The 106,961-nt window shown below is 30.9% G+C and overlaps 19 protein-coding genes across 25 annotated transcripts; 10 read left to right on the top strand and 9 right to left on the bottom strand.

Annotated features, from left to right (window-relative positions):
- The first annotated feature begins 4,722 nt into the window (after positions 1 to 4,722).
- LOC101249021 (kinesin-like protein KIN-14U) lies at positions 4,723 to 9,134 on the top strand. Its single transcript, XM_004230091.5, has 10 exons — positions 4,723 to 5,955; positions 6,044 to 6,127; positions 6,241 to 6,402; positions 6,491 to 6,597; positions 6,687 to 6,868; positions 6,963 to 7,127; positions 7,221 to 7,439; positions 7,652 to 7,689; positions 7,953 to 8,080; positions 8,164 to 9,134. The coding sequence occupies exons 1-10, from the start codon at positions 5,754 to 5,756 to the stop codon at positions 8,770 to 8,772; spliced, it is 1,896 nt and encodes a 631-aa protein (XP_004230139.1). The 5' UTR covers positions 4,723 to 5,753; the 3' UTR covers positions 8,773 to 9,134.
- A 23,948-nt stretch (positions 9,135 to 33,082) lies between these two features.
- On the top strand, positions 33,083 to 33,550 carry LOC101258418 (agamous-like MADS-box protein AGL61). The gene has a single exon (XM_004231202.4). The coding sequence runs from the start codon at positions 33,083 to 33,085 to the stop codon at positions 33,548 to 33,550; it is 468 nt and encodes a 155-aa protein (XP_004231250.1).
- Positions 33,551 to 37,930: 4,380 nt separating this feature from the next.
- LOC101258111 (agamous-like MADS-box protein AGL29) lies at positions 37,931 to 38,383 on the top strand. The gene has a single exon (XM_004231201.1). It carries the CDS (start codon positions 37,931 to 37,933, stop codon positions 38,381 to 38,383), a length of 453 nt encoding a protein of 150 aa, XP_004231249.1.
- Positions 38,384 to 41,927: 3,544 nt separating this feature from the next.
- Positions 41,928 to 42,386, top strand: LOC101257814 (agamous-like MADS-box protein AGL23). The gene has a single exon (XM_004231200.2). It carries the CDS (start codon positions 41,928 to 41,930, stop codon positions 42,384 to 42,386), a length of 459 nt encoding a protein of 152 aa, XP_004231248.1.
- A 5,766-nt stretch (positions 42,387 to 48,152) lies between these two features.
- LOC101257514 (agamous-like MADS-box protein AGL28) lies at positions 48,153 to 48,635 on the top strand. The gene has a single exon (XM_010317162.2). The coding sequence runs from the start codon at positions 48,153 to 48,155 to the stop codon at positions 48,633 to 48,635; it is 483 nt and encodes a 160-aa protein (XP_010315464.1).
- A 1,060-nt stretch (positions 48,636 to 49,695) lies between these two features.
- On the top strand, positions 49,696 to 52,479 carry LOC101248142 (uncharacterized). The gene is made up of 2 exons (XM_004230088.3): positions 49,696 to 50,209; positions 51,373 to 52,479. Exons 1-2 carry the CDS (start codon positions 49,887 to 49,889, stop codon positions 52,025 to 52,027), a joined length of 978 nt encoding a protein of 325 aa, XP_004230136.1. The 5' UTR covers positions 49,696 to 49,886; the 3' UTR covers positions 52,028 to 52,479.
- Positions 52,480 to 52,856: 377 nt separating this feature from the next.
- On the bottom strand, positions 52,857 to 58,092 carry LOC101247662 (uncharacterized). The gene is made up of 4 exons (XM_004230086.5): positions 56,593 to 58,092; positions 56,356 to 56,505; positions 54,227 to 54,412; positions 52,857 to 53,406 (listed from the first exon to the last, which is right to left on the bottom strand). The coding sequence occupies exons 1-4, from the start codon at positions 57,595 to 57,597 to the stop codon at positions 53,326 to 53,328; spliced, it is 1,422 nt and encodes a 473-aa protein (XP_004230134.1). The 5' UTR covers positions 57,598 to 58,092; the 3' UTR covers positions 52,857 to 53,325.
- Positions 58,093 to 58,164: 72 nt separating this feature from the next.
- LOC109118983 (uncharacterized) lies at positions 58,165 to 58,665 on the top strand. The gene has a single exon (XM_019211182.3). The coding sequence runs from the start codon at positions 58,165 to 58,167 to the stop codon at positions 58,663 to 58,665; it is 501 nt and encodes a 166-aa protein (XP_019066727.1).
- A 19-nt stretch (positions 58,666 to 58,684) lies between these two features.
- LOC101248425 (uncharacterized) lies at positions 58,685 to 59,855 on the top strand. Its single transcript, XM_004230089.5, has 2 exons — positions 58,685 to 59,359; positions 59,430 to 59,855. Exons 1-2 carry the CDS (start codon positions 59,131 to 59,133, stop codon positions 59,714 to 59,716), a joined length of 516 nt encoding a protein of 171 aa, XP_004230137.1. The 5' UTR covers positions 58,685 to 59,130; the 3' UTR covers positions 59,717 to 59,855.
- Positions 59,856 to 60,124: 269 nt separating this feature from the next.
- LOC101247163 (elongation factor 1-delta 1) lies at positions 60,125 to 63,380 on the bottom strand. 2 transcript variants are annotated; one of them, XM_004230085.5, is made up of 9 exons: positions 63,250 to 63,380; positions 62,622 to 62,800; positions 61,919 to 62,034; positions 61,703 to 61,819; positions 61,467 to 61,557; positions 61,124 to 61,250; positions 60,787 to 60,900; positions 60,419 to 60,580; positions 60,125 to 60,278 (listed from the first exon to the last, which is right to left on the bottom strand). In XM_004230085.5, coding segments are annotated over exons 3-9 (699 nt in total). In that variant the 5' UTR covers positions 62,005 to 62,034; positions 62,622 to 62,800; positions 63,250 to 63,380; the 3' UTR covers positions 60,125 to 60,276. The 2 variants fall into 2 exon arrangements, with proteins under 2 accessions (XP_004230133.1, XP_004230132.1); XM_004230084.5 differs by lacking the exons at positions 60,125 to 60,278; positions 63,250 to 63,380 and having other exon boundaries at positions 60,411 to 60,580; positions 62,622 to 62,762.
- LOC101257220 (uncharacterized) lies at positions 63,264 to 63,869 on the top strand. Its single transcript, XM_019211180.3, has one exon. It carries the CDS (start codon positions 63,264 to 63,266, stop codon positions 63,765 to 63,767), a length of 504 nt encoding a protein of 167 aa, XP_019066725.1. The 3' UTR covers positions 63,768 to 63,869.
- A 343-nt stretch (positions 63,870 to 64,212) lies between these two features.
- TCTR2 (CTR1-like protein kinase) lies at positions 64,213 to 74,620 on the bottom strand. The gene is given in 13 exon segments (NM_001247839.2): positions 64,213 to 64,679; positions 64,761 to 64,937; positions 65,271 to 65,320; positions 65,445 to 65,513; positions 66,056 to 66,154; positions 66,259 to 66,337; positions 67,162 to 67,262; positions 69,259 to 69,327; positions 69,618 to 69,658; positions 70,271 to 71,412; positions 71,640 to 71,743; positions 72,592 to 73,014; positions 74,081 to 74,620. Coding segments are annotated over 13 exon segments (2,949 nt in total). The 5' UTR covers positions 74,540 to 74,620; the 3' UTR covers positions 64,213 to 64,543.
- Positions 74,621 to 76,339: 1,719 nt separating this feature from the next.
- Positions 76,340 to 77,666, bottom strand: LOC101256925 (deoxyuridine 5'-triphosphate nucleotidohydrolase-like). The gene is made up of 3 exons (XM_004231197.5): positions 77,393 to 77,666; positions 77,174 to 77,265; positions 76,340 to 76,871 (listed from the first exon to the last, which is right to left on the bottom strand). Exons 1-3 carry the CDS (start codon positions 77,506 to 77,508, stop codon positions 76,627 to 76,629), a joined length of 453 nt encoding a protein of 150 aa, XP_004231245.2. The 5' UTR covers positions 77,509 to 77,666; the 3' UTR covers positions 76,340 to 76,626.
- A 3,439-nt stretch (positions 77,667 to 81,105) lies between these two features.
- LOC101256632 (probable E3 ubiquitin-protein ligase RHG1A) lies at positions 81,106 to 81,486 on the bottom strand. The gene has a single exon (XM_004231196.2). The coding sequence runs from the start codon at positions 81,484 to 81,486 to the stop codon at positions 81,106 to 81,108; it is 381 nt and encodes a 126-aa protein (XP_004231244.2).
- Positions 81,487 to 83,480: 1,994 nt separating this feature from the next.
- LOC101246866 (late embryogenesis abundant protein 47) lies at positions 83,481 to 85,572 on the top strand. The gene is made up of 3 exons (XM_004230083.4): positions 83,481 to 83,714; positions 84,878 to 85,153; positions 85,227 to 85,572. The coding sequence occupies exons 1-3, from the start codon at positions 83,598 to 83,600 to the stop codon at positions 85,434 to 85,436; spliced, it is 603 nt and encodes a 200-aa protein (XP_004230131.1). The 5' UTR covers positions 83,481 to 83,597; the 3' UTR covers positions 85,437 to 85,572.
- A 523-nt stretch (positions 85,573 to 86,095) lies between these two features.
- Positions 86,096 to 88,602, bottom strand: LOC101246567 (cysteine synthase). Its single transcript, XM_004230082.5, has 10 exons — positions 88,375 to 88,602; positions 88,182 to 88,291; positions 88,035 to 88,092; positions 87,373 to 87,636; positions 87,169 to 87,306; positions 87,031 to 87,082; positions 86,809 to 86,888; positions 86,646 to 86,705; positions 86,462 to 86,542; positions 86,096 to 86,354 (listed from the first exon to the last, which is right to left on the bottom strand). Exons 1-10 carry the CDS (start codon positions 88,411 to 88,413, stop codon positions 86,265 to 86,267), a joined length of 972 nt encoding a protein of 323 aa, XP_004230130.1. The 5' UTR covers positions 88,414 to 88,602; the 3' UTR covers positions 86,096 to 86,264.
- A 1,407-nt stretch (positions 88,603 to 90,009) lies between these two features.
- Positions 90,010 to 91,560, bottom strand: LOC101256331 (cysteine synthase-like). Its single transcript, XM_010313885.4, has 5 exons — positions 91,435 to 91,560; positions 91,250 to 91,305; positions 91,058 to 91,167; positions 90,937 to 90,994; positions 90,010 to 90,783 (listed from the first exon to the last, which is right to left on the bottom strand). The coding sequence occupies exons 2-5, from the start codon at positions 91,286 to 91,288 to the stop codon at positions 90,502 to 90,504; spliced, it is 489 nt and encodes a 162-aa protein (XP_010312187.1). The 5' UTR covers positions 91,289 to 91,305; positions 91,435 to 91,560; the 3' UTR covers positions 90,010 to 90,501.
- On the bottom strand, positions 91,560 to 94,846 carry LOC101245992 (cysteine synthase-like). 5 transcript variants are annotated; one of them, XM_026032421.2, is made up of 11 exons: positions 94,568 to 94,722; positions 94,362 to 94,471; positions 94,230 to 94,287; positions 93,833 to 94,096; positions 93,619 to 93,756; positions 93,486 to 93,537; positions 93,310 to 93,389; positions 93,172 to 93,231; positions 92,992 to 93,072; positions 92,831 to 92,896; positions 91,560 to 91,589 (listed from the first exon to the last, which is right to left on the bottom strand). In XM_026032421.2, the coding sequence occupies exons 1-11, from the start codon at positions 94,607 to 94,609 to the stop codon at positions 91,575 to 91,577; spliced, it is 966 nt and encodes a 321-aa protein (XP_025888206.1). In that variant the 5' UTR covers positions 94,610 to 94,722; the 3' UTR covers positions 91,560 to 91,574. The 5 variants fall into 5 exon arrangements, with proteins under 5 accessions (XP_025888206.1, XP_069144714.1, XP_010312173.1 ...); XM_069288613.1 differs by lacking the exon at positions 91,560 to 91,589 and adding an exon at positions 92,220 to 92,466; XM_010313871.4 differs by lacking the exon at positions 91,560 to 91,589 and adding an exon at positions 94,729 to 94,846 and having other exon boundaries at positions 92,683 to 92,896; positions 94,568 to 94,645.
- A 3,810-nt stretch (positions 94,847 to 98,656) lies between these two features.
- On the bottom strand, positions 98,657 to 103,278 carry LOC101246283 (cysteine synthase). 2 transcript variants are annotated; one of them, XM_004230081.5, is made up of 10 exons: positions 102,907 to 103,278; positions 101,814 to 101,869; positions 101,614 to 101,723; positions 101,413 to 101,470; positions 100,849 to 101,112; positions 100,583 to 100,772; positions 100,314 to 100,393; positions 99,436 to 99,495; positions 99,258 to 99,338; positions 98,657 to 98,879 (listed from the first exon to the last, which is right to left on the bottom strand). In XM_004230081.5, the coding sequence occupies exons 2-10, from the start codon at positions 101,850 to 101,852 to the stop codon at positions 98,790 to 98,792; spliced, it is 972 nt and encodes a 323-aa protein (XP_004230129.2). In that variant the 5' UTR covers positions 101,853 to 101,869; positions 102,907 to 103,278; the 3' UTR covers positions 98,657 to 98,789. The 2 variants fall into 2 exon arrangements, with proteins under 2 accessions (XP_004230129.2, XP_010312168.2); XM_010313866.4 differs by lacking the exon at positions 102,907 to 103,278 and adding an exon at positions 102,384 to 102,906.
- Positions 103,279 to 106,961: the final 3,683 nt, after the last annotated feature.

The following is a 106,961-nucleotide window of genomic DNA, read 5'->3' as shown; positions in this document are numbered from 1 at the left end:
TCCACCATAGGTACGACAATGGGAAAAATTATCTACTCTCTGCGTTTCACAAAGAATGACCTGATTTGACTTGACACAGAGTTCAAAAAATATAAAAAAAAAATTGTATCTTGTGGTCCTAAATTAAAGTTAGGTTATATTTACAAAATTGTCTTTTTATCTTGTGGGTTGTGGCCTTAAACATACCACGTGGTAAACTGAAATTAAAATGTTGTAAAAAAAGAAAGAGGTCATTTTTTTTAAACAAACTAAAAAAAAAGATCGTTTTTTTTTAACGGATGGAGTAATATTTTTGTTTCCGCTGAATCTTAAACGCGAAAACTTAGAATTTTCAACCACTTTATTGATCACTAGAGCACACTTCATCAAAGTTATAGCATAATTTATTGAAATACTGTTCATTTGAATCTTATTCAACAAAATAAATTTATAGATAATATATATTGAATGACCTTTGACTTTGTTTGTTTAGTTGTTTCATTTTTCCATAATTTTTCAGTTTATAGTAAAAGAATTTAATTTTGTTGTTTAATATGGACGATAGCTTTTTGAAATGAAGTTATGAGATAATGTTTGTTAGCAGGTGGATATTAAAAGACTAGTATCGAGGGTTATTTATAAAATTTATTATCCTACTTTCGCTGTGTAAGGAATTTTATTTGATTCTAATGATATTTACTTTCTCAAAGAAAATATTTTGATCAATTAAAAATTGAATTTTAAAAAATACATATTGAGAAATATTCATTTGTACCAAACACCCCCTTAGTTTTGGTTTATTTGACCACTTATTATTTTGAGACCATTGGAGTATGTAACATTATTCTTTCAACTTTAGAGGGGGCACCACAACGAGTGTCGTGTTCAAGATTTTAATTATTTTTTTTTAATAGTTTAAGTGACTCTTGGTTATTAAATTCAAATGATAAAGAGGATAATATCAATTATAGTTTTCTTGTTTTTAATTTATAATAAATCTATAAGACTTGTTAAAACTATAAACTGCTCATTATTGAATACTAAAATATAACCATCCGAGTTTTAAAAGAGTCTACTATTATTATTTACCAAGAAACTAAACAATTTGAATCAAGATATTTAAATGATTTTACAATTAAGTCAATGCATATATCCCATAATAAATAAAGGGCGAAAATCATTTAGGATTACTTTAAGAAATTAATTTTTCTCTCCATTTTGAACAGTAGATATTATCCCATGTTTCTTCTATTTGTCTTTTTTTAATATATGTTTCACTATTGCATTATCAACCTTTATATATATATATATATATATATATAATCTATGTAGCAGTTTTTTTTTTCTAGAAAACAAATATTATTTTTAATATTGAGTAAGTATATAAGCTATAATGTTCTATAATTAAATAAATTTAAAAAATATATTAATAATAATGAAAACTCTATTGCGATTAACTTAATTAAATAAATTTAAAAAATATATTAATAATAATGAAAACTTTAATGCGATTAACTTTATAAATATATTTTAATGTATGTAGTATAGAGAGAGAGGGAGAGAGGGGTCTATTCTATTAGACTCTTGAAAGAATTAATTTATAATTGTAAAAATAAATAAACTTAAATATAGAAAGAAAAAAACATTCCATTAATGATAGTTGGAAATTTATTTATCTCTCTTATGGAGTAATACAGAGGCAACATATGTTGGGTTATGGGTCTTTTTTCCCTTCCTATGTGGATAAATAAAAGTCCAATTTGGACCAACCCATTTTTGCCCATAGGCCCATTCTTATGAGGCAAATATAAACCTATTTAGGGTCTTATTTTCAAATACACAGAGAGTTTTTCAGCAGCCAAAAGAGAGAAAAAGAGAGAAATTCGCAGTCAAAAATCCAGCCATAACAACCAACTTCAAATTGCGATTCCCGCTTCGTTTCTTGTCCGATTGAGCTGATTTTTGGACAACATATTATCTTCATCTCAATCTTTGATTAGGAACTGACAGAGTTGGATTTGGTGGTCTGCAGCTTCAGTTTTGTTGTCGTGAACAGTAGCTGCGAAATTGGTGATTTTGCTCCTTTAATTCTCTAGATTTGGTGCAATCTTATTTTGTTGTTGCTCGTTGTTTGGCACTTTGTTTTGTGGCCAATTTTGGAGAACAATATTGTAACTCTTGGTGATTATAGTGGAGCTTTTGGTCCCGTGGTTTTTTACTCTTCACATCGAAGGGTTTTTCACGTAAATCTTGGTGTCTTGTGTGATTGGTTTATTATTGTCTTGTTATATTTGTTTGGTTGAATTACTTGCTGCCTTACTATCATATTGCTTGTGGTTGTTTGTTTTCTCTTGGTTCAAATCGAAAAGGGAAAGTATAGACTTGGGTATTCTTCCGCTGTTATCCGGTCAGGCATTCTTTGTTAGTGCCTTGTCTTTCCCAACAACATAAAACAAGAGGTCAATTAAAACTTAAATATGTATATATATTATATACAGACACATTTTTATACGAAGGATATATTATATATATTATATTTTACAATTTATTCGTAAAAGGATTAAAAATATATTTTGTATATGAAGGATTGAAAATGTCAAAAATAAAATAGATGAGTGTTAATTTTTAAACTATTTTTAACAGATATAAATGATTTTTTCACCCTAAAGTAAATTTATCTAACAAATAAAAGTATAATTACTGTTATTAGAAAAGGGTAAAAGTCGTTACTCTCAAATTTTACTTTGAAATCAAATTTTTTTAACAACTTGGAATACTTATCATGTTCAGCACTACTTGAGATAGGGGTTGGAAAATGCCTAAAGTTTTTTTAAAAACGAAAAAATTATAGAGTATATTCACAAATTTGTTAAATTTATTAGTAACTTTTATTTAGACAATTAATTTTTTTGACATGTGTTGATTGATATGAACATATCATAAGTATCTTTTATAAATTTTTAAACTTCTGAAAAAAGCTTCTGCGTGTGTTGTTAAACACCTATTACATGGACAAATTACTCACATAAAATACATCACTTTTTAATACATGCATTATTAGTCTCAATTAGTCGTGAAACTTCATACATGCTTTTAATTGATGTTGATGTGTATAAAATTGTGATTATATGACAAGACACGTTTTTTATGACTAACTTATATACACTACATGAAAAATCATCTTTATTGTCAACTAATTAAGGATGATAACTTAATTGCCATTATACGTATATTTTTAGCGGCATTTAGCACTCATTGTAAATGTCCATAAAGCCTATAGTGACACATATTAGTAAAAATACTTTATTACTCTTTGTTAATGTGTATATATTTATTATCGCTAAATATTGTTTTTATTATAGTGATGCTTAACGTGTGCTTGATCAAATATATAATGAGTATCTTTTTTAAGATATGAGTTGAAAGTTCAAATAAAATATTCTATCATATACTTAATTAAAACATATCATAATATAATTAATTAATAAATTGAAGAGGTTGTTGATGTATTCAATCCAAAAAGAGATCTTTCATTAGAGTCGTTAAAATAGTTAGCCCAATCCAATTATGCCTAACCCAACATTTTAAGGTTTAAGGATCTAAGTTAGGATGGGCCCGTTATTTAGTGAGTTTTATTTTTTAATTTTCTTTAAATAAGGAAAAAAAAAGCATGTTACTCTTTTATTACCAAGGATAAAATAAATAAATAATAAATTATTTCTTAAAAATTAACTTAAATAGATTAAAGTAGATATTTTTTAAAAAATATTTAACATAGCAAATAAGTAAAAGTGGATGATGGAGTTAAAAGTGATTACTAGTATACTATAAGAAAATATGGTAAAGCAAGAGAAATATGGGGGATTAGTGAACAAATTATAAGATGTAAATATTGGGATAAACTTTTATCATATTAATTGGGTTTAAAAAAATGACGAAACGGTCCCTTGCGTTTAGAGTACGTTCAAAATAGTTTCATTCAGAATACATTATGATTCTAATTTATAGTCTTTTAAATTTATCAAAAGTAACAATTACTTTTTAACAAACTTAATTTGTTGGATTAGACAAAAATTATGAAAAAAGATGTTCAAATTATAAATATAAAAAATCTCATCAAATTCCTAATATGCAACACAAGTTCATATACTAGACATCAAAAAAAGATATAGAAATAATAGAAAATTACATTTTAAAAAGTTTTATCAAGCTCTAATAGTAACAATAGGAAAATAACAAAAAAACATAAATATTGTATCACTAACTATAAGTTTTCGCTATTTTTTTCTCAATAAATTTCAATCAAAATTAGTCCGCATATATTCAAGAAACTATTTTGAACTTTATCAAATTTTACGTAACCATTTTTTATCATAAATAAATGCTAAATGATCAGAATTTTAAAAATTATATATTTTTTTAAATAAATAAATTATTTTTTTAATTAAAATATATTAATGTTAAAAGAATAAAAATATTTTAAAAAATAAAACAACATATTTAACCTGACACAAAGGATTTTTCCTTTTTATCATTTTCTTTTCCTTTTTATCATTTTCCTCTTGTTAGATAGATCTCTTAATAATCGTGAGATGATAAACTTTTATCGAGATGTTTTTGTTTTTTTAATTTTAGAAAATTGGGCGCTACTTTTTTTATAAGAAAAATACGAAAACAAATTTCATTATATATTCAATATCAAAGTTCAATACTATTAAATCGATATGGCGGATAAGACCCCGAGGGAAACGCTCCCTATGTGGAGAACATTTCACGTCTTCACCACCACTTAGGTTTTGTCAAAATTCAATAATTCAAAGTTAAGGATAATATCTCTCACCACATATACTACTATAAAATTAAAAAAAAATACAACTTTTTCTCAATGCTTACTTTTAAATGTTCCCAGCTCCTCACGTTCTCCTCTTCCCTAAAACCATTTTTTTTCCTTCACGTACAAATTTTTCTTCTTTTTCCAAATGTTTCATTTTAGTCAAATTAACTGCCTAACTGTCTAAAAAGCTTTTCATCACCTTTATCAAAGAGTTTTCATGGAGTGATCAATCATTGAAAAATTGAAAAAACAGAAAAAAAAAAGTTTTTTTTTTTTAAAAGAAAATTGATAACCCTTAGATCAAGGAAAAATGTTCTTTTAATAGAGTATTTAACTTCTCTTCATAATTATGACAAGCTTTAATTAAGAGAGAGAGAGATTAGGCCTTGTTTCTTTTCATGGTTCTAACTTATAGGATATCTGGAAAAAAAACTAGTCCCATTTTTTTGTTTTCTTTCTTCCTGCATTTATTCTTTGGATTCCTTTTTCTTTTTTGGGGTTATTTAACAGATGTAGCTTCAATCTTACTTCTTTATATATTTTACTATTCATAGAATCCCAACCATTGTTTATATTTTATTGTTAAAGGGGTTCTTGGTTGGTCGATCTAGCAGCATCTTCTTGTGGGTCAGCTCAGTTTCTGCTGTAGTGTCATTTGAGCAAGAATCCAAATTTGTGTTGAAGAATTTTTGACTATTTTTGACCAAAAGATTTGGCCTTTTCTCTGATTGGATTTTATTATCTGGGTTTTGGTCTTTTTTCTTGAGAAAGATTGGATTTCGATCATCTGGTTCTTCTAAGATTTGTTTTTTTTTTATTGAGAAAGATTAAATTTTGATCGTTTCAAGATTTGGCTTCTTTTTTTTTTTGAGAAAAATTTCGCATAAGTTCTTGAGAAAGAAGCCTATTCTTTTATGTATTCTTCAAGGGCTTGAGAGCAATGTTTATTTCTACTGAAGATGAAAATATGCCATTGCCTTTGGAAAATGGGAAAGCTTTGGAGAATTCTTCTCCAATAGTATCAAATCCAGATTCCAAGGATGATGAGCCTTCCCAAGAGATTCCTTCAACTTTCACAGATGTCAATGTAGTTCAAGAAGATGAAAAGTTTCAGCTTGAGCAGATGATTTTGAATTTAGAAGGTGTTTTTTCTTGGGATTTGTTTGTCATTTGACTGAGATTTAAAATTTTCATTATTTGAACTTTCTTTTGTTGCTTATGGTATTGCAGGTGAAATTGCGAGTTTGAGGCATAAAGAGAGATCTTTGGATGAAAAAAGAAGAGAGGCATTGAATAAGATACTAGACATTAAAGGTGATTTCTTGTTTGTATATTTACTTTATTTGAGATCTTCTAAATTGAATACATTTTTGTCCTTCCTTCATTTATGTGTTCTGAATGAGAGACATTAATATTTCCAAATGTAGGTTGCATTCGGGTGTTTTCCCGAGTTAGACCATTTTCTCCAACAGATAAACAGAGAACTCATCAGCCGATTTCTGTTGAATCGGAGAAGATTGTAGTAAGATCTGGTGGAAGCAGGAAAGAATTTGAATTCGACAAGGTTTTCCCTCAGGAATCACTCCAAGGTTGGTAATATTTATGTGTTAAAAGTTGACTAATCTTGTTCCCTAAGAAATTTAGTTAATGCATTTGTTATGCTTGAACATTCTGTAGAAAATGTTTTTGCTGAGGTTGATCCAATTATCAGATCTGCACTTGATGGGCACAATGTATGTATATTAGCTTATGGACAAACTGGAACTGGCAAGACATATACTATGGTTAGTTATCTTGACTTACTTGGTATTTGTGACATTGTCATGAAGAGTACTTATAGAAATGATCTAGGAGTTTTTCTTGTGTTCTTTAGGAGGGAATCACAGAGTCTCCAGGGATCATTCCTCGTGTTCTTCAGGAGCTTTATAACCTTTCCTCTTCAGATAGCTCGAGTTCATTTACATTTTCGATTAGTATGCTCGAAGTCTATTTGGGCAGTATAAGGGATTTGCTTGCTCCAAGGCCTTCCAGTCGTAAATACACTGCATCGAGATGGTAATTACCATATCTTGTCCTTCCTTATAAAGGAGGTTGTAATTTGATGATCCACTTGGAATTTCCTGGTATAGTTTGGCTAACACTATTACAGCAATCTAAATATTCAAACAGATTCAAAAGGATCAGTTGAAATCGATGGTTTGACTGAGGTAGAAATCTCTAATTTTACAAAAGCAAAATGGTGGTATCATAAGGGGAGGCGAGTTAGGTCCACATCATGGACGAATGTAAATGAAACATCCAGCAGATCGCATTGGTGGGTGTCCAGTTTGTGTAGAAGTCTTTCTCATCTTTAATTGGTTTGCTTTGGTTCAACAGTTACTTTATCTGTTTATTTTTTTGTATTTAGCTTGACGAGGATCAGTATATATCGCTATGGGGATACTTTGGGAGGTAAAGCAGAAGCAAGCAAATTGTGGATGGTTGATCTTGGAGGGAGTGAGCGCCTACTTAAAACAGGAGCTACTGGACAAACCCTTGACGAGGGGAGGGCAATAAATCTCTCTCTTTCTGCACTTGGTGATGTTATTGCAGCTCTTAGAAGAAAGAAAGGCCACGTTCCTTATAGGTAGGTGAATATGTTCGAGTTTCTTAGTTCGTAAAAGGAATTTGGTTTTCATGTCTGCATTTTGGTAGCACTTTCTCAGTGTTCTGCTTGCTAGAGTTTTATTCTGTTCCACTATTACACTGCTCGATAGAAAAAGCTTGAGGAGCTATGTGAGTAAATATTTGGAAGTGGTGCTTTCCATTAACTAATGAAGTTGCAACTTTTGATTGCAGAAATAGCAAATTGACACAAGTGCTCAAGGATTCTTTAGGTAAATACTCTCATTCCTGAAAAGCCATTTTCTTGCATGCATGTCAGAACTATTATAATTTTCACATTTTGGACAATGATATTGTTGTGGTAGCAGTAGCGCAATATTTTGTTGTATCCACTCAGTGACTAGGAGTTATAAGGAATCTTGAAATTTTGACTTGTTGGCTTTTGATGTAAAAAACTCTCTTGTTCGCCTTGGTACTTCGACATCTAAAAATGTTAAGTTGTTCATAACTTATTTCTTTGAACTTACCGCTTTAGGTGATAAATCAAAAGTTTTGATGGTAGTCCATGTTAGTCCATACGAAGAGGATGTTGGAGAAACAACATGCTCCTGTACCTTTGCAAAGAGAGCAAGAGCAGCGGAATGCAATAGAGAGCTCTCAGAAGTAAGCCTCTCTTTTACCAGTTTTTTGTATCGTCTTTGATGACCTTGCGACTTAACCTTATTTATTGTTTTGCGTTCCTTTAGGAATCAAAGAAGCAAAAAGAAAAGAGGATCGCGGAGCTTGAGGAGCAAATGAAGGAAGCTGAAGAAGGATGTACAGAACTTTGTACTCAAATACAGAAGGCTGATTTTTTATTGAGTGAAAACAAAAGGCTTTTCATGAAGAGATATCAGCCACTTGAAGATGAAGAAACCTTTCCTATAACCCCAAAGCAAAACGTCCCTGAAATCACAGTAACTCCAAGAAACTCTGAGAAGGGACTAAAAACAAATGTCAATAGCTCGGTGCCTCGATTCATGAGTTCCACGGTTGCCAGTCGAATAAGAGAGACTACAGCAGAAAAGGAAATCCATAGCAGACCAAAAAGTGTGAGATCATGGGCTAGGAGCTCTATGCAAATTTCTGGTTCACAATCAAATAGCTTTGAACGTCGTTTCAAAGCTCACTTACGGACTTCAAATAAAAGATCACGTTATAGTGAAACTAATACCATGGCAGGGGACATTAAGTATGGTGATGATTCAGATATTAAGCCATCTATCCTACCACAAAGCAAGACTATGGCGCCCTCGGATCCAAAACCTAGAAAACCACTAGCTCACCACAGAAGAAGGATGTCTGATCTTCTCTAACTATTACAAGAGTTGATCAAAGGTGCTTAGCTTCTTTTTTTTTTCCCTTTTGGTGTTTTGACTTTGGTTTGGTGTTGCTGCTGCTACTGCCATTGTTTTCATTTTTCTTTATGGTCTGGAAGTGATTCAAGATCGACTACGAGAGAAATTCTTTCAAGGGTTCATGTGTTATAGGTGTGACATTTCTTGAGATAGTATTAACTTTATACTTTGCAGAAAGAATGGTTTCTTTAGGCTTGTGTGTTTACATCAAAATGTCATGTTGTTTTGACAGTGTGAAGCAAGTGCATGGAAAAAACTTTTCAATTCATGTTGTAACCATACAGTTCAGAATGTATTAACAAAAACTGACTATTGAAGTTTGCTCCTCCTCTTCTATATATTGTATTAGTTTAGATTTACCATATGCAATATTATCTTTGAGTGATCTGTGAATATCATTTGGTTTCATTAACCAATTCAAAGAGAAACCCAATGTGTCTGAGTTATTCATACATGTGTGGTGGGAAGGTGACAAGTATTTCGAGAAATTAGTTGTGTTCATTTTTAATTCATAATGGAACTTCAGTTATATCGTTCCCTTAATTTTTTACCCTAGATATGTTGGTTTTGTAGATTCAGTTTTAACTTGGACCAAAAGTATTCATTTTCACAAAAATAAACATGTTTTATGTTTAGTAGTACATAAAAAAGGGATAATAATTCAGATGACTAATTATTAGTTTCTTTTTTTCTCAAAAATAAATTTTATTTTGAAATCCATTTGAAGTCATCAAAACCTCATTTCACACTTTTGTATAACAAGTTTACTACCAAAAAATATATCACTTCTTCACAATGAAATGTTTATTAGTATTGGACCTTTTCTAGCTTAAACTTAAAATAAACCAAAGTTATTTACTTATAAATGTCATACGTAAATTTTAAGTAAGAGAAAATAGTAAATTTTATCCAAAAAAGTAGAGATAATAATGTTAAGTTTCATGAAGTTTTTCTTTGGAGTTACTAAACAAGATCAAAATGGTGAATTTTGTTAGTCATATGGGGTTTACATCTAAACTTAACACTTTTTAATTTTGTTTTGATGATTTTTGGAATTCTTTTCTATATATATATATTAATAATAAATTAGTCTTTATTTTATTAATTGATAAAACTTTTTAAAAACTCCAATTTTTTTTAATTATAAAATATAAGTTGACTTAATTAATAGTTAATAGAGAAATTTAAAAAGTTCCAATTATATATATGGAAGATGAAATATGGGAAGTTTGATATTATAAATAACAGAGTAACATACGGTAAAAGCTCTCTAAATTAGGATCATTAAATATTATTATTTTATAGAAATATTATTTAATTGATAAGTTAATACTTATTAATTTAAAGAGTGTGTCGACATCGAAAAAAGTTGTTCGAATGATGAAATGTCAAAGAATTTAAAAGATTTCACTTGTGAAAACATTGTTCATGAACTTGAAGTCATGATTAAGGATCTCGATTTCTGTAATAAAATAGACGGTAATAACTTATTGGATAGGTGAAAAGAATACATGTTCAGAGGTCCAAAGTTTAGAACAAATTATGAATATCATTGAAAAAACAATGCTTGAGGATAAAGCTGAAGATGATACAATACCTTTGGTACTAGTTATGCGTAAAAGCACTCGCATATAGTACTTCTCACAATTTTATGGTGCAATTAGAAAAGACAACGTCGAAACTTTTGGATGCAATAAGAAAAGTTAGAGATGAACTTCAATTAGATTTAAATTTTTACAAAATAGTAATATATTTGTACTTTTAAAAAATTATTAATTATAATATCAATGGAACCATATAGGGGTATTCTGAAAATATATTAGTATCTTATTATCTTGTTGAAATGAAAGACTTCTTCCCTTGGCCTAAGTGGAGACCAGAGAAAATAATTATCTTACAAATATTATTAATAAATCGAGTATTAATTAAGTGAAATTTTACCGTTTATCTTTATCACTAGATCTGGTCGGGAAATATCAGATCTAATTCCTAAAAATCAATTGCATCCTACTTTATTATGTTTCTTCATCTCGAGGAGTAAATTGTATAAATACATATATTTTTGTTCCCCTCTCTCCCCTCTTTCAGATATCGCTCGCCACCCTCGCCTCTCTCACTTATACAACAGAAACAAAATATATAAATTGTGTTTCTGTTTGTATAAAGAGAAAGAAAATTGTATATACACATGCAAATACATATATTTTCGTCCTATAGACTTATAATTATACAATAAAAATACTCTCTTGCCCAGTTTCTTTTGTCTTCTCTCTTTCTCGTTTTATACAAATTCAAGTTATATATAATTTCTCTCTTTCTTGTTTTATACAATTCGATTCAATTGTATATTTCCTGCCCAAGTCTCTTTTGCCTTTCTCTCTTTCTCATTTTATACAAATTCAAATTGTATATAATCGTTCTATACACTAATTATACAATTCATTTTATACACTTCTCTGTCCAAGTCTCATTCTCTTTCTCGTTTTATACACTTCGTCCCAATTATATATATATAACGAATTATACATTCATATGTTTATTATTTAATGTAATTATGCAAATTTTGTTATAACATATAAATATAAATTTTATATTTGTTATACGTGAAAGTTGCCGATAATTATATTAGCACTCAAGTAAACGTTAACATGTTGTCTTGTATGAATCCAACGGTCAAAGGGCCCATGTCTCTTGACAAAACAAGTAACATACGTGTTAAGGCATATGAAATTAGTATTTTTTTCATAACAGTTTAATATCAACCATTACAAATAATCTATTTTTTTAAAAAAAGATCCAAAATTTATTCGTGTATAGCTTATTAGTACCATCTAAAAAAATCTAAACGGAAAGTCGTATATTTCATGCCTTTTTTGGGTAACTTTTGATTTATTTATGTACTTCCTTCGGAAATGTTTGTGATATTGTATTTATCGAAAGTCAATTTGACTAATTTTTAAAGATAAATTAGATCACATTAATTCGATATTTTAAATAAAAAAATTAAATATTCTAAAACTATATGAAAAGTACTATAAATTACAATTTTTTACATACTAATATGATAAAAAATGCATCTTAAAATGTTGGTCAAATTTTTTATAGTTTGACTCTAAAAATAGAAACTATGACAAACAATATCGGACGGATGAAGTATAATTCATCATGATTTTAAACCAAAAATATTTTTTAATTTGTCTATATTATATTGATTAAAATCACATAACTGCTATAACCACACTTTGATTTAATTATGCCATGTAGCAAATTATTTGTCAGTCTCTCCCTCAGATTCTCGCTCGTCACTCTCCCTCTGTCGCTCCCTCTCGCTTTTATACAAACACAAATGTGTAAAATGTGTTTGTGTTTGTATAAATCGAGAAAAAATTATATATATACATATATTTTCGTTTGCCTCTCTCCCCTTTCCCAGATCTCGCTCGTCATTCTCCCAAATCTCGCTCGCCACCCTCGCCTCTGTCGCTTATACAAACAGAAACGAATGTATAAATTACGTTTCTGTTTGTATAAAGTGAGAGAAAATTGTATATACACATGCAAATATATATATCTTCGTCCTATACACTTATAATTATACAATACAAATATTTTCCTACCCAATTTTCTTTTGTCTTTCTCGTTTTATACATACGCAAATTATACAATTGAATTGTATACAACTGCTTTCTTTTGTATATGTATAGCGAATTATACAATTGGTTTTTTTGTATATCTCTAGCAAATTCTACAACTATTTTTTTTTGTATATGTATAATAAATATACATATTTATATTTATTATGAAACATAATTATACAAATTTTGTTATAACATACAAATATAAATTTTATATTTTATGAGAATTGTACCAAGAAAGTGAGAGGTTTTTCTAATTACGAGTAATTTTCTAAAGTAATTTAGTTTCTAGAAAGTATTTAGTTAAATTAAAGAAAATTAAAATATGTTATTTAATTCAAAGATGATTGTTATAGATTTTTCACAAATCAAACTGGCTTCGTTATTTGTGGTAAAATTATATTAACACTCGATTGACATAAAGTAACATACTATTACGATAAAATTATCATTGATCCTTTATAAATTTATAATTACAGAATTTTTTCAAATTGATATAATATTATAAGTGTTGATACATTAATCTAATACACGAGATACATTAATGTTAAGTAAGACACTAATTTGATGTATATTTTATAGATAATACAATAATTTGATAGGCGAGATATATTAATCTGATGCATGATATACATTTATATAATGCGCTGATATATCAATATGATGTGCAAAAATAAAAGATTTTAAAAATTTGTAAAATTAATGAAGAATAATGGTAATAAGAAAATTTAAATATGAGGTTTTTGTCATTTATTCTTTTTTTAACGGTGATATCAATAGAGAATTTTTGCAATGGTAGGCCGAAAGCATTTATTTCGAGGAGTAAAAAGTTTGTTGAAAAAAAAAATCATTTTTGGCAAATCAATAGAAGTGCTTTTAAATAGAAGTAGAAATAGTTTTTCTACTATTGGGGATAAAAACTAAAAAAAAGAATTTGCTTAAAAAAAACAGAATCAAAAACAAAAAATTCCTTTTCTTAATTCTAAAATTTCCCTTTCGTATATACATATTTACCAATGGATCTCTTATTAATTAATTGACACATATATCTTATAAATTCAGTTAAATTTTATTTAAGAATTTATTTTTTATATTTATATAATTAATGTTATGTTTTCTTTTTAAGTTTATAAATTATTATTTTATATTTTACACATTTATTACGTATAATTTGATAAAATTAGAAAAAAAAAGATAACAACAATATTTTTGTAAAATTAGAAAAAAGAAAAAAATAACAATTAAAGATTTCACCGACTTTAATATATACTTTTTAATTTAATAAAAATAAAAATTTAATTAACTTTTAAGATTTTAAGAATAAGTTTCTCATTCAGGTCTAATATGTAGAAAGCATCATTAAGATTGTTGAACAAAACTGTGAATTGGTTTGATCAGTGAAGAAAAGGGTGTTAATAATATCTTTTTCTTTCTTCTTCTTCCCAGCTTCACCATTGAAGGAGAGCTTGAAGTTTTTTTTTTTCGTTTTTCACTTAGATTGGATTTCAACGGAGATATCTGATTGTAACTAAATAACACAATCTTAGTACACATTGTCACTAACAAAAAAATCTCATTGATAACGGAGGGTGAAAAGATATGACGGCGACTTCGTAATAGAATCGACGACATTATTTAAATTAACCCCTGATCAATTTACTAGGGCTGAAATCATGTTAGTTCGATAGAAATTTTAATTTAAATTAAGTTAATTTTGAAAGCGGATTTGATTTTTCAACAAATAAGACTTTTTCTTCAATATTGATTTAGTATTGTAATGGTGTTTAGCAATGGCGATCACTCCATAGAACGAAGACGAATGGATGGGTTAACACTTAAGCTCAATTGAAGAAGAATTAAAAATATATATATATAAAAAAGACAGAGATAAGAAAACTATATAAAATTGACAGGTGGCAAGCAATTATTAGTGCTTGCATACACTTTTTTTTTTGTGAGATTAACCAAAATATGAAATATTTATATCATTTTATAATTATTTAGAAAGAATACTAGAACCCTTATAAAGATTGAATGTCTTTTTTTAAAAATAGGTCTTATTTCAATGAAATAATTATGTATTTTCTCTTTTCACATAAATAAACATGTTTTATGTTTAGTAATACTAGTTACGTACAAGAGGATTAAGATTCAGATGACTGATTAGTGTTTTTTTCTAAAAAATAAATCTTTATCTTGAAATCTATTTGACGTCATTAAAACCTCATTTCACACTTTTGTGTAACAAGTTTATAAAAAAAAAGGAAAAATGCATAAACAGCCCTTAATCTATCCCAAAATTCTATTGACACGCTTATACTATACTAAGGTCTTATTACCCTCTCAACTTATTTCATAAACAATTTTTTATCCCTTTTCGACCTATATGATACTAACTTGAAAAAAAAAGTCAACACACGCTTGGTCCACAATATAGTGTCATGTAGGCCTAAAAGGAGTAGAAAATATTTTATAAAATAAGTTCAAAGGGGTAATGAAACCTTAGTATAGTATAAGTGTGTCTATGAGATTTCGGGTAGATTTGGAGTGGAGGATACTTGTGCATTTTTCCCATAAAAAAAGGGCAACTTTCACATATAGCAAACAAAAAAATCATATTTGTATAATATAGCAAACTTTGCATAATTGCGCTCCATAGCAAACATAAAAACTGTATAATTCGCTATACATATAAAAGTGTATAATTCGCTGGCCTAAATTGTATAATTCGCTGGCCTAAATTGTATAATTCACTGGACTATTTCGCTGCAATTGTATAATTAGCTTTGCATACAGTTGAATCGAATTAAAATATATGTATATTGCATAATTACAAGTGTATAGCAAGAAGATATATGTTTTTCTCGCTTTATACAAAAACAGAAACACAATATATACACTTCTGTTGTATAAAACTAGAAAAAATTGTATTTCACTGCAATTGTATAATTCACAATTATATAATTTTTTGGCCTTTTTCTCTGCATTATTTGAAGTAAAATGTTTGTAAATTATATAATTAAGTGTATAACACGAAGATATACATTTTTGCATGTGTATATACAATTTTCTCTCGCTTTATACAAAACAGAAACAGAAATTATACACTTCTGTGTATAAAGCGAGAGAGGCGAGAATGGGAGAGTGGCGAGCGAGACTTCTGGGAGAGAGACGCCTGACAATTTTTTGCCAATGTTTGCTATGGAGCACAATTAAATCAAACCCTAGCTATTCAATTTAATTTAGGTTATTAGTTTGCTATTTTATACAATTTTCCCTAAAAAAAACACTACTTCACAATGAACGTTTATTGGTCTCGGACCTCTTCTATCTTAAAACTGAAATATACAAAAATTATATCTTACTTATAAATATTATAGGTAAATTTTAAGCAAAAGAAAATAGTAAATTGCATTCGAAATGTAGAGACAATGATGTCAGATTCCATGAAGTTTTTCTTAACAAGATAACAATGGTAAATTTTGTTAGTTACATGAGATTTACAATTAAATTTAACACTTTTTAATTTAATTTTATAAATCAATTAGGTTTGCACTAAATGAGCAGAGTGAATATCTTTCGTTATACATTAAGAATAATATGAATCAAGTAAATATATAGAATCAAGATAAACACCTTTTACTATAAATAAGGATCATTCCAATATAATGAAAAAAATTTACAATCTAAAAATAAAGCACTAATCATATTTTGATTAGTTTCTCATATTTGTTTGACATAAACTAATTTGAGATCAGCGTCGCCTCAACAACATTGTGGGATCTAAGGCGAAACTTAAGAGAGGAGCGCAAATATTTTTTTCACATATATACTTTTATTTAACATTTATTTTTCTAGCTATTTTAAATGCGAAGTCATTAAGTATTGATTTATAATAAATTTGTCTTAATAATTTCTTTTTGAATGATAATATAGTTAATTTATTTGATATTTCTTGAAGCATTGTTAATCTTAAAGAAGATTAAATCAATTTTAATTTCGAAAAATTTTCTTTGGGTTGAGGCAACAATTATATGAACTCTTATTATTATTTTATAAGCAATATGTGTATTTAGAAAAGAATCAAGTCTTTTTGTTTGCTTGAGCATTTTCATTAGATCATTATCTTCTACTTGTATTATTTCTCTAAATACTTTTAATTCAAAAAATAACTCCAAATCATCATATCAAAATAATTATTATGTATTAAAGAAAGTTCAAGGTTAAGGCAATATATTTAATCATTTAGTGATATCAATATTTTATCATTAAATAAGATATTAATTGGTTCAAAACTATTTTGAAGCGAAAAAAGTAATTTGAAGTGAAAAAAAGTAATTTGATCTACTCTATATACCTAAAGTAATCAACTCTAAAAGATTCTTCAAGGGACTTTGTGATTTCGTTATCCATATTTTCATCAAATTGTTTCTTAGTAGAAATCATAGCACTCATAAAAGTTACGAAATTCAAATTTATATTCATATCATATGTAATTTTCTTAGTAGAAATCATAGCACTTATAGTAAATATAATTTTTTATTTTTTAAAATAACATATACAAGTAATTTTTTTAAATGGAGGCCCCAAACGGTGACTTTTGTCACGGATTTAGAGTATTTGCTAAGACTCCGTACGACACTTGATAACTTACTCGAAAACTCTGGAAGAAGACTTTTGTATTGCTTGGAGAATGCTTACAACATTGCTTGGTTTGTTTGTTTCAAGCTTGGATGCCTTGCAAATGAATGTCAGCCCCTATTTATACTACCTCCTAAGAACCTAAGTATAAATATTATTTACTTTACAAGTCCCTCCTTATTTACACTTTAGTCCTTCTCTAGAAAATTTTACATAATCTTGGAATTTCTAAATCTTTTCAAGAAAATATCTAAGTTATTCTAGAGTATTCTCTAGCCTTCTATATTAGTCTAGAAGGTTCTAGAATCCAACGCAAACCTCTCCATCATTCTAGACCCTTCCGCTCCCATCCAGACGTAAAATTTAATTGTCATGTGATGGGACATGACACTTTAGAGCCTAGGGGGTTAAGATGAACATATTTAAGATCCTTTAGGTATATTGCTTACTTCCAAACTTCAACTACTATATAATCACAATTCACAAGTCAAATTAAGAAATAAAATAAATGAAAGGCCATTTACTTCTAAAGAATTAAACTGGATTCCATATATGCCTACAAATTTTCAGAAACCAAATATGGAAAAGAAACAATTTTGATAGATATTTAATTTTCAATCTCTTCCTATAAATAGACATTTCCATCAAACCATAGAAACACCCCAAATTTCAAAACAAATTTTACTTGTTGAAGAAGAAGGAATTAAAGAGAATGGGAACAGGAAAGAAGAAAATAGAGATTGAGAAAATCACATTGATAACGGAGGGTGAAAAGATATGACGGCGACTTCGTAATAGAATCGACGACATTATTTAAATTAACCCCTGATCAATTTACTAGGGCTGAAATCATGTTAGTTCGATAGAAATTTTAATTTAAATTAAGTTAATTTTGAAAGCGGATTTGATTTTTCAACAAATAAGACTTTTTCTTCAATATTGATTTAGTATTGTAATGGTGTTTAGCAATGGCGACCACTCCATAGAACGAAGACGAATGGATGGGTTAACACTTAAGCTCAATTGAAGAAGAATTAAAAATATATATATATAAAAAAGACAGAGATAAGAAAACTATATAAAATTGACAGGTGGCAAAGCAATTATTAGTGCTTGCATACACTTTTTTTTTTGTGAGATTAACCAAAATATGAAATATTTATATCATTTTATAATTATTTAGAAAGAATACTAGAACCCTTATAAAGATTGAATGTCTTTTTTTAAAAATAGGTCTTATTTCAATGAAATAATTATGTATTTTCTCTTTTCACATAAATAAACATGTTTTATGTTTAGTAATACTAGTTACGTACAAGAGGATTAAGATTCAGATGACTGATTAGTGTTTTTTTCTAAAAAATAAATCTTTATCTTGAAATCTATTTGACGTCATTAAAACCTCATTTCACACTTTTGTGTAACAAGTTTATAAAAAAAAAGGAAAAATGCATAAACAGCCCTTAATCTATCCCAAAATTCTATTGACACGCTTATACTATACTAAGGTCTTATTACCCTCTCAACTTATTTCATAAACAATTTTTTATCCCTTTTCGACCTATATGATACTAACTTGAAAAAAAAAGTCAACACACGCTTGGTCCACAATATAGTGTCATGTAGGCCTAAAAGGAGTAGAAAATATTTTATAAAATAAGTTCAAAGGGGTAATGAAACCTTAGTATAGTATAAGTGTGTCTATGAGATTTCGGGTAGATTTGGAGTGGAGGATACTTGTGCATTTTTCCCATAAAAAAAGGGCAACTTTCACATATAGCAAACAAAAAAATCATATTTGTATAATATAGCAAACTTTGCATAATTGCGCTCCATAGCAAACATAAAAACTGTATAATTCGCTATACATATAAAAGTGTATAATTCGCTGGCCTAAATTGTATAATTCGCTGGCCTAAATTGTATAATTCACTGGACTATTTCGCTGCAATTGTATAATTAGCTTTGCATACAGTTGAATCGAATTAAAATATATGTATATTGCATAATTACAAGTGTATAGCAAGAAGATATATGTTTTTCTCGCTTTATACAAAAACAGAAACACAATATATACACTTCTGTTGTATAAAACTAGAAAAAATTGTATTTCACTGCAATTGTATAATTCACAATTATATAATTTTTTGGCCTTTTTCTCTGCATTATTTGAAGTAAAATGTTTGTAAATTATATAATTAAGTGTATAACACGAAGATATACATTTTTGCATGTGTATATACAATTTTCTCTCGCTTTATACAAAACAGAAACAGAAATTATACACTTCTGTGTATAAAGCGAGAGAGGCGAGAATGGGAGAGTGGCGAGCGAGACTTCTGGGAGAGAGACGCCTGACAATTTTTTGCCAATGTTTGCTATGGAGCACAATTAAATCAAACCCTAGCTATTCAATTTAATTTAGGTTATTAGTTTGCTATTTTATACAATTTTCCCTAAAAAAAACACTACTTCACAATGAACGTTTATTGGTCTCGGACCTCTTCTATCTTAAAACTGAAATATACAAAAATTATATCTTACTTATAAATATTATAGGTAAATTTTAAGCAAAAGAAAATAGTAAATTGCATTCGAAATGTAGAGACAATGATGTCAGATTCCATGAAGTTTTTCTTAACAAGATAACAATGGTAAATTTTGTTAGTTACATGAGATTTACAATTAAATTTAACACTTTTTAATTTAATTTTATAAATCAATTAGGTTTGCACTAAATGAGCAGAGTGAATATCTTTCGTTATACATTAAGAATAATATGAATCAAGTAAATATATAGAATCAAGATAAACACCTTTTACTATAAATAAGGATCATTCCAATATAATGAAAAAAATTTACAATCTAAAAATAAAGCACTAATCATATTTTGATTAGTTTCTCATATTTGTTTGACATAAACTAATTTGAGATCAGCGTCGCCTCAACAACATTGTGGGATCTAAGGCGAAACTTAAGAGAGGAGCGCAAATATTTTTTTCACATATATACTTTTATTTAACATTTATTTTTCTAGCTATTTTAAATGCGAAGTCATTAAGTATTGATTTATAATAAATTTGTCTTAATAATTTCTTTTTGAATGATAATATAGTTAATTTATTTGATATTTCTTGAAGCATTGTTAATCTTAAAGAAGATTAAATCAATTTTAATTTCGAAAAATTTTCTTTGGGTTGAGGCAACAATTATATGAACTCTTATTATTATTTTATAAGCAATATGTGTATTTAGAAAAGAATCAAGTCTTTTTGTTTGCTTGAGCATTTTCATTAGATCATTATCTTCTACTTGTATTATTTCTCTAAATACTTTTAATTCAAAAAATAACTCCAAATCATCATATCAAAATAATTATTATGTATTAAAGAAAGTTCAAGGTTAAGGCAATATATTTAATCATTTAGTGATATCAATATTTTATCATTAAATAAGATATTAATTGGTTCAAAACTATTTTGAAGCGAAAAAAGTAATTTGAAGTGAAAAAAAGTAATTTGATCTACTCTATATACCTAAAGTAATCAACTCTAAAAGATTCTTCAAGGGACTTTGTGATTTCGTTATCCATATTTTCATCAAATTGTTTCTTAGTAGAAATCATAGCACTCATAAAAGTTACGAAATTCAAATTTATATTCATATCATATGTAATTTTCTTAGTAGAAATCATAGCACTTATAGTAAATATAATTTTTTATTTTTTAAAATAACATATACAAGTAATTTTTTTAAATGGAGGCCCCAAACGGTGACTTTTGTCACGGATTTAGAGTATTTGCTAAGACTCCGTACGACACTTGATAACTTACTCGAAAACTCTGGAAGAAGACTTTTGTATTGCTTGGAGAATGCTTACAACATTGCTTGGTTTGTTTGTTTCAAGCTTGGATGCCTTGCAAATGAATGTCAGCCCCTATTTATACTACCTCCTAAGAACCTAAGTATAAATATTATTTACTTTACAAGTCCCTCCTTATTTACACTTTAGTCCTTCTCTAGAAAATTTTACATAATCTTGGAATTTCTAAATCTTTTCAAGAAAATATCTAAGTTATTCTAGAGTATTCTCTAGCCTTCTATATTAGTCTAGAAGGTTCTAGAATCCAACGCAAACCTCTCCATCATTCTAGACCCTTCCGCTCCCATCCAGACGTAAAATTTAATTGTCATGTGATGGGACATGACACTTTAGAGCCTAGGGGGTTAAGATGAACATATTTAAGATCCTTTAGGTATATTGCTTACTTCCAAACTTCAACTACTATATAATCACAATTCACAAGTCAAATTAAGAAATAAAATAAATGAAAGGCCATTTACTTCTAAAGAATTAAACTGGATTCCATATATGCCTACAAATTTTCAGAAACCAAATATGGAAAAGAAACAATTTTGATAGATATTTAATTTTCAATCTCTTCCTATAAATAGACATTTCCATCAAACCATAGAAACACCCCAAATTTCAAAACAAATTTTACTTGTTGAAGAAGAAGGAATTAAAGAGAATGGGAACAGGAAAGAAGAAAATAGAGATTGAGAAAATCACATTGATAACGGAGGGTGAAAAGATATGACGGCGACTTCGTAATAGAATCGACGACATTATTTAAATTAACCCCTGATCAATTTACTAGGGCTGAAATCATGTTAGTTCGATAGAAATTTTAATTTAAATTAAGTTAATTTTGAAAGCGGATTTGATTTTTCAACAAATAAGACTTTTTCTTCAATATTGATTTAGTATTGTAATGGTGTTTAGCAATGGCGACCACTCCATAGAACGAAGACGAATGGATGGGTTAACACTTAAGCTCAATTGAAGAAGAATTAAAAATATATATATATAAAAAAGACAGAGATAAGAAAACTATATAAAATTGACAGGTGGCAAAGCAATTATTAGTGCTTGCATACACTTTTTTTTTTGTGAGATTAACCAAAATATGAAATATTTATATCATTTTATAATTATTTAGAAAGAATACTAGAACCCTTATAAAGATTGAATGTCTTTTTTTAAAAATAGGTCTTATTTCAATGAAATAATTATGTATTTTCTCTTTTCACATAAATAAACATGTTTTATGTTTAGTAATACTAGTTACGTACAAGAGGATTAAGATTCAGATGACTGATTAGTGTTTTTTTCTAAAAAATAAATCTTTATCTTGAAATCTATTTGACGTCATTAAAACCTCATTTCACACTTTTGTGTAACAAGTTTATAAAAAAAAAGGAAAAATGCATAAACAGCCCTTAATCTATCCCAAAATTCTATTGACACGCTTATACTATACTAAGGTCTTATTACCCTCTCAACTTATTTCATAAACAATTTTTTATCCCTTTTCGACCTATATGATACTAACTTGAAAAAAAAAGTCAACACACGCTTGGTCCACAATATAGTGTCATGTAGGCCTAAAAGGAGTAGAAAATATTTTATAAAATAAGTTCAAAGGGGTAATGAAACCTTAGTATAGTATAAGTGTGTCTATGAGATTTCGGGTAGATTTGGAGTGGAGGATACTTGTGCATTTTTCCCATAAAAAAAGGGCAACTTTCACATATAGCAAACAAAAAAATCATATTTGTATAATATAGCAAACTTTGCATAATTGCGCTCCATAGCAAACATAAAAACTGTATAATTCGCTATACATATAAAAGTGTATAATTCGCTGGCCTAAATTGTATAATTCGCTGGCCTAAATTGTATAATTCACTGGACTATTTCGCTGCAATTGTATAATTAGCTTTGCATACAGTTGAATCGAATTAAAATATATGTATATTGCATAATTACAAGTGTATAGCAAGAAGATATATGTTTTTCTCGCTTTATACAAAAACAGAAACACAATATATACACTTCTGTTGTATAAAACTAGAAAAAATTGTATTTCACTGCAATTGTATAATTCACAATTATATAATTTTTTGGCCTTTTTCTCTGCATTATTTGAAGTAAAATGTTTGTAAATTATATAATTAAGTGTATAACACGAAGATATACATTTTTGCATGTGTATATACAATTTTCTCTCGCTTTATACAAAACAGAAACAGAAATTATACACTTCTGTGTATAAAGCGAGAGAGGCGAGAATGGGAGAGTGGCGAGCGAGACTTCTGGGAGAGAGACGCCTGACAATTTTTTGCCAATGTTTGCTATGGAGCACAATTAAATCAAACCCTAGCTATTCAATTTAATTTAGGTTATTAGTTTGCTATTTTATACAATTTTCCCTAAAAAAAACACTACTTCACAATGAACGTTTATTGGTCTCGGACCTCTTCTATCTTAAAACTGAAATATACAAAAATTATATCTTACTTATAAATATTATAGGTAAATTTTAAGCAAAAGAAAATAGTAAATTGCATTCGAAATGTAGAGACAATGATGTCAGATTCCATGAAGTTTTTCTTAACAAGATAACAATGGTAAATTTTGTTAGTTACATGAGATTTACAATTAAATTTAACACTTTTTAATTTAATTTTATAAATCAATTAGGTTTGCACTAAATGAGCAGAGTGAATATCTTTCGTTATACATTAAGAATAATATGAATCAAGTAAATATATAGAATCAAGATAAACACCTTTTACTATAAATAAGGATCATTCCAATATAATGAAAAAAATTTACAATCTAAAAATAAAGCACTAATCATATTTTGATTAGTTTCTCATATTTGTTTGACATAAACTAATTTGAGATCAGCGTCGCCTCAACAACATTGTGGGATCTAAGGCGAAACTTAAGAGAGGAGCGCAAATATTTTTTTCACATATATACTTTTATTTAACATTTATTTTTCTAGCTATTTTAAATGCGAAGTCATTAAGTATTGATTTATAATAAATTTGTCTTAATAATTTCTTTTTGAATGATAATATAGTTAATTTATTTGATATTTCTTGAAGCATTGTTAATCTTAAAGAAGATTAAATCAATTTTAATTTCGAAAAATTTTCTTTGGGTTGAGGCAACAATTATATGAACTCTTATTATTATTTTATAAGCAATATGTGTATTTAGAAAAGAATCAAGTCTTTTTGTTTGCTTGAGCATTTTCATTAGATCATTATCTTCTACTTGTATTATTTCTCTAAATACTTTTAATTCAAAAAATAACTCCAAATCATCATATCAAAATAATTATTATGTATTAAAGAAAGTTCAAGGTTAAGGCAATATATTTAATCATTTAGTGATATCAATATTTTATCATTAAATAAGATATTAATTGGTTCAAAACTATTTTGAAGCGAAAAAAGTAATTTGAAGTGAAAAAAAGTAATTTGATCTACTCTATATACCTAAAGTAATCAACTCTAAAAGATTCTTCAAGGGACTTTGTGATTTCGTTATCCATATTTTCATCAAATTGTTTCTTAGTAGAAATCATAGCACTCATAAAAGTTACGAAATTCAAATTTATATTCATATCATATGTAATTTTCTTAGTAGAAATCATAGCACTTATAGTAAATATAATTTTTTATTTTTTAAAATAACATATACAAGTAATTTTTTTAAATGGAGGCCCCAAACGGTGACTTTTGTCACGGATTTAGAGTATTTGCTAAGACTCCGTACGACACTTGATAACTTACTCGAAAACTCTGGAAGAAGACTTTTGTATTGCTTGGAGAATGCTTACAACATTGCTTGGTTTGTTTGTTTCAAGCTTGGATGCCTTGCAAATGAATGTCAGCCCCTATTTATACTACCTCCTAAGAACCTAAGTATAAATATTATTTACTTTACAAGTCCCTCCTTATTTACACTTTAGTCCTTCTCTAGAAAATTTTACATAATCTTGGAATTTCTAAATCTTTTCAAGAAAATATCTAAGTTATTCTAGAGTATTCTCTAGCCTTCTATATTAGTCTAGAAGGTTCTAGAATCCAACGCAAACCTCTCCATCATTCTAGACCCTTCCGCTCCCATCCAGACGTAAAATTTAATTGTCATGTGATGGGACATGACACTTTAGAGCCTAGGGGGTTAAGATGAACATATTTAAGATCCTTTAGGTATATTGCTTACTTCCAAACTTCAACTACTATATAATCACAATTCACAAGTCAAATTAAGAAATAAAATAAATGAAAGGCCATTTACTTCTAAAGAATTAAACTGGATTCCATATATGCCTACAAATTTTCAGAAACCAAATATGGAAAAGAAACAATTTTGATAGATATTTAATTTTCAATCTCTTCCTATAAATAGACATTTCCATCAAACCATAGAAACACCCCAAATTTCAAAACAAATTTTACTTGTTGAAGAAGAAGGAATTAAAGAGAATGGGAACAGGAAAGAAGAAAATAGAGATTGAGAAAATCACATTGATAACGGAGGGTGAAAAGATATGACGGCGACTTCGTAATAGAATCGACGACATTATTTAAATTAACCCCTGATCAATTTACTAGGGCTGAAATCATGTTAGTTCGATAGAAATTTTAATTTAAATTAAGTTAATTTTGAAAGCGGATTTGATTTTTCAACAAATAAGACTTTTTCTTCAATATTGATTTAGTATTGTAATGGTGTTTAGCAATGGCGACCACTCCATAGAACGAAGACGAATGGATGGGTTAACACTTAAGCTCAATTGAAGAAGAATTAAAAATATATATATATAAAAAAGACAGAGATAAGAAAACTATATAAAATTGACAGGTGGCAAAGCAATTATTAGTGCTTGCATACACTTTTTTTTTTGTGAGATTAACCAAAATATGAAATATTTATATCATTTTATAATTATTTAGAAAGAATACTAGAACCCTTATAAAGATTGAATGTCTTTTTTTAAAAATAGGTCTTATTTCAATGAAATAATTATGTATTTTCTCTTTTCACATAAATAAACATGTTTTATGTTTAGTAATACTAGTTACGTACAAGAGGATTAAGATTCAGATGACTGATTAGTGTTTTTTTCTAAAAAATAAATCTTTATCTTGAAATCTATTTGACGTCATTAAAACCTCATTTCACACTTTTGTGTAACAAGTTTATAAAAAAAAAGGAAAAATGCATAAACAGCCCTTAATCTATCCCAAAATTCTATTGACACGCTTATACTATACTAAGGTCTTATTACCCTCTCAACTTATTTCATAAACAATTTTTTATCCCTTTTCGACCTATATGATACTAACTTGAAAAAAAAAGTCAACACACGCTTGGTCCACAATATAGTGTCATGTAGGCCTAAAAGGAGTAGAAAATATTTTATAAAATAAGTTCAAAGGGGTAATGAAACCTTAGTATAGTATAAGTGTGTCTATGAGATTTCGGGTAGATTTGGAGTGGAGGATACTTGTGCATTTTTCCCATAAAAAAAGGGCAACTTTCACATATAGCAAACAAAAAAATCATATTTGTATAATATAGCAAACTTTGCATAATTGCGCTCCATAGCAAACATAAAAACTGTATAATTCGCTATACATATAAAAGTGTATAATTCGCTGGCCTAAATTGTATAATTCGCTGGCCTAAATTGTATAATTCACTGGACTATTTCGCTGCAATTGTATAATTAGCTTTGCATACAGTTGAATCAAATTAAAATATATGTATATTGCATAATTACAAGTGTATAGCAAGAAGATATATGTTTTTCTCGCTTTATACAAAAACAGAAACACAATATATACACTTCTGTTGTATAAAACTAGAAAAAATTGTATTTCACTGCAATTGTATAATTCACAATTATATAATTTTTTGGCCTTTTTCTCTGCATTATTTGAAGTAAAATGTTTGTAAATTATATAATTAAGTGTATAACACGAAGATATACATTTTTGCATGTGTATATACAATTTTCTCTCGCTTTATACAAAACAGAAACAGAAATTATACACTTCTGTGTATAAAGCGAGAGAGGCGAGAATGGGAGAGTGGCGAGCGAGACTTCTGGGAGAGAGACGCCTGACAATTTTTTGCCAATGTTTGCTATGGAGCACAATTAAATCAAACCCTAGCTATTCAATTTAATTTAGGTTATTAGTTTGCTATTTTATACAATTTTCCCTAAAAAAAACACTACTTCACAATGAACGTTTATTGGTCTCGGACCTCTTCTATCTTAAAACTGAAATATACAAAAATTATATCTTACTTATAAATATTATAGGTAAATTTTAAGCAAAAGAAAATAGTAAATTGCATTCGAAATGTAGAGACAATGATGTCAGATTCCATGAAGTTTTTCTTAACAAGATAACAATGGTAAATTTTGTTAGTTACATGAGATTTACAATTAAATTTAACACTTTTTAATTTAATTTTATAAATCAATTAGGTTTGCACTAAATGAGCAGAGTGAATATCTTTCGTTATACATTAAGAATAATATGAATCAAGTAAATATATAGAATCAAGATAAACACCTTTTACTATAAATAAGGATCATTCCAATATAATGAAAAAAATTTACAATCTAAAAATAAAGCACTAATCATATTTTGATTAGTTTCTCATATTTGTTTGACATAAACTAATTTGAGATCAGCGTCGCCTCAACAACATTGTGGGATCTAAGGCGAAACTTAAGAGAGGAGCGCAAATATTTTTTTCACATATATACTTTTATTTAACATTTATTTTTCTAGCTATTTTAAATGCGAAGTCATTAAGTATTGATTTATAATAAATTTGTCTTAATAATTTCTTTTTGAATGATAATATAGTTAATTTATTTGATATTTCTTGAAGCATTGTTAATCTTAAAGAAGATTAAATCAATTTTAATTTCGAAAAATTTTCTTTGGGTTGAGGCAACAATTATATGAACTCTTATTATTATTTTATAAGCAATATGTGTATTTAGAAAAGAATCAAGTCTTTTTGTTTGCTTGAGCATTTTCATTAGATCATTATCTTCTACTTGTATTATTTCTCTAAATACTTTTAATTCAAAAAATAACTCCAAATCATCATATCAAAATAATTATTATGTATTAAAGAAAGTTCAAGGTTAAGGCAATATATTTAATCATTTAGTGATATCAATATTTTATCATTAAATAAGATATTAATTGGTTCAAAACTATTTTGAAGCGAAAAAAGTAATTTGAAGTGAAAAAAAGTAATTTGATCTACTCTATATACCTAAAGTAATCAACTCTAAAAGATTCTTCAAGGGACTTTGTGATTTCGTTATCCATATTTTCATCAAATTGTTTCTTAGTAGAAATCATAGCACTCATAAAAGTTACGAAATTCAAATTTATATTCATATCATATGTAATTTTCTTAGTAGAAATCATAGCACTTATAGTAAATATAATTTTTTATTTTTTAAAATAACATATACAAGTAATTTTTTTAAATGGAGGCCCCAAACGGTGACTTTTGTCACGGATTTAGAGTATTTGCTAAGACTCCGTACGACACTTGATAACTTACTCGAAAACTCTGGAAGAAGACTTTTGTATTGCTTGGAGAATGCTTACAACATTGCTTGGTTTGTTTGTTTCAAGCTTGGATGCCTTGCAAATGAATGTCAGCCCCTATTTATACTACCTCCTAAGAACCTAAGTATAAATATTATTTACTTTACAAGTCCCTCCTTATTTACACTTTAGTCCTTCTCTAGAAAATTTTACATAATCTTGGAATTTCTAAATCTTTTCAAGAAAATATCTAAGTTATTCTAGAGTATTCTCTAGCCTTCTATATTAGTCTAGAAGGTTCTAGAATCCAACGCAAACCTCTCCATCATTCTAGACCCTTCCGCTCCCATCCAGACGTAAAATTTAATTGTCATGTGATGGGACATGACACTTTAGAGCCTAGGGGGTTAAGATGAACATATTTAAGATCCTTTAGGTATATTGCTTACTTCCAAACTTCAACTACTATATAATCACAATTCACAAGTCAAATTAAGAAATAAAATAAATGAAAGGCCATTTACTTCTAAAGAATTAAACTGGATTCCATATATGCCTACAAATTTTCAGAAACCAAATATGGAAAAGAAACAATTTTGATAGATATTTAATTTTCAATCTCTTCCTATAAATAGACATTTCCATCAAACCATAGAAACACCCCAAATTTCAAAACAAATTTTACTTGTTGAAGAAGAAGGAATTAAAGAGAATGGGAACAGGAAAGAAGAAAATAGAGATTGAGAAAATCACATTGATAACGGAGGGTGAAAAGATATGACGGCGACTTCGTAATAGAATCGACGACATTATTTAAATTAACCCCTGATCAATTTACTAGGGCTGAAATCATGTTAGTTCGATAGAAATTTTAATTTAAATTAAGTTAATTTTGAAAGCGGATTTGATTTTTCAACAAATAAGACTTTTTCTTCAATATTGATTTAGTATTGTAATGGTGTTTAGCAATGGCGACCACTCCATAGAACGAAGACGAATGGATGGGTTAACACTTAAGCTCAATTGAAGAAGAATTAAAAATATATATATATAAAAAAGACAGAGATAAGAAAACTATATAAAATTGACAGGTGGCAAAGCAATTATTAGTGCTTGCATACACTTTTTTTTTTGTGAGATTAACCAAAATATGAAATATTTATATCATTTTATAATTATTTAGAAAGAATACTAGAACCCTTATAAAGATTGAATGTCTTTTTTTAAAAATAGGTCTTATTTCAATGAAATAATTATGTATTTTCTCTTTTCACATAAATAAACATGTTTTATGTTTAGTAATACTAGTTACGTACAAGAGGATTAAGATTCAGATGACTGATTAGTGTTTTTTTCTAAAAAATAAATCTTTATCTTGAAATCTATTTGACGTCATTAAAACCTCATTTCACACTTTTGTGTAACAAGTTTATAAAAAAAAAGGAAAAATGCATAAACAGCCCTTAATCTATCCCAAAATTCTATTGACACGCTTATACTATACTAAGGTCTTATTACCCTCTCAACTTATTTCATAAACAATTTTTTATCCCTTTTCGACCTATATGATACTAACTTGAAAAAAAAAGTCAACACACGCTTGGTCCACAATATAGTGTCATGTAGGCCTAAAAGGAGTAGAAAATATTTTATAAAATAAGTTCAAAGGGGTAATGAAACCTTAGTATAGTATAAGTGTGTCTATGAGATTTCGGGTAGATTTGGAGTGGAGGATACTTGTGCATTTTTCCCATAAAAAAAGGGCAACTTTCACATATAGCAAACAAAAAAATCATATTTGTATAATATAGCAAACTTTGCATAATTGCGCTCCATAGCAAACATAAAAACTGTATAATTCGCTATACATATAAAAGTGTATAATTCGCTGGCCTAAATTGTATAATTCGCTGGCCTAAATTGTATAATTCACTGGACTATTTCGCTGCAATTGTATAATTAGCTTTGCATACAGTTGAATCGAATTAAAATATATGTATATTGCATAATTACAAGTGTATAGCAAGAAGATATATGTTTTTCTCGCTTTATACAAAAACAGAAACACAATATATACACTTCTGTTGTATAAAACTAGAAAAAATTGTATTTCACTGCAATTGTATAATTCACAATTATATAATTTTTTGGCCTTTTTCTCTGCATTATTTGAAGTAAAATGTTTGTAAATTATATAATTAAGTGTATAACACGAAGATATACATTTTTGCATGTGTATATACAATTTTCTCTCGCTTTATACAAAACAGAAACAGAAATTATACACTTCTGTGTATAAAGCGAGAGAGGCGAGAATGGGAGAGTGGCGAGCGAGACTTCTGGGAGAGAGACGCCTGACAATTTTTTGCCAATGTTTGCTATGGAGCACAATTAAATCAAACCCTAGCTATTCAATTTAATTTAGGTTATTAGTTTGCTATTTTATACAATTTTCCCTAAAAAAAACACTACTTCACAATGAACGTTTATTGGTCTCGGACCTCTTCTATCTTAAAACTGAAATATACAAAAATTATATCTTACTTATAAATATTATAGGTAAATTTTAAGCAAAAGAAAATAGTAAATTGCATTCGAAATGTAGAGACAATGATGTCAGATTCCATGAAGTTTTTCTTAACAAGATAACAATGGTAAATTTTGTTAGTTACATGAGATTTACAATTAAATTTAACACTTTTTAATTTAATTTTATAAATCAATTAGGTTTGCACTAAATGAGCAGAGTGAATATCTTTCGTTATACATTAAGAATAATATGAATCAAGTAAATATATAGAATCAAGATAAACACCTTTTACTATAAATAAGGATCATTCCAATATAATGAAAAAAATTTACAATCTAAAAATAAAGCACTAATCATATTTTGATTAGTTTCTCATATTTGTTTGACATAAACTAATTTGAGATCAGCGTCGCCTCAACAACATTGTGGGATCTAAGGCGAAACTTAAGAGAGGAGCGCAAATATTTTTTTCACATATATACTTTTATTTAACATTTATTTTTCTAGCTATTTTAAATGCGAAGTCATTAAGTATTGATTTATAATAAATTTGTCTTAATAATTTCTTTTTGAATGATAATATAGTTAATTTATTTGATATTTCTTGAAGCATTGTTAATCTTAAAGAAGATTAAATCAATTTTAATTTCGAAAAATTTTCTTTGGGTTGAGGCAACAATTATATGAACTCTTATTATTATTTTATAAGCAATATGTGTATTTAGAAAAGAATCAAGTCTTTTTGTTTGCTTGAGCATTTTCATTAGATCATTATCTTCTACTTGTATTATTTCTCTAAATACTTTTAATTCAAAAAATAACTCCAAATCATCATATCAAAATAATTATTATGTATTAAAGAAAGTTCAAGGTTAAGGCAATATATTTAATCATTTAGTGATATCAATATTTTATCATTAAATAAGATATTAATTGGTTCAAAACTATTTTGAAGCGAAAAAAGTAATTTGAAGTGAAAAAAAGTAATTTGATCTACTCTATATACCTAAAGTAATCAACTCTAAAAGATTCTTCAAGGGACTTTGTGATTTCGTTATCCATATTTTCATCAAATTGTTTCTTAGTAGAAATCATAGCACTCATAAAAGTTACGAAATTCAAATTTATATTCATATCATATGTAATTTTCTTAGTAGAAATCATAGCACTTATAGTAAATATAATTTTTTATTTTTTAAAATAACATATACAAGTAATTTTTTTAAATGGAGGCCCCAAACGGTGACTTTTGTCACGGATTTAGAGTATTTGCTAAGACTCCGTACGACACTTGATAACTTACTCGAAAACTCTGGAAGAAGACTTTTGTATTGCTTGGAGAATGCTTACAACATTGCTTGGTTTGTTTGTTTCAAGCTTGGATGCCTTGCAAATGAATGTCAGCCCCTATTTATACTACCTCCTAAGAACCTAAGTATAAATATTATTTACTTTACAAGTCCCTCCTTATTTACACTTTAGTCCTTCTCTAGAAAATTTTACACAATCTTGGAATTTCTAAATCTTTTCAAGAAAATATCTAAGTTATTCTAGAGTATTCTCTAGCCTTCTATATTAGTCTAGAAGGTTCTAGAATCCAACGCAAACCTCTCCATCATTCTAGACCCTTCCGCTCCCATCCAGACGTAAAATTTAATTGTCATGTGATGGGACATGACACTTTAGAGCCTAGGGGGTTAAGATGAACATATTTAAGATCCTTTAGGTATATTGCTTACTTCCAAACTTCAACTACTATATAATCACAATTCACAAGTCAAATTAAGAAATAAAATAAATGAAAGGCCATTTACTTCTAAAGAATTAAACTGGATTCCATATATGCCTACAAATTTTCAGAAACCAAATATGGAAAAGAAACAATTTTGATAGATATTTAATTTTCAATCTCTTCCTATAAATAGACATTTCCATCAAACCATAGAAACACCCCAAATTTCAAAACAAATTTTACTTGTTGAAGAAGAAGGAATTAAAGAGAATGGGAACAGGAAAGAAGAAAATAGAGATTGAGAAAATCACAAAGCAAACTGCTAGAATGGTGGCATTTTCGAAAAGAAGGAAAGGACTTTTCAGAAAAGCTGAAGAACTTGAGTCCATGTCAAGTTCTCGTGTTACCTCTGTTGTTATTTCACCTTTTGGCAAGCCTTATACTTATGGAAATGTTAACTCTGTTATAAAGAAGTATTTTTCCATCTGTATCCGCCCAGAAATATCAACACCAGTGATGAATTCTCATCCTTCCTCTTCTAATGTTTCTGGTGAATCTTTGGGGTCAAAATCTTCATCGACCCCAAATGGAAATGCTCTCTGCAATTGGGTGGAAGGTATAGATGTCGAAGAATGTCAAAATCTGAACCAACTGTTAATGTTGAAGAAGCAATTGGAAGGAACTAGAGAGAAGATTGTTTCCAAAGAATCTGAATCATTTCAAGCTTTGTTTATTTAGCATGTCTCAATAGAATGTGTGGTTTAAAAAATAAGACCTGAACATATTTTTTCAAAAAATAGATTGTACTTTTGTTAAAATGCAGAATCAGAAGCAGACAATTACAAGTTTTTCTCATTATATGTTTTAATTATTTAGATTATCATATGAGTGAGCATTAGGTGAATTTTATATATCAATTATTTAATTATACTATTTTCAAAATTAATGTTTCCTTTGTGAATATCATTTGTTTTAATTAGCTGATTTCGCTTTTAAGCAATGTACTTTTTATAGAAATGTGTTATACATCTAACGTTTATTCTAGAAAATAAATCAATATGTATTGACAGGGCCATCTTCACCCTAAGATCATAAAGCCATTGTTAGGGGCCAAGATACTTAGGTGGTAATCCTAGTTGGCAATTTAGGTGGAGAGATCAGTCCACGTGATTTGCTACGTCATTAAATTTGAGTATTAACTCTTGAAGGACATTTGTGATCTCTTGAAATAACATCGGGGTTATCCTATAATATAACAAAGGGTGTAAATAATCTATTCCGCATAATTAAGACCCCTTTTTGTTAAAATAATGTACTTTAGGACCTCTCAATTAAGTGCTAATATTATTGCCATAAATAATTAAGCCAATTTAATTTGTGAAAAAATTATAACAATTCATTTTGAATTACATAAGATATTTCATTTTTTCATAATTAGACTAAATACTTTTTGTCAAAAGAAAGTTAATTAAATTAATAGTTTTTTCTATTATATAGAAACATGAAAAGCATAGTTTGGAAAAATGCACAAGTATCTCCTCAATTTGTGCTCGAAATTCCAGAGACACACTTATATCATACTAAGATTTTATTATCTCCTGAACTTATTTTATAAGTAATTTTCTATCCTTCTCGGCTTACGTGACACTAGCTTAAAGAAAAAGTCAACAAGCGTTGTGCCGATAAGATAATGTCACGTAAGTCGAAAATGGATAGAAAATTATTTATAAAAAAAATTCAGATATAATAAAACTTAGCATAGTATAAATGTGTTTTTGAAATTTCGGGGCATAAGTTGAATTGATAGTTGTCTATTATCCCTAGTTTAATTGTACATTTTACCCATGTTCTTTCTTCAATTGCTCTGCTTCTCGACTTCTCTTCTCAGGTGGGTATCGCCTATTTCATAAAAGAGAGTCCAACAAGTTGTTCAACTAAAGATAGCATATAATATATCAAAATACTATTTTAATTTTAACGTATTAAACATGTTAGGTAGAAAGTTATAATTAGAGAGTAATATCATACAATAAAAAAAAAGATATTCTCTTTTAATCAACGCAAAATCGATGACAATAAGAGACAAAAAAAATTGAAATAAAGGATTAGCTATTTGTTTCTACTTTAGTTTCAGTTATATATTTTCTTTTAATCATAGTAAAAACGATGACAATAAAAATGATGAATTCAAATGTGCCTAATATATATTCTATATATGGAACCAGTAGTATGTTTATCCCATATTAGTTTTAAATCTTGAAAATCTCTCATTTTCGTGTATCAAATTAATTTATCAGTATCATATTAATGTATCTCATACATTAAATTAATATATTTCGTATATCACATAAATGTATCATGTATAAAATGTATATTAAATTAGTTTATTATGTATAAAATATATGTATCTTTTTTAACGATTAATGTATTTCACGCATTAAATTAATATATCAATGTTATATTATTATTATATCAATTTAAAATTTTTTATAATTATAAACTTATAAAAAAATAATAATTTTACATTAAAAATATGTGATTTCTATCGTTTGGCTTAGCTTATATATTACTCGACTTATAGAGCATGAATAAAATTAAATGTTGAGCCCGTATTGCAAGGGTCATACTAATCTAGTAAACAAATATGTCTCCTCATTTAAGACGGCAAGAAGTTATGTGATTTGAATCATTAGAAAATAAACAAATGAAAAAAAGTGTTTTTTGGTTTAAAATAGTGATGTATTATACATAATAAATTGTATAATTACTACAAAAGAAGACAAAATCAAAAGATATGAAAACAAATTAACACTTGTGTGGCTAGATTTGTCAAGGGACCTGGTATATTGACCCTAATTACACATTAACATATTAATTAGTGCTAATATAATTTTTATTATATATAAATTTGTTTGATTAGTGAAAAATATATAATTATCCAATTTAAATTAAAGAATATATTTACTCTTTTTGTTAATTTAACCAAATACTTTCTAGAAACCAAATTATTTTAGGATATTACTTGTAATTGAAAAAAAAAGAAGTAATACTCAACTTTTACTTTCTTGTGCAATCCTTAAAAAAGAAAGTTAATTAAACCAATGATAAATGAAAAGACGCGTCTCATTTATTATTTAACAGAACAAGAAGTTATATGATTAAATTTGGGAAAATAATATATAATAGCAAATTAATATTTTAAAATAAATGAAATAATTATGGTTTGATTTAATTCTGCTTCATAGCAAACGTTTGTAAAAAATTATCAGACGCCTCTCTCCCAAATATCTCGCACGCCACTCTCCTCCAATCTCTCGCTCGCTTTCTCACTTTTTATACAAAAACAAGTGTATAAAAATTATTTCTAATTGCATGAAGCATAAAAAATTGTATAAATACATATCTTTTTGTTCCCCTCTCTTTCCTCTTCCAGATCTCGCTCGCGACTCTCCCAAATCTTGCTCGCCACCCTCGATTTTCTCACTTATACAAACAGAAGCGAAATGTATAAATCGTGTTTCTGTTTGTATAAAGCGTGAGAAAATTATATATACACATGCAAGTACATATATTTTCGTCCTATTCACTTATAAGTTTCTTTTGCCTTTCACTCTTTTTCGTTTTATACAATTTTCAAATTGTATCTAATTTTTCTCTTTCTCGTTTTATACAACTCGAATCAATTGTATATTCCTTGTCAAGTTTTTTTTGTCTTTCTCTCTTTCTCATTTTATACAAATTCAAATTGTATATAATCATTCTACACACTTATAATAATATAATTCATTTCTTACGCTTCGTTTTTATACAGTTCTCTGTCCAAGTGTCTTTTGCTTTCTTGTTTTATACACTTTGTTTTATACAATTGTTTCAACTGTATATATATAGCAAATTATACAGTTTCTATGTTTGCTATGAAGCGCAATTATGCAAACTTTGCTATAGCATACAAATATAAATTTTTTATTTGTTATATGTGAAAGTTGTCCCTTAAATTAATAAAAGAAAAATACAATAAAAGACGTGTTCTGTCCTTTAAAATAATGAATTGGTAATGAATTATATGCAGAAAATTTTAATGGAGAAATGGTAAATAAAATAATGTGTATTTTCATTAAAGAGAAATCTTTTTTATATTTAAAACGGTGATAAGTTATACGAAACAAAAATTTCAAAAATTACCCCTAATACCAAAAATAATAATGAAAAGATAAATAAAATAGTTTGAGAATAACTATGATCCTTTTTGAATTAAATAATAAAGTAAAGTATTAATGAATATTTAAAAATTCAAATATACTAAAGTTAAGTAGCGACTAACTTTTTTAACATAAATAAAATTTTACTGAAAATCCTTTTTGTACAAACATAAAAATTAAATAAAAAAAACATTTAAAGAAATCAGTCAATGTTTAAAGAAAGGTAATAACAAATTAGGAAAAAAATTTATAAGAAATTTGTTATCGTTTAAGTCGGTGGAATATATATAGAGACAGAAAAATTAGGAATCAATTATAGAAAAGAGAAATAATCTCAATAGGAAACTACCAATTTTCATAACTTTAGAAATCCTTTCCTAAAAGGTATCTGATTTTCACAGTATGGCCCATTAATTTAACGAAAAATTGTATTTTTTGAATCGAAATATAATTTAAAGTTATATTTATATTATTTTAAATAGTTTAAAAGTAATTTTAATTCTATTTTTAATGAAATATTAAAGTAAAATGTTAATGAATATTTTAAAAATTCAACTATACTAAAATTAAGCAAGCGACTAACTTTTTTAACATAAATAAAAATCCTTTCTGTATAAACATAAAAAAATTAAAAGAAATCAGTCAATGTTTTTAAAGAAAGATTAAAACAAATTAGGAAAAGAAATTATAAGAATTTGTTTAAGTCGGTGGAGTATTTATAGAGACAGAAAAATTAGGAATCAATTATGGAAAAGAGAAATAATCTCAATAGGAAACTACCAATTTTCATAGCTTTAGAAATCCTTTCCTAAAAGGTATCTGATTTTCATTAGCTTATAAATATCAAATTTATTTACCCCAAAATTCTAAAAATCTGAAAGCAAAATATACTTCTTGAAGAAGAGCAAAATTTAGTATAATGGGTACAGGGAAGAAAAAAATAGAGATCGAAAAAATAATGAAGGAAACATCTAGAATGGTGACATTTTCGAAAAGACGAAAAGGACTTTTTAAAAAAGCTAAAGAACTTGAATCCATGACAGGTTCTCGTGTTGCGTCGGTTGTTTTTTCACCAACCGGAAGGCCTTATACTTGTGGAGACGTTAATTTCGCTATACAACAACATTTTTCTAGTATTCGATGTATGGAATTATTAATTTCAGGTCCTAATTATGATTTTGATTCTGATTCTGGGTTGAAATTATTATCGAACTCGAACAGCAGTGGTCTCCGCCGTTGGGTGGAGGGTATAGATGTCGAACAATATCAAAATTTGAATTATTTGTTAATGCTGAAGCAACAATTGGAAGGAACGAGAGAAAAAATCGGTTCCATTGAACAGCTTGAGTTATTTGAAGCTTTGTTTGTTTAAGTTTAAACTTTTTAACTTAGATTATTTGTGTTACTAGATATCATGTGTTCGCGTCAGTATAGTATGTAAGTATTTTTCTTTTGAAAAAGTGAATTGAATTCTTACTTTTTTTTTTTATGTTTTTTTTTAAAAAAATATTTTAAATTGTTAATTTATGGAGTACCTTTTATGTTATTTTTGAATAATATATGTTAGTTTATTTATTTTATTTTATGCGATACAAGTGATTTTAGAAAAGTAAATAAAATTTTTTATATGATTTTTTACGTATTTTTAGTTTTCATTTTATTGTGATTCATAAGTCTTAGTTATTTTCAAACAATATATGCAACCTTTTTGTTTCGATAAAAATAAGGAAGTCAACCAAATTTTATTATGATTTTTAATTATATTTTTCTAAAAATATGTTAAATTGTTACATTGCGTTTTTAAGTTTCTTTTTCTCACGTAATTTTCAAATATGTAACAAATTAGAAAATAAAACGAAGAATTAAAGTTTTCAAATCATTATATTTCTATATTAAAATGTTTAAATCTTTAAAACTCCACATATATACACAAATTAATAGAAGGAAGATATGAAAACTCATTTCAATAATAACACATATATTTCATTTTCAATATATGACTCCCTCCTTTTTGATTTATATGAACTTATTTTTTATTTCATTTCAAAAAGAAAATAACTTTTGAATTTTAATTTTTTTATATATAGCATATTAAAGATCACAAAATTAAAAAATATTTTAGTACACAAAATTTAATATACATATAAATTTTAATTATATCATCCTATTTATTTTTATTTATAAAGTTACTTTTAACATCTTTTTCTTTAATTTCAATCTAATATATATTATTGATTTTATCACACTAATTTATTTTCACGTATATTAATTAGAACCATAATAAAGATTGAAATAATTATTTCGTAATATTTTCATATAAAAAGTAGGTTTTTTAATAAGCATAATGAATAGAAAAAATATTGAGAATTAAATTAAAGTAATAGTGAAATAGAGCAATAATAAAATAGATACCACAATAACTAACAAAAGAAATAAAAAGGAAACGAAGTAACAACAAAATAAGTTAATGGTAATAACAATTACTTAAGATGTGTCTAGAACTATTTAATTTTTTTGTTATCATTCTTGGTAGATTTTTGTTATCGTGAAATTATATTTTTGTCCTTGATCATTATTCATTTCATATATAGAAAGATAATTATAGAATTATTTATTATTTTTCTTTATAGATTTTTGTTGGCGTAAAATTACATTTTTACTCTTGATCATCCTCCACTTCTCTCTTGTATATAATAGAAATTTATATACTTGTATTGTTTTTGTTTCTTATAAAAGTTATGATTATTCCTAAATTTTATAGAGTTAATTAAACTTAATGGAAAATTTAGAAATGTAACCTATATAGTGATTGTTTGGTTTCTTTTCAACATAAATGCTTTTTGAAACTAAAAAATGTGACAATAAACTCAAAAATAAATGTGACCGATAAACTCAAAGATTTGGCCGGTTTGGCGCGTATATATATATATATATATATATTCAAAGGTTTAGTGTATATTTTTTTTTTAGAAAAATTAACTTATGATTATATGGGCTTTTTTATGTTCTGTAAAAAAAATCGTGTTTTTTAAACTCAAAGATTTGGTGTGTTTTTTCTAAAGAAAGATTGGATTTTGATTATTTGGGCTCATTTATGTTTTGTTAAGGAAAAAAGTCATTGTTGATTTGGGTTGTTCGCAAATGCCTAACGTCATCTTTATTTATACTTTTTCTCGAGGAAAGGTTTGATTTGAACTTTGTTATAAATAATGACCAAGGAAAAAGATCATTATTGGGGCTAAAAAGAATTTGTTGTAGAAGAAGAATATTTGATTTGAGTTGTTCAGTTGCAAATTTCCTAACGTCGCCCTTATTTATACTTGCATAAGGTTGCATTTAAATATTATTCTAAATAGTTTTATATTCTACTTATTTAATAAATTATTCTAGATAGCTTTATCTTCTATCTATTTAACAATTATTTGAATATTTCTATAAGTCATTAAAAATATCTAGAACATCGACATAATTTCAAATACTTAAAGGTATTATCCTACATAACTAACTAATTATTTAAAATGATTTGTGCCCAAAAATAATCATCTTTATTTTTCTCTCATCACCTTTTTTAAATGGAAAGCTTATAAATCTCTCTATTTCTGTACTAGGTGATGTTATTGCAGCTTTTTAGAAGGACTGAAAGATTTATCAATTCATATTGTAACCATAATGTATTAACAAAAACTGACAATTTGAATTTTGCTCCTCATAATTTCTATATATTGTATTAGTTTAGATTTACCATATTATTTGTTTTTGTGAATATCATTTGGTTTCATTAATCAATTCAAAGAGAAGTCCTATATGTCCATACATGTAATATTTTTTACTAACACACTAATGGAAGAAGGTTTAAGCTTTTACAACTTCAGTTAATTTGTTAGTTTTGTAGGTTTAATTCCTGGACCGCAAGTATTCATTTTCACAAACATGAACATGTTTTGTGTTAGTAGTATACTATTCTTTGGGAATCACTTTCCAGTATATTATTGGCTTTATGTTGATAGCTAATTTATCGTGTATTATTTTTGTTACCATGATAGATTTTATATATTGACTAATGTGTTTATATATAGAGCTTACATGGACATTACCGAAGAGCAGGAATTTAAGGATGCATGGAGGTGATATATCATTAAAACCTCATTTCAACTCTCGTGTAACATGTTTATGACAAAAAAAAAAAAGTACTACTTTACAATGATTGTAATTCCTCTTGACCTCTTCTAGCTTAAAATTTAAATAAACAAAAATTAGATCTTATTTATAAATGTAATGCGTAATTTATTTGAAAAGTAAAGAAAATGATGTTAGATTTAATGAATTTTTTCTTTGGAGTTAATTAACAAGACAATATAATGGTGAATTTTGTTAGTTACATGAAATTTACAATTATATTTAATACTTTTTAATTTTATTTTATAAATATATTAGATTTAGGCTAAAGGACTAGAATGAATATTTTTTGTTACACATTAACAACAATTTGAATAAGGTGAAATATATTAAAAACCAAAATAAACACCTTTTATTACACATTAGGACAATTTCAATAAAATGAAGTATATCTATAAACCAAAACAACACATTATTCATATTTTCTCATATTTTTTAAAAATAAAACTAATTTGAGATCCTTTGGTATGTTCCTTACTTCCAAATTTCAATTGCTATATAGTCACAATTTACAAGTCAAACTTTGACACAAAATAAATGATCAGTCAACATTTTCTTCTAAAGATTTAAATTACATTCCATATATTTCCACAAAAAAATTTGGAAATAAAATATAGAAAAGAAAAAAAAAATTCATTTTCAATCTCTCACTATAAATTAACATTTCCTCTGAACCTTAAAAAGTATCCCAAATTTCAAAACAAATCTTACTCCTTGAAGAAGATAGGAATTTAAGCAGAATGGGAACAAGGAAGAGGAGGACAGAAATCGAGAAACTCACAAAGCAAAGTGATAGATTGACGACATTTTCAAAAAGAAAGAAAGGAATTTTTAAAAAAGCTGAACTACTTGAATCCTTGACAAGTTCTCGTGTTACCTCCGTTGTTTTTTCACCTTCTGGCATTCCTTATACTTACGGAAATGTTAACTCTGTTATCAAAAAGCATTTTCCTAGCTGTAATCGATCAGAAATATCAACAACAGTAATGAATTCTCATCATGATGTTTCTGGCGAATCTTCGGGGTCAAAATCATTATCGATCCCAAAGGAGAATGGTCTCCGTCGTTGGGTGGAGGATATAGATGTGGAAGGGTGTCAAAATTTAAATCAACTGTTTATGTTGAAGGAGCAATTAGAAGGAACCAGAGAGAAAATTATTTCCAGTGATCCTGAGTCATTTGAAGCTTTGTTTATGTAGGCATGTCTCAATAGAATTTGTGGTCTAAAAATAGAGCATGGGCATATTTATTTTAGAAAATTAAAAATCAATTGTACTATTGTTAAGATGCAGTTCAGAATCAGAAGCAGACTATTAGAAGTTTTTTCCATGATATGATTTTAATTATTTAGATTTATCATATGAATGAGCATTGAGCGAATTTTATAAATCAATTATTTTGTTATTGTATTTTCAAAATTGATGCTACGCTTGTGAATATCATTTGTTTTTGCTTTACCAATTTCACTGTTAAATAGTTCACTTTTCAAAGTAATGTGTTATATGCCTAACGGATATCAAATTGGACCCGCGGCAAATTGAAATCTTGCCATCGGTTCGCCGCTAGTCCAATTTGAGTACTGGATCGGATTTACAAGATGAGAATAATTTGTATTATTTTTAATACTTCAAAGATATTTTAAGCCTTTTTTTCGATTAATAAATTAAAATTAGGACTACTTTTATTTTTGACCCTTTTCTCTATAATTATCGTCAATTTATTTTAAACGAGAAAACATGTCTTTTTATTTGTCTATTTTCTATTAATTTAAATCATATAACATCTCGACTCTTAAATGAAGAGACGTGTTTTTTTCATTCATATTTGTTTACTGTTTGATTTAATTATTATTTTTAAGTGTTGTACAATGGAAAGTAATAGTTCAGAATTATTGTTTTTTTTTTCAATTATAAGTAATAATACTAAAATAATTTGGTTTCTAGAAACTATTTGATTAAATTAAGAAAAAAAAAGTAAATTATGTTGTTTTTTTTTTTAGTCAACTCAACTTATTAGTATCATCTTAAACGAAAAGACATATATTATTATTTGTTTTTTTTTTGTAGAAAATATTAATTCATTTAGGTATAATTTATCACTATTTTAAATAAAAAAAAGTTTTTTCTTCATTTATCTATATTATTATAGTGATTCAAATCATTGTTTTATCGAAAAAGGGTGATTTTCGAAAAGAGTTTGTTTTTTAGACTTTTAGGAGTCGCCACTTAATTTTTAAGAAAAATCAAGAAAACTTCGTTTCTAAACAACTTAAACAGAAAAATTGTTTTGAAACATTTTAAGGGTTCGGGATTCCTATTAGTATCTTAGGAAGGTGTTTAAGGCACCTAAGATACTCCGTTAAACGCGGTTTTCCAGCGACTAACTATTTGACTATTTATTTTAACTTTTACAAATCGAAGTTTAAACTTTACCAAAATTTCTTAGCCGAACTTTACAAATTTGAAACATTTGTTATCTAAATTGTAATTTGTGGATCTATTCCAAAGTCAAATTTCTTTAGAATTTCATCCAAACAGGTTACAAGTTTTTCCACGCTTATCATTTTAAAATTCCATTAAGGTTAAACCTTTTAAACTTTTTACTCTAAGCAATTTTCAAACTTAAACATCCATCTTTGATATTTTAGTTTTAGTTTTAATCCTGATAAAATAGAAGGCGTTCGGCGGGGTTTGGAGTTTCTAATCCTAGACTATACGACATTCCAAAAAAATAACATAAACAAATAATAAAGAGGGAGAGAGAGAGAGATTCGGGTCCAAGTTTCGGATGCTGTTCGCCTTGGCCGAAACTCGAACCCACCTGATTTTTGGGTTTTTAACCCATTCACCTGTCCTAATCTAATATACGAAATAAAATGCGAGAAAAGCAAAACAAGAGGGCTTATGCCCATTACAAAAACAAAATACAAAAATGTAAAGTAAAGAAATTTCTAATCTATTTCTTCAAATTTCTCCAATCTCCTTAACTCCGGGATCTCCTCGTTGGTTTCAAGGCTTGACTCGATGGAAGAAAGCATGAGTCTTTACGACTCCTCCAGAATGCAAAGGGGGGAGTGTGAGTTCGTGATGAAACTCGGACGGATTTTTGCGTGCAAAGGAAAGAGGCAAGTACGAAGTTAGTATTTTGATAGAACAATAAAATTCGATAAGACAGAGCTACTCCAGTACTGATTAGCAGCAAAGCATCAAAGCCGACCAACAAATAACACAACATCATATGCACAGCATATATATACCATCCTCTGTTAGTTAAACACTCTACCCGTTGACACGACTACTGGACAATAGATGCGGGAGGGTTGGCTTCAAACTCACACATCAATAGGTACACATATGTAATACAAAGAGGGGATATATAAAAGGGGGGCGCATGCTCATGGGATCATTCTGAAAGAAGACATGAACGTAGACAGCCATTTCTTGACCACCAGACTAAACCTAAACTCAACGAAACAAAAAAAATAAAAAAAATTTCAACACAACCTTGTCATCGTAAAGACTACAAAAGGGAAAGATGGGAATTCACTCACTTTGGCAAACGTTTGAGACATTAATGTATCACGAAAACTCCCTACTTAACAAAACAGAAGACAAAATTTACGAAGGCTAGGTTCGAAACAGAATGCCAAAGCAAGACAACTAATATTCAAGCGATGGCTTTCCAAAACGGAACTAAGTCAAGACCCATACGATGAAATCTACGCCATGACAAACTCACAACAAGCAGATGAGCAGTGCAAAACGAGCAAACGCAACAGAAATGAAATAACCGACGAAAGAAAAAACAAACGGAAACATCGCGCAAGACCTTGCAGATTAAGCCAACAAACAGGGGTACAATATCTCATTATCACAGCAACTCAAAACAACGACTCGAACTCCATAAAGAAAATTGATAAAAACTGGAAAAAGTACCTCTTTCGGAGCAGCGACAGGGACAGTACGAACAACAACAGATGACGACCTCCACCACTCGAACGAACCAGCGGGTGGTGATTGCAGCACAAGGGACTTTCAATCTTTGAAAGTCTCTTTCGCGATTTGAAGGTTCCGTTCGTCTACAGCAAACGGGAAAGGGCCAAAATATATTCTCTTTCGTTTTTGTTACCACGGACGGGAAAACAGAACCTTGTTTCCTTGAAAGATCTTCCAACTTAATCGCTCAACAACAGATCGAAGTAACAGAATCCTTTTCGAAATTTTGAATCGAATCGCCTAACCAACGTAAAAGGGAAGCCAAATCTTTCTGAAATTTTTTTTTAACCAAGAATTGCTAACGCTAAAAAAATCCCCCCCACCCCCTTTCTTGAGGACGAAAGGGGTTTATATAGGGTTTTCGGAAGAGGGAGGGCGGGAACGACGAGTTTGAAACTTGAATTTTCTCTTTGGGTCAAACCCATCAAGGAACGATGCGTGTGGCGAGGGCGACTACGACGTTTCGCAGACTTTCTTGATAGGATATGGGTCTCTGCCATTCCGTCTCGTTCACGCGAAGGGGAAGGGAGAAGAGTGTGGGGAGAGACGCGGGGTTGTTGGAGTCTCTCTGTTTTTTCGCGTGATTTCTGGGGAATTATGGGTTTCTGTCGAGAGGGGAAGGAGAGAGCGAGCGTGGGGGAGACGCGGGGAGAGGATGAGAGGAAGGGAGAGAGCGAGGAGAGAGCGTGGGGAGGGGGTCGCGTGGGGGGTGCTGTTCTTCCTGGGAATGGGGTCGTGTGGGGAAGAAGAGAAGGGGTGAAACGGGTCGGAGCGGGTAAGGGAAAAAGGATGGGGCCGGGTTGGGAAATGGGTTGGGTTAAAATAAAAGGGATTTGGGCTGAAAATAAACAAAAGGGAAATGGGCTGTTGGGTCTGAATTGGGTTGGGATGAGGAAAGGAAGCCTTAAGATGCACACATATACATATACATATATGTGTATACATATATGTATATACATATATCTTATTTTCGCAGGATTTATAAAACCAATTAACTTTAAATAATTTGGAAAACTCACGAAGCTCGATAATTAACTTATACCGACGCGGGTCAAAAATTGGGTGTCAACAATCATATTTATCAAAAAAGTTCTAAAATTGATGTTTCGTTATTGTAGTTTCAGAATATATTTATCACAAATTCTAATAAACTTATAGTACAATGTTTTAGTTTATTATCACACAATTCTAATATATTTTAAAACAATTATAAAGCAAATATATTGCATACGTATTTTATTTTATATCATATTACAGATTTATCATAGTACTGATATATATTGCTATAAATGGTAATAAATAAAAATTATTGCTAAAATTAGTAATTATTTATTTAAAGGTACTATTCAAGTTATTTTTTCATAAAAAATTAACTCCTTAAAAGCTTGCAATTGCGAGCTCATTTAAATTGACTTAAAAAAGTAAGTAGCTTTTTAGTTAAAATTAAAAAGTTAAATTGAAATGACTTTAAAATAAAAAAATAAAAAGTAGGGGAGAGTTGTTGATCCGAATGAATCATCCTTTCCACGAAGGTAAATCTTTGCCTTCTAGGCAAGAGGATACAATTCGATTTTTTATTTATTTTGAGTCATTTTTATCTTGTCTAATCGTTGCTGATTTAGTTTTAAGTCATCTTTACTTATTTTATTATATATATATATATAATAAAATAATAGAATTAGGATGAAAAAAGAAACACCATTCATAATAAAATAAATTTTATATTATTTATGATGTATTAAAAATACTTCACCAATGATCATTATTATTAAAAATTTTCCTCAAATCGCCCAAGAAAACAAGTTAATATTAATGGATTGTGATATTTTATTCAACCATATAGACATTGCAATAGGAAAAAGAAAGTAAAATGTATAAGCTGATAAACAGATGGTACAAATACTGAAACACATATAAATCTAACCACTCTCATGGCTCTGCTGTCGTCGAAATCGAAGAGAGTGGTAGTATCTCTGCCGGTGCTGCTCCTCTCCGATGCCGTATTATTCTTCTTTCTTTTTTCTTCACCATCATCATGTAATTATTAGGATTGAAATAAGCAGGTGTATCGAAAGCTACGAAAGAAAATCTCGAAAGACTATGAATAAGAAAGATAAACGAGAAATATATAAAAGGATTATTTAAGGTGATTCGATTAATTGACTTACATCTACAAACGAGATGAGCAATTCACTGTAATAAATATGAGAGTACGAAATATACAGAAACAACCTTAACTAATTCACTCGAAATATATGACAGGTTCACAAGTGATAGCGTATCAAGTTTGTGACCCACAATCCACTATAAATATGAATATACGAAATACAGAAAGAAACGATTTAACTAATTCACTAAATATATGACATATTCACACAAATGATAACATATCAAATTTGTGACAAAAATTACAAATATTCGTTCTCTATTTATAGAGCTCTAAACTTTTATTAATCAATTCAAAACATTTTCCTAAAAAGAAAATCTTGCGAGGAATTAGGATAAATAAAATTCAAGAGTAATTGCCCTGTCACTCCAACCACCATTGCCGATCTAGCACCGGAGAAGAGATCTCGACGTCGAGGGTGAATAAAGAATCACTGGTTTTGCTCGTTCGGCCATTGAACTTTCTTAACATTAATAGAATTTCAATCAACATTCCTTGTTAGTAGAGAATGGTAAATAAACAAATTAGGAAAAAAATATAACAGGCTCTGGAAAAGTTAATTCACAAGAAAATCAGGAAACCAACTATGGAAAAAAAATAAAATAATTTCAATAAGAAACTACTAATTTTTATAGCTTTAGAAATCCTTACCTAAAAGGTGTCTGATTTTCAATGTCTCCTGTAACAACTATATATATCTACCCCAAATTCTTAATTTCAAAGCTGAATAAACTTCTTGTTTTCGAAGCAAAATAAACTCCCGGAAGAAGAGAAAAAAAACAACAGAGAGGAAATTTAGGAGAATGGGCACAGGGAAGAAGAAAATAGAGATCGAGAAAATTATAAAGGAAACTTCTAGAATGGTTACATTCTCGAAAAGACGAAAAGGGCTTTTCAAAAAAGCTAAACAATTTGAATCCATGACGGGTTCTCGTGTTGCTTCAATTGTATTGTCACCCACAGGAAGGCCATATACTTGTGGAGACGTTGATTATGCTATAAGAACACATTTTTCTAATAGTGGTCGATGTATGAAATTATTAATAACAGACATCATGAATTCTCACGATTCTAATTCTAGTTCCAATGTTGTTGTTTATGGCGAAACTTCGAGATCGAAATTCTCTTCGGCTCCAAAGAAGAATAGTCTCCACAATTGGGTGAAGCGTATAGATGTTGAACAATGTCAAAATTTGAATTGGCTCTTAATGTTGAAACAACAATTGGAAGGGACAAAAGAAAAGATTGGTGAAGACGTTGAGTCATTTAAAGCTTTTTTTGTGTAAATATGTTTAACTTATTTGATTTATATACTTGTACTATTTAATTTTATTTATTTAAAAAATATTGTTGACTCCATAATTTTCAAAAAATTGTGATTTAATTCAGTTTAATTGCAAAATTGAAATCGTAAGCTTCACACAGGGTAATGAGTCGTTGTAACACTGAGATATTACAACAAGCGCACTTTATTTAACACTAATAATATAATTCATACGCGATAATAATAAATACATATTTATAAAACACTTTATATAAATGTTATCAAGATGTTAGTAACTCTATCACAGTCCTGCAAATTTTTTATTTAGATCCTCACCATTAAAATACTTTATTAATATTAAATGTTTATTTTTTCTAATTTGAAATATTATCTATTCAAATAGAAAATGTGAACAATTGATGATTAAGGTGTACTTTGATAAATAATTGATCATAATTTTAATAAAAATTTCACATACTTGATAATTCAAAGTACAAAATTAAAAAATGTTCAAGAAAACTTAACTAAGTTTATGATAATTTATTTTGTCTTATCCTTTCAAATTGTATGAAATCACTAGGCTATAAAACATTATTATAAAGTTTGAATTATTTATTGATTTATGAATGTTATTTTCGTAGAAGAATCTTGCTAATCTTCTTTGTAACATTTCAATTTTATCAGATTGAAAAATTAAAGCTCCAAAAACTTTTAAAATACAAATCAATTGTGGCCACACTTGAAACTAATACAAGGAATCACTATAAACATGAATTTAACTAATTTCAGATCATAATGAGATTCTTCTTAATTTCATTGTTTTATCGTTATTTTTTAAATATATTTAAAATCTAATAAATTTCTTGTGAAACTATTAAATATACGAAATTAACTATTTTAAAGCATGAAATCAAATTTACAAACTAACATATATTTCATAATATTATAAACATTTCTTCAAAAAGAAAAAATATATAATTACGATGACAAAAGAATATCATATATAATATATTATACTCCATTCGTTTTAAAAGAATGAACTTCTTTTCCATTTATTCTGATAAAAAGAAAATGACCGTTTCCTTTTTTTTTTTTAACATTATTTGTGATATTTTATCATCAACCATATAAAAGTTGCAATCGGAAAAAAAAAAGAGTGAAATGTACGATCTGCTAAACAGATGGTACAATAGATCCCGAGCTCACAGTTGTGCGCCATTATTGAACTACAAAATCTACAAATACTGAAACGCAGAAACATATCACCACTCTTATGGCTCTGCTATCGTCCTCATCGAAGGGAGTGGTAGTATCTCTGCCGGTGCTGCTCCTCTCCGGCGCCGCCTTTTCCGCCGTATTATTCTTTTTTCTTTTCTCCTCACCACCACCGTGTAATTGCCCTGTCGCTACAACCACCGCCGTCAGTGGCGGTGGTGGCTACAGATCCGGCACCGGAGAACGGATCTCGACGTCAACAGAGGATATAGAGTGGGTGAAGAAACAGATCGAAGGTAATGGACTCCATATGGCGGATAATGTGCTGCGCAAAGGGATCAACCCTCGTACTCGCCAACAACAGCTCCAGGATCTTCTTCAGTATGAAACTTCCTAACTCTATTTTTCACACTTTCCTCCATGCTTGGATTAATTTGTGATTTTGTGCATCTGGTGAGGTTTTGAGTATTTCACACTCGGCTTGTAGTGTAATTGCATAGAATATCAAACTTAGTTTTCTAACTAAATTTTTTTTTTGCATAATTGAGGATTTTATTGCGATCATACGGTGAATGACCTGTGAAGTCTGATTTAGTAGTTGAAAAGACCATGCCTTTATCGTGATTACTAATAAAATCTGCCATTTGTAGAAATTCCTGGCAATTGTTTGGTTTTACTGGAAGGTTATTTCCTCTCTTGTAGTACTAGGTGACACTGGTTACTGAAAAAAGATAGTGAAATGAAGAACGTTATTCATGCTGTTTTAGTAATTTGTTCCTGACTTCTGTTTATGAGGGTATGAATTTTTATGCATTTGCTGAGGAACAACCTATTATCTGTTTAGTTTTAATAAGATATGTAATCTAGAAGGGAATAATGTATAATGTATATGATGAGTGCTGGTGATGACGGTCTTTGATCTGGAAACAAAGAAAGATATATAAATTGCTTCGGTAGGGGAAGACTGGGGTTCCATTTTATTACTCCCCATGGGGCTGGTTGGTAATTAATAGAAGGATAAGTAGATGATTAAGAAGATATCGGTATTGTTCATAAATAAAATTACCATGTTTAATCAGAACATGAAGAATATGATTAAGGAGACATTGTGCTTCGATAAGTGTTAGTAATAAAGAATGAGAAACAAATAAACTTATTTTAGAAGTTTTCTCTTTTTTGGTTTCACCTCCCTCTCCCTTTATAATCTTTTCCTTGAAAAGAAAGAAAATATGCTTTTAGTACTCTCAGTGATAAACATGAAACTAGGCTCTAATGAGAGATAAATATATATTATAGTTTTAAATTTCTTCTCATGATTTCATCACCCTTGTTTGTTCTTTTAGCTTGGGAAAGCGATATAGTAGTTGTTGTGGTTGTTATAAAAATAATGCATAGACATATTTGGTTTCAGAGCATGCCAGGAAATGGAAATTTATAATTAGGTGTTTTCCTCTTGTATGCAGCTTAAGTGTTGATCAAGTGCTATTGTTAGTGGCTACTCAGTAGTAGCTCGGCTTGTCTATTATAACTTCTGTCTTCTGCAGGTTCAAGGGCATATCACATTATGAAGGAGAACCGACGAATAATCACACTGCCCTTCCTTGTCCCGGTGAACTCCTCGTAGAACAACATCATAGCAATTATGGAGAACCATGGGCAGGAGGGAGGGATGTTTTTGAATTCCTTGCAGAGTCAGCCCATCTAACCCCAAATGCTCAAGTTCTAGAGATCGGATGTGGTACTCTTCGTGTTGGATTACATTTCATCCGGTATCTGAACCCAGAACACTTCCACTGTCTTGAGAGAGATGAACTTTCTTTAATGGCTGCATTCAGATATGAGCTTCCGTCTCAAGGCTTATTACACAAGCGTCCCCTTATTGTTAGAGGTGAAGACATGGATTTCAGTAAATTTGGATCCGGAACTATGTATGATCTGATATATGCAAGTGCTGTTTTTCTTCATATCCCTGATAAACTTGTTTGGGTTGGTTTGGAGAGGCTAGCTGCTAAATTGAAGCCTCAAGAAGGTCGAATCTTTGTGTCACATAATATCAAGTTCTGTTCACGATTGGGAGGAGAAGAATGCACAAAGAGGTTGAATGCTTTAGGACTAGAGTATATTGGCAAGTTTACACATGATAGTTTGCTATTCAATCACTATGAAATTTGGTTTGGGTTTAGGAGATTCAGAGCTTGAGGTTGTGTCACAACTTGTGTGAAGTCTCACAAGCTATCGTGAAACTGCATTTGAAAGCGCACATTCTTTTGCGACAATTCTTTGCTGGAATTCTGGCACGAAACAGATCTTTGTAGCACTTGTGTGTAAGAGATGCTGCAATTTCTCAAATGGAGGTGGAACGTCATTTACAAAAAGCTAACTCCTAAACTCGAAGAATCGAGCATTAGCTGCAGAGGCTGATCATGTGATGAAGAAACAATTTCACGTAGACCAGCTGATATATGAAAACAAGGTTGATCTGTAGCATACCTGATTTGTAACTTTTGTTGTATCTTGAAACTCTAGTTGTAGCAGGCTTTTTCATTATCTGCTATGTTGTGCATTATTTCAGTCACCGCTTATGAAACAAAGTGACTATTTGTTATTCTTGCTTCTTGATTTTGTTTAATGCAATTTAGGATTACTGTCAATCTTCCAGTGTCAAGTGATTTGGAGATGTCCCTTTCTGTACCAACAATGCAAATGATTTGTAGAGATTCTTGGTATCTGGCATTTGCTACTCAAATATTGTATGGATCACTTGTTAATGATTCTGGTCTAGTTCCATGACCTGTTAGAAGTAGAGGCGCTCTGGTGGAATCTTCAGACCACTTTTTTTGGTAAAATGATCTGCAATTCTCCAGAATATTTTCAATCTATTACTCCTCACTACTTTCAGAAAATAAAAATTCAGATATAAAATGACTGAAAGAGAGATGATCCTCATCTGTTGGGGGGCATGTTTTCACTGTTTAAATGTAAAATACATGATACTTTGCCTAACAATTGAGAAGAAACTCAACAAAACTGAGAAAAGGGATTCATTGCTTTAGCCGTATTGTTAATAGTATGTAAGAATGATGCAACTAAAAAGGAACAGTTGCAAGTACTTAGGCCTCTCCAAAGGGAGGATTGAAATTATTTCGATAAGTATGATCCTCGTATCTTGAAGGTAAGACAGCACCGTGTGATGGTAGGCTATCTATTACATCAAGTACTTAGCAAATCCAAACACCTAAGCGCTAAGAAAGTTACCAGAAATCATCTTCAAATTATTGAAAACTGAGATGTCTCAATGCCAATGGACAACCTTAGATGTCTCAATGTCAAATCAATATGTCAAAATCTCCATATTAGAAACCAAACGCACAGCATTTCTAGTAAACAAACTTGTATTGCAATATTTCCTAGTCATCGTTCCGCTCATAGTGCTGTTGTTTAAGCACATCTATCTCAACTTCTATATTGAAGACACCTTTTGTGGGAATGGAGTGAATCTATTTGTAGTGCTGAGAGACTTCCATTACCACCTTGTCCATGAACTGGCATTTCTTGTCAAATCCCCACCCCGGATTGCTCTGTAAGATAGATAACTGTCAGATATTACGTCACAGTTGAAACATGCGAAACAAGTGTCCAGGTAAAAGATGAAACAATGACAAGACATCTTTATCTTTTAGATACATGATCAATTCAAGAAAAAACAAGCAACTAATCCATAGAACTAAATTACAGTCTTCAAAGGAGACAAAGGCCTTTGATATAAAAATGAAAAAAAGAAAGAAAGATGAAAATACAACATACCAAGTGTAATCCCACAAATGGGGAAAAGAAAGATGATAATGACTGATAATATTCAAATATAACACTATAGTTACTCTTTTATAAGTAAATAGAAGACGATGACTAGTCATAATAGTCATTTTGGGGTGTGTGTGTGGGGTGGTTGGTGTGGGGGGGATAACCTATCTATACATGACACATTGTAGTAAATTTTCCAATTTCAACATTTTACATGGCAAGTTTAAGATCACAAGAATCAAAGGACGACACACGTCTTTAATTTAAGTGTTGAGTTTCATACTGTTTTTTACTAATTATGATGGGATAACCACAGAACAATACATAGAGACTAGTACCAAATAAGATGATTGATTCCCTCATTTTGTAAGTCAGTTTTTCATTTCTTTAATGCTCAGAGAGAAATCTTTCATTCTTAGACCAGTTTTCTATGTCTTAACATTCAAGTAATGAGGTTTCATTCTTATTAGACTTAAAATATAATTAAAACAAATAAATGTTTGGAAGTCTCCAGCAGGTCCTTAATGCTGATGAATACAACCTTACCCTTAATCCAAAAAAAAAAAAAAAGCAAACGAATGTTTGATAATACTTGACCTGTAGAGACAAAACAGCACGCTCTGTGAACCGCTTTACTGAATTAGGTGCACTCTCTGGAAGAGTTTTTGCTACTCTTTCCAGCTCTTGTTGCTGTTGCTTTGCCGTTACTCTATCGGGCCCACTGTAGTAATCAACTATCTCTTTCATAAGTGGGACAGTCTCCATAGTTTCTTTGATGACTTCCTGCAAGGAAAAAAAGGATGTGAAGTCAGCTAAAGAAGATGATCAACAAAGAAGAAGTTACCAAGAGATTAACTGCTTTATTTTTTATGATCATCAAGTCAAACAATTTCTTTCCCAAGCGGGATAGTGTCCAGACTTACTGCAAGGAAAACAGAATGGGTGATTCTGCTGGTTCTGGAGCTTATTGTATTATTAAGGGGAAAAGGTTATTTAGAGATGTTTGGTAGCTAGTTATGAAGTTAGTTATCCATGAATAAAATAAATATAACGGTTGGTTTGCAATTAAGAAACTCACATAACTAATTATAAGTTATGTATAAGTTATGACGGAAAATTGGTGTATTATCTTGTGCGGGGTAAAAGATGGAATAACCAATACCTGCATAACTAATACCTGCACGACGACTCCTTGGTGTTAAGAGCCATTGATTTGTTGCTTAAAGAATGTGAAGGAACGGCAATCGTTTCATGGGTGAAGACATAATGTATTTTGAGCAATAACACAAAGTGATTCACGCGCGAAATGGCTGGTTCTCTGAAACTCAACTTGGAGGGGTCGGACTTGGACTCATATCATTGTATATTGGATGCTAAAATTAGTTATTTTAAAAGCAATTTGATTATTATGGTACTAAATTTTATACATTAGACTTTTTAGAAAAAAATCCTTATATTATGCGCTTCACCTAAAAAGAAGGCTTCCCCTTGTTTCTCCCTTGTCACTCCAAACCTCATGGGCCTTGTTGCCTATTTGCGCTTTTTGTTCACAAAACTGTGGTTATTTCATAGATGTTGACATGAGTAAGGGAAGAGGCACAACTTGAACTACCTTGCGGGAGAACCAAGGGATGAGCAACACTAAAGGCAATGTTCTCTTAATCTCATAGCATAGAGTTTACTTCTGTGTATGAATCAAAGTCTCCAACTGTGAAAGAATGTCCCTAGTAGGGGATTGCTTAGGCCCATGAAGTCTGAATACCCAATCAGGAAAGAAGTCTAAATTGACATTTTTAGTTGATCCTTCTTAATAGGAAAACTAGCCTAAACACTTCCATAATAAAGCTTCATCTAAAAGCTCGAGACTTTTGAACCTGCCACTATATACAGTACAATCCCCAAAGGTTCAGGAATAAAGAATCATAGAACAATCGCTATAACTACATGTACTTGGATCCTTCTACAGTCAACAGAGTTTTATTTATTAAGGCGTCTAGGCATAGATATGTATACTAAATTCCACTGAAGCTTGGTATCATTACATCCAGAAACCTGAAAACTTGTGACGTTGTCAAGCTAACATTCATATAACCACATCAATACTAGTGTAGTTCGTGAATCAGGCGCACCAGTCTCTCTTTCTCTCCTAATTCAATGAAATCAATTATTTTGCTATAGAGAGGTCAAGGCATAGCAGTGGCCTTTTTTCTTAAATAAAGAGTAACAATATTGAAAGTTCTTCACTAACCAAAGGGCATCACCTAGGCTTACTTTTTGCATATAGGACTAATACTTTAAGCATAAAATGCAATGTGAAACTTTTGGAGTTGAGGTAAAAGCACTAGATTCATGGGTGATATGCCATGAATTGTCAGCTAGAAATCAATTAAGTCCTCTCTAAGTTTATGAAATTAGTGCGATTAGGACATCGATGTACCGTACAATGTTTGCTCAAACGTCCTGGGCATACATGAAGTATAAAAGCATAAAAACAATGAAGATCTTACAAGCACACAGTTCAAAAGATAGATCAAATCACAAATAGAGGAAATGACGATATGGTTTAAGAATCTAATATCATGTCAAGTAAGGTTTGGCAGGATTCAGCAAGTATAAGATCCTTACAGGTTTGACTAAACATAGCTGAGGCAACACAAATATAGCAAATGGTTTATATAACAGAACGCAATATGACAAAAGTAGAAGCAAGTTAAATCCCGTTTTACCTCCCACTCTTCTTGATCTTTAATCCCTTCATATGCCATGAGGAATGGCTTCATTTTTTCAAGAGCATCACGAAGAGGAATTGGAGGTGTCTCATCAATATCAGGATTGCTTTCAAAGTCTCCCATCAGGTACTCTGGTTCACACTCTATCTGCGGGAAAAAAGTAACATCAGAGAACTATATAAAGCAACTAAAATTACTTGGATGAAACAAATCTTTCAACAAGCCAAATGTTACCATCATGTTAGTGTGAAGGGCTTCTAAGTATGCATCATCCATGGGAGAAGGCAACACTCTGGCACTCATTTCTTCAAAGCCTTCCGCCAATGTGTTCATACTTTCAGGTCCAAGCTTCGCAGCCAACTTCTCCCCATCAGCATCATCACCTAGATAAAAGCCACTCTCCAAATTACCATCTCCTCTCTCCTCATCCCGACGACCTCTTCCTCTTCCTCTACCCCTTCCCCTTCCTCCTCTGCCTCTCACCGCACCACGACCACCCCTCCCTCTAAAACCTCCTCCCATTCCCCTTCCACCACCAACATCACCATCATCACTTCTTGATAATATCCCTACAGCCTTTTTTACTGCATCCTCCCTACTCAACCTCTGGGGAGGTGGACTGCTCGCTCTCTCCCCTGAATCTGCAACTTTCTGCTGCCGAGGCCGGAGATGGCGATTCTCTTCCTTAGGCTTCTCAGAGACAGAAGAAGCCGTTTGCAAGGGCTTCCCTCGGCCCGCACCAGTCAAAACTGATATTACACTAGAAGGGAGATTTGAATCATCTCTTGGTTTTGGAGCATTTGAAGAACTAGAATTTGAATCAGTTGTTTCTTCTTCCTTCGCAAAGAAAATCGGTTTCCTCAGTGGCTGCTGCTGCTGTTGTTGCGGCTGAGGTGGTGGAGAAAACGGGCCGATCCCACCTCGGCCACGGCCAGCAGGAGTATTAGGGTTATCAACGAAGGAGTGAAATGAGGGAACAATTGGGGACGAAGGTAATGGTTTACCTCGGCCTCGTCCATGTCCAGTTCCAGATGGAGTAGCAGGAGTCGATGATTCCGGTTTGGAGTCTTCGGATGCGGATTTTCCCGGACTAAATCCAAAGTTTGGGGAATCGGAACCTCGTCCCCTGCCTCTACCACCTCCGCCGCCGCCGGAGAAAGTGGAAAAAGCGGAACCCGATGAGGCGGTGATGGGTCGGCCAATAGAGCAGTGAGAAAGCTTGCTTAAGCTTCGTCTCATTTCTTGTGAAGTAGTGTTAATGAGATCCCAAAGAGGAATGGTGCTTCTTCGTCTCCAGCACGAGGGTTTAACGACCCGGCACGAAAAGTGTTTCAAGTGATAGTTTTGGGTTTAGATTTTGTAAAAACAAGATTCTAATAGGACTAATTCGTAATTTCATGAATTGGATTTTAACACAAGTTTGTGATTTGCTACTTTAGAGCACACAATTTAATTTTCGGATAAATCAATCCCTCCAATTCTAATCAATAAAATAAAAGCTCATATAGCCAATCAATTTCATTTTCTAGTATATTTAGTTTGCCAATAAAAAAAATATATATATATATATTTGAATTAACTACTTACTTCATTTAGTATTAAAAATTCATATCAATACTAATAACCGAAATAAATACTAGTAAACGAAAAAGAATTAGTTATCATTTTTGGTACTAAACATAGAAAATGACTTATTAGTCTTATTATATATTGATTGGAGCAAACTCATCCGATTTATATTCATTTTCCTGATATTATCCTCCTTTGTCACCTCACATTAGTCTGATACAAAATTAGCAGCAAACTATGGATTCATCAAAAATCACTCTCCGTCCATACAGATCAACGGACGTTGATGATGTACTCTCATGGGCATCTGATGATCGCATAACCCTATCCACCCATTTCAGCACGTTGACTTCCAATGAGGCTGCGTTGAACTTCATCAACAACTCCTCCATACCTTGGCGTCGATCCATATGCATCGACGATCGATCGATCGGGTTGGTGGTGGCCCGACCTGGATCGGGTGATGACAGATGTCGAGCTGAGATAGGATATGTTTTAGGATTTGAGTATTGGGGACAGGGGATTACAACGGAGGCTGTGAAGATGGCAATTCCTTTGATTTTGGAAGAGTTCCCTGAAATAGTAAGGCTTCAAGCATTATCTAATGCTGAGCATAAAGCATCGCATAGAGTGTTAGAGAAGGCTGGGTTTACAAAAGATGGTACCTTAAGAAAGTATTTATACTTTAAAGGTGAAATCAAGGATGTTGTACTTTATAGTTTTCTTTCTTTCCACTGATCCTATACCTTCATGAACCTTCAACTTCATCCGTCGATAGTCTATTGAAAATAACCGATGTATTATGTTAGTATTGCGAGACTCTACTTGTACTTGTATATGGTATATTATACCTTCATGAAAATTAAAGATATATGTTTTCTACTTCTTTTTTTGTTTTTATTATTGATTATTGAGTTGTGTGCGAACAGACTCATCAGAATATCAAAATTATCAACATAATTTGAAAAGTATTTGAGTTAATTTATCTCTCTTTTATTACGATATATAGTTGTGGTCCGGCCTATTCCCACAGTCATTTTTCCCATTTTAAAATCCAAAGCTTTGACTAACAATTATAAAGAGTAGGTATTACTCCATTTATGTTACTATTATAATATGTTATGTATTATTGAACACCAACAAACCATCCAATCTCCAATTATTGATACTGAGAGAGAGATCTGTTCTACTTGAATTATAGATATGAACTCCTCAAGAATTAGTCTGCGTCCATTTAAGTTATCGGACGTCGACGATATGATGTTATGGGCAGGCGATGATCGCGTAACTCAAACCATCCGATGGGATACTTTGACCTCAAAAGAAGAGGCATTGACCTTCATCAAGGATGTATGTATACCCCACCCTTGGCGTCGATCTATATGCATCGATGACCGTTCCATTGGATTTGTATCTGTATTCCCAGGATCAGGTATTCTTTTGCTTTATTCTCATTTCACATTCCATTCACTAGCTCGACTGATCTGGATACCCTGTATCAGGTGACGATAGAAGTCGAGCTGATGTCGGATATGCTGTTGCTTTTGAGTATTGGGGGCAAGGGATTGGTACTGAAGCACTCAAATTGACGATCCCTCAAGTGTACAGTGAGTTTTCTGAAGTAATGAGGCTTCAGGCATTAGTTGATGTTGAGAACAAGGCATCCCAAAGGGTACTGGAGAAGGTGGGTTTCATCAAGGAGGGAAAATTGAGAAAATATGGATATCACAAGGGGAAATTAGTGGATCTGTTCATGTACAGTCTCTTATCCACTGAATCGATTTACTGATACCACTGGCGCAATTCTTTCTTAGCACATGTAATTGGAAATTAGTCATCGTTCCAGGTTGTTTTCACTGAAACTCCGGGGGACAATGGCTATTTTGAGATGAACTTTCTATCAAATTTATGAATTCTTGGAGAGATAATTTGAGTGCCATATTAAAACTTTGAAATCAATGTTGACCTATATCAGTTACTTTTAAAGAAAGTATAATCCCTATAGCACAACCTGAAGAAAAATATTAATTCCACTTCTGTTTCTTTTATAAAAAAATGAGCCTCGTTTACCCATTTTAACTACCAACTTTTATATAGGTATCCAGAACTCATTTAAGTAATTTGAATGGGTACCCATATAAATTACCCATGTTGCAATTTCTATCGTTATCGATGAAGAGAACCAGCAACAGCAAAGTTGAGTCTATTCAAAATCAATATTTTTATAAGTAACTATTCTTCCAAACAAAGGAAGAAAAAACAGATAATTTATAAGGTACACACTCTTTCGACAAAAGAAAAGTCTAATGATCACCAGCTCTTTCCATCAAAACTTCAGAACAGCAGAAATCCTGTCACAAGCAGAGCATCAAATGATTAACAGAGGAACCAGGAATATAGTACACATGTATGATATATGAAATGGAACTTAATATTCTTTTTTGATAAAGTCATCAACTTAATAAAGATGAGCAGTATATCATTTACTTACATATCTTGTTGAAAGCAACAATATCACAGCTCTGCACATACTCATTGATAGGCTCAACTGTTAGATAATTCTCAATGAGATCATCCACGGAGACCAAATCATCCACAATGGTAAGCATAATTTGCAGCTTCTTTATACCATATCCAACAGGAACAAGTTTAGCTGAAATGAAACCACAGTTATGCTTGTCAACAAACACCAACAATTTAATAAAATTTTCTGGACAAAACAGTGAACTGATGGAATAAGACACGAGCAATCAAGAAAGAAATGCTAAAAGCTATTGAAGTGATTCAAAAGCAATTGTCTCTCAACTCTTCAGGTAAAAAAATAAAATTCAACTCAATAGAACAAAAACAGAAACTCACATGCTCCAAAAGTCAATCCTTCCATAGTAACACTTCGAACTGCTTCTTCAAGCTTTTTCATATCAGTCTCATCATCCCATGGCTTGACATCCATGAGAACAGAGGACTTGCCAGCTGAAGTCAAATGAGATCAAAAGCAATGTCAGTCTTTGCTCATTATGAACGTCAAAGTTCCAACAAGTTTCTCCTCTTAGTGTTCGACTTGGTTGGTTAAAGGTAAGAAAGTCTTTACCGAAACGAAGCCACTAACTAGGCAGCAACAACACATGCTTTTCCAAGTTCTTAAATCAAAACAGATATTGAAAATTTTAGACAGGATAGTACAGTACAAACTTACATTCTTTCTTCTTCCCTGAAGCCTTCAATGCTGCAGCGCGTTCTTCAGCAGCTTTCTTTTCCTCTTCAGTCTCCTCACCAAATAGGTCAACGTCATCATCGTCGTCATCATCGTCAGCAGCTGAGGCCTAGAGGCAGTTAATCAAAGAGAAACAGATGACAGAAGATTATTTCATTGCAATAGTCCATTCACAGTTTCACATAGCATTATTCTGCTAAAAAGATATAAAGGGACTGACAATGACAAAAAGAAAATTCACTTTGTGATGCAATCCAAACAGCTGCACCAAGAATGAGAAGGCAACACAAACTAAATATCAATTCAGAACAGATAAATGTCACACCTTACTGTCATCAGCAGGGGGAGTTGCAACAGCCCCAGTGATGGGTGCAGACCCCTCTACAATAACACCAGCACCTACACCGGATACACCACTGCAGGAAAATGACATTCAGTGAGATCAGTTTGCTAAGGAAGGAGAATGTACTTAACAATTCCCAAGATACAAGTTGAAGAAACTAAAAATACCAATCAAACATACTAAAGGAAAATACAAAGTCAATACGCTCTTGGACTTACGAGATTCTCAAAAGTGCATCAATGTGCTTATACCACCTCAATGCATTAACATATTCAGCTGATGGAGGTTTTGCTAGATATGAATACACAGTGATATCATCCTTTGATGCTTGGTACCTGAAGACATGGATTAAACAACAAACATTCACATTTGAATACAATTAAAATAGCATCAGAGTAAACATGTAAATCACAATACAATAGTAACTCACTCACCCACTGATGTAACTGCGGGTCAGGAGGAAGTCGTCAAGCTTCTTGAGGCCAGATTCAGAGTTGACGTTCTGAAATGCAACAGCCATTGCTTGGTGCTAATATATATATAAGCCTCTCTGCAATTGTACAAGAATACAACATCAACACTTGCATTGTCCAACAATTAATACTAACATGTTGCGTATTTCACCAACCAACTCGGTGCACACAAACCATATATACTACCCGACTAATCTGACATTCCAGAATCAATGGAATTGTGAGAACATGTATTCTAGGTCTCCTTGACCAAAAACCCGTTAAAGTCGCAATATATTACCCTCACCTACGCCTAAAATCATCACCGAATGCAATGGTGTAATTGGGTGTGCCTAAATTTTGAAAGGCAACTACAAATCACTAAACAGGTATTAATAATAATATAAGAAAAAACTATTCCGATCTGGGTTTAGCTTAAAACTCCTCTACCCATCAATGCAATCCTGAAGGCGTCGCCGCCACTAAAGCAGTGGCTATAGGCCCAAGAAAAGTTACAAATCCGAATGAATAAAATTGAATTCAAACAAATACACAAGGATATATCATATGTTTCATGAGACTCAAATCTATATACATACGAAAACGCAGAATCGCACACAAATTCGAGCAAGAGGCAACATTAAACGAAGAATCAGTAAAGCGAATAGATGAAGGAGATACATACATTGGAAGAGATACAACAGAGCTGAACAAATGTGATGAACTGTGTGAAGCAGCACCCTATACTTAGCAGAATGTGTGCTCGGAAAGACCAAAATACCCTGGCTGAAGCCCTAACATCGACATGTGTTGAGGCCCATTAAACATAACTCTGTCATATTGGGCCTGCCTGAAGGACTTCCCCTGAGAAATAAATATACGAAAAATTGCAAATATGTGTTATGTATGTATTTACTATACAAATGCTATAAGTTTGAAATCATGTCCAAAAAACTTCATAGTTATTCACTAAGAACTTCTATATTTCATATACATTTGATATAATTGTGTTCACTAATACATATTGTATCCACTCACATATGTGATACGTTTGTATTCACTAATCCAAGTTGTTCTTTGCTATTCATTGATATAACTTATCTCCTCACTTCTAAAATTCGACTCAGTTCTCTTCTTCTTTTAATATTTAGTTATAGATCGTAAATTATATTTCTATTTTTTTTAAAAAAAAAAAAGTGAGAAATAAATTTAAAGTGATTACTATATTTTGATTGGACCAAACACACACTATAATTTGTACATTTTTTTTCTTATATAGAAGTGTATCCTACAAGGCTGAGCATAGATCTTACATCAGTCTAGCTAAATGGATTCATCAAGAATCACTCTCCGTCCATACAGATCAACGGACGTTGATGATGTACTCTCATGGGCATCCGATGATCGCGTAACCCGCTCCATCCATTTCAGTACATTGATTTCCAAAGATGAAGCCCTCACCTTCATCCACAAATCCTCCATTCCTTGGCGTCGATCCATATGCATTGACGATCGTTCAGTCGGAATCGTGGTGGCTCGGCCCGGATCAGGCGATGATAGGTGTCGGGCCGAGGTAGGATATGCTTTAGCAGTTGAGTTTTGGGGACAGGGGATTACACCCAAGGCTGTAGAGATGGCAATTCCTTTGATTTTGGAAGAGTTTCCTGAAATAGTAAGACTGCAAGCATTAACTGATGCTAAGAATAAAGCATCACATAGAGTGTTGGAGAAGGCTGGGTTTAGAAAAGAGGGTATGTTTAGAAAGTATTTTTACTTCAAAGGTGAAATCAAGGACGTTGTACTTTATAGTTTTCTTTCCACTGATTCATGACATTTATAACTTGCTTGCTTGGACCTGATATATTGTATTGTTAGTTTAAATACATTGATTGAATACTTTGAATTCAAAAGAAGCGTTGAGTTTTATCAAGAATCCCTCGCATATTCATTGACTTTCCTGGAATTGTAAAGCTTGGTATGCTGATTCGCAGAACAAGGCTTCTCATAAGGTTTTGAGGAGGCTGGATTTCTCTGCCAAGGTTCAATAACAAATTATACAAGCATTAAGAAAACTGCAAATGTGGTTGATTTTATGGTTTACTATCCAGAGACTATGGGGAAATACTAACGCTCTGTTAAAGCTATGACATAAACGATTGAGATATTCAAAGTTGTAGTACAAACTAAAGAAAGAAAGATTTGGCATAATACGTGAGATATTGTAGTACTGTTTTTGAAGGCAACCATATATATTCATTATAAGAGACAACTTAGCTTCTGTTGTATAGACTATACAGGGATTATGTGCGGCACCACCCCATTATTTCGAAGGGGGGTTTTTCAACCAACGAATTTATGATCATTAAGACTATACAACTCAGAAAGACACCCGTTCCCTTTGGGATCAACTTATACACAACCACTATACAAGTAACAACACATTTAAGGACCACTACCAAGGTTGCTTTTGCTTTTTCTTCCTAAATCATCTCTGAGCAACAAGAACCATTTACCCACTTCGCCAAGAATCTTTCCATTTTTGCAAATGAGCGAAACCAGAAACCTTCTTTTTCCCAAGTGATCAGCACTTGAGGAAGACGAGGAAATTTACGGGGTAGAATTTACTGAGATTTCCTGAGGCAAGCGGGAGTTCAGCTGATCTACATAGGCAGGAATGACAAGTCGTTGCAATGGTGTTAAAGCCACAGTTAGCTGTGCAAATGATGGACGCAAGTTTGGATCGCTGGAAAAAATACATGTACGAGGTAATTAGCATTTTCTGCATCTTGAAAAAAGAAAAGATAAAGGTGTATGTCACTCTTACGTTTGCCAACATTCCCATATTATTCTTGCTACTATAGGATCAAGTTCCTTGGGAATTTCAAGGCGTTTATTCTGGAAGCCAACAGCTCCCACCACTTGCATAGGATTCATTCCACTCCAAGGTAATCTTAAGGTAGCAAGTTCCCATAGAATGACACCAAAACTGTATATGTCACACCTGTCAAATGACCAAAATTTTAGCCGAGGAACACATAGCATGGAGAACTCAGCAAGTACAAAATCTGCTGCAAAATAAACACGTTCAAAACTTAGCCATCTATGAGCTCATTTCATCCTACGTGACCAAGAATTCCACAAAGGAAAATGTTCATTCTGGAAACCACGTTCAGTTCAAAATTAAGATACGGAGTGTTAAAAGAGTTCACCAACAGACTATGCCACTACAATCCTCCAGGTTATATTCACTATTTTATAAGTTTGAAACTACAAGAATATCTCTGCACAGACTATGAGCGAAAACATGGAATTAGTAAAGAAATTCTTAACTCACTTCTCATTCGAAGGTTCATTGCGGAGAACTTCTGGTGCCATCCACTCAGGCTATGGAATTAAAAAACTAGGTTAGACAATAACGAAAGCAAGTGAAGAAAGGAAATAACTAGTATCCAAACTTCATAGCAACGGAATACATCTAACCAATAGAAAACAGATACATTGTTCTCACCGTTCCAGCTGTTGATTTGGAAGACAAAAATGTGTTGTGCTTCAACCGAGACAAGCCAAAATCACATACCTGCATTCCAAGATTTAAGAGTTACTAATAGTAGTCTCTCCAAAGACATCCGACAAATTAAGGAATGGTTCTCACAGATCCAGAGTTACTAATACAAACAACCACAACCAAGTATACACCCCCTTCAAAATGAACAAAACCACACAATTGCATTGCTACAAAAGTTTGCTCAAAGTTCACACAGTCGGTGAGCATTGCACTGAAACATTTAGGGTTTACAACCAACTCAACAAACCATAAATAAGATCAACTTTTTTTATAACCATAATAAGAACAACTTTTAGTAACCGAGAAGTCCTCAAGGGCTGATTGGGGAGCAGTTCGAAGTCCAGTGGAAATTAGGTTCATCCTTCCCACTTCTCTCCACTTAAATACCCAACTATCTCCACGACAAGGTTCAAACTCATAATGTGAGCTAATTCACACATCCCACCTTGCACTCAACCATAACACTAGGAGAAAATGATAAATTTTGCTCGCTCAAAAATAACACCAGTTCATGCAAGGTAACGAGAACATGAAAACATTAGAAAACGAATTACCTTAACATTCCAGTCCGTATCAACCAAAAGATTAGGTGACTTCAGATCACGGTGAACAATTGTAGGGTTGCTTGTATGTAAGCAATCCATGCCCTTTGCCTGCAATAAGAGAACATCAAAGATCAACATAAGCAAAAATATGCTGATCAATTGGTCCGAAGATCCAGCAATATTGATCATGTAAAGATGATGTTAAACCTTACCACATCAAGGGCCATTTTGATTCTCTGCCTTTCATCAATTTGAAAATGAGGACGATGAATTATCCGATATAAGCTACCTCTGAAAAGCATGATATATTGGATGAGTAATTCATCCTTCACAAGAATTTTTTTTCAAAATCACTTATTAATTGCCATAATCAGATACTGTTTAATAACTATGGCTGAAAGAGACATCAACAATTGGCACTTTGTAGTACCACAAATCGAACACAACAAGGAAAGAATTTAGCATTCATCTCCGTAGTATTTACATCATATTAGAAGAAAATTCTTGGAGAGTTCTCAAAAACCATATAACGTGGAAACAATTATAAGGTGATCAAACCAAAGGTTTATAATAAATAAATATTAATCCAAATGATAAACCTTCTTCTCATGGATTCATCATCCTTAATTGCTAATAAAGACACCCAGAAGAATATTTATGTTAGCTGAGTGAATATGAGAGATGCATAGTTTGTAAGGTTTGAATCATTAAAATCTCAACATATTAACTGTTTTTGCTGCTTCTTTTTTTCCAAACACTTATTAGGCCTGAATGAAGAACGTCCAGGGTGCTATATATAGGGAAACTGATACAACGATTTATGCACAATATAAAAGAATCATGCTCTCTTTGTAGTTTGCACCAGTGGACACTATCTTTTACATGGATTACCGAACCAAATATGAGTAAGAAACAAGTATTGGCAAGTAACTGGTACACATATATTCAACTTTTACTACTTAAATGTATAGTGAATAATTTGCATCGAGTGCTTGCACCTAACCCATATCTTTTCAGAACAAGTATGTCGAAGGAAAAAGTCCACAATAACCAAAATCTTACTAATGATAACAATATGGAAGAAAAAAAGGGTTGAAATTAAAATACAAGCATACCGTGGTAGGAATTCAGTGATAATAGAAAGGTGGGGCGGCCGAGTTATAGCACCCATAAAACGAACAACATTTGGATGTCGTAATCGACGCATGATGCGCACCTGCCATTAAGAACCAATCATGTTAATATGTTAATTAATGATGCATTTTAACAGGAAGAAAGTTGAGCAGCAAACAAAAGAAATACGACAAACATTACGTCTGAGGAATATCTCTTCAAAGTACACAAGAAGACCTATCCGAAACTGATTAGCAGCTAATGTAGAAGATCAGACCTACTATTCTCGTCAAACAAGGTCCTACGAAAATGGAATTGACAAACTAAAGCTGAAAGTTAATCATCTTTTCCTGCATTGTAAGATCACAACTCAGCTATAGAGGTTATTTACTAGCATAAAAGGAATGTCATGTGTGATGCTAGGGAGAATTGTGCATGCTTTGGAAGTCTGGATAGTTACAGCAGCCTCTCTATCCAAAAGGAGAGATGGAAAATTATCCCTGCTAGTATCTGGTGTGAAGAGAAGGGAATCAGAGAAGTTTTGAGAACAACTGCAATACTATTCAGTAGCTGAAAATGAATTGCTTGGTGTTGTTTTATTTTTGGTAACGGGAATACATGGAAGATCCAGATTCACTTATGGATATGTTAGGATCCTTGTAAGTTTTTGATATAGGATTAGAAGATCTTCCCAATAATCCCCTTGTAATTATGGATACCTGCAAGAATTTTTTTTACTGCAGGATGGAATACTGTGATAAACTTTTTTTGATGATTGAGGCGTCCAGACCAGATTTTGCACACTTCGACTAATTCCATGAGATACCTATGACCTCTCACCAGCATCAGGTGCAGGAACTCTGTCCACCCATGCTTAGGACAAATGAAAAAAAAAATCACCTAATATTTTTGTCACTTTTGGATCTGAACCTGATATTACAGTGATATAATACAAATCTTATCTTTTCAAAACCAAAAACATAAACTGAAACAAGAATGGAAGATACACAAGTCATGCTCGTGATGGGAAATATTTATACATGTCATTTTTAGGTAGTAAAGACAACAAAGATATTTGGTGACATAAATTTTCACATCCCGATATAAGGGTAAGTCAATCTTTCTATGAATAGAATGGAATAAAATATCGAAGAGTACTTCATTCCAATTTTTACAACTCTTTTCAAGTTGGTACTATACAAAAACTATGACACCATTGACTAATAATATCATTCACACACTTCTCGCAACTTTCAAGAATCCAAATTATTTTTTGCTACTCAAAATTTGTAACTTTAATTTGATGTCTTCTCTATCAATCTAACTTTTCAACCACTATCCTAGTATTCTCTTCATATGTGTCTACAATTTTTGGCAAAACAGAATATTAGTTTTCATGAGAGCATCCCCTGGTCAAATTCAATCAGATTCAATAAAGCCCTGACCCATTTCAAATGATGAGGGGAACATCTAATGGTCAGACCATTTGAGAGCCTTGCACGATTTTGAGAGTTAACGACATGATAGAACAAAAATGATAGGGAGAATTGATAACAACTGTTACAGATTCATGTTGGCACTAAAATACCTTTAAGTCAAATTAACAACTTAAACCTGGTCTTCAGATAGATTATGCCAGCACATATAGTTTGTGGGCAAACCATCCAGGACTCTTGAAAACAGACAAAAGGTTCTCTTACAGCTACAATGGACTCCACCACAAAGAACACGATGATGTTAATACGAGGTTATGCCAGCAGACACCCATAAATGCAAAAACCAACAGCTAATAAAACTTCCCTTTAGTCAAACAGGTTTTTAGATCTATCATAAATGTGAATGACAGTACATTTCTAGAAGTGATTATACAGAACCAGAAAATTACAGGACCAGCTTCTTGGGACTATGCAGGCATAACCTCTTTTAAAAAAATTAGAGTACTGGAAACATGTACCACACCTTCTTGGGACTATACAGGCATAACCTCTTTTAAAAAATTAGAAGAGCACTGGAAACCAGAACGTGTTTCCAGTACTCTTTAGATTTTTATACTTCAGTGCAGGCATCAAGCAGTAAGCATAACAGTGCAGAATCCTAACCTCTCTCTTAAACTCAGCCAACGCTGCACCTGAGAAATCCTGATCGAGGAACTTCTTTACAGCAACCTCCTGTTATAGACAGATTCACAAGCAAACACACTCAATATTTAATACACTCAAGCAATTACATCAATACAAAAGCTTTCACTTAATGACAACAAAATATTTGATGATACAAAAAGCACACATTAGAATACTGGAATTTGATGAAATTTGACAGCTATAGAGGATATATAGCAAAGAACGCACTGACAACTCAGAACTTTAAGCCATTAATCTGATTGCATGGCTAGTAACAATTAATTAATAGGAACATGAAATTAAACGCTCCTGGGAATATTTGAAATGAAATCACTTACAGTGCCATTCCAATCTGCATGGTAAACCTCTCCATAGGAACCTGAAAATAGAAACAGAAGTTCAGGGTGAAGAAAAGATATTTACACAATCATGTATCTTATTAGGTAATTACAGGTAAACCTCTTGATAGGCATCAACCAGTGATCTGATAAAAATAGTAATTAACCTCCCATCACAAGTTAAAAGTCACTGACAGTGTTTAAAATCATTACACTGTTAGTGTATATAGAAACACAAAAGCAAAATGATTCAGTGGACAAATCTTTGATTGCATTCATGTAGATGGAGATGAGAGAGTAAGTTGAGTCCCTTTTTATTTTCACCTTTATGAACCAAGCAACTGAGAAATCTCCAATAAAATATTAAACCTACATAAACAGACATCCACACTATTCACTCCTCATGACAAGCACTAGGTAGAAAATATTAGAAAATCTCACATTTACTATTCATTTCCCCATCCAATGGATGGAAATGATTGGAGATAAATAAATATTTTTACTGGCCCCACCCAAACCCAAGTAAGTATATATCTTAATGAAACTTCGGGTTGAGATAAAGTGTTGTACAAATATAAAAAAAATATGAGGTTTAAATGCATTTGCACCATTGTCATCGCAAGATATTTCAATCAAGATTAATAAAGGCTTACCAAGACCAATCCTCTCGCCAATGACAAGATCTTCCCATGGAATCTCACAATCACCAACATCATCAAACACAGGATCAACCTGACTTGGACCTAGATTCCCTGAAGAAGTTGGATTTTCTGGCTCCTTCAATTTAATATTGGTTCCTATTGACTGAGCTTGCAAATTTCTTGTGTGATCACTTTCCACAATAATATCATCTCCATATGCTTGTGTCCTATTTAAGTCGTCACTCTGCAAACTGTGCCCCTCCCATTGACTTGTTTCTCTATTATTGTTTTGACTGTTCTGAACAGACAACCTTCTAAATTCAAGCTCAGCTGATAATATGGAACTGTTATTCCTAGTGGAAGCAACCTCATCATTTCCTCTATAGGCAGGCCGTGAATTTCCATGTAACCTGGAGGTATCAGTAGAAGACTTCTGCGGTATATTTGAGCTGGTAGATGCGATTGATGATATATTATACCCACTAGATCCACCGTTCTTCTTTGGAAAAAGTCCCTCAGAATCAGATTCGTTTTTCCGGGGCACCTCATTGGGTGCATATCGATTTTTCCACATCATAGGGGCAGGAGGCCGTCCGGGGATCAAAGTATTTATTGGCTGTTGCAACTCACTGACTTTGTTTCTAGCAGGATTTTTCTGCAGTAATGTGTTGCCAGAGCCTTTTATTTGAAACGGATTAAGATCAGCAAAAAGATTTTTTGGATCCTCAGGGTTATTCTGATCATAAGGAACAACATTTACATTCAACCTCAAGCCATCACCAGCGGCATTGGGTCCACGGCCTCCTTTGTACAAAGAAGTTCCAATTGCTAACGGTGAAGTCCAATCAACCTGATTAGAAGATGGTCTTTTGTTGATTCCTGAAGAACCAGCAGTGGAGCTACCACCTGCATCAGAGATTGAATGAACTGATTCTATCTTCTCGGGCTTAGATCTACCGGAGAAATCATCTCCTAACACAGAATTTTGACCAGATAACAAGTTCCGTCTCGGGTAGGAAACTCCAGAATGACTATTGGACGGCAAACTTGGAATCTTGTTCAATTTCGGACTGTTAAAAGAAGCATCCTTTGCACTCAGAACATCAGCCGGTATGAGTGTGCCTGGTGCTCCCATGAGATCAACCAAAAACTCGCTGAAGGCAAAGAATTGATTTAGAGGTTGAAAATGTAGAGAGCTACACAACAAAAATCAATAAAATACAAATGTCGCAATACATGCACATCTGCACAATAATGCATTTGCCGCAACAAATAAGAGATACAGTTTGAAGTGACAAATGAAGAAAGATCATGTGTTTCATGGAATTGGATTGATGACTATAGTTAGATTTGAGAAAAGCTATTGAACTTCATAATTCACCTATCATTCGGTAACTTCACAATGTTGACAGCATCATCTTCAACACCAGTGTAGTGACTCCCTTTAACAAGTCTACAGGGTATTCCAACATGGTCAGCTAGTACCTGCCTCAAGTAAAAACAACAGCGATGAAGATGATACAAATCTTATTAGACAAGACACTAGTCACTTAAATGCCATAAGAGCATAACGTTGCCAAACTTCAATAGAAAAATTCCCACTAAGCGATACTTATATGTGGTTAAAATAAAAGAATTACATTCAACCCTCTCAAAGATACCTTTACAAAGTTTAAGAGGTCCAGTTGAATGAGGTCACAAGTACAGAAGAAGACTCTGCATAGTTCGAGTTGAATTGTAATGGTGCAAGGTAACAAAAGCTTTGTAAATTAATGATGCAGATTAAATTGGCCCAGCTCTAGGTAGATTACAGAACATCTAAAGATTCTTGAAGATGAGAGGTACTTCCCAAGTTCTCTGCTAAATGTATTGAAAGTTGTGAAAGAGAACACGCATCTAATCTAAAACTTTAAAGTAATAGATGAAATATTGCAAGACTAAACATAAAGAGCATAGCCTTATTATATATATTACCTATGAGATGAAGCAAACAGATTTAGGCAGAAAAATCATTTTAAATTGTAACTATAACTTTCTACATTGAAAGTTTTCCTTGATAGAGGTTTATCATGGATAACAGTTAAGTAAATGGTTTATTGTCATTATTAAAAAGTCCTAAACTGTTGAAGAAATTGTAAAATTTTACGCAAAAGATCCTCAACACCTATTTCCAAGCGTAATAAGCACTGTTCAAACATCAATTAAGTATATCTAATCAACGGAAAGCCAAGTAACATCGCCTCTATCCAATGCTTGTTATTATGGATGGCAAGTTATTAAATCCCTCTGTCCCAATGAAAGAAACAGGCACAACATTTTATTATGATAATCACCTTAAAAAGCAGTGCACGGTGACGTGAAAGCCCAATTTTTAGGGATCCGATTGGCAACACACTGGTGTGAAGTGATGTCCTCAACTCAGTGCTAATTTCCATCCATTTGGCCAATATGATATTTGCATCCTTTACTGGGCCACCTAAATGCCCAGTTACAAGTTCAGAAAGCCTCAGTACTAACAGACTAATCTCACTGGCAGGGCAGTCCAATGTAATACAGTGTGCAATCTGCATCAACTCTTCCAAGGAGGGGTCAATTCTCTGATTAATTATCACGCCTTCAAAGTTAGAAGTCCCAGGATTTGTTTCAAGTTCAGAAAGAGATGGCATTTTCCCACGACTTGCTGGATCTGTAAAGAGATTATATACATCATAGAAGCCATCAACAACTTTCTCCTCATAATCCATCACACCATAATCCTGAAATAAGTGAGACAAAAGATTGGAAACCAAATTATGAGAACCAAACTGACAATCATCTTCAATAGAAAACATATTCCAGGAATTAGCTATATAATAGAAATTATTAAGCTTTTAGAGGGGAGGCCCAAAAGGGAATAACCGAATCGATAAAGTATTGTTAGGAAAGGAACCTATTCAAATCTTTACGATGAAACAAACGACAGATATAACAAGACAAATCCTATTGAACCAAAAAAATGCATGTGCCTTTCAAATTAAAAATAGCATGTCAGAGATGTTAGGCAGTCATAGTCTTATCACCTATGATACTTAAATATCCATTATACGGAATGTTTAAACTCGAACCAGCTAAGAAACATAAGAAGCTGAATAGAGAAAATGTGCTTGCAACTTTGCAAAATCTCTGCATCCCTGTCACAAGAAAAAAAGACGAAATATGTGGCATACCTTAATATCCTCGCTAAACAATTCCTTTGTCAGGCTTCTATTTGAAAAATACAGAAATACAACAAATCAATGTAATTTATATAATAGATGGTAAGGTGCTGCAATGCTTGAGTTTTGGATAGATCAGCACCCCAAGTTTAACATTTTGCTTGAAACACGTAATCTAAACTACAACTCCGCATCTTGGTCTTCCATGTCTAACTCACTTATTTCTTTTTCTTAGTGTTCTAAACCTTGACTGACGGTTTATCGTAAACAACCTTTGTACCTTTACGTACACTCTACCCTGTCCCATAACCCCACTTGTAGGATTTCACGGGGTATATTGTTGTTGTTTAACAATATATTTTCTAAAAAATCAAGAAAAAGGCTAACCCTTCACTTCAGTTACTGAATCTAACCTTTTACCAGTTACATTGTTTGCCAAGTTTACAACTCAAAGTGCTACACTAGCGTGACAATACCAAAAGGTCATAACAGCAGATAAGGAGATATTCTCACTTGAATTTGAACTAATCACAAATAGCAAGTTTAATAAGACCATCAGCTTAATTAACAATGTGAAAATTAATGGAAGCAAATTCAACAACAATTCAAGAATTTTTTCAAGATTTACCCAATACTGCCTCGATAGCAAGTCCGCAGCGGCATCCTCTCTATCACGTGCCAAGTCAACAGCGGTTCGCCCTACACCATGACCATTGCTTGAATTAACATCAGAGGGAAAAGGATCTTGAGACTGGGAGGATGACACACTCAAAGCTAGGGCAAGTTGCACTTGATACTCTTCCTCCGAAGTATAATAGTCCTGCTGTCTGTTGATCGTAGATAAATTCCCTCCTCCACCACCACCACCAGCCCCCACTGGAGCAGCAGGAGTGGTCGTCGTTGACGCAGTTGAAATCGTGGAAGGACTCAACGGTGATTGAGAAACCGAATTGGAATTCCGATGATCAGTAGTACATGACGCCGAAGACAACGATGATGCAGGTGAAGATGACGATGATATTGATGAAGTAGATTGAGCATCGTTCGATCGATTTGAATGATGAAGCTTCTTGAAAATGTGTTTCATTGTTTCTCTCTCTATATCATACCTTTACTTTTTCCTTTCAGTATATACTAATCAACTGCTACTACTGTTAGTCTTCATACACTCTCTCTCTCTCATATTGACTGTAAAAAGGTAAAGGGCATTCTAGAGAGAGAAAGAGAGGAGGGAAAGCTTAAGGAGGTGGATATTGGGGCGACTAAATTAGGGCATGGAGTTGAGTAAATTTACGCGAAATGACCTTAACGCGCTATTTTTACTGAATTTTCTTTTTGTGCCCCAAAAGTAAGGAAAATGAAACATTCTTCTAAAGTACAACTATTTCTAAAAGTAGAAGACAAGCATCAATAGTAGATTTTCTCACATTACATCAATAACTAGGAGGGGTTTTCAAAAACATTTGTGGGGCAATTTCCGTTAAGAAAAGGCTTTGGAGCGTAAATTGAAGGCATATAAATTTATAGGGCGTTAAAGTTCTAGAATTTCGGAGGTAAGCTTTAAATTTAAAAATATTCTTTTCGTTTTAAAAAGAATAATTTTATTTTTTTTTTAGTTTGTTTAAAAAAAAGGATCCCTTTTTTTTTTTATAACACTGTAATTTTAACTTTCCACGTGATATGTTTAAAACCACAAGATTTAAGGGCATTTTGGTACATTTGACATAACTTTAATTTATAACCACAAGATTAAAAAGTTTCTTTTTTTTTTAAACTCCGTTTCAAGTCAAACTATGACATTCTTTTTGAAATGGAGCGAGTATAAGCACTAGACTAGACGTAAAAGAGTATGTCCAAGGCATTTGTTTAATTTTTATTTTTAAATTTTCATTTTTTTGCTTTAAATCATATTATTTTTATTATTATTATTATTTAAATACTAATTGTAATACTTTTTTTCATTATAGATTACTAATACCTTTTTCAAATAAAAATCATAATATTCTTATTCTATTTTCATGGGTTATTTATTAAATTTATTTCGTAAAATATTAAAGTTTTAATTTTCCTAATTTTATTAGTGATAAGATTATGAAATTATGCTCCATAGATCTATGAGACTTAGGCTTCATGTCTCGAAACTTACATCTATGTACTAAAACATTTCGTCTCATACTCCCTCCTTTTAAACTTACAACTATCATGCAATTTCAAATAAATTAAATCGACTATATAAAATACTGTAATTTTTTTTTAATATTTTCAATCAACCTACGAAAATTTAACAAGCATACGGTGTTTAACTTTGATGTTGTTGATTATGTATTATATAAATCAATTGAATTAAAGGAAACACTACAACTCAATAGAGATGAACTAATGATTTATTATTGAATATCAAGCGAACAATATTGTTGAGGAAACTTTGCTCCGCCGCCATATTAGGCAAGTCATTTATCGACTAATGATTTCTAAATAATGTCAAAGTAATAATAGTCACTCGTGTAGATGAGGAACTTTGTTTCTCTGTTATGTATTTACAATTTACTTAATAGGATCATACCATTAACCAAAGAGGTAACCATGTATATAAAACCTATAAAAGTACAGAATTTGAAGTGTAGAGAAATTGGATTAGTAAGAAACCAACAACAATATGTCCACTAAAATCCAAAACTGAAGTAAAAAAAAAATAAAACGTACACAAATCTTATCATTATTTTATAAAAGTGACGAAATTGTTTCCTAACATACTTTATTTACAAAATATCATTAAGTTATGACTTATGAGCTCAAATCACATTCTTTTATCATATTCCAATTTTTCTAAATTCAATATTGATCCTGCTAGTGTTGGGAGAAATTTTGTTGATCATTCAACGTCACATTTCATAGAAATATTAGTTGATAAAGTAAAAACTCTAAATACAATGAAACATGTCCTAATAAGTGTTTTTTACTGAAATATTTGGATCTAATTCATCAAAAACTTAAAAAGTGTCTTCTAAACAAAATTTCGCCAATATCATTTTATCTTAAGAAATTTCCCTCCCATTGGACAAAAGAAAACCTAAACTCGTAGGAGAACATAAAGCACAGATCAACATTGGCAAAGCATAAAGCAAGCACAACATCCTGATAAATATATATGATTTGAATTCAAGTTAAAAGATTTCAAACTCCAGTTGATCCAAAGCCTCCGGAGCCTCTAACTGTCGAGTCTAGATCATCAACCTCCTCAACTTCTGGCACGATGATTTTCTCAATGATCAATTGAGCTATTCTGTCACCAATTTTAACTTCAAAATCAACATCACAATGGTTGAAAAGTATTACTCCAACGGGTCCCCTGTAGTCCGCATCTATCACACCTGCCCCAACGTCTATAGAATGCTTCCAGGTCAATCCTGATCTTGGAGCTATAAAAATTAAAACATATCACCATCGAATTAGCCCCTAATATTCACAATTAAATTTCAAATATCCAACTATCACAAATTTATTCGACTAAAATTGTTCAAACAGGCACAAATGGTCTAGTGATAAGGTGTGGGAGGTTGAATACAACGAGAGTCAGGAGTTCGCTTAGGTGTGACTCAAATTCGCAACTTTAGGGTTGAGACGAGGTGTTAAAAGCCGGGCAATTAGTTCGATACTATACTATCTCATCATTTTTCGTCAAATTGTACCAATCATAGTGAAAAAAGGGGCAAGAATATACCTATACGGGCATATGTTCCTTCAGGAACGGCAATACTAAGATCTGTAGGTACTAGAGCCTTTCCCCTGGCAGGCACTTTCATCTCTGTTGCACTGCAACAAAAACAGAAGAAATAAATCAGATCCCAAAAGGTTGAATTAATCAAACACATACAAATTTTTTTGGGAAAACATCAATTTTGTGAAGTCTAAATACATCAAAAAAAGAAAAAGGGGAAACCTGGATAGATCATAACCAGCAGAGAGAGGAGAGCCTCTGGAGGGCAGAACAGCGTTATCAGAGAGCTTTTTGACGCGGAAGAAGAGAGCAGAGGAAGCTATGCCATTTGCAGCCATTTTTTTTTTGAAGTAGAGAAGCTTCGGAAGGAGAAATTGTAAGAGCGGCGTAACAAGGGTTTCAAGTTTGCGGATAAATATTGATGTGGAGGTAATATACAACCAGAAAATGCAGAATAGCGCCAAAAGTTCCCGCCATTGTAAACATACACAAATGGAGGGCAAATTCCGATTAAATCCAAAAACGTATTATTAAATTTCTTAGGGTTTTGTCTGATTTTTTTAATCATGTTTGAGTTTTATTTATTCTTTCTTGAAGAAAATCAAAATTTTATCATAATTGTTTTTATTGAAAAAAAAAAGATATTTATCTTTCATATTTAGTTTTTTTGTTACATGAAAATATTTAAATTATATTCGTTAAAAATCACTTTTTTCATATCAAAAAGATAATAACATTTACAATGTAGGAAAATTTCTCTTTATATTATTTTTTAACTTTATATGTAGGTCAAATGACCAAATCATATAATAATATTATGCATATTAGTATAGTTTTATTTGTCATCTAATTTATCACCGTTATGATTTGCAATTAGAAGCTTTCGCATGAGGTTATGATTACTTTCAAACCAACATAGACTATGAGCTTTTTTCGATCTTTCAAAAGAAAGAGAAGCAACTAAGTAAAATAAGTTATAGTAAACCGTTAATATCTTTATTTTTGTTTCTCTTTAACCTTGATGATTAAATATTACCAGATATGGTGGAATATTAACAAAAATTGTGATGCATAATGTAGTTTATAAGGAAAAGGAAAGTAGGATAATTGACATCAATTTCATGCTAAGAACCAATTTGTGCGGACTCCAAAAGGATGACATAACATAGTTTGACCTTATCATGCTTAAAATAAGTAAAGACGTATCATAACTTTGTTGGATAATATATGGGTGAGGTGAACTTAAATACTGTGATGACATGGTCAGTAACGATACATGTAATCAACCTCAATTTGGTTGGAGATGTAACAATAATATTGTTTTTGAGTAATATTTGGAAAAGTTAATAACTCGATAAATAAGTAATATAATCGTAACGAAATGAGAGACATAATAAATTATAAAATAAATTAAACATGAATTAAAGATGCATCACACACATATTAAAGTTAAATTAGAAAAAAAACTAAACATGATGCAAACGAAAGAGCATCTTATAATTTGTAAATTGAATAAATTTTGTAACAATAGTGAATTAAAAAAGTAATTCATAAAAAGTAGCTTTAACTGTAGATGCCTACTTTAGCTCATAAAAGTAACTTTCACGCATAACAAATATAAAAGTTATATTTGTATGTGATAATTATAGCCTATATAATTGTGCTACATAACAAATTTTATGTTTGTTATGAAACTTTTAATTTGTATAGTTCGCTAGAAAAATCAAATTTTATACAAATTGTTCAATTTGGTATAGTTTATTTATACATTGTTAATTATTTAATAAGATCTGTATTTATATAATTATAAGTGTATCAGACGAAAATATATGTATTTGTATATGTATATACACTATTCTCTCGTTTTATACAAACACAACACACATTTTATACCGAAATATATAAATTGGCTAATTGTATACCGAATCAGGTGACAAAAAAATTGAAATGTTTGCTACGAATTACAATCAAAATAAACTATGACTATAACATTTAATATGAATTAATGATTTGCTATTTCATACAATTTCAAATTTTAAATTTAGCAAACGTAAAAATATATTTGTATGTTATAACTGTAGCTTGCATAATTGTGATCCATAACAAATTTTATGTTTGCTATGACTATTAATATGTATATTTTGGTATACTCAAACATAAAAATCAATTGCATAAGTATATACTTGGAATCTGTATACAAAATAAAAAACTTACTTGGCTGTACGTCGTGTCACTGTGTTTTTTGTTGTGATTTTATTTGTTTATTATATGCATCTAAATATAAATATGTATATGTAGCAACTGCATTTTTGCATACAATTGTAAGTCGTAAGTTGTATAAGTATATGTTTTCTAATATGATTTTTAGTCGTATATGTATATGCCTATTAGATGTATTCAAATATAAATTTTGTACATGAATATGTAACTGTAATTTTGTATAAAGATAAATTTTTACACAAATCTCTTTTTCATTTTAAAGAAACACAAGTTATACATTGTATTTGTATAATTTATATTTGTATAAAACGAGAAAGAAAAAAAGATAAAAGAGAATTGGATAGATGAAGAATTGTATTTTATGATTATAAGTGTACATGACAAATATACATGTATTTATATTTGTATATAGAATTTTCTCGCTCTTTATACAAATATAAATACAATTTATACATTTGTGTTTGTATAAAGTGAGAGAGGCGAGAGAGAATGACAAACAAGATTTTTGGAAAAAGAGATGAATGACAAAGTGTTTACTACACATTGAAATTAAATAAAATTATACTTATAACATTTAATTTGAATTAATCATTTGCTATTTTATACATTTGCGCTTAAAAATACTCTCTACCTTTGTTTTTGTTTAAAAAAAACCCCTCTCCCCTTCCATCTTTGGGCTTTGAAGTTCTCTCAACCCAAATTAAATTGAATTGAATTCTTTTACTAACTAGTCTATTCTTTTATTGGTTTTGTAAGATATTTTTTAAAAAATAATTCAAAGTGTTAATAGTAGCTCATCTCAATTTTGAACTTTTAAGTATAAATATTTACGTCTAACGCAATATTCTAAAAAATAATAATTATTGTGTAACAATAAAAACTAAAATTCTTATTTTTAAAATAACACAATTCTTATTCTTCATTTTTACATAATAAATTCTTTATTTTATTTCACGTTTCTATACGCTATTATTTTATGTTTTCATTTATGAAATATTTTTTTATAAATTTATTTGGATTGATTATCTTAATTATGTATGTTAAATTATATTAAATATTTCTTTTTAATTTTTGATAAATAATGAAAATGACAATAATAATAATAATAATAATTTGATTTTATTCAATGAGCATCCTTAAATGAGCATAGGAAGTTTTCTACTTATTAGAGGTACGTACTTCCTTCTACATCGTTTCATGTTCCGCTATTTTGCAATTTTCTCAAAACTTTTTTTTTCTAACTTATTTATTAACAAGTACATAAAAAATCAATAAATCTTGATATAATTAAATTATTATGATTTTAATATAATTAAAATAATCAATTAAATAAACTTGATCAGTAATGATTCATATGGTTATTTTTAGCAACAAGTGTGACTAATATAAATTTGTGTCATGTGAGGCTTAAAAAATATGCTTTGAAAAGAGTCGAGTTGTCAAATACTAATAAAGAAAAGTCTTGTTTTATTTTCTTATGTCTGCAAATTGAAGTTACTTAATCGAATGAGATTTTGACTTAGTTTTAACTCAAGAAAATCAGCTATGTAAATATATAAAATTAGTATGAAATAAAGGACACATCATACAATCATAGGCAAACTAAGATTAATTAGATCTTGATACGTTTTAAACCTACTTGCATGTATTTTCGATCATGAATATAAATTAAAAATATAAGTGATAATATTGTAAGTTTAATAATATATTTATTCCTATGACGGTAAAACTGAAGACCTACAAATTGGACAAGATCTCTTTCCCTTCAACAGCCACTCCTTTATACAGCTTTCGTGATATTCGTGTTGACATTCAAGAGTGCCAATTGTCTCATCATTCTCATATTCACATTGGCAAATAACACATATTATTTCTTCTCCATCGTCAGTATCACGATGAATTCTTGTTTTTATCATATTTCCTATAATCTCCTCTGTAACCTCCTCCTCGTTCTCGTCCTCGTCCTCGTCCTCATTGCCTTCCACGTAGAGCACAATATCTTCCAATAAACGTATCAAATAAATCATGTCATCAATATCAATATTATCATCGGATTCACTTTCAGTTGTCATATCATCATCGGATTCACTTTCCATTGTGACATCATCAATGAATTCAGTTGTTAATTGATCAAAGGAACTCTGTTGATTATATATATGACGATCCAGACCCATAAGAGTTGAATTGTGATCTAATAAGTATTGATTATTTGGTTGAGGTTGATGTTGATCAATGAATTCCCTTATTATCTGATTTAACAAATAATCAAACGAACTCATGATTGATAACACTAAATTATGTATAGTAATCAATAAAATTGTAGAGAGAAAATATTGGAACGATGAATTAAGCAGTATGAGGAATACGAGTTTATATAACACAAAGTTCTTTACTTACTAGGATTAGGAAAAAATTATATTACTATATTTTATACGTACATATACTAAATATGGAAACTCCCTATCTCAAAAAGTTTAATTTACAATTTTACCTCAAAAGTTAACTAACAATATAGTCCTTTTACATTCAAACATTATTACCAAATATTTCTAATATCTTTGGTTTCTAAATTTGACATCAAAATTCCTTTAAATATGAATTAAGTATTAATGATCTCTTTACTGAACATTGTTCCATTTGTATCAAGATAAGTGTATTGTTAAAATATTTTTCATAGTTCAAATTAACTTAATTGTGTGATCTTCAAAAATATATTTTAAATTTTCTTTTATTTTTATCCTTCATTTAAATTTTCCATGTGATGAGTGAATAAACTTTGATTGCGTAGTTAGAATTTAAAGTAGTTATCATGATTAATGTTTAGTTATTCTAAGGAGAGACTTAACAATAACAAAAAGGTTAGAAATTCTAATTAATATCTTAATATTTTTTTCTTAAAGGTGTGAAAGACTTTCAATAATTCATTTATTTTGAAATGGAGAGAATATTAAACAAATTAATCAAAAGATATTCACAGGAAAATGTTTAACTCAAAGATTTTATAAGCAATTTTAATTACAGTAAGAAATTATTAGGATGACAACGATTGTCTGAAAATTTTATGATTGTTATAATGCAGTACTGTTGTTATACATGTATAATAATATTTGAATTTAAAACACATTCAATTGTTATAAACAAATCTGTAAAAAAAATAGATAGATTAATGAATTTGTGGATCAAAATTATGAACTTTATTTGTTAATTCGTGAAATTATGACTATAATTGATAGACACAATTTAAATATAATTTGTTTCTTTTAAATAATCACTTAAAATATCATGAACATAATAGACATTTTAAAGATTTAATTAGGATAAAAGGGAATTTGATTATTGTTGAATGTTGAGGAGTGACAACGTTTTGCACCCTTGATATATATATTTCTTATATAATATTATTACATAATATTTGAGTGTAACCGTTAAAAAGGGGTAGGTGATTTAGTTTTTTAAAAATAAATATCACTTGCATTATAAGGACAATGTTATTATAGAGAATTGAAATATAATAATAAAATTAATTTATGGGAGTTAATTTTTTTAAAAAAAAGAAAGAAGAATGCCGCATAATGAACGTCACTTATATGAAGATACAATGATATTATAAAAAAGTAAAATATAATATGAAAAATTGTCTTTGACTAAGATTGAATCGTTATAACCTATTTTGACAATGAGTATATATGATAGACTTTTGACTCAAAATAAAAATTTAATCCATATTCTAAGAGTTGAATGATAATTTTAAAATTTCTTTGGCCTTTATTGAAAATGTCAGTTATCACTTATTCTATTAGTATATGACATAATTTCATTTCTCTATGAAATTTGACTTTTTTTAAACAGATTTATTTCTTTTAATTGTAATTGATGACCTATTTGTTTATAATCAAAACACATGATTTATATGAAATATTTAAAAGAAAAAGTCACAAAATTAAGAATAGTTTCCAATAATTTGAGGCCTTTGAACATCCACGAAAATAGTATCTATGTATTTCAAACTAAATATATTCCAAACACGTGTTTAGCTTTCAAAGTTTCCTCTTTTATAGACACTTATTATGCATGGAAAGTGGACACTATTTTCTCCATACAAACTTATAACACCATATACAAGAGGGAGAATGTAACTATTACTTTTAATTTCCTTTTTATTAGATAAAAATTAATTTCTATAGTTGAATTTTTTGAGATATTAAAAATGAGCCAAGAACAACCAAGGAGGGAAGAAGCTGAGCAAGAGCATAAGTCCATTAAAGATGTTCAAGAATCATCACTTGCTAGAAAGAAAGCTGTTGCTGAATCTATTGGTGGACAGGTTCTAAACTTAATTCTTTTTTTCTTTCTAACACGAGTGTTGCACGTATATTCTATAAGTTAATTAGTATAATTTTTTTTAAAAAAAATAATAAAGAAGGGAATGAAGAAATTGAGTTGATGCAAGGATTCCAGAAAATGACCAAGCAATGAAGATTGAAAAAACAAGAAAGAACAAAAATTATTAAGAGCAAAACAAAGATGAAACTAATATAAAAAAAGAATATATCTCTGTTGTAGAAAGTGCGAAGAATACACCAAATATTGAGTATTATAAAAAAGAAAACATATAATAATATAACAATGACCCAAAGGCTAAAACTATTGATTTTATAGAAAAAGGTAAAAAGAATATGAAAAGTTCTTTTTAACTAATTGGAAGCTAAAAACAAAAGAAATAATATTTAAGATGATAATATGTGAGTTAAAGACACAAGATTAATGAATATTATGAATATAAGCAATGAAAATGAAAGAGTTGTAATTATGAAGTTGATTTTAAATGAAAAATTAATTTTAAAAATGATTTTCAGAAAATAAATTAGTAGATAAAGAATATTTTCGTAATACAATTTTTAACTTAAAATATTCTCATTTTAATAATATATATATATATATATATATATATAATTTCTCATATGTGTCATTTTGTAAAACGTGTGCTTAAACATTTGTTTATTAGAGAAAATGAGTAAACATAATACTTATTTGAATTGAACGATTATAAAATGATTCTATAAATATCTTTTGATATTTTTAGATATCCAGTGAAACAGAGGTTAAACGAAAAATAAATTTGTAAATAGCTATAACTTTTCGGGTTGCTAGCTAGTCAAATGTTGATTGAAAGGAATTCTTCTTCGTGCTCTTTAGGTGATATTTTATGCGAAATTAATAAATTCGATTGATCCATATTCTTTTGATAAATTAACATACATTTGCTTGCATTAGTATCTTTTTAATACGTAGGCATACATTGGTCCCGAATCAATTATCTAAATTGTATCTATTAATTTAAATCGTAATTGTGATCCATTTGATCTGTATTCAGCTAACAAATCTATATACATTGAGATTGGTATCTAATGATTCCGTATTTCATCTAATAAATTTATTTGCGTTACAATTCTTATAAAGATTTTTCTTACTATTGTGTACTTGAAGGTACATGGAAAAGACAGAAAACAAGTAAGCTCAGAATCAGTGTCAGGAAGAGCAAACATTACCATTGGTGAAGCCCTTGAAGCCACTGTTGTGACAGCTGGAAGCAGGCCGGTTGATTACAGTGACGCGGCAGCCATACAGGCAGCAGAAGTGAGAGCCACTGGACGTACCAACATCATCCCTGGTGGAGTTGCTGCTGCTGCTCAATCAGCAGCTACTCGAAATGCTAGACTTACCAAAGAGGAGGAAAAAACTAAACTGGCTGAAATACTCGCGGTAAGATAACAACCTTATAACTGTCAGGTGTACAATGAATGTATAGCTGAGACATCACATTGGTGTTTGGCAGGAAGCAAGTTCAAAGTTACCGTCAGATAAGCCAGTGACACGTAAAGATGCAGAGGGAGTGATTGGTGCAGAACTGAGGAATGATCCAAACTTGTGCACCCGTCCTGGTGGTGTTGCTGCTTCTATTGCTGCTGCTGCAAGGCTCAACCAAACTAACACTACTTCAAGCACAAAGAATGACGATAACATTCTCAAACAAAAACTAAACTAGGATGAGAGTAAACTACTGTTATATCTAATCCTTCAAACCTGTCCTGTCTCTCAGTTCCGCGTCTTTAAATCTTTCTTTTCTTGTTTTTCTTTTTATCTTTTGAAGACATTAACACAATTTTTTGTCCTTCCCCATAGTATCTTTTGAGCGAGGGATTGTTACCAGCCTTAACTATTGAGGCTTAGCTTGATTGGAGTAGTTATCTGTAGTGAATAATACTCAGAACCTGTGTAGTGAGTTTCTTTTCACTTCCCAGCTGTATGCAAGGGTTCAAGAGTATTGCAAGAATATGTACCTTTTCATTACTGACTCTTGTGCATATTCAAGAAGTTAGAGATGCTGTTCCATTAAGATGACAAAATGTATGCTTTACATATTGTACATGAGTAATTTCTTGAATTTGCTTCAATCTAGTTCCAAGCATTTGCAGTATATCTTCGGAATGACTTGCAAAATGGTGAAACTTCTCATTAGTCTCTCTCATTTCCTCTCTACATACCTCCAGTTTCTTAAGAGTCCAATTATATGTGCAAGCGAGAAAAAGAATAATATGAATAGTACAGTTGCTGGTTTGACATTTAAAAGTCATGAAGTATCAGTAAAGGAAAAGTAAATGCCTGCTTGTTTGCTGATGGATGTCTTTCTCCAGAAACATGCCATTGGAAAATAACTTTTCTTTATATCATTCAAATGGTAAGAATATTTGTATTCGTTAACCAATTTAGGAGCTTACAATTCAGTTGTTTTTACTATTTTAGCTCAAGTTAACTTACAACATAGCTAGCACTTCCTTAAATACCCTATCTCTCAATCCAAAGAAGCATAAAGTTACTCAAAAGTCATGTTTTCCACCTCTTCTCTAATGGAATCAAACAGCACGGTGGAAAGATAACGCTCTCCAGAACTAGCGAATATAATCTGCATAGAGAATCATAACAGAGAATTGTAGTTCCAGTGTTCAAATGTTTTAAGGAGACATAAGAGAAAGAGTGTTATCAGCTTACTGAATAGATATTCTAACTTACCACAATAAGTTTCCCTGCATTTTCTGGTCTTTTTGCCACTTTTACTGCAGCTGCAGCTGCAGCCCCTGAAGATATACCCACCTGAATATATTCCAAAGGAAGTATAGCCATGACGACATAATAAGAACACACATCACAAATGAAGAGGTAGACAGACAATCTGTGGGCTCAAAGGTGATCTTACCAGCAGGCCTTCTTTCAATGCAAGAAGTTTTGTCATTTCAATAGCTTCATCACTAGATACCTGAACATAGATAAAAACAGAAGCTGATAGCATACCAGGAAAGACTTATACACACTGAACAAAGACTTAAATGTTTATAATCTGACAAGTAATACAGCCTTACTTGAAGAACTTCATCCAGGATGCTGAGATCGAGAACAGGTGGGATTAAACTAGAACCAATTCCTTGGATTTTATGTGGCCCTTTAACGGTAACATTTAATTACATATATCAGTCTATGATAAAATTAATTCACAGAAAGTAGTGAAGAAAACACAGTATGCGAGATAATCTGGAAAAACTCTATTGATAGGACAGCTCGAAGGGAGGAAAAACTTGACCGACCTAGTTGCCCTCCATTTAGCAATGCATTTTCGGCTGGTTCTATACCATATACCTGATTTTTCCACAAGACAAAGGAATAAGAAATCAAGACAAAAAGAAATAAGAACAATACCACTTATCACTCACAAATAACCTGACCTTTATTTCTGGATTCTTTTCCTTGAGAAACTTTCCAGCTCCTGTCACTGTGCCTCCAGTCCCAATCCCAGCAATAAAAATGTCAACTTTTCCTCCCGTACAATTCCATATTTCAGGTCCAGTTGCTTCATAATGGATCTACACATGGATACTTTATAAGTGTGATTTTTATATAACAAATGAATGAGTTATTTGTAAAGTCACCTTTGGATTGGCAGGGTTCTTGTCTTGACGAAGAAAATGACTGTTTGGCGTCCTATCTAATATCTCTTGGGCCTTCTGAATTGCACCTTCTATACCTTTGTCAGGATCTGTGATGTAAACCTCAGCCCCCAAAGCTTTAAGAACTATCTTTCTCTCAATACTAAATTCGGCTCCCATCATTATGACAAGTTTATAGCCACGAGCTGCTGCAATAGAGGCAAGACCAATGCCGGTATTTCCACTGGATATCTCAATGAGGACCGTCTTCAGCCACCATTATTTCAACATTTGAAACCAAGAAAATAATTCAGTTAAGCATTCGAGACAAATGATTACAGACCACAGGGAAAATACATGTCAAATTTCCACCTCTATCAAGTGAGAATACACATTACTATCCAGAGAAATGAGCATACACATGGAAAGTCTATTTAACCCCATTTTAAGAACGCACCAAAGTTTGTGATTATAAAGATACAGTATTTGGGCCTCACTCAACCTTCCTAAAGCTAACTCATGAGGGAAGATCGCTCAAATTCATATAAGCAAACCACAGGTCTATTCCTTAATCAATGTAAGACATTGACAATCACATAGTAATATATCTCTTCAATATGTTCCTTTTTCCTCCTGATATTTATCCTCACACAAACTTCACTAACCTTTCCAGGAGTAATCAGGCCCCTGTTTTCTGCATCTTCGATCATACTCAATGCAACCCTACATATTAAGAATTGCAAGTTAGAATATAATTCGAGATTTTGCAAATTGAGCGAAGAAACTGGATGAGGGGAGTGAAAGATAAACACCTATCTTTGATACTTGAGCATGGTTGCATTATCTCCAATTTAGCTGCAATTTTGGCGGCACAACCTTCCGCGATTTTGTTGAGATATACCATAGGAGTGCTTCCAATAAGCTACATTGTGAAGACAACAAAATGAGATGAATAAAAGATGAATGCAAAGAGTACCAAAGAAAGATCTTCAGAAAGGAAACTACTTCCGTGACATCTTTTGCGATCTCCCTCTTTTCTTCCATAATGACTTGCTCCAATAACGAGAATCAAGAAAAAACTTGCTCGATCTTCGACACTCTCTCAGAAATGTTTAATATATGACACTAGGCCTAACTCAACTAAGAAGCTAAATCTCCAAGGGCGATTGCCTAAGTACTATCAGTCTACTAAAATTACTTTAGGAGCTGTATTGCCAAAAATGAACAGACATCATTTGGTAAGTGCTTGTACTTTAAATTTTAAAGGATAGTCATTTTGAGATGATCATAAGTGGGTTATTGCTGTTGTTGACTAAATCATGGAGTTACTTTTTTTTTAAAAAAAAAGGAATGTCCTAAAATTGAAATATCTTTTTTGATATGTTTTAAATTTATGATCTCAAAATTTAAAAAACTCGTTTATTTTTTTAAATTCTGTATCAAGTCAAAATTAGATAAATAAATTAAAATGAGCTAAAATAATAATAAAAAACCCTTATTTTAACTAAAATGCGCATAGAAATTAATCAAACAAACTATCAAACGAATCGCTACAACACACGGCCGTCTGAATGTCTTCTTTGTTTTTTCTTTTTGGCAAGTAGTCCCTCGTAATCGAGCGATTTCCTCTCCCTTTTTAATTGTAAGTCCTTATCGATGATGGTAGTAAAATAATTTGTTAATGCTTATTGTACTAATTTATTTATTTGTAAAGACAGTTTTTATTCAAATTCTTAATACCAAGTCTAAATAAAAATAAAATAAAGAATTTATTGTGTAAAAATAAAGATTTAAATTCTTATTCTTAAAATAATAAAATAAAAAATTTGTTATTTATTTTTATACAATAAACTCTATTTTGTGCTTTTATTAAAATCATGATGTTAAAAGGGAAAATCATTGTTTCATGATTTTTTAATTTAATTTTTAATAAATAACATATAGTGATAAATTATCTATGCGTTTAATTTTCTTATCACAGAGATAATAATTAGTAAATTTGAAAAAATCAAATTCTAATACGAATATCAAACATCAAATGAGAAAAAAAAGAAAACTAGTAAAGAAAATTGCAATACAGAAGAACATGAAACAATGTAGAAGGAAGTATGTACGTAGAAAACTTCCTAGGGTCATTTAAGGATCCTCATTGAATAAAATCAAAGATTTTTTTATTATTATTACTATTTATAAAAAGATCAAATCAGAGAAAATATTTAATATTGAAATAATTAAAATGATCAATCCAAATAAATTTTAAAAATATTTCACATGAAAACATAAAAGAATCGTGTATAAAACGTAAAATAAAATAAAGATTTTTTTTAATATTACAAATGAAAACACAAATATTTCGTGTATAAAACCTAAATTAAAATAAAAGAATTCATTATGTAAGAAAGAAGAATAAGAATTATGTTATTTTAAGAATGAGAATTTTATTTTTCATTTTTACACAATAATTTTTTATTTTTATTTTACAATAGACTTAAATATTTTAAATGTATTGGGATGAGCTAATATTACGAATTTTGCAATGGATTTTGTGACTAATAATACTACTAATGTTGCTGGTGGTGGTGTTGCTGCAAGGCTCATCCAAAGCAACAGTACTACTATATAGCACAAAGAATCAAATAATTTTTCTTTATATTATTCAAATGGTAAAGAATATTTGTATTCATTAACCAATTTTGGAGGTTACAATTCAGTTGTTTTAACTATTTTAGCTCAAGTTAACTTGCAACATAGCTACCACTTCCTTGAATACCCTATCTCTCAATTCAAAGAAGCATAAAGTTACTCAAAAATCATGTTTTCCACCTCTTCTCGAATGGAATCAAACAGCACGGTGGAAAGATAACGCTCTCCAGAACTAGCCATAATTATCTGCATACATTATTTTAGGCCATTGTTCAAATGTTTTACCACAATAAGTTTACCAGCATTTTCTGGCCTTTTTGCTACTTTTACTGCTGCAGCAGCTGCAGCCCCTGATGATATTCCTACCTGAATATATTCCAAAAGAAAAAGGAACTATACATGTCGTGATGATATCAGAATGCACATCACAAATGGAACACACACTACTACTACTACTGTAAAAATAACTTTTAGCGGCAATATCGTACATTAAGTTTTGTAAACTGCCTTTGGATTGGCAGGGTTTTCGCTCTGATGAAGAACATAAGAGTTGGGTGTCGTATCTATTATCTCTTGGGCCTTTTGAAGCACACCATCTGTACCTTTGGCAGGATCCGTGATGTATAATTCAGCCCCCAAAGCTTTAAGAACAATCCTTCTTTCAATACTATATTTTGCTCCCATCACTATCACAAGTTTATACCCACGAGCTGCTGCAATAGACGCAAGACCAATGCCAGTATTTCCACTAGATATCTCAATGAGGACGGTCTTCAGCCATCATTATTTCAACATTTTGAAAACCAAAAAAATAGTTTCAATTAAAGCCTTTCAGATAAATGATCATAGACGACTTAGTACTCCGAGTTACATAATGTGTTCCTTTTACCTCCTCATATTTATTCTAAAACAAACTTAACTAACCTTTCCAGGCGTAATCAGGCCCCTGTCTTCTGCATCTTTGATCATACTCCATGCGACCCTACATATCAAGAATTAGAAGTTAGAAATAAGAAAGTGAATGAGAGGAGTGAAAGATAAATACCTATCTTTAATACTTGAGCATGGTTGCATTGTCTCCATTTTGGCTGCAATTTGGGCAGCACAACCTTCCGCGATTTTGTTGAGATATACCATAGGGGTGCTTCCTATAAGCTGCATCGTTAAGACAACAAAACGTGATGATGATTTGATTCTAAACAAGGAAGATGAAAATAGTACCAAGAAAGGAAACTACTTCCATAACATCTTTCGCGATCTTCCTCTTCTCTTCCATATTGTGTTGCTGACTTACTGCAATGAGAAACAAGAGCTACGCGTAGTTAATAATATGAAGAAGATATAACCTATGTAACATTCTCATGGAAGTGAAACCAAAATGTATATACGATGAGCCAAATGCATTATATATAACAACCATACAAGAATAAACTTGCTCAATCTTTGACACTCTTTGGAATGTAAAATTACGGCACTGGCCTAATTCAATTCCAAAAGCTAGTTCTTTAGGGACGATTGCCCAAATCCATATAAGCTGAAGACCACCATTCCGCAACAATTACTCAAGGAGTTGTGAACTGCCACAAATGAACAGACATCATCTAGTAACTGTTTTTACTTAAATAGGAAAGGATGGTCTCTTTGGGATGATCATAAATGTATGGAGTTCACTAAGAAAGAATTAAAAGTCCTAATAAAAAAAGAAAATATTTTTTTTATTAACACGTTTAAGATCATGAAATTGAAATATCTTTTGATTAATTCAAGATGTCAAAGTTCAAAAACATTTTTTATTTTATTAAAATTTGTGCCAAATCAAAATCAGACAAACAAATTGAAACAATGTGAGTACTATTTTACCCTTTTGATGGTTGTGGTGCTTTGTTCAGCACACGTGCCATATTTTTTGCTACATATTATTAATTTATATCATAATCAAATCATATTGTTATTAACAAATTTGATAAAATAGTCATGTTTTTTCACCATTAGTTTTTAAAGCATCATTTAATAAAACTTTCTTAATTCAGTTATAGAAGAGTAATTTTTTTTAATATAAATTATTTATTTTCTTCAAAAATTTAAGAATTACATTCGTAATAATTAAACTAATGCAAATTGTAATTCTTTTTATTTTTTATATTAAATCAAAACCACACAAATAAATTGAAACAAAAAGTATACTATTTTGCCATTATATGCTTCGCGTTAAACAATTGAAGCATGAATATCACATTTTTCCTTATTTTGTTTTTCATTCGATATACAACACTTATATTGAAGCCTAATTACAATTGAATTCGGACAAAATAAGGACCATTCAAAAGGATCAAGATCTCTGATTCAGGGAGATACAACTTTATCCGCTGCCCGGCCTTTCGTGGTCATGTCATATTTTTGTTTCATATTAATTTATGTCACTTCAATTTGATAAAGTTATCATATTTTTCTCACCTGTAAATTTTAAAGCATAATTTAGTAGAAAGTTTTTCCTCCATTTGTAGAAGAGTTTTTTCTTATAAATTTATATATTTTCTTTAAAAAATTAAGAATTGTTTCTCATTCATAAAATTTTAAGTAATACAAATTGCAATCTTTTTAATTATTTGATCATGTATACAAATATTTAGGTTTTCACGAATACTATTGCGATAAATAACAGCTATGGAATGATGAAAATGTTAAAGATTTTGAATTAATTCAATAATGGATATATTGTCATAAATAGAGTTCGTTTATTTAGGAGATTAAACTTGGGAGGACTTCACTATTTTAGCTCAGGTAACTCCAAAGTTCCTCAAAATTTCATGTTTTCCACCTCTTCTCGAATGGAATCAAACAGCACGGTGGAAAGATAACGCTCTCCAGAACTAGCCATAATTATCTGCATACATTATTTTAGGCCATTGTTCAATTTTTTTAAGGAGACACAGAAAGAAAGGGTGTTATCAGGTTACTCATGAAGTAGATTTAACTTACCACAATAAGTTTCCCAGCATTTTCGGGCTTTTTTGCTACTTGTACTGCTGCAGCAGCTGCAGCCCCTGATGATATTCCTACCTGAAAATATCCCAGGAGAATAATCGTAGTGATATCAGAACGGACAATATCACAAACTGAAGCTGAGGACTGACAATTCATGGACTCAAAAGAACTTACCAGCAGACCTTCTTTCAATGCAAGAAGCTTTGCCATTTCAATAGCTTCATCGCTAGATACCTGAACATTAATAAAAAAAAGAAGTTATACACGCTGAACAGATAATCTGACAACTACTTATATGGTATACAGCCTTACTTGAAGAACTCCATCCAGGATGCTGAGATCGAGAACAGGTGGGATGAAACCAGGACCAATTCCTTGGATTTTATGTGGCCCTGTAACGGTAACATACAATGATCAAAGAGTAGCGATGAAAACAGAGTTGAGCTTGAAAAACTCGAACTAATGCAATGACATGTTAGTTGTCTGACCTAGTTGTCCTCCATTTAGAAATGCATTTTCAGTTGGTTCTAAACCATATACCTGATTTTCCAAACAAGAAAAGAAAATCACAAATCAAGTCAAAAATGAAAGAGCAATACCGCTAATGATAAATAACCGTACCTTTATTTCTGGATTCTTCTCCTTGAGGAACTTTCCAATTCCTGATACCGTGCCTCCAGTCCCAATCCCAGCAATGAAAATGTCAACTTTTCCTCCCGTACAATTCCATATTTCAGGTCCAGTTGCATCATAATGGATCTACAAAATGGATACTTTATAAATACTATATATTTTTAACTATAACAAATGAATCATGAGTTATTTGTATAGACACCTTTGGATTGGCAGGGTTCTTGTCCTGACCAAGAAAATAACAGTTGGGTGTTGTGTCTTTTATCTCTTGGGCCTTCTTAAGCACCTCAGGTATGCCTTTGTCACGATCCGTGATGTATAACTCAGCCCCAAAAGCTTTAAGAACAATCCTTCTCTCAATACTAGATGATCCTGACATCACTATCACGAGTTTATACCCACGAGCTGCTGCAATAGACGCAAGACCAATGCCGGTATTTCCACTGGATGTCTCTAGAAGGACAGTCTTACGCCACCAGTATTATTTCATCATTTGAAAACCAAGAAAAATAACTTCAGTTCAGCCTTTCAGATAAATTATAATAAATTCACATCACTATCAAGAGAATTGTGTTCCTTTCATACAAATTTTCACTAACCTTTCCAGGTCTAATAATGCCCCTGTCTTCTGCATCTTTGATCATATTCCATGCGACCCTACATAGTAAGAATTGCAAGTTAGAATATAATTCGAGATTTTGCAAATTGAGCGAAGAGTGAAAGATAAACACCTATCTTTAATACTTGAGCATGGTTGCATTGTCTCCATTTTGGCTGCAATTTGGGCAGCACAACCTTCCGCGATTTTGTTGAGATATACCATAGGGGTGCTTCCAATAAGCTACATCGTGAAGACAACAAAAACGCGATGATGATTTGATTCTAAACAAGGAAGATGTAAAGAGTACCAAAAAATTCATTTCAGAAAGGAAACTACTTCCGTGACATCTTTCGCAATCTCATGACTCTTCTCTTCCATATTTCCTTGCTCACTTACTGTAACAAGAAAAAAAAGCTAAACATATTTAATTATAGAAAGAAGATAGAACCTATGTAACTTACAACCATAATCAGCCTGTAATATTAAACATAAATTACTTTCAAGGAGCTGTCAACTATCAGTCTACCACTAATAAAGCTGATCCTAATATATAAAGAGAGATGGCTAATAATTACTCCATTGCTTTTATTTACTTATCAAATATTTCATAATTTAATTTCTCTTTTTTACTTGTCATTTTTTGACAAATTAAGTAAGCATAATTTTCTTTTTTCCTATTATACTCTAGATTCGTTAACATTCCTGTGTGGGTTAATGTCTTTTGAAAAATAAAATGCAGTGACTAAATATATTTTTGAGACCCCATTAATTCATAAAGTTAAAATATTAAACTCACTATATTAATAATTATTTTCTTAATAGGTTTGTCAAGTTAAAATTTAATAAATAAAAAGGAACGGAAAAAATAATAAATAATACAACAATAAGAAACACCAAAAATTTATAAGTTAGCAAAAATAAATTAGCCTAATTTTCGAACACAACCAACTAAGATTTATTCGACTCGGAAATGACTTAAAGTGAGAAGCAGTGCTGGCTCCATGGTGAAGCAAGTCAGACACTAGCTTTGGACATAATAACTATGATCTTTTTTTTTTTGAAAAAAATAATAATTTATTATTATTTTATTTTCAAATAAAAAATTATATCTAAAAATTAGAGTTTGTCAGGATATGAATATAAATTGAATTTGCTTTTTAATTTTCTGAATGATTCGAAGTGAAAATTGTAAACACGTTTTTTTTGGAGTTTTCAAATTCATAAACATTGTAGAATGTATTTTTATATACAAATTCTTTATATAATCACTTTCACTCCATATACACTTATGAAGAATATATATTTTTTTTTGGTAAACAAACAATATATTCTAGAAATTATATTAATGCATGTTTTTTTTTTATATAACAAATCAAACATTTAATAAAAAATAATAACAATATAGTTAGTCCTAACATAGCTAATCTCATATGTCATTTACTTCTATTGAAATCAAATGCGTTATAAATAGGTAGATATTGTAGTACTTATATGTGGACCATTCTAAAACATTAGGTTAGGCGATAGTCTAATTGACAAAAAAGGTGAGAAAATCAAGTAGCTCACTAACATGTGTTAAAGGGGACACTTATTTTACATTGTAAGATGAATTTACCCCTATTTAAATTGATAATATCATAATTATCCAAATTCTTCTATCCTGCAAACTGACAGTCTGTCACGCCCTAAGTTTGAACAAGGCCATAAGTACCATATGAACATGTGGTTTACACGATAGAAAACAATAATTTATGTATTTTCCTATTATTTCATCATATAACGTCCTACGAGTTATTCATTATTATGAAGAGCCTAGTAATTTGCCTAATTGATGCCTTGTGACTATCTCTAAACAAATTATCATATACAAATATGCACTCATGACTATGATTTTATACGCATAACGTAATCGCGATCTAACACAAGATATGCCCTCCGTGGGCTCGCTATGAGGGTCTTACGGAAGGTCATATGTGCCATATTATTCCTATTTACAACACTTTAGACAAATATGTCATGTGATTTTTTTATTTATTTTTAGATATTTCAATTAAAGACGCAATATGATTATTATGATATCAATACAAAGACGTGTGAAATGTGGAGACAAGTTAATTTGAGTGCAAAAAGAGTATAGGCATGTGTGCCTTAACAATAGATCGAGGGGATTTTATAAAATTACCTACGCGTTCATCCTAACAGAATCAAAGACTGTTAGTTTACATCATTACATTCATAGGTCAAATTTAGTGGAAAATTTAAGACTTCTTATTACTTCTACTTGGAGGTTTACATAGACCTCTACATACACATTACATACATAAATATATATCGAGTAAACATAGACCCTTCGTATAGGAAGATTACTTAGTCTTGTACCTTAAACGATTGCAAGTAATCAGCTCACCTCTTTAGGCATTAAATCTCAATATCAAGCTCCAACTACTCTAATATTATTTCAAAATTAGCTTAATGCTCCAACATTATCAAATAAAAACTTTAAGAGTATTCTTAAGCTTCTTTGAAATAGAGCTAGTGGTAGTTTATACTTTTGTAGTTGTTGAATGCGGATAACTGGATCTTGTGAAATTCGAATCAATCGCCCAACTCTTGATTTTTCTCTACTTTCCCCAAATATAATGATCAAGCTTTATGTTTATCTTCACAGTGTATATATATATATCCTTGATGTCCATTTTCCTTTTCTTCTTCTTGTTTTTGCCACAATAGCTGGACCCATATGTCGAATTAGTGCCGGTAAAATAAGCACATATTTTGGTGATTCGTCCAATCCGTTCATATTTTAATGAATTTGGTGAGTGATTTTTCACATGGTGTAAAATATGGGTTGATATTCATATTTGATCCATAAAAATATGGATAAAATATGAATTAGCCAAATGAGTTGACGTTCTTACTTTTATTTACTCAGCATTCATGATATCAGTAACAATTAGTATAACTTCTCTTCTTTTTTATGTTACTAGTTCTCGAACACGTGCAACGCACATGTATTTCATATCATTTTAAACTACACGAACACACAGTCAACTATGAACCTGTGTGCTCCAAGCATAGTCCATGTCCACATTTCAAAGTTCAAATATGCAAAGGCATCAACAGAAAGTGTTGATCAATATTTATAGCTAAATCAGTTATATTGGAATAGATTTATCTGAAAGTAGACTCTTTGGAGAAGAAATCTAACCAAAGAAGGCAAATGAAATAATTGGACAAACCCACCTTATGATACACTTTATGGAGTATTTAACGAATGTTTAAAGATTGATCAGAATAAATATCATTGAGAAGATTAAACTATGTAACAACCAATAATAACAAAGAAATTTTATATATTAAAATATGAATGAAGAATGTAAAAAGAGAAGATGAAAGAAAGAAAATTTAATGAGCGAAATAAATATTAGAGTTCCTATACACAAGAATTGTAGGAATAGTAAATAAAAAAATTTTCTTGAAAAAGTTAAATTTATAGAAAAAAATTATGGAAACATGAAAAGACACATGGAAAATTTAAATATCAAATACTATTAAAATAAATATAAAAAATATTGAGATGAAATTTAACTTTAAGAGATACATGAATCTACTTTAATTTCTTGTCTTTAAAGAATAATTATTCATTTGTATTTTTTTAAAATTTGTGTGAGAAATTTGAAAGGTCAAGATTTTGAAATGAGAATAAGATATATTATATATATATATATATATATATATATATGAAAACTATAAAAAAAAATGGAATAAGGAACAATTAGCATGAAATTTGAAGTACCAGGGGTGTTATAGTAATTTGTTCATTTGAGTTACACTAATTAAAGCTATCAGTTTTTGTAAAAAAATAATACTACTAATAGTAAGTACTTTACAAACAAAATTATAAAGCAACCCAAAAGAATTACAAAGTTTATACAATATATGCAAGAGATATAAGTTAACTTCTTTTTTCTTTTTTTAGTTCAACTCGTAATATTTTGACGTTTTCTTATATGCATGTATTATTGGAAAAGAAATTAAAGTAAAACTACAGTAAGCTAAGATTAAAATATATTTTGTACGTTTAATTTGGAAGAACATTTGCTGGCATCAGACTACAGTATCCTGAATCGTGATATAATTTCTTCTAGTTTAGTTGTTGTCTTTTATTAACATTGTTTTCATAATACAGCTGGCAAACAATACTATAAAATCGTAAAGATTGTAATATTTATATGTGAACCATTCTGAAATTAATATAGAGATTATGGTTAGGCAATAGTCCAGTTGACAAAGAAGTGATATTTCTTTTTTTAAGAACAATTTACGCTACATGATGGAAGCCTTTCTCCATTAACTATGTCATTGAAAAATCAATACTTCTTTGTTGACGGAACGAAGGGCTAAATAAAAATAGTGGTTACACCATTCAAATGGTAAAAATGTTTGTATTTCGAATAATATTTCACTGATTTATTAGGATGTTACACTTGAGTGCATCTTTCCTCAAGTTACAACAAATAGGAATAACATGTATCCCTCAGTTTAAAGAAGCATAAAGTTACTCAAAAGTCATGTTCATCACCTCTTCTCTAATAGAATCAAACAGCACAGTGGAAAGATAACGCTCCCCGAAACTAGGGAAGATGACCTGCACAGAGAATTGAAAAAGAATTTTAGGCCAAAGTTCATTTGCAAAATCAGAGGCGGACCCACATGGTGTCCGCCGGGTGCTCGACCACCCATTAACTTCGTTACGGAATATATATATCTATGTAGAAAGTGATAGGTATTTATATAAAATTAACATAGAGCACCCAATGAATAAATGATTTAGTTGGCCCCATGGCTCCTGGATAGGTACTTTGTTAACACATATTTTTTATATTTTCACTTTAGAGCACCCACAACCTTAAATTCCTAGATCCGTCACTGTGCAAAATTGGAAGAACCATGAGCTCATCAAGGATTCCCCAAGTTCAGAGATGAAATAGATATCAATAAGCTTAATGAAGTAGATCTAACTTACCGCGATAAGTTTCCCAGCATTTTCGGGCTTTTTTGCTACTTGTACTGCTGCAGCAGCTGCAGCACCTGATGATATTCCTACCTGAAAATATTTCCAGGAGAAAAATGATGATATCAGAACGGACATTACAAATGAAGCAGAGGACACAGAAGTGATCTTTATCGACAGGTGAACTTACCAGTAGGCCTTCTTTCAATGCAAGAACCTTTGTCATTTCAATAGCTTCATTACTAGATACCTGAACATAAATGAAAACAGAAGCTATCATCATACCAGGAAATTATAGCAAGTGAACCAAAAAATCAACAGCATTAGAAACATATGAGAGGACATTAAGGGTGTGTTCGGTATAAAGGAAGGAAAATAAGTGGTTTCTTACTAATCTTCTTGTGCTCGGTATGTACGCAAAAAATACTATCCTAAAACCACTTGTATATAATCTAAGTCCAATACTATGGATGGTGAGGCTGGGGGTTATGGAGGTAGGGGTGAAGATGAGGTGTGTTGGAGCGTGGATAGGACAGAACAAACTCAATGTAGAATACAGCTTGTGAAACTTGTTTTCCCTAATTCCATTAGAAAAGTCGTTCTCCTTATTTTTAAGCAACTTGTTTTCCTAAACAAAATGTTCACCAAAAACTTCAACCAGCCAAACATGGATAATAAGAAAACCTACAATGAATTTACTTTGATCTGTTAATGAACTAAATAAGATGGATATGTTTCAGAGATAAGAGTAAACGGGAAACTTTTACATTGAAAAGTCACGATTATTCTGGAGATTCAGATAATTCTGTCAACAAAAGGATATATCTAACCATACCCTACATAGCGATCTAGTCTATGTTCGCCTACTTCATATCTCTGCTTCTGTGAGTCGTGAATGTGTTAGTTTTATATCAACCAAATTGAAATTGTCAGTCAGAGTATAGCAGATTCATCACCTGGTTAAAGTCATTTGTAAGAAATTAAGGTTTTATAGCAAAATCTCACTCACATTGAGCGGAATAAATGTTTGTAGAATCTGAGAGCTACTTATATGGTATACAGCCTTACTTGAAGAACTCCATCCAGGATGCTTTGATCGAGGACGGCTGGGATGAAACTAGCACCAATTCCTTGGATTTTATGTGGCCCTTTAACATTTAATTACACACATATCAGTATAGGATAAATAATAGTTGATTGAAGCAGAGATGAAAATGAGAAATGAGCTGGCAATCCTCTCAATTCAATGAGAGTATAGAAATGATGTAATGACATATTAGTTTCTATATTGATTTGGATATTCTGAGAAGACACAGAAAGATGGAAACTTGACTAACCTAGTTGTCCTCCGTTTAGAATCGCATTTTCAGCTGGTTCTACACCATATACCTTTATTTCTGGATTCTTCTCCTTAAGGAACCTTCCTGCTCCCGTCACCGTGCCTCCAGTCCCAATCCCTGCAATGAAAATATCAACTTTTCCTCCTGTGCTCTTCCATATTTCTGGTCCAGTTGTTTCATAGTGAATCTGTAAATTGATACTTGATAAGTATGATGTTTTTTTTTTTAATAGCAAATGAACAAATTATTTGTAAAGGAGGCACCTTTGGATTGGCAGGATTCTCAAACTGACGAAAAAAATGACTGTTTGGCGTCCTATCTAGAATCTCTTGTGCCTTCTGAAGCAATCCATCTAAACCTTTGGCTGGATCTGTTATGTATAACTCAGCCCCCAAAGCTTTAAGAACAATCCTTCTCTCAAGACTATACGATGATGGCATCACTATCACGAGTTTGTAGCCACGAGCTGCAGCTACAAATGCCAGACCAATGCCAGTATTACCACTGGTTACCTCAAGGAGGACAGACTTCAACGGCCATTATTTCCACAGTTCGAAAAAACAAGGAAATATCATTTCAGTTCAGCCTTTCAGGCATATAATCATGCAGAGCATAAGGAACTAAAAGTAGAAGTTTCCATCTCTCTAAGGACGAAATTTTGAATAAACTGATATTAAGAGAAACGGGCATACATGAAAAATTATGTTAAGCTTATTTTATCATCACATCAAATTTTATGAACAGTACTTGGGAATATTATAATATAACATCTCTTCAAGCTGCTACTTTTTCCTCCTAATACGGATTCGCAGATGAACTTCACCAACCTTGCCAGGGGTAATCAGGCCCTTATCTTCGGCATCTTTGATCATACTATATGCAATCCTACATATCATAAGTAGCAGATGTGAAAAAATCCATAAATTCAAGATTTTCCCAAATTTAGATAATAATGATGTACACACTAGAAACAGGAAGAAAGATAAGTCTCAAGAAGAAACTGAATCAGGGGATTAAGGGATAAACACCTGTCTTTGACACTCGCGCATGGTTCCATTGTCTCCAATTTGGCTGCGATTTGAGCAGCACAACCTTCGACAATTTTGTTGAGATATACCATAGGGGTGTTCCCAATAAGCTACATTGTGAAGACAACAAAATGAGATCATTGATGCTTAAAAAAAGACGACGTAAAAAGTACCAAGAAAAATATCAGCAAGGGAACTACTTCTGTGACATCCTTCGCTATATCATCCTTCTCTTCCATATCTCCTTAATGACTAACTGCAACAAGACAAAAGGCTTAATAATATCAAGAAGAGTATCTGAACCTACTAAATTCTCAATCATGGAAGTGTGACCACAACGTACGATGATCCAGATATAGAATTTGATATGTATAGAAACCATACAAGAGAAAGACCTATTCAAACTTTGACACTGTTGATAATGATACCACAACAAAATCATCAACTCTACAAATTATACTAAAGTAGGAATAGGTTGACAATTTTACAAGTCATACTAAAGTAGGAATCGGTTGAAATAAGTTACAATTATCTGGAACTAGAAACTGAAGAAGCAATTTTTTTTTTGTTCAAAATGTAGCTATACACACTGTGGTCCTATTTTGATAATAGTTAGGGATTACTACACATCTTTTATATGACTAACAAACAAAGATAATGTTAAAAGGAACTTCATCTTTTTGCTGCATCTTCAAACATAACAATCCCACATTAGCTTTTTTCCAAAATAAAGTAAAATGAAAAAAAAAATCACCTGATTAAATACTTACATCAAAAACCGATTAATTCAGACTCCCGTCGCATAAGTCATTATTTAAGGGGATCCTAATAGGTTTTTTCATATATAGGTCTTGAACTTGTACCAAACTCTGGGTAAGGATAGAGGAATTTTATTGATCCACCATAATCCTTGTTGGTGAGTAATGGTTCAAAACTTAGCAGAGACAAAATACACAACGTGATTCTTTCACATCTGTCCTAGTTTTGATGGACAAAGTTACTTAATACGTGTTATTGATGGATGGGAGGTGACAGATATCCCATGGAATTAATTTATCATTCTATTTTCAAATACCAAAAGAGTCTACTAATGAAAAAATAGTACTCTACCAAAAAGGGGCAAATAAAAGTGTCCCCCTAGATTAATTAAACTGATGTTGAACTTTCCTTGAGAACAACAACAGAAGGGAGCAACCCAAAACTAGACATGTGGAGATGACAATTAACTTAAAGAGATCAGAAATGTTAACTCAAATAGTATCTATTTTTGGTTATTGGAAGAGAAAACAATACCTCTGGGGGATACTTTCACAAGTTGCTACCTTCCTTATCCAGGGATTCACCAAAAACTCACATGAAAAAAAAAAAAACTAATAAGATTGGTGGGTATTTATATTTCTCTTTCAATTTGTTTATATATTTTGACTTTATAATGCAAACTTAGAAGAGAACACTTTTTGAATCTTGCTCCATTGATAATATAAAATATTGCGAAATATCATCCAAAATTTTGATATTGTGGAATAATATTTGTCGAATCAATGTAAAAAGAAATTACTTTAAAAGAAACCATATGGAAATACGTATATAAACAACTGTGCAAATCCAAAATAGTGAAGCTTCACATGTGCATCACACAGAAAAAGAAAAAAATAAAAACTTCGTATGATGTGATGTGCAAGTTGTCTATATTAAAGTGGAGAGGATTCAGTCTATAGTTTTTTTTTACTATTTTTCCACTTAAAATTATATAAAATGGCGGGCAATAAATTACAAACTATATTGGTGATGCTTACAAATTGCATTTTAAGGAGAGTTTTAAGACGAAAGAATTATCTTAGGTGTCAAAATCAACTTATTAAATTGTGTTCTACCCAACTCGTTTGTTTAAGAAAGGTGTCATTGCTTATTTTATTAACTGAATTTATTTTAACCCAATTAATTCAACTTATTTTAAATATGTTATAATATTTATTTGTTATATTTTATATAGTCATAATATAATTTTTTTAAAAAAACTATTAAGTATTTAACTAAAATATTGTTAAGAATTTATTATTACCTTTATTAACTCATTTGGCCTAATCTATTTTAATATTCTCATATTCGGCTCAATTCAATTATATAATCGTCCAAAATTATCCTAATATACCTTGTATTTCCTTTTCCTAGCGCGTCATGTCAGGACAGCTAAAAATTCAAAAGTACAATTAAACTTTTCAATTTGAGAGCTAAAAGCTGTTTTTTTTTAATTACAAATGTTATACGTTTTAAATATCTTTAGAAAAATGGCTCTTATGATAAGATTATAGTTTATTTAGTGTTTTTGAATGAATAAAAATTCAATAAAGTAATATGGTAATTCATCCTGTGAAAAATAGAAAAAAAAACATAGGAGCAAAAACGCAAGCAATTACGTATGTATAGGATGTGCAAGTGGCAGACATATATTTATTACAATAACACTTTATTGTATTTTCAGCCTCCTTATATTAAGTTTGGTGGTCACGATCTAAAAAAAAAGAACTCTGTTCTGTCAAATATATTTTTTACGAAGATTTTAGAGTTTGATATATTATTATTATATAATAAGAACGTTGAATATTTCTATAATTGAATGATTCTGTTAGGATTCGTTTGGATAGGCTTAATAAAAGCAGCTTTAAAAAAATACTTTTAAAAGTGCTGAAACTTATTTTTAAAAGAAGCAGTTATGTGTTTGGATAAAAGTGCTGAAGTTGTTATGTCAAACGTGAAAAGGGAAAAATGGAAGAAAGAAATGTTAAGGTTATATGGGTAATTTGGAGATTGTATAAAAATATTAAGCACAAAAAGATAAAAATGTGATCAACTTAAAACAACTTATAAGCTAAAAAAAAAAGCACGCCTACCCCAGCTTTTAACTTTTGGCTTAAAATAAGTTTTTTTTAACTTAAAATAAACTGTTTTGAGTATTGCCAAACAACTAAATAAGTCAAAAACCAGCTTTTAAGTCAGTTTGACCAGCTTTTAAGCTGAGCCAAACAGGCTCTTAGTGTATCAGGAATGCTATGTTACGTGAGATTTGTGACTTTAATGGTCTCTTTTTAATATGCTCTCTGTCTCAATTTCTCTATCTCAATTTAAGTAAAAGTATTGAATATAAAACATAAAAATAAAAGAAAAGACTTGAACTTGTGATCTAAATTTTTCTCTCTAAAAATTATTTATTTAAGCAAATCAAGAGGAATTTATTATTTTCTTTCAATATTCCCCATTTCACTAACTATATAAAATTATAAACTAAAAGTAATCAAACTTAGATTTGCTATTCCTGCAGATCTTAGTATGAACAGAAACAAGAAGAAAGTTATGAAAGCTTCGTGTATTTCAATTAATTCAACAAAATATAAGCAACACATACTAGGTAACTCTATCACCAATGCTTAAACAGAAAGGAAGAAACCAGTGTTGTCTCTATATAACCTGTTATAACCCATCAAAACACTTGATACTGTAAAAATTATTCATAGAGTCGGTGTATACTGAACAATTGAGCATAGACATGGCCAAACATTACTGAATTCGAACAGTATCAGCAAGTAACGTTTATGGAACCTCAACCTCTACGGGCTAATTAGCTAAATGCAATTGACACATACAATATGCCCTGAAAGAGTTGAGAATACTCTCATGTGAAAAAGCTATCGACATTTTGGATCCATCAGAAAGGTTTACTCTGTAAACAACTAATCTATCATGGTTGAGGTTTTAGATTCTCACAAACCCAGTTTCTCATTTTGGTCAATCTTTATTCCTTTTTGTACATGTACTTCTTCCCCAATCAAAAAGATCCGTAGGCAACAATAAGAAAGACAGGAGCTGCAGTGATACCTAATTGATCTGAATTGACCAGTGCAACATAAAAGGGATGCAGAGCAAAAGGAAATGGGAAACGAATATCGCTTATGGACAGTTACATTATCTCATAAACAATGTTCTCATTTATCATTGATATGACATCAAAGTAAGATCAAGACCAGACAGTCTAGCTGAGTTTTATTCTGTCAAACTATGTCACTTCATAATAGTGTCGGAGTCTTTCTAAGCACTAAATCTTTTGAGAAGAAGAGATTGTAAAAAATAGTTTCTATTTGGGATCACTCTTGGGCATTGAAACAAACGGGGTGGAGCTATCAAACACATCTCAACCAAAAGAAGGAAAAAGTGGAAGCTTAAAATGCTAATCATAAAGTTAGCACAAGGATTTTAAGACATAAATGTTCAGATAGAATAAAATACCTTGTTTCCGTAACATACCTCTTAGCAATCAAGAGATACCTTTTGGGCTCATATTTTGTGTCTATGTGCATTATCATAAATAATCAAGGGATAGTCTGTCATCTAACAACCAAAGCAATAACAAGATTGCTAATTGCCAAAAGAAAACAATGTGACATACAAACTGACGATAAAAAAAACATGCATGAATCAAATGCAAAACAGCAAACAAAAAGGAGAAAAAGACTCGCAATGAATAACGGATGTTGTTTAAACAGAGATGGTGCACTGGATTAGGACATTGGAGTCATATATACCTCTTACTGCTATGACATCATTCAAATGCCTTGAAGTTTTGTTTCAGTTATCTTAGGCAACAAAGCGCAAGAACAATCCTATATACTTGAAAAAGGAATACATGAGTCTGTCCACTCTGTTGAAGGTTAGCATATTTTGGTCTGTACTAATGATCAACTGGATTAAACCTTGCTTGAGCTAGTGTCATATTATGAAAAAGATACATCCTTTTGTGAACACTTAGTTCACATGTTTTCAAGGTATTATGCCATGTACAATAATTGAAACAAATATGGGTGAAACTGTAAACACACATCTTAATCAATTAAAAAAGGAAGCTGATAATGGTAGAAACAATCTAATAAGGGGGGAAAGAGTTTAAGACATATCTATGGGGATAGAATAAAATGCCTCGTTCCATAGCATATCTTTAATACTCTATCTATTTTGGTGTCTAAATGAGAAGAAATTTTATACCTTCTGGGCTCATGTTTTGTATTAATGAGCACTCCCATAACTTATCAAGACGGAATCTGTCACCTAATGACCAATGCCATAAAAAGATAGAAAATTGCCAAAAAAGAACACTGTGAAATCAAAGTGATGATACGGACACATAAATGAATTGAATACAAAATAGCAAACGCAAGGGAAGAAAAGTTAACTTCAATGCTCACAGTAAATCACGATTGTTGTTTCAACAGGATGGTGCATAGGATTAGGACATTGGGCTCATATTTTACATATTACGTTACACCATTGTTCAAATGCCTTATTTTTTATTATTTCAG

This window comes from Solanum lycopersicum, chromosome 1 (genome assembly GCF_036512215.1).
Source record: "Solanum lycopersicum chromosome 1, SLM_r2.1".
Lineage (NCBI taxonomy): Eukaryota > Viridiplantae > Streptophyta > Magnoliopsida > Solanales > Solanaceae > Solanum > Solanum lycopersicum.
This window is presented reverse-complemented; position numbering and strand designations above follow the sequence as displayed.

Coding starts and splice junctions, on each gene's coding strand:
- LOC101246567 (XM_004230082.5), bottom strand. CDS start 88,413: ATGGAAGAAAAGAGGGAGATCGCAAAAGATGTCACGGAA. Junction 87,637..88,034: donor GCCTGATTACTCCTGGAAAG/GTTAGTGAAGTT, acceptor TGGTGGCTGAAG/ACGGTCCTCATTGAGATATC. Junction 86,355..86,461: donor ATGCAGGGAAACTTATTGTG/GTAAGTTAGAAT, acceptor TTCTCTATGCAG/ATTATATTCGCTAGTTCTGG.
- LOC101257514 (XM_010317162.2), top strand. CDS start 48,153: ATGGGCACAGGGAAGAAGAAAATAGAGATCGAGAAAATTATAAAGGAA.
- LOC101247662 (XM_004230086.5), bottom strand. CDS start 57,597: ATGAGACGAAGCTTAAGCAAGCTTTCTCACTGCTCTATTGGCCGACCC. Junction 56,506..56,592: donor CCCTTCACACTAACATGATG/GTAACATTTGGC, acceptor TTTTTCCCGCAG/ATAGAGTGTGAACCAGAGTA. Junction 54,413..56,355: donor AAGATCAAGAAGAGTGGGAG/GTAAAACGGGAT, acceptor TTTTCCTTGCAG/GAAGTCATCAAAGAAACTAT.
- LOC101248142 (XM_004230088.3), top strand. CDS start 49,887: ATGGCTCTGCTATCGTCCTCATCGAAGGGAGTGGTAGTATCTCTGCCG. Junction 50,210..51,372: donor CAGCTCCAGGATCTTCTTCA/GTATGAAACTTC, acceptor TGTCTTCTGCAG/GTTCAAGGGCATATCACATT.
- LOC101246283 (XM_004230081.5), bottom strand. CDS start 101,852: ATGGAAGAGAAGGATGATATAGCGAAGGATGTCACAGAA. Junction 100,773..100,848: donor AGAATCCTGCCAATCCAAAG/GTGCCTCCTTTA, acceptor ATCAATTTACAG/ATTCACTATGAAACAACTGG. Junction 98,880..99,257: donor ATGCTGGGAAACTTATCGCG/GTAAGTTAGATC, acceptor TTCTCTGTGCAG/GTCATCTTCCCTAGTTTCGG.
- LOC101256632 (XM_004231196.2), bottom strand. CDS start 81,486: ATGGAAAGTGAATCCGATGATGATATGACAACTGAAAGTGAATCCGAT.
- LOC101257220 (XM_019211180.3), top strand. CDS start 63,264: ATGGATTCATCAAGAATCACTCTCCGTCCATACAGATCAACGGACGTT.
- LOC101256331 (XM_010313885.4), bottom strand. CDS start 91,288: ATGGAAGAGAAGAGGAAGATCGCGAAAGATGTTATGGAA. Junction 90,995..91,057: donor TGCTCAAGTATTAAAGATAG/GTATTTATCTTT, acceptor CTTGATATGTAG/GGTCGCATGGAGTATGATCA. Junction 90,784..90,936: donor GCCTGATTACGCCTGGAAAG/GTTAGTTAAGTT, acceptor TGATGGCTGAAG/ACCGTCCTCATTGAGATATC.
- LOC101256925 (XM_004231197.5), bottom strand. CDS start 77,508: ATGGCTGCAAATGGCATAGCTTCCTCTGCTCTCTTCTTCCGCGTCAAA. Junction 77,266..77,392: donor GCTGGTTATGATCTATCCAG/GTTTCCCCTTTT, acceptor TTTTTGTTGCAG/TGCAACAGAGATGAAAGTGC. Junction 76,872..77,173: donor AGGAACATATGCCCGTATAG/GTATATTCTTGC, acceptor TAATTTTTATAG/CTCCAAGATCAGGATTGACC.
- LOC101248425 (XM_004230089.5), top strand. CDS start 59,131: ATGAACTCCTCAAGAATTAGTCTGCGTCCATTTAAGTTATCGGACGTC. Junction 59,360..59,429: donor ATCTGTATTCCCAGGATCAG/GTATTCTTTTGC, acceptor ACCCTGTATCAG/GTGACGATAGAAGTCGAGCT.
- LOC101258418 (XM_004231202.4), top strand. CDS start 33,083: ATGGGAACAGGAAAGAAGAAAATAGAGATTGAGAAAATCACAAAGCAA.
- LOC109118983 (XM_019211182.3), top strand. CDS start 58,165: ATGGATTCATCAAAAATCACTCTCCGTCCATACAGATCAACGGACGTT.
- LOC101257814 (XM_004231200.2), top strand. CDS start 41,928: ATGGGAACAAGGAAGAGGAGGACAGAAATCGAGAAACTCACAAAGCAA.
- LOC101249021 (XM_004230091.5), top strand. CDS start 5,754: ATGTTTATTTCTACTGAAGATGAAAATATGCCATTGCCTTTGGAAAAT. Junction 7,690..7,952: donor AGTGCTCAAGGATTCTTTAG/GTAAATACTCTC, acceptor TTACCGCTTTAG/GTGATAAATCAAAAGTTTTG. Junction 8,081..8,163: donor GCAATAGAGAGCTCTCAGAA/GTAAGCCTCTCT, acceptor GCGTTCCTTTAG/GAATCAAAGAAGCAAAAAGA.
- LOC101247163 (XM_004230084.5), bottom strand. CDS start 62,004: ATGGCTGTTGCATTTCAGAACGTCAACTCTGAATCTGGCCTCAAGAAG. Junction 61,820..61,918: donor ACCCGCAGTTACATCAGTGG/GTGAGTGAGTTA, acceptor CCATGTCTTCAG/GTACCAAGCATCAAAGGATG. Junction 61,558..61,702: donor GATGCACTTTTGAGAATCTC/GTAAGTCCAAGA, acceptor ATTTTCCTGCAG/TGGTGTATCCGGTGTAGGTG.
- LOC101258111 (XM_004231201.1), top strand. CDS start 37,931: ATGGGTACAGGGAAGAAAAAAATAGAGATCGAAAAAATAATGAAGGAA.
- LOC101245992 (XM_010313871.4), bottom strand. CDS start 94,609: ATGGAAGAGAAGAGTCATGAGATTGCGAAAGATGTCACGGAA. Junction 94,288..94,361: donor TGCTCAAGTATTAAAGATAG/GTGTTTATCTTT, acceptor CTTACTATGTAG/GGTCGCATGGAATATGATCA. Junction 94,097..94,229: donor GCATTATTAGACCTGGAAAG/GTTAGTGAAAAT, acceptor TGGTGGCGTAAG/ACTGTCCTTCTAGAGACATC.
- LOC101246866 (XM_004230083.4), top strand. CDS start 83,598: ATGAGCCAAGAACAACCAAGGAGGGAAGAAGCTGAGCAAGAGCATAAG. Junction 83,715..84,877: donor CTGAATCTATTGGTGGACAG/GTTCTAAACTTA, acceptor GTGTACTTGAAG/GTACATGGAAAAGACAGAAA. Junction 85,154..85,226: donor AACTGGCTGAAATACTCGCG/GTAAGATAACAA, acceptor GGTGTTTGGCAG/GAAGCAAGTTCAAAGTTACC.